Source organism: Scardinius erythrophthalmus (assembly GCF_964197995.2).
Source record: "Scardinius erythrophthalmus genome assembly, chromosome: 5".
Classification (NCBI taxonomy): domain Eukaryota; kingdom Metazoa; phylum Chordata; class Actinopteri; order Cypriniformes; family Leuciscidae; genus Scardinius; species Scardinius erythrophthalmus.
In genome coordinates this window covers 51,355,385-51,499,563 of record NC_138225.1, presented here as the reverse complement: position 1 = coordinate 51,499,563, position 144,179 = coordinate 51,355,385, and the positions used below count along the sequence as shown (strand labels likewise).

General features: G+C 38.0%; 5 protein-coding genes across 5 annotated transcripts; 2 read left to right on the top strand and 3 right to left on the bottom strand.

Moving 5' to 3' along the window:
* Positions 1-10,392: 10,392 nt before the first annotated feature.
* Positions 10,393-19,158, bottom strand: cUnh2orf68 (chromosome Un C2orf68 homolog). The gene is made up of 4 exons (XM_081365267.1): positions 18,658-19,158; positions 17,595-17,710; positions 16,496-16,641; positions 10,393-11,489 (listed from the first exon to the last, which is right to left on the bottom strand). The coding sequence occupies exons 1-4, from the start codon at positions 18,765-18,767 to the stop codon at positions 11,367-11,369; spliced, it is 495 nt and encodes a 164-aa protein (XP_081221393.1). The 5' UTR covers positions 18,768-19,158; the 3' UTR covers positions 10,393-11,366.
* On the top strand, positions 19,059-34,821 carry usp39 (ubiquitin specific peptidase 39). The gene is made up of 13 exons (XM_081365265.1): positions 19,059-19,255; positions 19,606-19,684; positions 19,778-19,872; positions 21,144-21,280; positions 21,439-21,591; positions 21,836-22,061; positions 26,716-26,790; positions 26,910-26,977; positions 27,889-28,077; positions 29,330-29,472; positions 29,586-29,721; positions 29,818-29,904; positions 33,293-34,821. The coding sequence occupies exons 1-13, from the start codon at positions 19,204-19,206 to the stop codon at positions 33,344-33,346; spliced, it is 1,494 nt and encodes a 497-aa protein (XP_081221391.1). The 5' UTR covers positions 19,059-19,203; the 3' UTR covers positions 33,347-34,821.
* sftpbb (surfactant protein Bb) lies at positions 34,574-43,783 on the bottom strand. Its single transcript, XM_081365266.1, has 10 exons — positions 43,636-43,783; positions 43,171-43,229; positions 41,334-41,408; positions 40,804-40,920; positions 40,531-40,668; positions 38,825-38,905; positions 38,537-38,720; positions 35,297-35,430; positions 35,057-35,134; positions 34,574-34,958 (listed from the first exon to the last, which is right to left on the bottom strand). Exons 1-10 carry the CDS (start codon positions 43,685-43,687, stop codon positions 34,929-34,931), a joined length of 948 nt encoding a protein of 315 aa, XP_081221392.1. The 5' UTR covers positions 43,688-43,783; the 3' UTR covers positions 34,574-34,928.
* A 1,804-nt stretch (positions 43,784-45,587) lies between these two features.
* On the top strand, positions 45,588-51,015 carry spaw (southpaw; the record flags this gene model as incomplete). Its single annotated transcript, XM_081366927.1, has 3 exons — positions 45,588-45,711; positions 49,642-50,477; positions 50,863-51,015. The coding sequence occupies exons 1-3, from the start codon at positions 45,603-45,605 to the stop codon at positions 51,013-51,015; spliced, it is 1,098 nt and encodes a 365-aa protein (XP_081223053.1). The 5' UTR covers positions 45,588-45,602.
* A 6,206-nt stretch (positions 51,016-57,221) lies between these two features.
* ank1a (ankyrin 1, erythrocytic a) lies at positions 57,222-137,720 on the bottom strand. Its single transcript, XM_081364597.1, has 42 exons — positions 137,645-137,720; positions 131,350-131,448; positions 126,941-127,039; positions 125,302-125,400; positions 124,956-125,054; positions 123,866-124,051; positions 122,494-122,592; positions 122,315-122,413; positions 122,132-122,230; positions 120,971-121,168; positions 120,756-120,854; positions 119,477-119,575; positions 119,001-119,099; positions 117,695-117,892; positions 117,493-117,591; positions 116,362-116,460; positions 116,050-116,247; positions 114,785-114,883; positions 112,707-112,805; positions 111,399-111,497; positions 111,203-111,295; positions 111,047-111,119; positions 107,739-107,835; positions 107,410-107,488; positions 106,167-106,282; positions 104,691-104,915; positions 103,954-104,108; positions 102,884-103,095; positions 100,955-101,159; positions 98,894-98,990; positions 98,419-98,647; positions 97,082-97,210; positions 96,272-96,391; positions 96,091-96,175; positions 95,872-95,946; positions 94,361-94,492; positions 87,144-87,305; positions 76,365-76,992; positions 73,684-74,014; positions 68,651-68,734; positions 66,571-66,714; positions 57,222-58,288 (listed from the first exon to the last, which is right to left on the bottom strand). The coding sequence occupies exons 1-42, from the start codon at positions 137,669-137,671 to the stop codon at positions 58,247-58,249; spliced, it is 5,805 nt and encodes a 1,934-aa protein (XP_081220723.1). The 5' UTR covers positions 137,672-137,720; the 3' UTR covers positions 57,222-58,246.
* Between the last annotated feature and the right edge of the window lie 6,459 nt (positions 137,721-144,179).

Genomic DNA, 144,179 nt, shown 5'->3' with positions numbered 1-144,179 from the left:
GTTGGCCAAACCACGAAACGAGTTGCATTTTAGCACTTCCGTTTCCATCGTCCTGAAGTCAGTGGGTTTTTGGATAAATACCTGAAATAAGGCTTGTGGTTTAAACAAGAACAGGGTATTTTATTATATGACATAAAATTCATCAGTAATACCCTGTTGTGATTTTTTTAATATTTAGTGTTTGCTTTAAGTGCTCAATGGTGAATCAACAGTTGCATTAGTGCTTTTGACAGTTGCATGCAGCACAGAAACAGCTACCAGAGAATCATATTCATATTCTGCTCTTCAGTAACACAGTTCTACAGTTACACTGTACCAAGCACCAATCGCATGTGTGATCAAGTTACGTCTAGCATGCTTACTTTCCAAATTCAAATATCAATCACTGAACATGTTTCGTTTCGTTTGCCAAGGGAACACCATCAGTGCGTTTCACTTGCTTATATTTTTATCTTGCATAATATGGATGGCATGTACAGTACTGATATGAGCTGACTGGTGTGAAACAGTATCTTACATCATTCTACTAAAAATAAATGTCAGCTCAATTAAAGGTTAAATCCTAAACTCACGCAGCGTGTTAGGCCTTACTTACCACGTGCCCAGTTATGAAATTATGCAATAAAACGTTTCGGTTACTCACGTAACCTCTGTTCTCTCTAGAAGAGGGAACGAGTATTGCGTAGTTGCTTACGCTACGGGAAAGCCTTTCTTTCTCGAGATACTGAAGCCAAAAATTATCCTTAATTTTTATAATCTTGTCAACGCAGTGCGGCAGCCTGCAGACCTAGGGCAAGCTAACTAGCGTGCCCATTGGCTGCCCTGCGGCAACTGCAGCAGCCTACCGCTGAGCCCTTGGCGTGACGTCACGACCAATGAGCGCGCTTGGCGCGCTTAATGCGTCACAGCCCGCGAAAAGGGGTGTGGTTTAGCGTATATAAACAGGGCTCGGAGGCTGCTTCTCTGGTTTCTGTCGCATGAAGCGAAATGAGCTCGTGGCGCGAGCACGGCGGGCTACGCAATACTCGTTCCCTCTTCTAGAGAGAACAGAGGTTACGTGAGTAACCGAAACGTTCTCTTACGAGAGGTTCTCTCGTATTGCGTAGTTGCTTACGCTACGGGAACGCCCTTGTCAACGCCGTGCGCGCCCAGCATCCACTGAATGAGTCCCAGGGAGAGCCCGGGGAACGTGATAGCGGAGAGCCGGGCAGCCCGAAGAGGGCTAGCGCCGTACATAAGCACACACTAGGGGGTTAGGAGCGGCACGGCCGGTCCTAACTGACAATTCCCTGCATAGTGCAGCTCAACCAGTAGAGCTAAATCACACAACGTAGCCCGCGCACAGATAGTGGGCTGGCATACGCGAGACTTAGACTGATAACACTTTCGCCTGCAAGGCGGGAACATCCAGGTTGTAAAACCTAACAAATGTGGAGGGGGAGGCCCAGCCTGCCGCTGCACAAATGTCATGAATGGGAATCCCGCTGGACCATGCCCACGACGAGGCCATGCCTCTAGTGGAATGAGCTCGAACGCCCAATGGGCACTGCAGGTCTTTAGACGCATAAGCAGCAGCAATAGCGTCCACTATCCATCTGGACAGGCTGTGTTTCGAGGCGGCAAGACCCTTGGTGCGCCCACCAAACGAAACAAAGAGCTGATCCGAGCGCCTGAAAGCGGCGGACCGTGAAATGTAGTTTCTCAACGCCCTGACCGGGCAGAGGAGATTACTATCGGCCTCGCTGCCGTGCGTCGGCAGGGCTGAGAGGGAAATGACCTGTGCTCTGAAGGGAGTGCCCAAAATTTTTGGAACGTACCCATGCCTCGGTCTGAGAATGACTTTGGAGTCATTAGGTCCGAACTCGAGGCACGCGGCGTTAACAGATAACGCGTGAAGGTCTCCCACTCGTTTGACTGACGACAGAGCTATCAGAAAAACGGTTTTGAGCGTGAGGTATTTCATATCCACAGTTTCCAAGGGTTCGAAGGGATGCGCTCTCAGGGCCTCCAAGACCAGAGAGAGATCCCACATAGGAACCGAGGGGGGTCGCGGGGGGTTCATCCTCCTGGCTCCCCTAAGGAAGCGGATGACGAGCTCGTTCCTTCCTAATGCGCGGCCCTGCTCAGAAACAGAGAGCGCTGAAATGGCCGCAACATAGACTTTGAGCGTGGAGGGGGACCTGCCCGCGTCCAGTAGCTCTTGAAGGAAACACAGTATTCGCGATACCCCACATGTCTGTGGATCGAGCCCCTTAGCAGTGCACCATGTGTTAAACACTGACCATTTCGACATGTAGAGCCGCCTCGTAGAGGGGGCTCTAGATTGTATGATCGTGTTCATGACCCCGTCTGGCAGATTAGCGTGTAATCGTTGAGGCTCCACGCATGCAGAGACCAGCGCTCTGGATGGGGATGCCATATCGATCCGCGTGCTTGAGAGAGAAGGTCTCTCCTCACCGGTATCGGCCAGGGGGCTGAGTCTGCCAGCTGTATTAGATCCGGGAACCAAGCTTGGTTCTCCCAGCATGGGGCTATGAGGAGCACTGAGTGGCGCGCTTCCCTGATTCTCTCGATGACCTGAGGCAGCAGAGAGACCGGGGGAAAAGCGTACAACGGGCCGCTGGGCCAGATCTGGGCCAGCGCGTCCTCGTTCTTCGAGAAGAACTCTGGGCAGTGAGCGTTGTCTTTTGACGCAAAAAGGTCGACTTACGCTTTGCCGAACCGTCGCCACAGTGACTGGACTGTTTGGGGGTGTAGAGACCACTCCCCAGGGGGAACGTTGTCCCTGGACAGTCTGTCGGGGCCCTCGTTCAGGTGGCCAGGCACATGCGCGGCTCTCAGCGAGCGCAGAGAGTGCTGAGCCCACACGAGGAGGCGTTCCGCCAGGGTGCAGAGCATCTTTGATCTGACACCGCCCTGGTGATTCACGTAGGCCACTACCGATGTATTGTCCGTGCGGACTAGAACATGGTGACCGTGGAGGAATGGGAGGAAGTGTTTGAGCGCTTTCTCGACCGCGAGCATCTCTAGACAGTTTATGTGTAGGAGATTCTCCTGGTCTGACCAGCGGCCATAGACCGGTCTGCCTTCGAAGAGCGCTCCCCAACCTAGGTTGGAAGCGTCTGTCGAGACAACTTTCCGGTGTGAAATCACTCCCATAGTCACTCCTGTGTGATACCTTTCGGCTGCCAGCCAGGGCTGCAGGGCTGAAATGCAGCCCTGATTCACTCTGACTCGCAAGCCGCCGGCCGCCCAGGCTCGGTGGGGCACGCGCATTTTCAGCCAGCGTTGGAGCGGGCGCATGCGCAGTAAACCCAGCTGGAGCACTGCTGCAGCTGAGGCCATATGCCCCAGGATACGCTGGAATGTCCTCAGCGGAACCCGGCTGCCTATTTGGAGGGAGGAGGCGGATGCGGCGCGCACGCTGCTCCGACAGTCTGGCCGTCATAGCCACCGAGTCCAGTTCTATTCCAAGAAAGGAAATTGACTGACGGGGTGATAGCGAGCTCTTGGTCCAGTTGACCGAGAGACCCAGCTCCTCCAGATGGCTGAGAAGCGCTGTTCTGTGAGACACAAGTTCCGTCTCTGACTGCGCTAGAATAAGCCAATCGTCCAGATAATTCAGTATTCGCATTCCCTGTTTCCTCAGGGGAGCGAGGGCCGTGTCCATGCATTTCGTAAATGTACGGGGTGCCAAAGACAGGCCGAACGGCAGGACTGTGTACTGATATACTCGACCCTCGAAGGCGAATCTCAAGAATGGCCTGTGACGGGGAGTTATCTGGATCTGAAAGTATGCGTCTTTTAGATCGAGAGAGATAAACCAGTCTCCTGGGCGAATCTGCGCGAGGATTTTTCTGGTTGTGATCATTTTGAACGGCCGTCTCATGAGGGCTTTGTTCAGATGTCTCAGATCTAAAATAGGTCTGAACGCTCCGTCCTTCTTGGGCACGAGGAAGTAGCGGCTGAAAAAGCCCGACTCGCTCAAAGAAGGATGAACCTGTTCTATAGCCCCTTTGCGCAGCAGCTTCGCTATTTCTGCTTGAAGCAAGTGCGCAGCTTCTGAACTCACTCTCGTCTCCGTCTGTGCTGTATAGCGCGGAGGGCGACGAGCGAATTGAAGCGAATAGCCGTGTTTTATAGTTTTCAGCACCCATTCTGACGCGCCCTGAATCGCTTCCCATGCTTCCGCATGCATAGCTAGGGGTCGAATGGTCTCTGGGCTCAGATCGCCGCGCTGCGCGGGATGGGGAGCCTGTATCAGAGAGAAAGGCGCGGCGCGCGCGCCGCTGGTGCTCGAACACGGGGGCTGGTAAACAGTATTGGCCGACTGTACAGCGTTCAGTAGCTCGGTCCCATCGGATGGAGCGTGATTTGCTGTCAAACATCCCAGGCGTGAGAGTGGCGTGGGGATTATAATGTCTACAAGTGAGTGTGCGTGCTCGTGAGCGGGCGCAGGGTTTACACTTATGACACGGCCAGTGTTTGGGAGCTTTAGAGGGTCCGTGACCCAAGGTAACTGGCTGGCAGAGCGAGCAGCGGGTAGGTGTGAGCACAAGGTTGTGGGCACATTTTCTACACTTAATACTCGAGCGGCTTGCGACCGCTTCATGAGAGAGCGCTCTGTACGCGTTACCATGGGGACCCTGTTTGTGTGAAGCAGTGAGCACATGGGAGTGGGCACATTTTCTACACTTATAACACCCTCGGCTTGAGCCGCTGTTGCCCGGGGTAACCGAGTGGCAGAGCGAGTTACAGGTAGATGTGAGCACAGAGTTGTGGGCACATTTACTACACTTATTACTCGAGCGGCGTGTGACCGCTTTATGAGAGAGCGCTCTGAACGCGTTACCATGGGGACCGTGTTTGTGTGAAGCAGTGAGCACGTGGGAGTGGGCACATTTTCTACACTTACAACACCTTCGGCCGGAGCCGGAAAGCCCGAATTTACACTCTTTCTGAGATTTATTTGGGCCGCCGTAAAAACGGCGTTTGTGTGCAGGCGAGCGAGTGGTATTACTGGCTCGTTGGCTGCGGTGTAAGCTGCTGCAGTAGCCTGCACTGAGGGGACTGACAGAGCTGGGCGTTTTGATGGCGGTCCGGCCGCAGCGGGACTCAGCCATCTCTTCCTCCCTGCGGGTGCTAGGAGGACTTCGCGGGCTCAGACTTCAGCGTTATCTTGGGACGCGGACCCCGGGGGGGGCGGCGGTCTGTGACGGCTGGTCGAGCGCGACCTAGGGCGGCCGCCCTGGCGTCGCTGCGAAGTGGTTGGTGGCCGAGACGAGCGCTGTGTGGAGCTGCGCGCAGGAGGCTGAGCTTGAGAGCGGCCTGCGGCTGGGCTAGAGCGGCGAGGCAGGAAGAGATTCATAGCCTGCGACGCCTTCTGCACTTCAGAGAAGCGGTCCACAATCCCGCTGACCGCAGGGCCGAAGAGGCCGGTGGGCGAGAGCGGGGCGTTGAGGAAAACAGCGCGTTCTGACTCACTCATATCCGCCAGCGTCAACCATAAGTGTCTGTCGATGACGGTGAGCGCGGCCATAGATCTGCCGATGGCTTGTGCAGCGGTCTTGGTAGCACGGAGCGAAAGGTCCGTCGCGCTGCGCAGATCTGTTAAGGCTGTATGATCCGAGCCCTTCTCGTCCAATTCGCGGAGGAGGTCGGCTTGCAGGATCTGAAGAACAGCCATCGAGTGCAGGGCAGAAGCAGCTTGGCCGGAGGCGGCGAATGCGCGGCCGGCGAGAGCTGATGTGGTCCTGCAGGCTTTAGACGGCAGGGCAGACTTTGAGCGCCATCTAGCAGACGGCGGGCAAAGGTGCGTTGCCACCGCTTCCTCAACGGAAGGGATGCCGGTATATAGCCTTTCTCGGCGGCCCCGTCCACCTGGGAGAGAGCCGAGGAGACAGACGAGCGGAGTCTAGCGGAGAAGGGCGCGCTCCACGACTTCGATAGCTCCTGGTGGAGCTCAGGCAGGAAGGGTGCTGACCTAGAGGCTGGCGCTTGGCGGCGGCTAGGCAGAAAACACCCGTCGAGTCGGTTAGGCGCGGGCTCCTTGGGTGGGGACCAGTCCAATCCCAGTCGGTCGACCGCTTTGGTGAGGAGGCGGATAAGCTCCGCGTCGACACTGGAGCGGGACCTGCCAGACTCAGGAGTCGAGGAGGCGGAGCGGTGAGAGCCCGACCACTCCTCGCTGTCCGAAGCAAGCAGAGAGCAGCTGTCAGCGGCGTTATCTGCTTCATCCCCTGAGGCGACGGCAGTGCGGGCAGTAGCCGGCCGCTGCGCGTCGGTGAAGGGCGGGGGAGAAGGAGAAAGCGAGGCTCGCGGGAGGGGCTCCGGCGAGCGCTCAGCTATAACCACCGGCTCGGGAGGCCTCTGAGAGCGGCGTTTCTTCTTACGCGGCCCTGAAGAGGCAGCCGGGGAAGGTGGAGGATCGTCAAACATGGCGAGTCGAGCCCGCAGGGTCGACATCGGCAAGTCCTCACACTGTTCGCAGCCGCCCGAGGAGAGGGCGCGGGCTGCGTGGTCGAAGCCCAGGCAGAGAGCGCAAACCACGTGGCGGTCTCCATCGCTGAGCGGGGCTCTGCACGAGCCACAGGATGAGCGAGGCATTTGCAACAACGCCTCGCGCTCTTTTAGATGCAAAAGTGTGTCGCGGGGCGAACACACAAACACATACAACACAGAGCAGTAAAGGATATGATCGCCGGATAGCGAAGCAGGCAGGGAAAGCTGAAGGCGGCGAAGGCGGCCGGCGTCCTCAGGCTGAGATCCTCGGCGTGCTGGTCGCTTGTTTTGACGGCGGCTTCCTCAGAGAGCAGCGATGCGAAGAGCTTCGCTGAAAAGACAGAAATCAGAGAAGCAGCCTCCGAGCCCTGTTTATATATGCTAAGCCACACCCCTTTTCGCGGGCTGTGACGCATTAAGCGCGCCAAGCGCGCTCATTGGTCGTGACGTCCCGCCAAGGGCTCAGCGGTAGGCTGCTGCAGTTGCCGCAGGGCAGCCAATGGGCACGCTAGTTAGCTTGCCCTAGGTCTGCAGGCTGCCGCACTGCGTTGACAAGATTATAAAAATTAAGGATAATTTTTGGCTTCAGTATCTCGAGAAAGAAAGGCTTTCCCATAGCGTAAGCAACTACGCAATACGAGAGAACCTCTCGTAAGAGAACAACACAGCTGAACATGGGAAACCAGTTGCAAATTGTGCATCATTTCACATTATGTTTCACTTATTCCAGACAGTAACAACTTCGAACTTTGGGAATGGAAATACCTTCTGACCTTCACAAACATCAGCTCCATTTGGAGGTTGCACACACTGCCCATTATTGCATCATCCACACACAGTTATCAGAGAGCCTAGCGCCACGGGACAAAAGAGGAGCCAGGACTGTTTGTGTGTGTCTTTTCAATTTAATAAAGACAAACTTGACTCTTCTTTAATAAACTTTTGGACCACTACACACATTTCACATGTGATTACTCTCTGGTGTTTCCTTTTTCCGTCCCCACTCCAACAACATACAACAATAGTTCCTATTGTTACAAGAACAGTGGTTTACATGCAGGCAAATAATCCATATAGTAATCAGATTGAAGGCTCAATCGGACTGAAAAGTCTTCATGTAAACACTTATACTCGATCCAAATGAGCTCAATTTGCATTAAAAGGGGTAGTGTAGACCTGAAATAATCAAAATAGGAAAGAAATAAGCATGTAAATACTTCAATCCGATTTTTTAAAAGGGATAGTTCACCCAAAAATGAATTTTCTCACCCTCAAGCCTTCCTAGGTGTATATGACTTTCTTTTTAAGATGAATACAATCGGAGTTATTTAAAAAAAAAAAATCCTGCCTCTTCCAAGCTTATAATGGCAGTGAATAGAGGAATAGATTTTGAAGCCCAAAAAAGTGCATCCATCCATGACAAAAGTAATCCACATGTCCTGAATGTGAGGTACTGTGCAATTGCTAAAGTTTTGTTTGGAATAGAGTGGCTACAGGGACGACATTTTTTATAGGCCAAAACCTGTAAACGAATGAGCATTTTAGCACTTCCGCTTCCACTGTGCCGAAGTCAATGGGTTTTTTTTTTTATGGGTTTTTGGTTAAATGCTTGAAATAAGGTCTGTGGTGAACACAAGCTCAAGAAATTTTCACGTTTTATTCTATGATATAAAATTGATGTTGCTAACAAGTGGCTAAATGGGTCAAAAGAGTATGTCGGGGACATTAAACATCATCGCACCGAACAGATAAACTCACTCACCAGTCGCTTTCACAGCCTCATTGTGTTTTTAGTCACGCTCTTACAAACTATTCTAACCCAAACTTTAAGGAAAATGTTATAAAATAAAGACTGGAAGAGTTGTTGGAAGCCTAATGATGACGTTGAAGTGTATGGTGTAGTTCGTTAATAGCCTACATTTATCTTTTGACTAACGTGAGTTATCCTGTGAGAAGAACATGAGACGCAGGTCAGGATGTCATCAGAGCCAGGAAGTAAATACTTAAATAAGCGCTACTGGATTATGTCCAGAAGAGAGAGAAATAGAAATGCATGGACACGTGGAAAGGCCAAGGCATTTTAAATTTCACATGTACAATGAGGCCACCAGACTCTAGATTGATGTTTTATTCTCTTTGAAACCACATAAAGATAACATCAAATGACAACATCACATTAAAACGGAGATGTCTTACACTGTGTCTACACCAAGTTTTGTTTATAAAATAAAAACAAAAATGACTCATGTAATAATTGAATTGCAAAAAATATAGTACTTATGGTTTAAAATATGGTAAATGAATGGGAAGCATCACTTTTACAATTAAAATACTGTAAAATTGCAACATGGGGACATGCACGTGTAGGGGTGTGCATGTGCTAGACTCCCCAAATGTCTTTGGTTCCCGAGCATCCAATCAGGATGCGGTGTGACGTGGGCGGAGCATGGATGCATGGGAATGCGAACATTTGTCTTCTCTCACACGAGGGGCAAGCGCACTCACTCACTATATGGAGGGGGGTTTGATCCAGTGTCATACACTCACCGCCTCGAAGGGCCTCTAAAGCCTGTGGAAATGGCCCCTCCCTTGGAGTACTCTTATGTAATATGTGCATTGTGCACAACTTCTGATTAGATACTTGTGTTTTTTAACATTTAAAGTAGCATTAGGCTACTGTCAAATTCAAAGTACTGTTCAAAGTAAAGCTTTCTAACCATATCAAATTATGGCTTTGAATAAGTGCATTTGCTATTTATATCCAAAATAGATCCATTCAGCTCTAAAATCCGATGAGTCTCATTGAAGGTATTTGTCAAATTGCCAAAATGTACATACCTGAGATACCTGACACTGCAACTGAAATCCAAGTTAGTACAGGCTATAAGCAGCCCACAGGCTAACCAGGGCTGCCACTCCCTGATACTACTGACACCTTTTAAAGGGATAGTTCACCCAAAAATGAAAAGTCTGTCATTAATTACTCGCCCTCATGTCGTTCCAAACCCGTAAGACTTTCGTTCATCTTCAGAACACAAATGCAGATCTTTTTGATACAAATCTGAGAGATTTCTGTCCCTCCATTGACAGCTACGCAACTACCACTTTAACGCTTCAAAAAGTTCATAAAGAGATTGTAAAACTAATCCAATTTTCTGAAGAGACTCGATTGCTTTAAGTGATGAACAGAATTGAATTTAGGCGTTTGTTCACAATTAAATATTGATCAGCGAGCATAAACAGAAGCTCAAACGTGATGCGTAACAAGAGAATGAACCCAATTGGTTCTCGCACGTCAAGCGAACACGTTTGAGCTTCCGTTGACCACAACTGATGTGCGAGTTGATGAATGTTTATGTGAATAGAAGCCCAAATTCAATCTGTTCATCATGTAAAGCAATTGAGCCTCTTTAGAAAATTTGGACTAAACCGCTCAATTCATATGGATTAGTTTTACGTTCTCTTTATTAACTTTTTGAAGCGTCAAAGTGATAGTTGCGTAGCTGTCAAATGGAGGGACAGAAATTGGTCAAATTTTCTTCATTTGAGTTCTGAAGATGAACGAAAGTCTTACGGGTTGTGAACGACACAAGGGTGAGTAATTAATGCCAGACTTTTCATTTTTGGGTGATCTATCCCTTTAAGATTACACAACATAGCTTTTTTGCTAAAAAAAATATATAATGCTATTAAAAAGAAGGTGCAAACACCCTGCCAGGATTAATTATTGTGGGAAATTGCACATATATATGCTGCATTCCCACTATGTCATAATTATGGGACGAAAACCTGTGGTCTATATAGAGTCAGAAATGTCCTTAAAGAGCTTTCCTGTGGTGAGTTACCATTCATAAAGTCTTTGCTGACAAGCTGAATGAATGAAACTACAGAAGCAGCCAAAGAAACATGTATTTTTGCACATGATGTAAACATAGTGCACACTGCCATCATCTGTCCATATGACAGAATGAACAATTCATCCTGCAATCTAAAACAATAACACATCTGTACACTGTTGGAATACAATTACAAAAATAAAAATCTACCTGTACAATGAAATGAAGTGATGAAAAAAAGAAAGACAGAAAGAAAAAAAGAAACATATAGGTAATTTCTGTTTGCAGAACATCATGAGCACCAACATAGAAAAACATATTTATATCAATATTTCAATATAAATACATATGGGCATGAAAGGAAAAGGCAGATATCCAAATGCATGGATATAAATATCAGAGGATTGAGGACCTCAATATCATTCTTTAAACTTTGTCAGCTATTTCCAGTACCATCTACATGAACTACATCACAGCAGAAGTAAGGCTTCATTTTCGACCTGATTTCCATGTTGATTTAGCCTAAATCATATCTTAAACATTCTCATCTGAAAGCCTATTAGATAAAATACAGACTAATTGGACATAGTGAGGCAATGTAGACCTTGTGGTTATAAAATCGCTCACAAAACGAGTGCAAGAAAGTCACCTCGGGTGTAAAAAGAGCCATGGTCAACACTTCAAGATCCAGAGCGCTTAACATTTGTCCAACGTCTGGTCCAAGTGTGAAGTGAGGAGTGACGCAAGGATTCCCATTTCCAGTTCAAAGAACAATTCAGCTCCTATTTTCTGTGTATTACTGAAACACATATTATTTAAGATCAAACGAGTTCATGCTTAACAGTGTCTTTTCTCTTTACGGTTAGAGTCCACTCATATTCACATATTAGGATACATGGCATCTCCATGATATTTATGAATGCTGCATGCTTGGTGCCGTCATACAGAAATGCAGTTCAGTCTCAATTCTGGCTCAACAGTGTCTCAGCGTCATCTTCGCTCATATTTAAATAAGCTTTTCTCTTCGTCTCAGCATTTGTCACACCGCTTGCCCATTTCCAGCCCCACACGAGCCAACAGCGCCGCCCTCATGGCCGAGTCCAGAACGTTCTTCTCCGCCACTCTTTCCACAATAACTTCTGGCTTGTCCTCCTGGTTGAAAAAAAAAATTAAATCTTTGTTTTTTGCTTTAACACATACATTAAAGGGGTGGTATAATGCCCTTTTCACAAGATGTAAAATAAGTCTCTGATGTCTCCAGAGTGTGTATGTGAAGTTTTAGCTCAAAATACTCCACAGATATTTTTATATAGCATGTTCAAATTGTCACTTTTTGAGGGTTAGCATAACGCATCGTTTTTGTGTCTGTCCCTTAAAATGCAAATGAGCTGCTGCTCCCGGCACAGGGGGCGGAGCTACAACAGCTTGTGTCCTTTTACCTCACACAGACATGCACTGATTATTTCAAAAAACTTTTAGCCTTTTATGTTCAAACCGGAGTCAGACAATGATGGAGAGACTCAAGAAGTGGCAACATGTAGAAGCAACAGGACATTTCTGAATGGTTAGTTGGTGAATTTATGAAGCTTATGTCTAGTTATCTTCTAGTCACTAGCCGCGTTTCCACTGTCGGGCCAGGGCCGGGCCAGGGCTTTAAAACGGGCCGTGCTGGGCCAATAGCACCGGGCATGCGTTTCCACTGTCGGGCCAGAAGCTCCACAGCGCTTCACTAAAACACGCCCGTAACACGCCTCTCTGGGACAACGTCACACTAACCCATCATTTCACCAACAAATGGAAGTTTTATCAGAAAACTAATCAGAAATCACTGGAAACAGCGTTGAAAACAAACACGATAAAAGCGGCCGTTTGCTAGCTTTTTTTTGTTTGTTTGTTTTGCAGCTACTTGAATATTTAAAACCCAAGCATCGATGTTTTACCACAGGTTTACAATAAAAAGTGATACATTGATCATAATGAATTAAATTTATGTAAAAATTGCACATTAGTCACTCAGAAATAAATTACCGTTAGGTCTATTTCACAAAAGAAAGAGGACACACTTACTTTTTCAGTCGCGTCTGTTTCTTTATCTGGTAACTTAGTTACAGGACATATTTACATCACATTTAGAAAAAATGATACTTTCTACAAATATATGCCATACGACCTGAGGAGCTTTAGCACTCTCTCGACTCCCATACAGATATTTTCAGTCAGAGAAACAGAGGAAGCTCCCGAAAAAAAAAGGTACTTTATTTTTTGATAGTCCGTTTAAAGAGACGAGACGTAGGCTATGACAGATAAAATAAAAACTGTGATAGCCTTTAAGATTGGTCTGATTTCTTCAAGCGTTCGCTATGTTTTTTTTTTTTACTATGCGTATCTTCAAGCGTTTACTATGTTTACTATGGTAACGGCTAGCGCGCATAGTCTTTTGCATCACAAACAGAAGGCATTCAAACATGAACGCGATTTAAATTATTTTATTTTTAAGTCTTAAATGCTGACAGAATCATCCGGCGCTGCCGTCTCCCAACGGTAAACTCCTCCTCTGTTGGTAACCACTCCTCTAGCCCGAGCTGGCCCGCTTTGGCCCAAGGTATTCGACGGGCCAGAAATCCTGGCCGTTGGCCCCGAGTAAGCCCCGGAAGTGACAGTGGAAACGCGACTGGCCCTGGCACGCACTAGCACGGCCCGGCCCTGGCCCGACAGTGGAAACGCGGCTACTGATTAGCATATTCTGTCTTGATAATCTATGAATCGTGTTCAGGGGGCGGGGTTTATGTAAATTCAAGGGTTGGTGATGTCACTAACCCGGGAGGAATGTGGTGTAGTCTCTACAAGCCATTTGTTGTAGACGTTTAAATTTCTTTAAAAGCAAATATCTCCCTTTGATTTGAACTTTTGAGCGTCGTAACTTTGCAGATGTTGTTTATGCTCAAACAGCAACATTACACACTAACTAAAGTTAGAAAAGTGAAATCATAATCAACCACCCCTTTAACAACTAACAATAACAAAAGACTTTAAGACCAGTCAATATATATAGCGCTTTTCACAATATTCACTATTTCAAAGCAGCTTTACAGAAAATCATGATGTTAATGTTTATAAAATCTTTAAAGGGGTCATATTCTTTCCTTTTATGAAGTCTTGATTTTGTTTTTGGGGTGTACTAGACTATGTGTGTTCATGCTTGATTGTTCAAAACACATTATTTTTCACGTATTTTACATTATTACAGCACCTCTCTCCCCAGTCTGGCCCGAATGCTTCGGTTTTAGTTCATGTTTCCATGAAGCCCCTCCGTCCTAAATACGAAATGTGCTGTGATTGGTTAGCTGGCCTAGTGTGTTGTGATTGGCACCGCATGTTTGGGAAATGTCACGCCCCTTACCATAACCGCAAGTTTCTTCTGCTCAGATGTAAATATTAAGGATGGCATCAATTTCAAACCAATTTACAAGCATGGATTTACAAGCATGGATTTCACAGGACTTTGCACCTTGGAACCTATTTCAAGGTTTGCGTTCTTGAGACACCAGGCACTGTTGTTGTGTGAATGAGCGGCCGGAGTGCGTTGAGTGTTTTCTGTTAGAACGGTGTCATGTTAGCGGCCCCTAAGTTAATAACTAATGATCTTCGCAACGGAAGTGAATCATTCAAAACTAACTCTAGCTGGACAATAACTTTATTCTAGAGCTGCTGTAAAGACAAAACAATATCCATTACTTTAATTTCCTATTATCACAGTAAAGCTGCTTTGAAACTGTCTATATTGTTAAAAGCGCTGTATATTGTATATATATACAATAATTGGAAATGTTAATAGAAAGCGCAACTAGAACTAATAAGACATAATTACAAGTTGTGATCCATAAACAACAGATAATGTTTTGGCTCATGGGTGCTTTTTTTTTTTTTTTTTTTTTTTTACTTTTTATTGATCAAAGTATTCTAAAAAAGTATCACAGGTTATGAAAAAATATTAATCAGCAGAACTGTTTCCAACTTTGATAATGAATCATCATATAAGAATGATTTCTAAAGGATCATGTGATAGACTGGAGTAATGATCCTGAAAATTCAGCTTTGCATCACAGAAATAAATGATCATTTAAAGTATAATAAATTGAAAACCAATTATTTTAAATTGTAATAATATATCACAATATTACATTTTTTTCTGTATTTTTTATCAAATAAATGCAGGCTTGATGAGCAGAAGAAACTTCTTTCAAAAACATTAAAAATAGTAATGTTTCCAAACTTTTGGCCTGTACTGTATATATATATATATATATATATATATATACAGTGAGGAAAATAAGTATTTGAACACCCTGCTATTTTGCAAGTTCTCCCACTTGGAAATCATGGAGGGGTCTGAAATTGTCATCATAGGTGCATGTCCACTGTGAGAGACATAATCTAAAAAAAAAAATCCAGAAATCACAATGTATGATTTTTTAACTATTTATTTGAATGATACAGCTGCAAATAAGTATTTGAACACCTGTCTATCAGCTAGAATTCTGACCCTCAAAGACCTGTTAGTCTGCCTTTAAAATGTCCACCTCCACTCCATTTATTATCCTAAATTAGATGCACCTGTTTGAGGTCGTTAGCTGCATAAAGACACCTGTCCACCCCATACAATCAGTAAGAATCCAACTACTAACATGGCCAAGACCAAAGAGCTGTCCAAAGACACTAGAGACTAAATTGTACACCTCCACAAGGCTGGAAAGGGCTACGGGGAAATTGCCAAGCAGCTTGGTGAAAAAAGGTCCACTGTTGGAGCAATCATTAGAAAATGGAAAAAGCTAAACATGACTGTCAATCTCCCTCGGACTGGGGCTCTATGCAAGATCTCACCTCGTGGGGTCTCAATGATCCTAAGAAAGGTGAGAAATCAGCCCAGAACTACACGGGAGGAGCTGGTCAATGACCTGAAAAGAGCTGGGACCACCGTTTCCAAGGTTACTGTTGGTAATACACTAAGACGTCATGGTTTGAAATCATGCATGGCACGGAAGGTTCCCCTGCTTAAACCAGCACATGTCAAGGCCCGTCTTAAGTTTGCCAATGACCATTTGGATGATCCAGAGGAGTCATGGGAGAAAGTCATGTGGTCAGATGAGACCAAAATAGAACTTTTTGGTCATAATTCCACTAAACGTGTTTGGAGGAAGAAGAATGATGAGTACCATCCCAAGAACACCATCCCTACTGTGAAGCATGGGGGTGGTAGCATCATGCTTTGGGGGTGTTTTTCTGCACATGGGACAGGGCGACTGCACTGTATTAAGGAGAGGATGACCGGGGCCATGTATTGCGAGATTTTGGGGAACAACCTCCTTCCCTCAGTTAGAGCATTGAAGATGGGTCGAGGCTGGGTCTTCCAACATGACAATGACCCGAAGCACACAGCCAGGATAACCAAGCAGTGACTCTGTAAGAAGCATATCAAGGTTCTGGCGTGGCCTAGCCAGTCTCCAGACCTAAACCCAATAGAGAATCTTTGGAGGAAGCTCAAACTCCGTGTTTCTCAGCGACAGCCCAGAAACCTGACTGATCTAGAGAAGATCTGTGTGGAGGAGTGGGCCAAAATCCCTCCTGCAGTGTGTGCAAACCTGGTGAAAAACTACAGGAAACGTTTGACCTCTGTAATTGCAAACAAAGGCTAATGTACCAAATATTAACATTGATTTTCTCAGGTGTTCAAATACTTATTTGCAGCTGTATCATACAAATAAATAGTTAAAAAATCATACATTGTGATTTCTGGATTTTTTTTTTTAGATTATGTCTCTCACAGTGGACATGCACCTACGATGACAATTTCAGACCCCTCCATGATTTCCAAGTGGGAGAACTTGCAAAATAGCAGGGTGTTCAAATACTTATTTTCCTCACTGTATATGTATATATATATATATATATATATATATATATATATATATATATATATATATATATATATATATATATATATATATATATATATATATATATATATATAGCTGTGCAATAATACAGTATACAAAGAATAATCTATTTTATAAAATAAATACAGATTGTTTATGGATAAGATACTCCGGTAGCTTGAAAACTCTTCGTAGCCTGTGATGCATTAAAATCTCAATGCAAACCTTGTGAACGATGAGCGATGTAATTTGCCCGTTGTCAGCTTGATAATCGAGCCAGAATAACTCTGTGCCGGTGTTCTCCTGCTCTGTGCCCGAGCTGCTCTCATTCCAGTCCTCTGCCTCGGCATTCACACCAGGTTCAGATCCATCTGAAATAAACCAGGTGTCCAAAAACACGAGCCCAGCAGCACAAAAAAATATTTTGTCAATTTTAATTATTTAAAAGCCATTTTGCCAACCTGGCCCATTATATTCACAATTATAAATGCTTATTTAGCTGGTTATTATTTAGTTTACTCTTGGTGCATTAGTTAAAGGGTTAGTTCACCCTCATGTCGTTCCAAACCTGTAAGACTTCATTTTCAGAACACGAATAAAGATCTTTTCGATGAAATCTGAGAGCTTTCTGTCCCTCCATTGACAGCTACGCAACTACCACTTTCAAGGCCCATAAAGTTAGTAAAGACATCATTAAAGTAATCCATGTGACTCCAGTGGATTAACCTCAATTTTATGAAGTGATACGAGTCTTTGTTTGCGCAAAAACACATAATTTACCCCTTCATTTACGAAATATGAATCTCCAATGCTCGTTCACTGCTCGAAATTATGTATTTTTGCACAGACAAAGTGCTTGAGTCGCTTCATAAAACTGAGGTTAGACCACAATGAGTCACATGGATTACTTTAATGATATTTTTACTACCTTTATGAGGCTTGAAAGTGGTAGTTGTGTAGCTGTCAAATGGAGGAACAGAAAGCTCTCAGATTTCATCAAAAAGATCTTCATTCGTGTTCCGAAGATGAACGAAAGTCTCACAGGTTTGAAAGGACATGAGGGCGAGTAATTAATGACAGAATTTTAATATTTTGGGTGATCTAACCTTTTCATTTTATTAATGTTTTTTTTTTTTTTTTAAGTTAACAAGCAAAAATGCAAAGAAAGCACTTCTGCGGTTTTGATTTTCCAAAACTGTCAATTTTCCTTTTGTATGAGAAGCAATTTTGGCACTGTGTTGATCCCCACTGGATCCTACAACAAAACCACACTTTATATTGTAAAATAATAATGAAAGAAACTCTTTCTGCCTTTGTAGCTTACTCTGATGGCGTGGATGGTAGACCTGGCGGTCGGGTCTTCGTGGACGGCGAGGGGTGGTGGTGTGTCTACGCCTCTGTTTCTCCTGGGCCTGTTTTACCTCTCTGTCATAATCATCCCTGTAGAAAGATAAAAAAAATATATATATATCACATATTTAAATTTTAATGAGGGCAAGTAAGACACTGCCCAGAAGATCAGCAGCCTTAAAGCTCATTCGAATGGAAAATTTCGTACAGAATTCTAACAGAAAAAAACTAAACATACAAGAAAATGTCATCTACTTTCCAATATCACTATTATTATTATTCCTTTAAGTAAAATGCCCTGTATTAGCAATTGCGATAATCACAATTCTGACATTATTTCTCACAATTCTGAGTATTTAACTTGCAATTCTGACCTTTTTTTCAGAATTGTGAGATATAAACTCGCATTTATGGGTAATTGCGACTTTTTACCTCACAATTCTGACTTTTTTTTTGCAACTGCACAATTGCTTGCAATTCTGACTTCTGAGTTTATACTTTATTTCTCATAATAATGGGGTATAAACTTGGAATTGCAAGAAAAAGTTAGAATTGTAAGATAAAATAAAAGATGCAATTACCTTTTTTTTATTGTTTACCCTGTGACACAAACAAGCTGCCATACTGTAGGACTGCAAAAGGAATTTAATGGAAATCTTACAGGATTTTTAAAACTCATACAACTCCCCCTTTAATTTCCAGTAGCAAGACAGTATCTCAATCTAATACACGTGGAGTTATGATAAAGAATATATAGTATAATCTCCAATGTTTAATTATATTATAAAATCCAGTGGGGCTATAATATATTATACTGTACATAGGAAAGTCACGTTTTTCTCAATTTAATTCAAAGATTCTTATTGAATCCCATTAGGACTGGATTCATATTATGAAAGAACGTCCAACAGAAATCATTTAGATATTCCTTGTCATTTTAAGCTTTCGAAATACATGTTTATAGTTTTCAGATAAGTCAGGCTACAATGAAAACTAGCTACTACAACTGACTGTAATTGTGTGTAAGAGAGAGAGACCTGGCGATCTGATTCCTCCTGATGTGCTTCAGGAACCCGTGGCTCATGTCCAGTCGACCACCGGGCTTGTATTTAACACTCTCCCCCTCTGCATCACACATAACCTCCATGGTTCTGCACTGTTTATTAAATTACTCTCAAAATAAATTCATTTTTAGCTTATTAAACATTGCATCTCCGATCACCGGGGCCGAGAACTGCAGATATAAAAAGAAAACGTTGGCCAATAAAAACTAAACTCCTAGCTGTCGAGTTTGTTTTTTCCACAGTTTCGCTTGTATATTGCTCTTTTTTCAAAATCCAGTAGCGCGTATTTTTGTTTCATAAAGTAAATCCATCATGCAATAGAAAGTGGCAAGTCAAGAAAGTACAGTACAGGTCGTGTCCAGTGTTTGTTATTCGCATCGACCCCGAGTTAACGTGCTCTTGGCCACCCCATTTTAGAGCGGAAGTGGAAGCGGGATATTTGTAACGCTCGCTGAATGCGTGCGACGAGTGTTCATTCAACAGTGTGTTGACTTGAATTTATTTGTTATTACACGTAAAATGATTGCAGGCGTGAAGCGGGAGAGGGACGTTGATGAAGACGAAGAGGAAGGTATGTCTGAAGCGTTTATTTGCTTGAAGTTGGTTTAAATGTGGAGGCCTCTGTCTGTTTTTAACGTAGCTGCTAAAATAACATTACTCAATTACAGTTATTCGTTTAATAATAGGCATGCGAAAACCTACTAATCAAACGGTTTATCTTCAGGAGAGCGTATGTTTATGTTCTCACGTGTGCAAAAGGTGTAATGCACAGGAACACTGATGATAATATCTGTTTAATATCTGCTTTGATGTCATGTCATGTATTGTAAATCTCCTTAATAGAAACTTGCATGTTTGGGTTTCATCAACGTGGAACTGTAAACAACATGATTTTAATATGTGGTGTTTGTTTACTTTCAGAAGTGCGTGTGAAAATCGGTCGTGGTCATGTTGAAGATCGCAGAAGCCGCCATTGTCCATATCTGGACACAATCAATAGGTTCATTAATATGACTGACGAAATATGATGTTTATTATTGTAACCCATGTTGCTCTTCTGCTATAACACTCGCTCTTTTGTTTTGGTTTTTAGGAGTGTTTTGGATTTCGACTTCGAGAAGCTTTGCTCAATCTCTCTTTCACACATTAACGTCTATGCCTGTCTGATCTGTGGGAAATATTTCCAAGGTAATTTTTTTTTTACAATATATGATTTTCATATCTGTTGACCAGTGGAAGATGATGAAATCTTATTTCCGCCATGGCAAAGAAAAATACTTAATTGTGACTTTTTAGCTCACAAGTTTGTCTTTTTTTCACCTCGCAATTGTCTGTTTATAGCCAGCAATTCTGAATATGTTTATCATAATTGCAGGATATAAACTCATTTAGATATCAACTTGTGCAATTGCGAGGAAAAAAAAAGTCTGAATAGTGAGAAAGTCGCAATTACCTTTAGCTTTAGGCCTAGTTTCACAGACAGGGCTTAGATTAAGCCTGGAATCAGGATTAGGCCTTAGTTCAATTAGGACATTTAAGTAGCTTTTAAAAATGTGCCTAAAAAAAACATTACTGGTGTTTGTTTAAAGGAACACGCCGACTTTTTGGGACTTCAGCTTATTCACCGTATCCCAAGAGTTAGATAAGTCCACACATACCCTTCTCATCTCCATGCGTGCCGTAACTCTGTCTGACGCACCCACCGCTAGCCTAGCTTAGCACAAAGACTGGAGGTAAACGGCTCCAGCTAGCATACTGCTCCCAATAAGTGACAAAATAACGCCAACATTTCCTATTTACATGTTGTGATCTGTATCACTGCGTGTACAAATAACAAGGTCACATGAGACACAGCCATCTTCTAACCGTATACATACTGGGAACTATATTCTCAGAAGCCGAAGCACTGCTACTTCTGCGGAGTGATTTACTCCAACTCTGAGCGAACTCTCTGCTCCTCACCACGAGCAAATCACTCCGCAGAAGTAGCAGTGCTTCGCCTTCTGAGAATATAGTTCCCAGTATGTATATGGTTGGGGCACACACGGAGATGAGAAAGGGTATGTATGGACTTATCTAACTCTGGGGGATACGGTGAATAAGCTAAAGTCCCAAAAAGTCGGCATGTTCCTTTAAGACAAAACAATGACACTGACATTTTAAGATACGTCAGTGCAAGTTGCTTTCAGTTAAAATAGCAGTTTAGTCTGGGACTAGCTTAAGCCTTGTCTGTGAAACCAGGGCATTATAGTTTTATTCTGTGGCCGAAACAAGCTTCCATCCATCCATGGTCAACAGATAAAAAAATAATGAATTCTATGCAAAAACAAGCTTTCATACAATGAGGACATCTGTTTCTCTAAATGGAAATGCTTGCATGAGCTAAATAATCAAAGTGACTATGTACATTTGAAGAACACTGTTCAGGCTAATATTTTGGCTTATTTTGTCCCCGTCAGGTCGAGGTCAGAAGTCTCATGCGTACATCCACAGCGTTCAGTTCACACACCACGTTTTCCTGAATCTCCACACGTTAAAGTTCTACTGCCTGCCAGACAATTATGAGATCATTGACTCCTCATTAGAGGACATTACAGTGAGATACGGGTTTCCTTTCATCTGTTTATTGACAATATAATATTAAGATTTTATTCTACCATCTTTTTGAAAAGGGTAATTACAGTAAAATAAAAAGTTTGTCTTGTTAGTCTTGCACTGATTGTTCTAAATCTTTGATTCATTTCTTTATTTCAGTATGTGCTGAAACCCACGTTCACCAAGCCGCACATCTCTGGTTTGGATAAGCAGGGAAAGCTGTACAGAGCCTACGATGGCACCACATATTTGCCTGGAATTGTGGGTCTCAATAATATCAAGGCCAATGACTATGCTAATGTGGTTTTGCAGGTAAAATATGCATCATATTGAGTTTATAAATTTGTCAAAACTGTCTGTAATCCAAATGGATGGACATTTTATATGCAATTCAAATACATAAATCGTAAAGTCTTGGCACACCGAGTCCGAAATGTTCGTCTGTCATCCACCAAATGACGAATACTAAAAAACGCATACGAAAATTTCAGACTTCAGTGTGTAAGGTCCTTTAGGCTTAAATATTTTTTAATGTCACCACTTGTTTTCTCCTAAGGCGCTGTCAAACGTGCCCCCTTTGCGAAACTACTTCCTCGAGGAGGAAAACTATCGTGGAATTCGCCGGCCGCCGGGCGACATCATGTTTCTGTTGGTGCAGCGTTTTGGGGAGCTCATGCGCAAGCTGTGGAACCCGCGCAACTTCAAAGCCCACGTCTCGCCGCATGAAATGTTGCAGGCTGTGGTGTTATGCAGTAAAAAGAACTTTCAGATCACTAAGCAAGGTATATCACGACACACACTTCTGAATACCAATGCACTGCATCAGGGCTGGACTTTAACTTTTTTGCTCACCAGCCACTGTGGCGAGTGGTTTTCTAAAGTTACAAGCCACTCAGCATTTTCACTGGCCACAATTTTGACATTGATACCATGGGGAAAAACTGCTATATAGGTATTTTTAATATTAGCTCATAATTTGGCAGCCGGTATAATAGGCTGCTGTCACTTTAAGACCCGACGCGTGGATCCATTATCACAAAATCTGCCGGAATGAGTAAAATTATGCGCAATACGCACAATCCCACGGCGAAATTCAAGCCCTATGACACCAATAATATTCATCTGGAGCAAATGAAACAAGTGAGTGAGGAGAGGCGGGTTTGTGTGTCACTCGCTGTCGGAGAGATGAGAAAGCGAGAATGCACAGCTATAACTGTGTATCAGTTTCAGATATTTCAGTATCGTTATGTATTGAAAAAACTATATTTTTGACAACACTACATACATTGCACTTAGTTTATTATTTCAGATGCCTTTTTAAAAGACTTGAAAATTGAAAAATGTAAAGTATATAAAATTCAACCTGAAATTCACCCGCATTTGGTGGGTTGGCGGGTTAATAACAAGCCCTGTACTGCATACTGTGCTGTATATACAGTGCACTAGGTTAATGTTTTTCTTAAGCTGTTATCTTAGGTTCTAGGTTGCATGTTTAATTCAGAAAGTAGTAGGGCTGCACGATTTGGGGAAAATGTCATATTGCGATAATTGAGGTCAATATTGCGATTACGATTGCGATATGCAATATAATAAACAAATGGTTTCATGAGTCAACTTGCTTGGTTCTCAAGGAAAATAAATGCACACACAGATTAGTGATAATCAGCCTAAAGAAAAAAGTTCTTTAGTCAAGAGCAGTGAGTGTTTTTCTCTGTTCCCTTTGTTCTTTGATTAACTTTAGCGACGGATTTTTTTTATTGCATTTTAACAAGATCAAAACATAATTTACATACAAGAGTACATATAACCATACAACATGTCAGGGGTAAAGAAAAATAATAATAAAAAAAGAAAAGAAAAAAAAACTTTAGCGACAGATGTAATTAGTGGCTACTGTGTACTGTACCTTTAAAGGAGAACTCGGCAACTCTAGCGAACTCTAGTCACTTCTTCGCTGATTTTCCCTTTTGTTGTCGCATGTTTTCCCCACGAGCTCCCCCTACAGCTGTGGGGGGGGCGTATATTTCACAACACAGTCGTAAAAAACTCACTTGCGGCGGCCTCCTCCCCCTCTCTACCGCTGCTTATGTGCGTTTGTTTTGATCGGAGCAAGCCAACTGTATCGTGTGGAGCTTTGTCTACCGAGGTGGGTAATCTGGTAATACATCATACATGCGTGTGTGTTTATGTCGAATTGCCATAAAGCAATTTGTGTTTCGCGCTCGTTCTCGTTCTAGTTCTCGCTTCTCACGAGACTTCCAATTTCTATCTTGCCGGGACGGTAGTGAACAAGTTGCAAGGTTGGTTTTCCGCCTGGGAACGCTGGGGGGAGTGGGGAAAGTCACCAATATCACCAGAACAGGTTGTTTAACCATCCAAATGATTTCTAGACAGTTTTATTAAGTTAAAAAAGCTACCAAGTTCTCCTTTAAGACCAGCCACTGTCAGAGACGCGGATCTCACACGCGCCTCATTCTTTCACGAGTCATCAACTCTTCATGTTCATCATAAGACTACTCTTATGTTATGAAGACACTCGACAAAAATACATTTTGGCATAATTGTGTGTGTTATTATTCGTTCAAGCTCGAAAGAGAACTGTATTCTGTCATGCTGTTTTGTGCGCACACACGATATTAGGCGAGCAGGCACGTGCACACATAGACATCAAAGGGGGCTTGAGCACCTGCCCTTTTTATTCCTGGAGAGAAAGTGCCCTTTTTTCTGGGGTGCTTTTTTTTTTGAAAAATAATATATATTCCTGTTTGCGCACAGCTTCCCTGTCAAACAAATATATTTATTGAAGAATAGTATATCTAAATATCAGGTCAGGAGTTCTGAAGCGCTCCCTCTCTCTCTCTCTCTCGCTTATTACATGGCTACCTACCAAATAAATAAATAATTTGACACAAAATATTGATTTAAAAGGGAGTTTATTGATTTAAACCCGATTGTATTGCTTCCGCTAAAGAAAATAGTGCGCTCTGTCTCTACGGTTAGAATCCTGTGAGTCCATAGCAACGCTCTGTTTTTCATGGCAACGGTCTCTTATACTCCGCACAGCGGTCTGTTATCAAGAAATAACAGACCGCATTCTACATTGGAATTCAACCAAGCCATGTAATAAAATAAGTTAGTAATAAAATAAGCATATATCACCACCAGGTGATATGCTTTAGTTATTTTGTTTATCCTATTTACCTGCATTGCCCTGTCAATTAGATGCAAATGTGCGCATTTTAACTAGTTGACGCCTAATTTGCATACAGAACATCCCCAGTTAATGACTTACATCAAGAGTCTTTCCCCCTGAAATTTAGAAATCTAAATTGGTGAATTTAGAAGAAATCTACAGATGCAAACAGATGGAGGATACACTCTAAAAAATTTAGTAAATCTGAGTAACTGCATCTGGTACATTAATAAATAAAACTGAGTAGAAATAAGTTAACATTAAACATTAAAAATAACAATATTTATAAATTAACTTTTTATTTATGAGTAATTTAACTTTTTTTATTTCCTCTAAACCTTTATAAAATAGTATTCCATACAACCACAAATACATACATGACATTGGCTTTTATTGAATTTTTACTCAATTATTTTGGTAAGTTTAATTCAAACAATCAAGTAAGATTTTCAGAGATTTTATTAAGTTAGTAAAGTTAAATATTTCTGTAATATTTACTAAGCCACAGAATATTTTTAGAGTGTAGTAGGTTTAAAACAAACTCCATCTAAATGTGGATTTTGAAGGTTTTATTTGATAATGATGATACAGTCCTCCCTCAAATGTGAATGTCAGTCGCCATCAGTTATTGTGTGTGTGTGTGTGTACATGCATAGCAGTAATAATATTAATGTGTTGATTTTAAAGTGTTATGTATTCTGATAACACCAAAATAATTAAAATGATGTAGTGCCTTGTGCAAAAATAAACAAATTATTAGTAAAACATGCCCCTCTGCTTGATGCAGTTATTCTAAATATATACTTGAAACTAGTAGCATAGAAAATGTGTTCAAAACATGCACATTGTGGAATGGTTTCCTTTGCTGCTCTATAAACCTAGTGAATACTAGGAGACCATGGTTTCTGTGTGAACTGATTATTTTGTAGACATCTTTTGAAAATGAAACAATTGCGTGAGTTTGAGGAAGATAAAATTAATTAACTTTTTTAATTAATTTTTTAAAAAGGAAGTCAGAGTTGCGTTAATATATATACTTTTTTGTTTAAAAAAAGAAAAAAAAAAATACATAATTATGAGAAGTGCCCTTTATTTCACTTGAGCCCCTGCCCCTCAAAATGTCTGTGCACGTCCCTGAGCGCGAGTCTTTCTGTGTGTCACAGTCAGGATTCACAGGCAGCGCGTTCATTTTGGCATACATGTGTTGTTCGTTCTACCGCGAAAGAGAACTTGATACTGGCGCGCGTCTATCTGTTAGTGTGTGTGTGTCAGGAGGACATTCACAGGCAGCTCGTTCTTTTATGTCTTATCGCGCATGAATGGTTTAAAAGCATTTGCATTAATAAGTGCGTTAACAGCTCTAATTTGTTTATTTAATATAAAATCGCAGCATTTTGCGTCATATAATCGCGTAGGCTTGACATCGCGATTGCGATACGATTAATCGTGCAGCACTAGAAAGTAGTGTAGTAGCATTGGGAAGAAGTCTGCCGTGGATCTCGCAAAAGTGCAGGCTTGGCAAAAGTGCGCATCAAGGGTGTATCGACTGCGAATAGTGCTCGTAAGCACCCCTCTGACACCTAAAATGGCAAATGGGACACCCTACGTTCTCGTGGACTTAACGGACACGTGCACGCAGCAGCCATTGTAAGTCCACAAGACCGAAAGTGCATTTGAAGTGTGCCATTTTGGACAGGACCTAAGTCCCTTAAAGCCTGTTCACTCGGCAGACATATTTGCAAGACCTCCGGCATCCAGCTAATTCAGGCATCCAAGACCAAGTCCCACATGAATGGGGGAATCCTGAACTCTCAAAAACTCCTTGCCACACTCACAATAAAATAACATTTAAATCAGCAACAATATCTGACATGAACTATCCCATAAATGTTGTTTCTTATGCTCATATGACTTTAGAAATGCTTATTTTTGAGGCTAGATGTGCATGTGCAGTCCTAAGTCTCAGAACAAAGACTGTTTTTATAGCAACCAGAGCTTCTAATGGCAGAGCTGCAGTGATGCGATGACTTTATCAATCAGCGATTGGATCTTTTATTTAGAAGGCGGGATTTATTACACCATATTGCGCATTGCATTTTCTCCCATTTATATATAAGTAATATGAGTGCGGCGTCTTTGTATGTGTAAAGTTAGTGTGGTAGAATGCTCAAACAGTAGTCTGTCATTCTCCTAAAACAGGACCATGCAGTTTTTAAACCGGTGTTGTGCTCTTTGTCCTCTAGGGGACGCTGTTGACTTTCTCTCCTGGTTCCTGAATGCATTGCATGGTGCTCTTGGTGGGACAAAGAAGAAATCATGTGAGTTTTGTTTTGTGTGTTTCTGATTGACATTATAGGAGTGTGTTTGTGCTAGTTTTTCTTCTCACCTGTAATCTTCATAAGTACTGGGTGAAATCATTTTTCTCTTCTGTCTACAGCCATACTTGCCAAGGTGTTTCAGGGGTCCATGCGAATCTTCTCAAAGAAGCTTCCCCATCCAGACTTGGTAGGTTTCTGATTTGTGCTTGCTAAAACCATTTAAAGGGGTGGTTGATTATGATTTCACTTTTCTACCTTTAGTTAGTGTGTAATGTTGCTGTTTGAGCATAAACAACATCTGCAAAGTTACGACGCTCAAAGTTCAAAGCAAAGGGAGATATTTGCTTTTAAAGAAATATTTTTTTAAGGACTACAACAAACGGCTGGTAGAGACTACACCACATTACGTCTGGGTTAATGACATCACCAACCCTAAAATGTACATAAACCCCGCCCCCAGAACACGATTTAAAGATTATCAAGACAGAATATGCTAATCAATGACCAGAAGATAACTACACATAAGATGCATAAACATGCAACTAATCATTCAGAAATGTCCTGTTGCTTCTACATGTTGTCACTTCTTCTTGAGTCTCTCCATAATTGTCTGACTCCGGTTTGAACATAAAAGGCTAAACGTTTTTTAAATTTTCAGTGCATGCGTGTGTGAGGTAAAAGGACACAAGCTGTTGAAGCTCCGCCCCCTGTGCCGGGAGCAGCAGCTCATTTGCATTTAAAGGGACACACACAAAAACAGTGTGTTTTTGTTCACCCTCAAAAAGTGACAATTTTAACATTCTGTATAAAAGTATCTGTGGGGTATTTTGAGCTAAAACTTCACATACACACTCTGGGGACATCAGAGACTTATTTTACATCTTGTGAAAAGGGCATTATACCACCGCTTTAAACAGTTTAGAAGGCCTTTCTATATTTTTTATTGATACATGAGAGTATGGTCATGGGATTGTTGTGAACATTGAACAATAACGCTTGTGCTGGTGTCCCATCCGTCTTTAGAAGGAGGACAGAAAAAATGCTCTATTTGCAATGTCAGATTAGATAAATGATTTATTGTTGTCCTTGTTTTCTCAGCCTCCTGAAGAGAAAGAAGCCCTTCTCCTTAAGGAGGAGTACCAGGAGAAGATGTCGGAGTCCACCTTCCTCTACCTGACCCTTGACCTGCCCACCGCACCGCTCTACAAAGATGAGAAGGAGCAGCTCATCATTCCTCAGGTTCCTCTCTTCAACATCCTGGGCAAGTTCAATGGAAACACCGAGAAGGTTTGGATTTACTTTCAGATTTTGTATTATTTATTGTTTATAATAATTATTTGTCATAAAGCCTTTATATATAATGCATATATAAGTATTTTTAATGCATTAATTATGCATTATAATTTATTGTATGGTCTCATGAATTATTGTATCCACAGTTATGATACATTACAAAACATTATAAAATATATCTATTCATTTTTACACTTTTAGTAAGTATAATGCATTGAAACACACGATGAACAACCAATTTCAGATGTAAGAAGTAATCTGCAAATATCGCCATGGCTTTTAACTTTGGTTACAATTATTTATAAAAAATATAATACGTTGTTCATCTTTATAATGCATTGTATAAGGCTTTAAGTAAAGTGTTACTAAAATCATTTTCCTTAAAGCTGAAATTAATAAAAAATAGAAATGTTGCCTCCCCCCCATTTTTCGATTAAATTGAAGTGCTAGAATTACAAAAACTGAAAAATAAATAAAAAACAGAAATAAATATATAAAAAAACTAATGAAAATGATAAAAAGCACATAAATTACTAAAAATCAAACTAAAAAACAAACCATTAATAAATACTATAATAATCAATGCTAAACTAACACCAGAAGAGCCTTTTGGCTATTTTTCAAAATGTTTTTAATGATATTTTCATGGGAAAACAACCAGCAGACATAAATCACCTGATGCGTTTTTTGTAAATGATACAATATACATAGCTTTATTTTTGAATTTGGTATTTAGCTTTATTATTATTTTTGGTTACACTTTAACTAATGTTAACAAATGAGACCTTATTGCAATGTATTATCTAGCATGAACTAACCATGAGTAATACATTTGTTACAGTATTTATTAATCCTTTTTAACGTTCAGCTGTTTGTTTGTTTATTTTAGTTCAGTGCATTAACTAATGTTAACAAATACAACTTTTGATTTTAATAATTTAGTAAATGTTAAAATAAACATGAACTAAGATGAATTAATGCTGTAGAATTATTAATTCTTAGTTCATGTTAACTAAAGTAGTTAACTGATGAAACCTTATTGTTGAATGTTATTATTTTAAATAACATTTTAAATGTTAATTTTTTTTTTTATATTATGCTTTTTATATAATTTATATCTTTATCCACAAATGTTCAAGCACTAGTCCTGCAATATGTTTTTGTGAAGAAAATGCCTGATATTGAATATGCCACTTAGTTTACGGCCAATTATATACAATGAACTTTTTTGACGTTTTTGTCACAGGAGTACAAGACCTACAAAGAGAACTTTCTGAAGAAGTTCCAGCTCACCAAACTTCCCCCATACCTTATCTTCTGCATCAAACGATTCACAAAGAACAACTTCTTCATTGAAAAGAACCCAACCATCGTCAACTTCCCCATCACGTATGTGGCCGGCGCCGGCTCCGGATATATTTAGATTACACTCTTTTAGACTTGTCTATATTCTCTGTAAATGTATTTTGAAATGTTCTTGTGAAAACACTCATGCACAACAGGAACGTTGATCTGCGCGAGTACCTCACAGAAGAAGCGCAGGCTACTGAGAAGTTCACGACCTATGACCTGGTGGCCAATGTTGTTCATGATGGAAAACCCACTGAGGGTTCCTATAGAATTCATGTTCTGCATCATGTGAGTGTGTCACCAACACTTTACTCCATTCAAAACAATAGCAGCTTAGTTATTGGGATGTTTTGTGTAATATGTCTGCTGTGTAATGTTTGACAGGGCACAGGGAAGTGGTACGAGCTTCAGGACCTGCAGGTGATTGACATCCTTCCACAGATGATCACACTCTCTGAGGCGTACATACAGGTTTGCTACTTATTACTTTCTTTTGTCATTCGCAAGTTGATGGAGATAAAAACACGTCTGAGCGTGAGGTTTTAACAAGTGGATATTACATGAAAACTGGGTTACACTTCATTTAAATAGTCTTTTTCACTTTAAGGCCCCGTTAAACTTCAAGCGAAATTGAAAAAAAAAACGAACTAGTGTACAGGGTAGGGTTGCACCAGCCGTTCGTAAGTTCTTTCTTAAATTGGAATGTAAAGTCCACACTAGAGGCTTAGTAACTACTAGCTAGTTGGCAATTTCAGTTGATCCTTCATTCTAACTTTTGCCTGACTTAACTAACAGTAAAAATACGTCTCCATTGAATAACATATGTAAATATCATTCAGAAACTGTTAAGAATTGTTATGAAATTAATAAGGATAAATAAGTAATGATACAAAAAAAACATAAGAAATAACATTTATTGATTATGACTGATTTTATTTGACATGCACAACAGGGACCAATGGGACAGATGCACACACTGTAGGATAGGGTGACCAGATGAGATTGGCTGAAATATGGGACGGGGTGGTTTTGGGGTAGGCCTACTGTGATATTAGACTACATAGCCTATAATAAAAGATAATGAATTTCAAACCTGAACCAAACATATTTTTATTCAAAGATCAACAGTCTGTCATTAGTATTTAGTCTGCCACAAAAGAACAACATTAAAATCATGAACTCAAATGTCATTGTAAAAGAAAGAAAAGAAAAAAAAGACTGTTGTAACAGTGCGTAAATCAGACATTTCAGGCTGTAGCCTAACGCTAATAAGCCTTATGCCAAAATTATTATTACGACTAAATTGTCGGTCATTAAATAAGAAAACTAAATAATTGTGTAGATGATTTGCTTTGTTTAACTCGACATCAGATATTAGGCTGAAGTATTTTTTTGCACACAGTGCCGCGACCAATCAATCACTCCTTTACGACTGGCTGCCTGCACATTCACTGTCCTCACGACTGAGGCAACTTAAGCTCGCTTATCAATGCATATAAATTCATGCCTACGGTATCTTTGTAGAACATCAAAAAAAGAAAAACGATGCTGCAGCCAATGAGCAGCCGGCGGGGGCTGGATGAAGGACGACAATTTTTTATGTTTTATCAGACAATAACTACTTAAGATTTCGCTTTAATCTAATTTTTGGGACAATTAGGGCCGGATTCGGGACAACAGCTTAGATTTCAAGACTGTTCCGAAATGTAAGCGAGTGCAAATGTCAGCATTATCATATTTGTCTAAAGAATTGAAGTCTGTCAGGAAAAAGAAGAGCTTATTGATGCAGTTCAATCAGTCTGTCTGCTATTTTATTCCAACTGTTACTCCTGATCAGAGGCTTCCGTAAATATTTGGTTTATACATAGTTACGCTTCAACTAAGTTTAATGGTGCAACGCAAAAATATTTACTGCATAAGTTGTATCTTAGTGCCCATTTACGTCAAAACTAGGCTAAGCTGTAACTTGCACACAGCTGGTGCATTAAGTCTGAACTACCATTGGTCTGTGGCGATGATGTAATAGGTGGGCGTGGCTCTGAGGCTCCGCCTTCTTTGACATGGAAATCTTCTCCAGTTCAGTCGTGAGTTAAAACATGAACACACTACTTATAGTAGAAAATGAAGTTGTAATTTTAATTGAGAGACACTGTCACGTTTTTTATGAAGCTGGTTGCTTTAAAACAATATTGTATAAAGTGGCATATAAACAAATGTGATGTGACTGGAGAGCTGAAATGCAGAGCTGATGCAAACATATCCATGTCACTATGAACAGATGCTTTCTTAACTGCTGTTTTCTCACCGATGTGATTTTTCTTGTATTTATTTTGATGCATCACTGCTCACGTATTTCAAACTTCTTTTTAATCATAAATCAAGTACTTTGCTGTGAGTATATATGGGCCTTTTGACATTCTATTAACTATGTCACCTACCAATCTTTAATTTGCAAGTACATGTCAACTAACTCTCATTAGAGTATTGGTAGACTGGTAGGGTTTGGATTAGGTGAATAAGTTGATGTACTTGCAAAGTTACTTATAGTCAGTATAATGTCTGTTGGGGAACATCATAATAAATAAAGAGTTAGCCGATATTAAGCAGAAAGTTTATTAATACTCTAATGAGAGTTAGTTGATATGTAGTTGGAAAGTTACTTATAGTTAGTAAAATGACTAAAGTGGACTATCGAATTAAAGTGCTACTCAAAATAGTTGATACACATTTTTTGGTTTACTTTTGATTTTCAGTGTTCAATAAGACCCATGATTCACAGTTCACATTCACTTTCCTGTTATAGCAACAAAATAGATGAAAAATGGACACTCAGCAGAAGGGATTTCATCCGTTGTGTTGACTCTGACATCCTTGTCAAAAGGGGCTTTCAAACTGAAGGAACCTTCACATGCTTCCAGATGTACCCGTATTTTGGCGTGTTCACACCGCAGGAACTGGGGACGATTTAAGTTCTAGGAACGCCTTTGGGGAAACTAAATTATTTTCAGAGTATTAAGGTCTAACCCAGCAAAATAGGAACTACCAGTGACATTAGTGTGCGCTGATTGGCCGAACGCATGCAAAACAACAGCACCTGACATTTATTTAAAAACAGTGTACACACAGATTATAGCCTATACATTCACTCTCAGTTCTCAGCGCCGTCAAAATAAGTCATAATATTAGTTCTCTGGGGATAAAGGTTGAAGACCCAACTTTATGCATGTTTTGTAAGATTCCACTATCTGTTAAACATAATTTCATTAGATTGTCCTTGACTTAATACAAGTAGATTGCTCTTTTATGAAGTTCCCTCACTTAAGGACTTATTTAGTAAGATTATGCCTGAAAAGGTTTTGGATTTTTTTTTTAATCATATGTTAATTTAAAACATCTTGTATAATATGACTTGCTGTTTTTGTTTGTTTGGTTTTTATTGTATTTATATGATATTTGTACTTTTGTAATTTTTTTCATTTTTTGCCATGAAAATAGCTTTGAATGCTAACATGGCACTAAATAAAACAATCTGAATCTGAAAGTTATCGGGGAACCACCTTGACGACTAGTTCCTAAAACTGAGTTGCTAGAACTGTGAAAGCCCCTAAGGAAGAATGCAGTTTCACTTTTCAAATATGTTTGAGGAAGTGCTCAAGTACTTTTGTGGATTTGTATTATTATTATTATTATTATTATTATTATTATTATTATTCAATCATATATATTAGCATTAAATAAGATAATGGATACTGTGGTCGTTAAATATGTATGTGTCTTGCAGATCTCTATTCTGAATCATTGTAAATGTTTTTGAGACTTCATCCACTCAACCTTATTTCACATATTTCTTCTTGTGCAGATTTGGAAGAGACAAGATAAAGAGGATGGAGCAGACAGCCATAAAGGGGCATAGGATGCCCAAAAAGCGCAGCATACGCGAGTTGTAAATGAAGTGTTCATGAATGCAGCACTGAAACCCTGGCTTCAAGAATGACGAGATGAGTGACAGTGACAATGAGAGAAGACATTCACCTTAAAGGGATAGCTCACTCAAAAAATCAAAATTCTCTCATTTACTCACATTCATGCCATTGCCCATGTTTATGACTGACTTTCTTCAGATAAACACACATATTTAGGAAAATAATCCATCTCTGTCAGTTCATATAATGCCATTGAATGGCTGAAGCTTAATCATGACAGTGACCCTTACGACCCCAGTGGATGAATCGATGTCTTCTGAAGCCAAACGATGGGTGTATGAGAAAAACACTAATAGATTTTACTTTAACTATAAATCAATGCTTCCAGTCTACTGTCGGTCGATCGTTCTTAAGAGGGACAAAACAGCATTGATTTATAATTAAAAAAGTTAAATCTATTAGTATTTCTCTTACACACACCAACTGTTTGGCTTCAGAAGACATCGAGTCATCCACTGGATTTGTATGGATCACTGTCACGAACGCTGTGTGGTTTTTCAAGCGTCAAACAAGCTTCAGCCAATCAATGGTGTGATATAGACTAACAGAGATGGACTTTTCCCCCTAAAAATCTTCCTTCTGTGTGTATCTGAAGAAAGTCATATACATCGGGGATGGGAAGAGGATGAGTGAATGAGTATTTTCATTTTTGAACAAACTATCCCTTTAAATCCTGAGGTTTCATTTCATATAATGATGCTAAGAAATCTGTAAAGTGAACGTAACTTTTTTTTAATGATTTCAGTTTTATTGTGACTGTTCCTTTGTCTATACAGTTTGGCAGTTTGTAGTATGAGACCTTTTATTAAAGTTTTCAAGACTATAGACTGCATCTCATTCGGCTCTTTAGAAAACAAGTATTGTGAATAAGCAGCTAGACCAAAACCCTCACACTTGAGATTGCTTTCGTTTTAAGAGTTGCTCTTAATTTAAATGCAATAAATGCTTATGTGTTTGTTGGTGAAATTAATAATAGGATACGTAGTGTTATACAGAATTACCACAAACAACAAGACAAATCCAAAGGCATTTTATTTTTTGACAGATTTTTCGTGAAGATAATTGTAAAAGGCCTTATTTTGAATTGTCACTGTTAAAAGTTCATTATTTTAAATTGCCTTAAGCGCTTTTCCCTTGAATTGACTGCATACAATGCCTTGAAATACAAATTAGTTTATTTCTTGCATCTTCTCAACACAAAAATGAGGATGTAAAGGCTTCATATAATTTAAGTTACACACAATGCATGCTATAAGATTTCCTATAGACTAAGTTCACTAGTTTGTTATTACATGTCTACCCAGTGTGGTTTGGATTATGGAACTACAGACACAACACATAAATGATTGGCAGTAATTAAGAAAGGTTATATTAAAAACTGTTTGGTAAATAAAGGTCATTTCTCAAATTTCCCTTGATTTTGTGTCTAAAGGAAGTGGATACAAAAAGCTTGGTCAAGTGAACAACATTTCTTTTGCTTTTCTGATTGAAATCTTATTCGATTGATCACTTTCACTTGTGTCCTCTGCAAAGGTAATCTTCCTGTTGACAAAACACACAAAAAAGAGTTACTTAATGTCAGAATCTCTCCAGTCTGTTCAACATCCCCAAAGGTATTGGTAAAGTTGAGCAGTTCTTACCTGACACTTGCTGATGGATGGTTGTTTCCCATCGCTCTTCAGGAGCCTGTGGCCATGAAGCTTCACAAACCCTTCACACTAGAACAAGGAGAAACAATACAAACATTCAGTCTACTGCTTTTTCTGTAACGCGTGTCGTCATTGTACGTCACTGTCAGATAGTCTTTGAGTGTGTACGTCACTATTTTACACACATTTTGTCCAAGGATTGTTATGATGTATTGTGTGTGTGATCATTACTTGAGGAATAGCATTAGGGTGGAGGTGGCAGATCTTCTGGAGCAGGTCAGAGGTCTGGATCTCGGTTGCGTTGTGACCCAGATGAAACCGGGAGAGGACCGCCAGTATCTTACAGGAATCGCAGTCTGTGGACACTGGAGAGGATGTGCATAATTCATATAAAGCATGATCACAGTCATTTACAAACATAAAATGATTCTTCAATCAGTTCTGCTGGTCTGAGAAACTGAAGTCAGTGGTTCTCAAATCTTCCATGGCAAGAACCATGTCAGAATATCTGAACATTAAGCACCACCTAGTCACAAAAAAAGATATAAATAAACTTAGGTCAGGCTACTATTCGATGTGATGAGTGATCAACCCCTTCTTGAGAAACAACTATTTAATGAGCCACCACAACAGCGCATTTGCGAGTGATTTGCCTCAAAAACAAAGGTCCACTAGGTAGTGCGTAAATATATATACAGTCATAGTCAAAATTAATGGCACCCCTGATAAAAAATGGCTGTAAAAAAAAAATCTGCATGGTTTATCCTTTTGATCTTTCCTTCAAAAAATTAGCAAAAATCTAACCTTTAATTGAAGTAAAAGAATTGAAATCGGGGGGTAAATCACATTATAAAATGAATGTTTTTCTCCAAAACACGTTGGCCATAATTGTTGGCACCCCTAGAATTTTTTATGAGAAAAATATCTCTGAAGTATATTCCCATTAATATTTACATTTTTTAGTACACCAGGGTGACTAGGAACATGAAGTTGTCTAGCTATGACTTCTTGTTTCACAGGAGTTTAAATATGAGGAAACACAAAGGCCAAATTCCCTTAATCATCCATCACAATGAGTAAAACCAAAGAATATAGTTCTGATGTGCAGCAAAAGATTGTTGAGCTTCACAAAATAGAAAGTGGCTGTAAGAAAATATCTAAAGAATTGAAAATCCCCATTTTGACCATCAGGGCAATAATTAAGAAGTTATAATCAACTAAAGATGTTACGAATCTGCCAGGAAGAGGACGTGTGTCTATATTGTATTAATGCACAGTGAGGAGGAACGTTTGAGTGGCCAAAGACTCCAAGGATCACAGATGGAGAATTGCAGAGATTAGTTGAGTCTTGAGGGCCAGAAAGCCTAAAAAAAAAAAATCAAACAACCCCTACATCCCCACATGTTGTTTGGGAGGTTTTCAAGAAAAATGCTCCTCCTCCAAAAATAAACTCCAGCATATTCAGTGGTCAGACACGGCTGGATCTTCAAAAGGGACCGGATTCTGTGGTCAGATGAAACTTAAAAAAGGGCTTTTTGGCAGCAAACCCAGCTGATGTGTTTGGTGCAAACAGGGATGAAGAGTAACCCATGCCTACGGTTAAATATACTGCTGGATCTTATATGTTGTGGGCCTATTTTTCTGCTGGAGGTCCTGGACTTCTTGTTCAGATACATGGTATTATAGATTCTAGCAAATATCAAACAGATAAAAAATCAAAACCTGACGGCCTCTGCTAGAAATCTTATAATGGGATGTGGTTGGATCTTCCATCAGGACAACGGTCCAAAACAAACATCAAAATGAACACAAAAATGGGCAACTGAGCACAAAATGAAGCTTCTGCCATGACCGTCACAGTCCCCTGACCTGATGAGTGGGCTGAACTGAAGAGAAGCAGCGCCAACATGGATCTGGGAATCTGAAGGATCTGGAGAGATTCTGTATGGAGGAATGGTCTCTGATCTCTTGTCAGGTGTTCTCCAAACTCACCAGGCATTACAAGAGAAAACTCAGAGCTGTTATCTTGGCAAAAGGAGGTTGCAAAAAGTATTTAATAAAAGGGTGCCAACAATTATGGCCAGCGTGTTTTGGAGAAAAACATTTATTTTATAATGTGATTTATTCCCCACTTTCAATTCTCTTACTTCAATGAAAGGTTTGTTTTTTGTGAATGTTTTTAATGAAAGATGAAAAGGATAAACAATGCAGAATTATTTTTTACAGCCATTTTTTATCATATTTATCAGGGTGCCATCAATTTTGACCACCACTGTATATATATATATATATATATATATATATATATATATATATATATATATATATATATACATACAGTGCTTACAAATTTATTAGACCTCCACCCAAAGTAAGGTTTGAGCCACAGCTGCCCTAAACTAACAGTATTGGTTATAACCAAAATCTTTTTTTATGTTTTTGTAGTGGTTAATCCAACAGTATGTGTGAGCTCGTTCGTCACAGTTGGCCAAGTCAAAGTCCGGACTTGAATCCCATTGAACAAATTTGGAATTTGGTGGATTCAAAGATAAATCACACAAAAGTTTAATCAAAAACTATTTGGGAACAACCAGAAACTATTTGGTCAATAACAATAACAACAGAGACTGTGGAAAAGTACAGTACATAAAGACAAAGCCAGCAAGAATGCAAGCTCTTATCAAGGCCAAAGAACGCCATACAAAATATTAAGGGTAACACTTTATTTTACAGTGTCTTTGTGACATATGTTACATGTACTTACCATAGTAATAACAGTAAATTATGCATAATTACATGCAACTATCCCTCAACCAAATCCTAATCCTACCCTAACCCTATAGTAAGTACATGTAGTTAATTATTATTACTCAGTACTCAAATATATAATTACACTGTAACAATGACACCTTAAAATAAAGTGTAACCATATTAAGTTATTTGGTTATTATATATCAATAAAGACGATTAAGTTGTTTCAGTTTGTTATATGCCTAATAAATGACAATCAAATGTTTAGTTTTAAACAAGTTTTTGACAGATTGCTAAAATATGTCAACACACTGCCACAGTTTGAAAGCTATGAGTCTATGTGATAAGACTGATGAACCCGATCTCATGAGATTATTTTTACCAAGTGGCGATTCCTATTAATTTGTAGAATGTGATTTTATTTAGTTTATAGGCAGATTAAATGAAATCAGAAATTCATGTGAAATCGTCACCACAAGAGCGCATGTGCTCAAAAACAAAGGTCCACTAGGTAGTGAACAACATTTTAAAAGGGGAATATATATGTAAAATTAAGATTGGGTTATATTTTTTCAACTTTCAGTCTCTTACTGATTTCCACAGAAACTATGTGAAAAGACTGTGGTCACTGATCAACCCAATCTCACGAGCCACCAATTCTCCAAAACGTAAAGCAGTTTCCCGTGAGTTTGTGGCACTGGTGGCATTCACACTACTCACATGTCATGGGAGTCTCCGGGAAGAGACACAGACCCAGAGCTGCACAGATGGTGTGTGGAGGGAGAGAGGACAACAGGAGCTCGATCAGCTTCTTTCCATACGTTTCTATGAAGTTGTCACACTTTTCCTTATAATGCTGAGGCAAAAGATCACAGATTTTCTCCAGAAGGTTCTCTATAATCTCCTAAAACAAGACGGAACAAATGGAAAAATAACCCAGGAGCGTTTAACACTCAGGTGCTAATTAAAATATGAACATATTAACATTAAGTAAAAACAAAATCTTACTGCAGTTCTCTTTTCTGGCAACATGCTCTCAAGTGTCTTTATGAAGAACAGACAGAAGGTGCAGAGGGGATTGTCATGAACCTAAGAAACAAAGTAGAACATGTGAGCTTTATTTAATGTGTTTTATGACTAGAACTACTCAGACTAGTAGCATGGTCTCAAACCTTTTCTTTTCAAATTTAAAGATACTTGAATGTATCATGAATTTTGTTTCCCAATAAAACCAAAATAGTGCATAGCACTTTTCACAACAGCTTTGCAGAAATTCATAATGTTATAGTTTATAATACCTAAATGCCTTATAGTCCACATTGAGCAGATTAGAGCTGGGCGACAGGATAGTAAACAGTTAGCGATGATATAAATGATTAACCAGATGAGATTTGCTATATAGTAAGTATCAGTGTTGGGAAAGTTACTTTTAAAAGTAATGTGTAAAAATATTGTGTTACAAGTAAAAGTAACAGTTACTTTTTGTTGAAAGTAATGCATTTTTATGCTTTTTCCATTACTTTTCCTCACCTGGTTGAGGCTGGCTCTCCTTCAGGCCTTACGGGTGTTTTTTGTGTGTGTGTGTGTGTGTGTGTGTGTGTGTGTGCATGCTTTTAATGCAGTAATGCATTCAGCAACATACTAAAATACATCTTTATTGTCTTTTAAAAACACGTTTAGAATATTATTACAGTATATCCTAAGCACTTTTCACAAAACTTAAGGCCCTCGGAATATTTTTCTGTATGAATATATAAATATATATATATATATATATATTTCTGTTCTAGTTTCATGCACTTATTTTTTTAGCAAGACTTAAATGTGGGTAAGTTTCATAAAAAAGCAACATTTTGAACAAAAAACTGAGAAAATCAGTTTTAGACTACAACATGCATAAGCAATGCGTTTATCCTGTGTTTTGATCCCGAGATTCATTACTCTTTCAGAAGGTGTGTAATAGCGCCCACTACCATATAACAGTGAAAACATGGATTTCGTAAAAATTCTGTCAATGGCGGGGAAAGAGTGTAGAAAAATGTTTAAGCAAATTAATTAAACTGAAAAGTAATGTGCATTACTTTGTAAAAACAGTAACTCAAATATGAATGTGTAAATTTCTAAAGTAATGCGTTTTTGACTCGTTTTTACAAACTTTACTCGTTACATCAAAAAAGATACATTTGAATATGTAATGCATGTGACTCCCAACACTGCTAAATATTGCTTTATGTGGGTGTACTAAATGTTTGTATGTAAAGTTGGAGATTTAAGTTAGTCGTTTGTTTTGTGGTGATGTTGAGGATTGTAAAATCTGTATGGTGTTGGTTTCAATTCATAACATTTTGCTGCAGTGACAAATTTCAGCTAAAATTATGATAATATGATATTCACTGCTTTCATTATAATATCATTGACTAAGATTTTAGTAATCTCGTCCACTCCTGAGAAGTTTCATCAAAGTTAATTGAAAGTCATGCCATAATAATTGTTATCTTTAGTCCCCAAGTGTGCAAGGATTAAAAACTCCCATTTGATGAGGGATAGAGAGAAAAAAAACAACTTTGGAGAATTTGTTTTCCCCGCTTAAATCAATCTAGACTAAAGCCAGGCTCTTTTTTACAGTCTTCATTGGAAAGCAGTGATTCAGATGGTCTGAGTGATGAGTTTTTCAAGTCTAAAACTGTGTAAACTTTGACCTGTCTAACACGTACCTCTTGACTAGTTCCTCTTGAGGGTTTTGCATAGAGTAAACCATGTTCATTCAGGCCAACCATGATCTCTGACGGCGCTTCTCTCTCAGACTGGACGCCACACAGTCCCAACATTGAGCATATGTCACCATTTTGACTCTGCGACAAGGGTTAAAAACATCTGGTTTTCAGTGCTATGGTGTTATTCATGTAATGAAGATATTGCTCATGTTTATATATTTTAAGGATTTAGATTTAAGAAAGTCAGATAAAGTCAAATTGGGATGAACTCACTGCAAATGCACTGAAATATTTGATGACCAAATGCACATATGTCCTCGCTCCATCCATACACAACGGGATGACGGGGTGTTCAGAACAAAACTTGTCCAAAGCGTTTTCAATAAGATGCTGCGAAGACGGAACAATTTAAGATCAATATATAACCAACTCCAAATCATTCATAACAATGAGTTTAAAAAAAACATGTAATTTTAGTCAAAGCTTCTATTCAAAAGCAACTTATTACAGAAACAGAAACTACATCACTCGGCTGGCACAAGAAAGCCTGAAAATAATGCAGCTGGAAATTTCACTTCTCTACAAGTAAGACGACTGTGGCGTAAGCAGATTGTGTGAAAACATGAAGGAGATCATATAAACTGGTGTGAATTATTGGCATGAGATTGTGTTGAACAGAAGGAAGTTACCAGGTCTTGCATTAAGAAAATAAGCATTCAAACAATGGATTAAAATTACAGTTTTAAACATTGATTTACCGAAATGTTTCAGTATTAGTGTACATATCACACACACAATATCACCTGAGTGTCTTGACTGGAGAGCATGTCCGTCAACAACTGTACGATCTTGTTGCAATCGCTGCACATGTTGTTCATCTGCAGGATGATGACAGTGGTATAAGGTTATATTCTGTGAACTGATTTGATGTTACATGCATAAAACCTTTAAACACATTTCAATTTGGTGCATTTCAGTGCTTTGTTTATTAGTCTGCATGGTAAAATACGAGAAAGATTAGTGCATACCATGTGTTGCAGTTTCTAACACAAAACCACAAACTCTCACAACCTCTTTTCTAGGGTCGGACGGGTCAAAGAACGAATCTATCTTTAATAGAAAGAAGGAAGTGTCAGAATTACCATATTCTCAAATCTTGTTTTGAGGATCACAGTCAGATTTTATATATTGATATGATCTTTTATTACTTGAAGGGTAGCAATTTCCTGAAACCTTATACAGAGTATAAGACAGTGACAAATGAGAATCTGTCTACTAATGGTCCAAATGGAGCAGAACCTGACCAAGAATTACAGAATACCTGACATTTGCCTTTTTAGAAACAAACAAACAAACAAACAAACAAATAAGCCCAGCCCTGGTGAGAAAAGTTACGCAATATTGCAACACATTACTTTCAATAATAATGAGCTAAGTATAACGCTAAGTAACAGAATATTGTAACATTACTTTCAATAAAAAAACACAATATTGTAACACATTACTTTCAATAAAATATTGAAACACAATATTATTGAAAGCCTTTTTTGTCATTGTATTTGCATACAATATAATTAGGATAACTATTCATAATTGTTCAACTATAACATTACTTTCAATAAAAAGTAACTGACACAGTTTTATGACCAGTAATGTGTTACAATATTGTATTAGTTACTTTTTATTGAAAGTAATGTTACAATATTGTGTTTTTTATTGAAAGTAATGTTACAATATTATGTTTTTTATTGAAAGTAATGTTACAATATTAAGTAACGCAATATTGTAACACATTACTTTCAATAAAAAGTAACTGACACAATATTATTGAAAGCCTTTATTGTCATTGTATTTGCATACAATACAATTAGGATAAATATTCACAATTGTTCAACTATAACATTACTTTAAAAGTAATGTGTTACAATATTGTGTTACTTAGTTACTTTTTATTTAAAGTAACTTTCCCCAACACAGCTTGTGACAGTGCAATGCCTTCACTGCAATAGCAATAAGAAAAGTTAGAAAACTTGCGAATAATAAATAAGGTGGAAGCAACTTATAGGTGATATGGACAAAAAACAAATATTTACATATATATATATACAGTGGTTAAATTGGAGAATTAAATTAGACCTTTGATAAATCTAGAAAGAAATAGTTTGTCAATTCAGTTGATTGTGTATACGCCCTAGTCTAGTTCCTGTGCGCAAGTTTCATTTCCAGCCAAATGAAAGAAAGAGTAAACGAGTAATCTCTTCACACTGTAGCTGCGCTGTTGCACTGTTTGACACGAGAGGGAAAAATGGTCTTCAGAAGTTAATGCCTGCTATCGTGTGTCTTGAGGCAATACTGAGAATTCAAGACTTCTTGAATTGTTAAAGGGATAGTTCAAATGATCTCAAATGATAGGCCCCATTGACTTTTCACATTTTTGGGTGAACTATCCCTATAAAAGCATCTGTGATTCCCTTCTGAAGTAGCCTTTAATATAGCCAATGTAAAGGTTAACTAGGTGTATGCTGGCATGCCAGTAGTTTATGAAATAAATGAAAATGTAGGCTATGTAAAGGGATAGTTTTCATCTGCACTGCTGCTACTGTAAATGCAAGTGGTCATATTCAAGCACTCGAGACTCACCGTGGAAAGGCTGGATGTTCGTGGTTCTGTGGGCCGAAGGTCTGCATTTCTTGCCCATCCTATAGAGAAACCAGAACATGTAAAGTATTTCTTGCTAATATGGAATCATATTGACTAACATGCTACCAGGAAATCGAGTGTCAGCTTTGGAAAATAAAAGAGCTCATTTTAATTCAACTATCTATCTTAATTTAACATTTAACTTTTTAACATTTAACTTTTTTTGTGTGTGTAAAATAAGTGTTTTAATGATCAAACCAGAGCACGTAAAGTATTTCTAGCTAATATGGAACTGACTTAGAGATAGGCTACCAGGAAATCGCCCGCAAGCTTTTTTAATTCAACAGTCTTATCTTGTTTTAACTTTTAACATAGTAAAATTAAGCAGTTTAATTATTAAATGTAATGTTATGTTGGAGCAAAATATCACATAGCCATCTTTAGGTAATATTTCAACTCTCTTACCTGAGGACAGGGTAGAAGTGAAGAGAAAGAAAGAGATGATGGCGAACTGCATGATGTTTTAATCGGTCTCCGGATTGAGAAGTGCTGTTCCATAAACCCAGCGCTGTCTGTGTGCAACTGGTTAAACGTTTTATTGTATTTTGATGAGGAAGTAAAACCACCAGATCGTGACTGTCTGCCTGATTCGCTAAAAGGAGCCTATGAACTGCAACGTAGTGAGAGGCTTTTAATGTAACATGTATTAATATGTGTCATGAAATTAAAATGAATTTAAAACCATTTAAAGATTTTTTTCCAAAGCTTCAAATGACCCTAAACACTACATTTGGTTACATTTTGTGTGAATGTTTAAGGCTATATGTTGTAAAAAAAAAAAAAAAAAGATTATTTATGTCATATTTACTGTATAAGCCCTATATATATCCTTTCAAACACTTACCAAACATACACAAATGGGCTGATGGATATAAATAAAATCTAAAACACCCTATTATTATCATATCCTCCTGAGACACTGAATTATTATATTTTTTTTTTATATATATTTTTTCATGTCATTACATTGTTTAGACTAGAGAGCATAAGAAACAAATGAAAAACAATTGAAAAAATATATTTTATTCATGTTATGTAGTGGAAACCAGGACTCAATAATTGTTTTTAAAAATGTAACATTTTGAAATGACATTTATTTCATTCACCAACATTTTTAGGTTTCAGGATTTTTTTTTTTTTTACCAAACTTTGTATAAAGATGATTCTCAACTATGTAGAAAGCTATAATGAAATGAATTGATATACCATTTTACTTTATGTAATATGTGGGTAAAATGGCCATAAATGCATAGTCCCATTCTATACAATGGATCTATACACTGTATCTAATTTGCATATTAATGTGTTCTTGGGGCAATATGTAATGAAAAAAGAACTGTAATAATGGGAGTAATAATTAGCAACATATTCATAATAATATTTTATATTGCATAGGAATATTGACATATACAGTAATTTCTTTCCCTATTTATAAACATGATTGAAGTCCTGGTGTCTCTAAAAGTCATACTTTGATTAGAAAACCCATAACATTTTCCTGAGATGTTGATTTATGACAACAATTTGAACATTTGTCAGATTTAAATGATAATTGTAAAATATATTTCCACAAGAGTGCTAAATTTGATCACTAAATTAATTTCAGTCATTTTTAAAGACCAAAGATAAGTTGTTGTCATGGTGAAACCTCCAAACATTTGGTATCTGTGGAAAGCCCTATATGTGCTTTTTACAGGACATCCAGTGTTAAAACTTTGACATATGTGATGTCAGAGAAATTCACTAACATATAATGCACTTCAGACGACAACAGTCTATTCCTGGGTCCCAGTAACAGAATACCTGACGAATCATATTTAAAATATAAATAAAATACCAAATTTGCTGTAAAATCATATTGCAATGGCCTTAAAATAAGCATTCGCAAATGAATGTTGCCTGTTGCATTCATATCAAAACAAATGTTGAATAAACGCGGCGCTTCACCTTTGGGTGGGCCGGAATCAAAGGATGTCGCGCGCACATTCGAGCGCGAGACTCTCACGCCTCGCGCATTTAAAGCCTGCACAGTTTCCAGAAGCAGTGAACTTGACAGCTCTGCTCTCCTCTGATGTGCCTCATGGATCACAGGGATTCCTGGACACTACAGGATGACAGGGGTCATCAGGGGCCAGCTGTGCGCTTTAAAAGCGCTGGACACCCCGAACACTCGGACCACAGGCGCGCAGAGAAAGAGTCGCAGCTGGAAACTTCATTGATTCGCAATGCCGATCTTATTGTTCGCCACTTTGGTGGTTTCTCTGATACACGTGGACTGCGTCCAGATCGATAGTCAGAGAGGACATCACAGAGCTTTCGCAGGGTCATATTCTGACTACAGTCTCCAGATGTACCCGAGGTACCCGCTGTACATGATGCAGTTATACAGAGACTTCAGCGGGAGCATGAGCCCTTCTCCAGCCAGTGTCCACAACACCACTGTCCAGCAGGCTGACTTCATCCTCAGCTTGATCGCTCAAGGTAAAACATGCACTTGCTTTAACCTTCCTTACTTATTCTGTATGCAAAATTAAATCAAATCAGTTGCACTTTATTTTACAGTACGTGCACTTACAGTGTACTGGTAATATAAGGTAACTACACTGGTTAAGGTTTAGGGTAGGTTCAGGGTTAGTGACCCAGTTATTTTAATTAGCCTACTATAATAATATGTACATGGGGAACAGCACTGTAAAATAAATGGTTACACTTTATTTGGTAACACTTTATTTTACAGTGTCCTTGTTACATGTATGTTGCTTACCATTGTAATAACAGTAAATTATGCATAATTACATGCAACTAACCCTCAACCAAACCCTAATCTACCCTAACCCTATAGTAAGTACATATAGTTGCTTAATATTACTCAGTACTTAAATATATAAATACACTGTAACAATGACACCTTAAAATAAAGTGTAACCGGACTGGGGTTTGGTTTAAGGTTAGTTGCATGTACTTATGCATAATTTATAGTTATTACTACAGTTATTACATGTGTAACAAGGACACTGCAAAATAAAGTGTTACCACCTACCAAAATGGTACCACAATCCATGTGGCATGTGTAATGGTTGCACCATACACTCTTGGAAATAGGCTATACCTTAAAGTGCCATGCTAATGGTACATGACATGACTAATCATTCTCCATCAGGACCATAGTTTATATCAAAGTAGGTTATACTTTATTTTATGTTAGCCTATGTGCATTTGTAAGTGTAGTCTTAAGAAAGTGCTGGGTATAATAAAAGGTCATGAGTTAAGGTTAAGTTTATGGGTAGGTTCTGCATTAATACAGAGTATTAATACCTATATTAATACATATACCTAGTTATTGTATTAACTATAATACGTAGGCTAAGCTACATAGATTCAGCACATAATTGTACAATATAAAATGGTTTCTTAATTAAATGCTTTTTTTTTTGGTGCAGTTTGGCAACAGTTTGACTACTGGATAACATTTTAGCAGGCATTTTTTTTGGTGTTAACAACACGTTGATAAAGTCTTGATGGATGTTTATTCAACGCGTTTGAAAGAAGAGTAGGCTAACGTCCCGCATCTGGACAACTTGTGGGCTCATTATCTGCTATCTGACCCTCAGATTTTACAACTCAGTAGTGTCACAATGCTTATTCGACTTTAAAGAGCTGGCTGTTTTATGTACGGGTGTGTGTATTAGCTCTTCAGACGTCTGTTAGCGCGAGGTTCAATACACATCTCCTGTCAAGCAGCTCCTCCATCCTGACAGCGCTGACATTTGGCTCTGACAGAACCTGAGGGGATCTCACGAAACCTGTTGAAAACAGTCCACCTACTTCATTATACCAATTTAAAGTTGATTTTTTAAAATAGGCCTAATCATCGAAAATAATGTGAAGCGTAAATATGAATAACGCTGTTTATAAATGGTAGTAATATGTGCGTGGTTATTTAGACATTCTACATTTAGGCTTCGTTTGCTTATAATGTATTATTTGTACATAATATAATTTATTCTATTTATTTTTATTTTTTTTATTTTACCTCACCCTGACTTTAGTGCGCGTTCACGCATGACGCGTTCTTGTAGTTGCGTCGCGTTCCGATCTATTTCAGTGTTAGGCTACAACTTAATAGAAACTGAGTCGCTGCAAGAATCCTTAATGCTTGTGCACCAAAATGAAACCCTATTACATTTTAAGGAGAAACTCTTAACAATAGAATGGCCATGTACACAACCTCAAATATTATGGATCTTCAATTTGTAATTGGGAAAAGGGACGATAATTTGATAACACTTTATTTCATAGTCCACTTTAGACATTCTATTAACTACAAGTAACTTTGCAACTACATGTCAACTAACTCTCAGTAGAGTACTACTAGACTGTGCTTAATATCTGCTAACTCTTTATTTTGATGCTCCTCAACAGACATTATACTGACTATAAGTAGCTAACTTTTCAAGTTGTTAACAGTCTACTACAGTAGCCTATACTAATACTCTAACGAGATTTAGTTGACATATAGTTGCAAAGGTAGCAGTTTTTTCAAAAGAGGACCATCGAAATAAAGTGAAACTGATTCTTTTATCATTTAATGTTAATATTGTATTTTTGACTTAATATTTACTATAGCTATAAGCTATACTATAGCTTAATCGTGTGTCTTATTTTCTTATCTATTTATTCACTAGTAGCAGGGCCGTGCACAGACCTTTTGAGGGGCATGTGCTGAAACTGAAAAAGGGCACCCCCCACCCATTTTCAATGACACAAAATAATAGTCTCAAAAGCTTTAGATTTATTTACGATTAATAACAACCATAATAATAATAATAACAATATAGATAATACAGAAAAAACAGGGTTTTAAGGGCTTCTTTAAACCTAATTACAACAGCAACCTTCTGTGAGCCAGGGATGTTGGTCTCTTGAAGGTCTCTTTATTCACTACACTTTCCCTAAAATAAGCCAGCAATGAAAAAAAAAAAAAAAAATAGTGTGAAAAGTACAGTTGCAGTGAAAAGCATTTCTGAAGGATCACGTGACACTGAAGAGTACTGAACTGGAGTAATGATGCTGAAAATGCAGCTTTGATTACATAAATCAATTACATTTTAAAATATATTCAAATAGAAAAAAGTTATTTTAAATTGTAAAAATATTTCACAATATTACTGTTTTTGCTGTATTTTGGATCAAATAAATGAAGCCTTGGAATGAATTAAATCATGAATTACATTCTGCATGATAAAATATAAAAATTTCACAGTGATCTTCTCTAATGTTTTTTTTTTTTTTTTTAGTTACTACTACAAACCATGAAACCATAAAACCTTGTTTTACTACATTTTATACATGTGAGGACGAGCGGAGAGTATAGAATACTATAGATAAAAAAAATAGCTAGATAGCGAATACGTGCATATCAACAGCCTTGAATTAACCATAATTTAATATTATTACCATAACATGATTAGCCTAAATGTTAATAAATTAAGTGTATCAACAATCATAAATCAAAGAAGAAATTTCTTACTTCTTAGAAGTTACCTAGGTGACGAGGATCACTCGTCGCTTTGTGTAAGTTCCAGTACGAAACAGCGCGGGGGCGCGCCTGTTATGATTTTCCGATGGTAAAATAACAAATGATATGTTGTTGTATTACTTATCAATATATAGTTTTTAACCAGCGAATGTGCATTTTTTGTCCATCATTAAAACGGCGCCGGCGGCATCACATTACATTCTCATCAACAGGTTATAAACTAGTTTGTTGTAGCTAAAGTAGGCTATAGGCGGGGCGCTCAGTTTTTCCTGTTGTAAATATTTGGCCAAAATCGCATTTTATAAAATATGAAATGCTACTGCATCCACAGGCTATTTAAGTGTAGGCTATGTATTGGCTATGACTAGATGGCAAATGCTAGCCTAGACCTCTCTCTCAGGCGACGTCCCACATGTCTCACTCAGTGAGTCAGACATCAAATAAATAAAATATGAGCCTTTATAGACATAGTGTTTAGTAGTACTTATTCAAACAACAAGATATTTATTTATATAGCAAAACTTCGTTCAGCTGCTGTCTACTGTGCGGCTGCTGTGGAACTTCAGTTTATTCAGGGAATATAGGGAGCGGAGTTATCAGCTTACAGACAGCTTGAGGATCTAATAAGATTTACACAAGCTCGTTTTAAGAACTTTCATTGGCTAAATATTTCTAAAACAGGCAGACAGACTTAAAGGGTGACCAATAGCATTAATAAAAAAAAATAAAAAAAAACACCACCAAAAAAAGGGCACTTCGGAGTGTAAGGGCAAAAAGGGCATGTGCTCTGCACAGGTTGAGCCCTACCTGTGCACGTGCCTGACTAGTAGCTAATTGCAAGAGGTGACACGAACATTTTCTTTATTTTCCAGACTGTCACCAAACTGGTGAGCGATGGAGCGTCACTTTTGACATGTCTTCCCTCTCGACATCGAGTGACGACATTCATCTTTCAGAGCTCCGCATCCGCCTCCCAGCGTTTTCTGCATCCAGACGCGTCATGGTGGACATCTTCCACTCGCGTAAACGGGACTGCGAGTCAGACTCAGTGTTTTGTCGCACTAAGAGACTTTTTCTGGGCAGCATCAAGTCGGTGCCCAGCTCTCCAGCATCAACCTGGAGGGTTTTCAACGTCACAGAGCTGCTCCAACACTGGCTGAGTCAGGGAACGGAGACTCCCGAGAACATCCCGACACCAGACGATGGAGAGGACACTGGAAGCGGCGAAGACTTAACAGAGCCGGTTACAAAGAGTGAGGACACTGGAAGCGGGGAAGACTTAATTGAACCGGTTACGAAGAGTTGGCGACGAAAAATTCAGCATCCCACAGCAGAACGAGTTATGATTGTAGTTTTCTACAAAAACAGGTTTTCCCACAGTGGCCAACGGGCCTCCAGCTTGATGAACACAGCTGCTCACTCCAAACATGTCATCCTGAGCCGGGCTCCAGACGCAGCTCAAGGCCGTCGACACAAGAGGAACCGGGTCGAGAGGATGCGCATCCAGACGGACGACAGAAACGCGACGGGAATAGAGCAACATCAAGGAGAACTTTGCCGGCGAGTCGATATGTGGGTGGATTTCGATCAAATTGGATGGGATGAGTGGATCGTGCACCCGAAGCGTTATAACGCATACCGATGCGAAGGCCAATGTCCAAGTCCACTGGATGAGTCTTTCAACCCAACCAACCACGCGTATATGCAGGTGAGATACTGAACAGTGGTCAGGTCAACGCCAGTGTCATTTAACTACAAATTTGCTGAAGTAGCCTACAAGTTTTCTGAAATGATCAAAGAAAATGATCTAAATAGTAAAGTAACTAATTCACCATTGTAGTATTTGTTGTAATGCCTGTAATTGTATGCTGATTTTAATAAAAACATGCGTACAGGATGATTTTCTGTACTATTGTAGTAAACTATCAAGTAAAGAATCAATTCTGAGATGAAAGACATAACATATCTTAATGGAATTTTTTGTGGGGTGAAATATGACCCGGTCCAACGACACGTCAAACGCTCTGGAATGAAAAGCTTTATAAGGGGCAGTGATTGGGTTATAACTCACGTTCTGCGTTCTCTCTCTCCAGAGCTTGCTGAAGCTTTTCCAGCCGGAGCGCGTGAGCTGCCCGTCCTGCGTGCCCACGCGCCTCAGCTCGCTCTCCATGCTGTACTATGAAGGAGACGGTGTGGTCATGCGGCATCACGAGGACATGATCGTGGAGGAGTGCGGCTGTCACTGAAGACTGAAGCCTGATGATGAACTTTCAGAGGGCTGATCATGTAAAATATTCATAATATGTGATCCTGGACCACACATGGGTCAATTTCATGGGTCAATTTTTAGAAATTGAGATGTATACATCATATGGAAGCTGAATAAATAAGCTTTCCATTGATGTATGGTTTGTTAGGATAGGACAATATTTGGCAGAGATACAACTATTGAAAATCTGTAATCTGAGGGTGCAAAAAAATCGAAACATTGAGAAAATCTCCTTTAAAGTTGTTCATTTATGTTGGCGATTGTGCTGCATTCACTCACAAAAATACATGTTTTATATATTTATGGTAGGAAATTTACACAATATCTTCATGGAACATGATCTTTACTTAATATCCTAATGATTTTTGGCATAAAAGAAAAATCGATAATTTTGACCCATGCAATGTATTGTTGGCTATTGCCACAAATAAACCCTTGCGACATGTGACTGGTTTTGTGATCCAGGGTCACATATATACACTCTTACAAAAAAGGTTCTATAGGACCTAAAAGGGGTTCACATCATCGGATCATTACATGGATTTATTTTCAATTAATTCATTTTGTTTTAATACATTTAAAAAAATGAATTAAGTAAATAGCTTGTAAACATACTTTATGACTACAAAAATTTAAATAACCTGTTAAACATGAAAGTATGCAAAAGGTCGACATTTCTACTTATAATAGAACATTTTTGTCTGTCCGGAACCCTAGAGTTCTATATAGAACCCCAATGGAACTTTTTTCCTAAGAGTGAACAAAAACATTCCATAATTCTGTTCCTGAACTAAAGCACATGTTTTTGGAGAATTTCAAATGAGAACCACTGAAATACTGTCAAAAGTACGGAAATATTTAATATTTAAAAGAAACACTTGTAAATATTTTGAATTTTTTAAGCGAGTGTATATTTTTACTTCATGTACATATGGGTGTATTACGTATTATGAAAAATGTGATGTGAAATGTGTTTGTGTTTTCTACCATCTTATCAGCAGGCTTGATAAAGTTTTATAGAAATTATACACAAACATTGTCTGGGTCCTTTTGTCTAATGGAAGCACCCCAAACCCTCGCAGGATGGGGGCTGGGAGAATAAGTGCACTAAAAGGTGTTGAGAAGCAAAAGTATGTGAAGGACGGGTGGTGTGTAGAGGTGTCTGGATCGTCACGGTGTGTGTAGATGTCATCATGAGAGTTGGGTGGTCTGAAAACTTGCTGAACAATAAAGCTGACGTTAGGCGCGAGTCTGTTAACATGCTTACTAGGACTGTCAAAGGGCTTCACTTAAAAGGGCTTCGGGATTATATATATATTTAATCATAACCAAGGGAAGTCAAGCATTTGGCATTACATTATTCTATTTTAATATGCATTGTGAGGTTTCATTGTTTTTTATCCTCTAATAGGTTTTCATATGCAAGAATATCAGGGGCACAAGAATGATTTAAAGTAAAACAAACACAATGGAGCACAACTGATTTCAGTTCACATATTAAACATATAATAACTACAGATACCTAGAAAAAAAAAATATATACAAAAAATGACAAAAAGAGTCTAAAAAAAAAGATTCTGTTTTTTTTTGGCCAAAATTTGGTTAGAAAAATCTCAGTAGGTTTTTAGCCAAGGTTAATACTCCAGTTTTCTTCATTTAAAGCAATAACTATTGTACAAGTAAAAAAAAAAAAAAAAAAGGATGATACACAGCGCCAGTTTTTATTTCTTTATTAATTCTGTAAATGTATCTTCAGCTGGTGTACAGGGTTGAATATTTCTATATATTTATATAGACATTTAAAACCTTGTCTGATTCAAAGACCTATAGTAGCAATAAAAATAAATACATAAATAAAATGAACGAAGCACAATGCTTCTATATTCCCACAGGCAACCCCCTGAAGTCTTGTTTGCTAAGATGCTATAAGTACATCCATGACATTAAAGTATTCCCATATTCCCAAATAGCAGGTCATAAATTCCCATTTGCAAGTGCAAAGCATTCTAATTAAATATAATTATATATATATATATGTATTAAAAGATGTATTAAAAACATCTTTTCTGTGCAAGTGTGCATTTTGCATTCCTTTTCATAAGTAATATGCTATTGCGTTTATATCGATTTCAAATCATTCTGTAGTAAATAGGAGTATAAATATTCTCTCGTTTTGCAGCAGTTCACATTTTTTTGCAAGAGGTTGTTTCAAACCATTGCTTGGACATCAAACTGCATTTCTAATCTGGCGAATCCTTGCTGCCATACTGGAACGGACCGGCCCGTCTGATCTGTGCGCTTTGGGTTCGTTCATGAGGGACTCGAGGGAGGGAGGAGGATCCACTAAAGGGCAGCACACTGGCTGGATCTGTTTTATTACCTAGAAACTCTAGTCAAGTTGGCTGAAAAACCCAAAGCATATAAATGGGAATTTATGGGGAAACACAAGCACATATAAGAATATGAATAAGAATATCTCGTTGACATCTAGACTTTTACTGCATGGTTGGGAAGTTATTTTACCATGCAGCGAGTCTGTGAATTTTATGTCCAAGCGACATAAAAAAAAAAAAAAAATCCTTAAATAATCCATCTGTAAAATGGACGATTAATAAAAAAAAAATTACTTTTTTTTGATGGAAGACATGCATTTATAGTTTCTTTTATGAGTGGATCCTTATATTAAATGATTCCTTTAATAATTGTAAAAATTAGAAGTGACACTTTAAAATTTCAATCAAGTGTTATTCATGTGACTTGAACAAGGGATAACAGAGATGGAATAACAATGCTAAGGGCATTACACACAATGCTACAATAAATGGCCTATATTTGGTATTGTGCTTTTATGATATTAACAGAATCTTATTTTTATTTGCACACATCTGAAACGCCTGAAAATTTAGCTTCCGTTGTTTTTTCATCACAGGATAATTTCAGGATCAAGTATCTATGCTGTACTCAGACGTAACATAAAATGAAATGAGATAGTTTGCATGGAGGCCATGCAGTCACGAGTCTTTGCTAATTCAATATAAAGTCAATATAAATGAAAGCCTTGAAGGGGTTTGCTGCATTAATACTAACAGATAAGGACTATAGTTGATTTGTCAGATGTTGGATCTGATGATCAGAGCATCAGTCGAGATGATGGCCAACCAATCGCTGTTTGCATAATAAGATATAGTGACGAGATGAGCATCAATATACAGTCTACAACTGGACTGACTGGCAGTTGCTGCAAAAAACCTCCTGAAGAAAGAGACGAGTGGTTGAATTGCTGGAGAAGAATAACTTAAGTGCAAATCCAGATAATCCACATTATAGTTCAGTGTGTGTGTGTGTGTGTGTATGAAGTCAGATCTGTTCTGCTGTAGGACAGTCTGATCACAGTGTTCAGTGGCTGCGTGTCTTCATCAAGCTTAAGAGTTGCATGTGCCTAGAAAATGATTAGGCATCTAATCTTATTAATGATAAAAATGCAGACTGTGTGGTTTTCCTTAAAAACAATATATAGTGCACGCCATGATTATTGGCATCACCTGTAATGGTGAACAAAAAGGCAATGAAAAAATATACTAATAACCAATGTTGTTTGTTATGCTAAAAAGATGAGGAAAAATCTAACCTTTCAGTAAAGTTGTTTAAAAAAAATTGCATATTATTATTAATATTAATAAATATTTCACCAATAATTGCCACCCAAAGAACAATTTTGTGAACGCCATCTAATTGCCATTAATTTTCACGTAGATAAAAAAAAAAAAAAAAAATACATTTTAAAAATTCTAATTTGAAAATTATAAAAATTCCATAAAAATTCTATTTACTTTTCTTACCAAAGGGACTTTTGGTAAAAATACAATGCAATAATAATGAGGAAAAAGATATATACATACACTATATTGCCAAAAGTTTTGGGAGGTCTGCCTCTACATGAATAACTTAACCTCCACATAAACTTTAAAGACATCCCATTCTTAATCCGTAGGGTTTAATGTGGAGTTGGCACACTCGTTGCAGCTATAACAGCTTCATCTCTTCTGAAGGCTTTCCACAAGGTTTAGGAGTGTGTTTATGAGTATTATTAGAAGTGCATTTGCCCTGGCTCGCAGTCTCCGCTCTAATTCATCCCAGAGGTGTTCTATCGGGTTGAGTCAGGAAAGTCAAGTCCTCCTCACCAAATTCACTCATCCATGTCTTTATGGACCCAGCTTTGTGCACTGGTGCGCAGTCATGTTGGAGCAGGAACATCCTCAAACTGTTTCCACAAAGTTGGGAGCATGAAATTGTCCAAAATGTCTTGGTATTGAAGCATTACGAGTTCCTTTCACTGGAAATGGCCGAGCCCAACCCCTGAAAAACAACCCCACGCCACAATCCCCCCTCCACTAAAGTTCACACTTGGCACAATGCAGTCAGGCAAGTCCCGTTCTCCTGGCAACCGCCAAACCCAGACTCTTCACGAATGGACTTATTGCACAGGTGGCAACCTATCACCAGACCAAACTCAATCTTTTAAGACTGAACATTAGTCTGGGGAGTCAGCTCTGTATTTTCGACTGGCGTGATCAATGGGCAAATGACTCTGTATGCAATTGGATAGTCCTTCAACCAATCAGACCAACGATCCGGGTGATGTACTTTGCAGTGAAAACTCCAGGCAGGAAACGTGTCCACAAACGTGTTGGTTTGGAGCATTGATCAGCGGTTTGCAGAAGCAGCAATGGCATCCAGCGATTTTTGCAGGTTGTGCACAAAAAACATGAAAGTGAGTGGTATTTACACCCACTCGAGCGATTCATTGGCTAAACTAAAGAAGCCATTGAGCATCGTCGAGAGGTTAAAAGGTATTGGATTGGATTAAACCCGCCAATAGTGCGCCAGGTGGATAAGCCAGTTTGTGATTGGTTCATTGCATGCCTAAGTGCTTGATTTTATACAACTGTGACCATGGAAGTGACTGGAACACTTGAATTCAATGATTTGGAGGGGTGTCCCAATAGTTTTGGCAGTATAGTGTATATATATAAAAATATTATTTATATTTTTTATAACATTTAGCTGAATGTTAAGATGGTTCAGAGAACACTCAGAAGTAATGTTCCCATAAAACATCCGGTTACACTTTATTTTTAAGGTGACGTAGTTACAATGTACTTATACTTCTGAGTAATAATAATTAACTACATGTACTTACTATAGAGTTGCGGTTAGGGTTTGGTTTAGAGTTAGTTACTTGTAATTATGCATAATTTGCTGTTATTAATATAGTAAATACATGTAGTAATGTGTAACTATGTCACCTTAAATTAAAGTGTTACCAAACATTCCCTTAATGTTTTCTCTAACTTTCACATAACCAAGAAACAATGTCTTTAAAACATTTAAAAAACTGGATGTTATGAACGTTCTGAGAAAATTCCGAAACAATGTTTTCATAACTTAATGTAAATATTCGTGAAACATTCTAAGAATGTATTTTTGTTAGATGGGTACACATCAATATAAGCCAAATAGCCTTATTCAGCATAGGGAGCAAAATTAAAAACAATGAACAGATTTTTTAGAGGTGACACAATGTATGTGGTCCATGGAAATATGACAAACCTTTAGAGTAAAGCCAGAGTATACTATAGTTGTGTCAGTACTTCAGTTGTCTGTGTGTGTACAGTACACAGGAACTGTGTTGCAGGGATGCCAATAACTGTGACATGTCCAGGGGAAAATTATATTGATTTTTGGGCTGCCAAAGTTATTGTTTAATGTCATTCAATATATCGAAATGGTTTCAATCTGTTCTAGTTTTCTTCCTTAAGATGTTTCGACTTGTAGGACTTGGCATCACATCTGGTAACACTTTACAAAAAGCTCCTATTCGTTCTTTTAACAGTATTTATTAATCTGTTAACGTTAATAAAATACATCTGTTCTTTGTTAGCTCATGACCCATTAAATAATATTAAGTTTTGATGATAATAATGTATTAGTAATAGTTGAAATGAACATTAACTAAGATTAATAAAATGCTTTAGAAGTAGGTTTCATTGATAACCAATGTAGTGAACTAAAAACTTATTGTAAAGTGTTGCCAAACATTTTTTGTTTTCTTTCCTAAACAAGGAATGTTAATTTTACTTCACTGAAAGGTTAGACCTTATAACTATTCGGATTAAACGAATAAACAAGAAAAAAATATTTTATTGCTTTTTGTTTGCTCATAAGGATACACAAGGAAATCTTACTAGTGATTATTTGAAATAAAGCAAATGTTTATGGTGGATAATGTGAATGTTAATATAATGCTTTTATGCTCCTCTGTGCATATCAAGTTATTAAATGGAAGCTCAGGGTTCATATGACACAGAGGAATGCATGAAAATAATCTGCAAACGTGCACATATAGATCCCCACAGTGTTTTCAAAGTATGTCCAATGTACTGTATCCCACTGAAACACATTTAAACTGCACAAATTGTAACCCTTGAGCCTAGCATATCTCAGGCAACACAGGAGTTCACAGCTCATTTGCTACACAATTATACCTTTACAATACACAAGACACGTACTATTGGACTGAACAAGACTTCAGGAGCAAGTATTGAGACAGCAGCATAATCATCGCATAGATTGTTCACTTTTTTTTGGCTGTGAAGAAGAACACACGCACACAGAGAGAGAGAGTACATTCACATCATATTTGAGTGCATATTATGAATATAATACCAGTACAAGAGGGTCAGACTCCTCCTGGTGGGAAATCATCTCAGTACTAGTGTGTTCTGGAAGACTAAATTTCAGGAAACTCTTGTTGGATTGGACTAAAACTAGCTTTTGTGTCCCACGTGCCCCCAAAACCCCCGATCTCAAGCGTACGCTTCCAGTTGGCCAAAGTCCTTCCCCACACCATTTTACAGCCCTTGCGGTACGACAATATTTTCTCACCTCATAATTGCTTGCAGTCAGTGCTGTATGTAAAGGCAGGCCATGCGACAGCACTTTCACATGCTGATATTGAGATTACAGGAAGCACTTCTCAAATGCTTGCTTTTTTTCATTGTTTGGTTTCATTTTATAAGAAATCATGCCTCTAGCCTCTAGTGTTGGTTTTGCTTGTTAAAAAAATTCCTAAAATCTCTTTTTCGTAGTTGATATCCATCGCCTATCGCCAGCGCTCTACTTCGGTCTTCTTCTTTATTTGACGCCCATCATGTGTCAGTGAAGGATGGTTTGGGTCTAGGTGTCAAGTCCTATTGGAAAAATAGAAAGGAAGGTTACGATGCTGCAATCTGAAAGAATCATGACATTTGCATTGAGATTAAAGACATGGTCAGTGTATGTTTTGGAGAGTGGTAGCTGGTGCAACACCGCAAAAAACAAAACAAATTTCATACTCATATTTTCAGATTTTATCCAGTACAAATATCTAAACCTTCTTAAATCAAGATGTTTTTACTTGAGGTGCTCAATAAGGCCAAGATTTACTAAAAGGCGTTAAAAACGATTATTTTTGCGGCTGACCTTATTGCATATGCATTTGTAGGAGTTTCCCTTTCAGACTCAAAATTTATGGGAGGAGAATATTTAAATGAATCATGCAAGGTGATTTACTAAGGTTTGCACTTGTCAATTTACTGGTGTTTGCACTATTATTTACCACCCAAAAAAAGCATGTCTTAAACCAGTCGCTCATTTGCGCTGCTTTCTGTAGATTGTGTTGGTCTTTAATGGAAATGATCCGGCCGAGACTGTATTCTTTAATTTGTGTGTCGTCATTAGATCACACGCAGAACTTAACACTCACATCTGCGCTTTTTTTGGTTATGCGCTCTCATGCTAATTTGCCCTCTTTAGTAAATCTGGCCCCAAGTCTTGTTTGCTGAAAAAATTGTCTAAATTAAGAAAAAAATATATGCCAATGGGATAAAAACAACAACAACAGACCCTTTTCCCAAACAGACCGTTTTCCCTTTTCTGACCCCATTGGCAGATATCTGTTCATTTTTAAACATTTTTCAGAAAATCAAGACTTCATATATTATGTCATTTAGCAACTCAAGTAAACATGTCTTGACTTAAGAAGGTTTAGATATTTGTATTGTAAAACAAGACAAAAATGCTGAGCAAGCAAATATTTTTTGCAGTGAATGTGCTTTACCAGCTCTTACCAGGCCAAAACCAAATCTACAAACCGGTGGTTCATCTGATCAAACCGTCTAGATCAGATAATGGCCATAAATGATCTTAAGTTGAATTCAGTTGGGTTTTCCAACTGGACAACTATAAGATTATTTCAACTATGCTTAATATAACAAAAATACAGCATGCTTTTCTGACAGGTCTGAGTGACACCAATCATCAGTAATTAACAACACTTAAAGGAATGTGTACAGGATCTTTCAGAGTCTATAATAGAATAAAAGATGTTCCCAATATGAAAAAATGTCAATTAAAGGTACACCATGTAACTTTGTTTTGTTCAAAATTAACTCAATTTAAATAACGAGTCAATAGACCCCTTTTGCGCCGACGTCACAGTTACGTCACGGCGCTAGCTGGAGGCGAAACAAACGGAAAACTGGAGGCGGCCAATACAAACCAGCACAGATTCGGCTACATAATAAGGAGCTTAAATTATTATTTTTATTATTAAACGTCATCTTGTTGTGTTCTTGGGTGCAAGAATCGATGAAAAATGAGTATGCTGTATCTGGAATTTTTATTTCTAGAAAATATTCATATCATTAAAATTGCACCGTAGTGTCACTTTTTACATTGTCGTCTTGGCGCTGGCTAGGCAGAACTGCGGATTGAACCACTCAAGTCTTTACATGACCATTCAGCACATAGTTATATTATAGGCATCTAAATATATTTATATGTCCTCAGTTTCTCTTCACCCTCGGTTTCTCTATCGGGTAGGTGTAGAAGTCAGGCCACTCAACCGGAGGTAGCGTTAACGTTAATCCTGTCAGTTCGTCCATTGACTGAGCGTGTACGGTCATCTGGTTCCGTCCGTTAAAATTAACTTTTGCAAATAACAATCGTGGTCCTGGACAGTGAGTGACCTTGCACATTAAGACAAAATCGGATTTTCTCCAGTCATTGTTATAAAACAAGCTAACAAAACTTGCAAACTAACGTTAGTGAAGCGGCTAGAGGGATCTTTCTGCCTCCAGCTAAGCTCCGCCCACACAAATACGTCACCGTGTTTACCAACTGTAAAAGGGTCTATACATCATCAATCCTTCTTCCAAAAGGTGTTTTGTCTTACCCTGATTCACTATGGTAAGCCTATTATAAGTGTTTATATTTTGCATCTCTCTAACAGAGTTCTTGTAAAGCATCATCTATTGTGAAGGGTAATTTCATTATTGTTGTTGTAGCGCTGACATGGAATTTACTCTTAGGGAAGTAGCGTGTCTATTAATGTGTAAAGCTACACCTAGTCTTCACCTAGTCAGCTTGAGATCCTTTCCATCTAAACTGGTTAAAGGGACACTAGGCAAGCCTGAGTGTTTTTTCTCTACGAAGCTCCCCCTAGTGTCTGGTAGTAAATGCTTTCAAACACACTGTCGTAAAAACGAACTGTTGTCCCTCCCCCCTCGCCATGAGCAACCCAGCTGAGCAGAGGAACCGGCTATTTCAAAACCAGTTATGTCTACCGAGGTAAGTAAAGTAATATTTTCTTTCCAACTGATGGCGAGTTTTTTAGAATTTTTATTGTGTTGTCATGCATACAAGTATTTTTACCGGGAACGAACGATATGAACTAGGCGAACTACTGTTTACGTGTGCGAGCCCTCGTTCGGTCTGAAGCTCTTTTCCTTTTCTTTGCATCTTCCGTCAAGGGTTTTTGCTGCTTCTTCCCTGGCTCTGCCATTATACACACGTTTGCAACAATCGCTAGCCGGGTTTCGTTAGCCTGCCTCTGTGCTGGGGATGCTTGCCGTAAACTGATCCTGCTTCTCGCGATGTCTGACTTTGTGAGACTGAAGGACGTGGGTAGGATACACCGAACTTGCAAGCGTGATCTTCTTCCTACAGGCAGTAGGGGCGGGCGAGAGAGTCTTCATTCGCCCTGTAATGAGTCATTTAACCATATACCGACTTACGAAGATGATTAATTAACACGAAAACGTTGCCTGGTGTCCCTTTAAATCTCTTAGGCCGGGTGTCCACCAAAGTATTTTTAGCCAGCTGAAAACGCTAGTCGCTCTGCTGAAAACGCCTAGCTATGGGCGCTTGAGAGCGTTTTGGCAGCGTTGCGTTTTTTTCAGTTGAGACACTTTGCTTGTTATGATACGGAATATCCGTGAAAGTGTTACTAGTATCTCATTTCACACACATTTTGTTTCTCTGTTGATTCTATATTAAAATGTCAATACAATGCAATGTATTTTCTCTGGTTACTTAGTGTACCTTTAAGTAATTTAATGAGTAATTTAAGCTCCCGCTGTAAAGCGCTTTAGGTGTACCAGCACATTATTCCAACACCAATAGAATTTCAATAAATATTCCACAACATCCAACAACAATAAAAAATACTGTCATTGCACCACGGTTTGATCTCATTAGGATTCCAAATTATGATAGGATAGGAATAGATAGAATCCTGCAAAGATTCCGACAGGATTAAAAAAAACAATCATAATCAAGAGTTATCCTGAAGTTAAAAGGGAGGGAGGGCACACAACTTCTGACTGGACACTTATATATATATATATATATATATATATATATATATATATTAGTTGGAAATGGACAAGATGTCAGAGGAATTCTGGAGTTAATGCAGTGAGGTGAAATGTGTCCAAGTAGAACATCAAATGGCATAACAGAAGGCACACCTTATACAAAATCAATAGGCCTATATGTATTTCCCTGCCTGAATACTAGTGCTTCATCTTTATTTTAAAATCTAGCTCATATAATAGCCTAAAGCTACATGCTCGCTCAGCTGAGATTCACTTTCAGAGACATTGATCCTTTCAAACACACTTACTATCTGCAACTAAGCAGGTTATTGGTATAATCTCCTTATATATTTACATTCCTATGGCCTCTATACTGCTTGATAATGAAATACTACTGTATGTTTAAGTTTTCGATAGTTTGATTTATCTGAATATGTTTAAATATTCAGACAACCTAAAACTAGAATACCTGGATCATTCTCAGGAACGGTGCGTTATATCCTCATGACTTGTAAATAGATATTTCTATAGAACAAGATACAGAATGTAGTCACATTATTTATATGATTGTTTTATATCAGAATAAAATTTGTCAAATTAATTACCAAAATCAAAACCCTGCATTCTACCCAAATTCAGATTTTATTGAAATTATATCTTGTTTTTTCGATACCTATGCAAGGTTTTTTTCATCAAAATAAATTGTATTTCTGGAAAAATGCTAAATATTTCATTGTCCCAGCACTTCAGTTCGACCCCATTATGCGGTGGCATCTTCCACTCCGCTTAAAATAATGTTAAATGATAAATATGTGATTTATTACAAAACACATTGAATCTACTTGTGAATTGTCCAACTGAGAAACCCATATTTTTTATCACTAGTCTGAATCCTGATGGGGAAGCAATCGTGGTCCCTAATACCAGGATTTTCCGTCATAAATGGCACCGTGTCCTGGTAATGACCTATGGCACCACAGTCTTATGGCTCAGAATGACGACTGAATCCCATTGGTTAGCAGGATTACATTAGCACAAAGTGCAGCAATGTCCTGTACCTGCAGGGAGGCGCGAGTCAGACTCACTGCTTTACTCTTCGTAGACTCGCACATTTCACTATCTGAGCGCCTCCCCTCTTCACATCCACAACATCCGGCTATGGTGGAGAGCAGACGGGACCATCCAGGGGAGGACAACGGGAGAGTGAACGAGTAGAAACAAGAAGGGTAACGGGACAGACGGAGAGGGCAGAGTGAAACAATTAGGTGAGGTGTTAATGAAAAAAGAGATATAAGCAGAACGTGCAAGAGCACACAAAACAAAGAACGGGTGAGAATGGAAGAGAGACAGGGGGAAATAAATGGGATAGGATAAAGAGAAAAAAAGCAAATAGCATCAGAACGCAGAAGGACGGGCACATTCACAGTCTGGGCAAAGAGAAGTTTAATTAAAGTCAAGTGTATACAGGGAAACTTGACATAAATCATATGTAAACAAATGATAATGAACATCAGATGAAGTGAGGGTTAACTGGGATGCTCATAAAGAGGAATCACATATGTGACCCTGGACCACAAAACCAGTCACATGTCGCACGGGTTTATTTGTGGCGCAATAGCCATTGTATGGGTCAAAATTATCGATTTTTCTTTTATGCCAAAAATCATTAGGATATTAAGTAAAGATCATGATCCATGAAGATATTTTGTAAATTTCCTACCTTAAATATATCAAAAATGTATTTTTGTGAGTGGATGCAGCACAATCGCCAACATAAATGGACAACTTTAAAGGCGATTTTCTCAATATTTCGATTTTTTTTTGCACCCTCAGTTTCCAGATCTCATTCATTTCAAATATTGTCCTATCCTAACAAACCATATATAAATGGAAAGCTTATTTATTCAGCTTTCAGATGATGTATACATCTCAATTAAAAAAAAAAACCCTTAAGACTGGTTTTGTGGTCCAGGGTCACATATGAACCAACCTGGTGATGTAATGTCCTCTAAACCTACAAGGGTCTACAAGGCAGAATATGTTCAGAATGGAATACAAATGTTTTGCTGACCACATACTCCACCGTATACACTACACAGTGCATATTAATTTAAGCTTAGTGTGTGAAACAATATGCAGTAATAATAATAATAATAATAATAATAATAATCTCTTCAATATGCAGTATTCAGTGTAAACATTTTTAAGCAGTAATCAAAACTAATCAATCAAAACTAACTTTAGCTGGACTTTATTCTACAGCTGCTGTAAAGCCAAAACAATATCTGTGATTTTAATTTCCTATTATCACAGTAAAGCTGCTTTGAAACAGTCTATATTGTTAAAAGCGCTGTATAAATGAAAGGTGACTTGACTTGACTTGAGTTGACAACCAACCCGAGTTCAAATCCGCCTTTTTCCCAACCCATTCTTCTCCCTTTTCCCATCTCATATCAGCTCAGAGAGGAGTTTATTTTAAATAAAATCAAAGAAAATACTTGAAGAGTGGAAATAAAGTGCATAAAGGGTATTTAATAGTGGGAAAAAGGGGTTATCGGGGAGGACTTTAGGGTGTTGTTATAATTGCAAACTGTTATATGAATTACTACAATACACTGAGGTGCAAACAACATCTTCCAAGTACAAATAGCATCTAAATACTATTTACACTTAGTGCAAAGAAAATAAAGCCTCTGCCTACATTAAATTAAATTTAAATAATAATCTTATTTTGTCAAAAAAAAGTCTCATTTGTCTCTCTGACCATTTGTCAGTCGGATTAGATAAGAAGTCAAGAAAAAGATGTAGCTCCTAATTTATTTAACACTGGAAAGAGAAGCTCATTTTTCCCAGTGTGCTCTTCTGCATACGCTATATTTTGACTATTAACTAGTTGCTTTTAGCTTGAATATTGGCTGTTTATTAGTACTTATAAAGCACAAAATAATGCCTTATTCTGCATGACCATATTCTGCATCCCTTAATCCTACACAATACCTACACTTAACAACAACCTTACTATTAATAAGCAGTAAATTAGGAGTTTACACCACATTAGGCCTCTAAAATGCAATGTTCAGTGTTATTTGTATTTCACCACCAAATCCCGGTTCTGAATGATTCCTCTTTTTGAACGGAAACAAAATCAGGAAATGACAAAAGTGCCCAAGAGAAAGTATAATGATACATTGGGGAGAAACTAAACACTAAACTCCAATGATATGATTACCAATTCAATTCTGACCAGTGTTACCTAACATGATACTAAGCCATCAATAATATGAAGCACAGTTATAATAAAGCTGAACATGTCTAATATTAAGGACAATTTTAATAAAGTTTCAAAGGTGCATCTACAGGTTTACAAGTTTCTCACATTACCCAGAGCATATATTGTCCTCTGACACTTGCCACAATATTTTCACTCTGTTTCTTCCATACAAAAGCAATTTCTGCAACTTTAAATGATTCATGGCACATTCTTGCAGATACATTATAATCTTCTTATGTGGATCACATGTATATGCTGCATCTTCTATAAGATCTATAATGCAAAGAAAAAGTATGCATTTATGTATTTGGTGTTCTCCTGGTCTACTGAGCCTTGATTTTATTCAACCATCTCGCACTTTACATATTCCTCTTCAAAACAAATCCTATCAGTCCTGGTGCAACAAGCCCAGCGCTCACACTTTATATTAGGTGTCTTTAACAGCGATGTTCTTACATAAAAAAATTCATTGTTAGGTGTAACGCATTTATTGTATTGATTGACACTTGAGGTGGGATACGGGTACGGTTAGGCACAGGTTTGGTGGTATGGGTTGGTTTAAGAGTGGGTTAAGATGTAACAGAGTGATTATAGATGTATTTCCAGAAATTAATCACAGCTGTAATTAAATGCAGGTATTTTTAAATATAAATACAATGTAAAAACTAGATATGTGTGCAACGACTAATTTAAATTTTGCAACCAACTAGTTGACTAGTCTAACTCCACTCCACCATGTATGTACACAATGGGCTCTATTTTAAGGATCTAAGCGCATGGTCTTAAGCACAAGGCACTAGTGCACTTATGGCGTGTCTAAATCCACTTTTGCTAGTTTAACGACGGGAAAAATGGTCTGCGCTCCCGGCGCATGGTCTAAAAGGGTTGTCCCTATTCTCTTAATGAGTAATGGCTGTGTTTTGGGCGTAACGTGCAATAAACCAATCAGAGTCTCATCTCCCATTCCCTTTAAAAGCCAGTTGCACTCGCGCCATGGCGGATTCGCTATTTATATTCGCTATTCATATTCGCGGATTCCGGATTCGGAATTTGCAAGCGTAAAAACTGAACGCTTCTCCAGCGAGTAAAAGGATCTGCTCGTGCACGAGGTTAAAGTGCAAGCAGACCATCTACATACAGGACAAAGTGTAAGCGCGTTGTGGACCCGCCTATAGGCTCATATTACTAACGCGCTCTTTAAATATCTCTAAATAAAATACTGCGCCATTGACTTTAGACCAAGTTTTAGTTGGTCAATGGCTCAGTCTATTTCTGTTGCCTCAAAAATAGAATAAACATACCTGGTTTTCAGACCAGCAGCCCATGGGCGCACAAATGGATGCAAATGCATTTGCTATTTAAACAACGTGGCGCAGGGCGTGAAAATGATAACTGCGTAGGGCTGAGACTAGCAAAATACACTTTGTGCACAACTGCATTGCGCCAGGTGTATGATAGGGCCCAATAAGTGCATTGTATCAAATGATTAATTTAAATGTAAATACATAGTAGTTTAAGACACTTAATATAAAGTGTGACCAGCTCTGCTAACTCAAAAGCCCACCTTGCTGTCACGGCCCAGGACTGCATAGCTCATGTACTGCTCTCCATCAACGTCTGGCTCACTGATCTCCTGCGGCAGCCCTTCTATGATGAGCTCCTGAACCCCTTCCTCCCCTTTTCCTCTCCGGACCACCTTCCTCACAATCTACGGATGGATGAGATCATTGAGAATCGGTGGACGTGAAGAGGGAGCAGGAGAAGAAATGAAAAAAGGTGAGAGATGAGAAACAATGCAAGAAACATGCAAAAGTTATGACTTTCGAAGGAAACGTAAACTTTGATGTTGCTTTTAAAATCAAGGTGAATTATTGCAAACCATCTATTTCTGGATGGTCAAGTTCACCCTCAAGAACATCTCGAAATGATGGTACGTTTCTTTGTTAATCGCCATTGAATCATGTTGACTTTAAGAACTGTTCCAAAATTTAGTGAGCTGCCTTGTTGTCCACTGCCTATACAGATGCTCTCTTTACTGAAATGAAGTCCCACATGTGGCTGATTTGAAACACTTTACATAGACAGTAACTCTCACATATAGCGCATAATTGGTACAAAAGAGTCAACTAACCTTACAATTAAGGTCAACTCCGAAAGAATTTGAAGGGCATGTTGCTAAGTTAATGACACAATAAATGTAAAATTGGGTTTATATATATATATATATATATATATATATATATATATATATATATATATATAAACCCAATTTGTTTAAATCTTTCAATCTTATTTCAACTATTTGAATATTGTTTGTTATACAGTTCGCCAGATTTTAACCATGTTCATAGTTTTTAACAGAATACATTTAATCGTTTTTATGATACACAAATATATGCTGAATCTAAGCAATTTGAATAAATGCATTTTGGAAATATTATTATATAAATAAAATCAAATAGATGCAAATAGTTGATAGTTAATATTAAGTTCTACCATTCTATTTTTGAGTCCAGAAATTTGACCTGTTTCTTGTTTTACTTATGACTGACAAATATGCATCAAACTGAATTTATTAGTTTGTTTAATTTAAAACTGTGTAATTCAAATGCATAAATCTTAAATTTAAGCCTAAATATTTTTTGAGTGTACAGTAATAACAAATACATAGTACATACAATTATTGGGTACATGAAATCTTTGAACTATTTATTTATTTATTTATTTATAAAGTTCAGTATTTGATGAAATATAACCATATAAACCCTTTTCCCATTTCCGGTTGTTCTCAGAAGTGGTAGTCATCATAGTTGGGTGAATGTAAACTACAAAATATAATATAAACATAATTTTTGGGCTACACTTTATTTTAAGGTGTGGTTGTTACACTGTAATTATACATTTAAGTTCTGAGTAATATTAAGTAACTACATGTACTTACTATAGGGTTAGGATTAGGATTGGGGTTTGGGTTAGTTGTATGTAATTATGCATAATTTATAGTTATCACTAGTAATACTGCATGTAACGTGTAAATCACACTGTAAAATAAAGTGTTGCTCTAATAGCGAAAGAAACAAGTTCAAAATAGAGTTTCTATGACTTCCCAAAAGAGCAAAAGAGGAAAAAAAAATATATAGAGATTGGTTGATCAGAAGAGAGAAAGATGTAACATTTATAAAAAAAATTGTTGTATTAGAAACACTAGTTTAAAAAATTGAAAGCCAAACATAAAGTATTGTTGTAAATGCACATTATATATATATATATATATATATATATATATATATATATATATATATATATATATATATATATATATTTATTCTAGGGTCCATTAGTTATTTCACTCTACACCATCTTGATCGATTTCATTCACATGAGATGCTGCCTTAGAATTTGGTTTTAAATGAGGTGGGACACATTTTAACACAACAGCCCCATCAGGACGCATTAAAATGCTGTCAACGCGGTCAGCTCTTTAGGCTTTGGAACAGAGCAACAAACCCAACCCAGCATAACCGAACACTGAATCATTTCAATTCGCAAAGCTAATCGAAATGATCACTGAGACGGATTTGAGATGGATATTACATGGCAATGAGTGGTAAATGACAGGAATAAAGCAGGATGAGACCGCTGACCTTTTTGGTGACGATGTTGCCATGCTCATCTGTAAATTGCTCCTCGCTCACTTGCTCTCCGTGAAGATCCTCTGCCTCATCACCCTGGGTGAGATATGACAAAAGCAACTTAAAAGGGCGACATGCTCCATTGGGTGCTTCACTCGCTCTTTGATTGGACTTGCTCGCAATAGTCCTGTAGTTTTTCAAGAAATGGTCAAAATGATTCATAGTATATTGGCCATCACAATAAGCAGTGCATCACTATTCCTTCGCTCTGATTGCATGATTATCTGAACCTTCTCAGGTTTCAGATTTCACACCTTCACCGCTTAATATTAAAGGTGATGTTAAGGGGATTATTCGTCTCTCTGTAATAAACATATTCAACATGTTTGATTGTAATCCATGAGATCTTGAGCACCTCTTGAAGCACATATGTGACCCTGGACCACAAAACCACATGGGTCACAATTTTGAAATTGAGATTTATACATCACATGAAAGCTGAACAAATAAGCTTTCCATTGATGTATGGTTTGTTAGGATAGGACAATATTTGGTCGAGATACAACTATTTGAACATCTGGAATCTGAGGGTGCAAAAAAATCGAAACATTGAGAAAATCGTCTTTAAAGTTGTCCATTTACTCACAGAAATTGTTTTATATATTTACGGTAGGAAATTTACAAAATATCTTCATGGAACATGATCTTTACTTAATATCCTAATGATTTTTGACATAAAAGAAAAATCTATAATTTTGACCCATACAATGTATTGTTGGCTATAACCACAAATATACCCGTGCGACATGTGACTGGTTTTGTGATCCAGGGTAATATGATATAAGAGGCTCAGGAACCATATCATTATATTTTGTTGGAATTCTGAGTAAAAATGGCAGCAATTTACATCTAAACAAAAGATAAATTAATCTAATGGCACGTACACGACAACGATGAATTACAAACAGAAAAGTTTTTCCTTTGTGTTTTTCGCTGGAAAAAGATGCAAGCACAAAGGTAAAAGACCTCTGACCTCTGTCTAGCCCGTTTACATTGAAAATGGAAAAGTAGCGCAGTGGAATGGAAAAGAAAAACGCAAGAAGAAAAAAAGTTATTTTAACTTGAACGGCATGTTTTTAGAATAACAGGTCATGTATGAGACGTACGTCTAGCGCACGTTTACGTTGAAAAACAATGGAAAAGTAGCGCAGTGGAATGGAAAAACGTGTTCTGTGCCATGACCCCTTTAAAAGCCCTAAAAGTTTCATTCAGGAGTTCAACAGAAAGGAAAAGGTGTCAATCTGTGATATACCGCATAAAACTAACCCACAGCAATGTGACAAGAGCCAAGATGTAGGAATTCAACATGTGTCAGTGACCAGACCTACTTTAAAAACAAAGCTCTTTTAATATTCACTCTAAAGTATCTCATACACCGGATCAATTATTTGTGGTTCTTACAGACCACTGGTGTTTGCAGGAAAGCACTCAAATGAGGTCAAATGACACTGAAACCAAGCACCCACGTATCGTTGTAATCCTTTAGATTTACAAGCTTGCACATTTTACAACAGCTGAAGCCACTTTTTTAGTGTTGCGTCTTCAAGGAATACAGCAATCGCAAGTACCTTCAATATAACCCTGCGGCGCACGACTCGAGTGGTGACGTTTTCCTCTTCGTCAGACACACCCTCATTCTCACCCAGCTCACGGTCCAGTTGAGTGTGGATGTAGGCCAGGACCGATCGGACCGAACTGCTGGCGATATGAAGGACGTTCTGGCAGCTGATGACCATGAAGGCCAACAACACGAAGCTGAAGAGCAGCTCAGTCACCAGTGCCCACATAGTGAAGCGCTCGCTCTCTCACGGGCTCACAGAAACACACTCCACCAGCCAGCCGAGGTCCGGAGAGACAGGGAACGATGTTATCTTCCCCTAGTTTCAGTCTTCCACTCTCTCCACAGCTTTCATTTGAAGAAAGCAGGCAGTTCTTAATGCGAGACCATTCCTTCTCCGGTTATTTCCTCATTCGGTCAGCTGTGTTGGGAATGTGGTTGGCTTTAGCTTTCTTTTTTTGACTGCACTCTCTCTCTCTCTCTCTCTATCTCAACCTTCCTAAAACATCTCCCTTCTGTCCAGTGTCCGATTGCACATGTGATCTGTTATGCTTTAAATACCCACAATGTGAGGACAACTTTCTTGTTGTAGGCTATGTGAGCGAACAAACAGCTGCCAACATTTCAACAACCACATTTTCACACCAGGTTCCTTTGGTTTACATGTAATATTAAACTAAGCAAAAGCTTGCAGACACAATCCAAACTTTGGTCCGATTTCCCCCCCAAATTTAATTTAACTAAAAATAAAAATGGTTGTCCCTCAGACTTACTGTTTGGGATTGGTAAGATTTTTTAAAAGTTTTTGAAAGTGTCTTTTCTGCTCACCAGAGTAAAAACAGTCAAATTGTGAAATATTATTACACTTTAAAATAACTTTTCTAATGTAATATATGTAATCAGGGTTCCCACTCTTTTCCAGCGATCATTTTCCAGGACATTTTCAATTTTACTACGGTGGGAATAAAAGACAAGGATCATGGCCTAAAGTAATGTTTTGCTCTCTCCATTAATCTTACATTAATTGTACAGTTAATGGCCATGACTTAACTATAAAATCAGTTTTTAATACGAGCTCTTAATTATAGAGAAGTCTTTTCTCCTCACCAAGGCTGCATTTATTTAAAAAGAAAATACAGTAAAAACAGTAATATTGTGAAATATTATTACACTTTAAAACTGTTATATATTATAATATATTGTAAAATGTAATTTATTCCTGTATACATATTCTAATATGCTGATTTGATGCTCAGGAAATATTGCTGCTTATTATTATCAATGTTGAAAACAGTTTTGCTGCTTCATATTTTTGTGGAAATGTTTGTTTTCGGGATTCTTTGATGAATAGAAAGTTCAAAAGAACAGCATTTGAAATAGAAATCGTTTGTAACATTATAAATATCTTAACTGGCACTTTTGATCAACTTAATGTGTCCTTGCAAAATATGAATTGCTTTCAAAACCAAATCTTGAAAGAATTCATAGTCCACTTTAGACATTCAACTAAATGTCAAATAGTCATTAGAGTGCGAGTTAGCTGACACATAGTTCCTTATAATTAGTAGAATGTCTAATATGGACTATTGCAATATAAAAAAATGTCAAACTTTTGAAGAGTAGTGTACTGTACATTGTAAGTAAATTTCTGACCATGCATTTTTTATTTTGTGTGAAATCAGCAGCATCATAAACCTTTATAATACAAACCTTTTTCCTGCAAATGATACCAAAGTCAGTTATTTTCCCGTTACATTTTCTTAAACACCATTTTCAGAGCTGGTAACAGCATTACATGTCTTTAAGAGACCATTGACCTTACTGTCCATGCCTTTCAAATCCATATATAATATTCCTCCACTACTCACCACTGCAGCAGGATTGGCCCTTCAGATGACAGAAGCAGACAAGATCTATATTTAGAAACCAATGGGCTGTGTGTCCATCTAGGGCTGGCTGTATACTGTGTGTGTGTGTGTGTGTGTGTGTGTGTGTGTGCGTGTGTGTGTGTGTGTGTGCCACCACAAGCAAGTGCAAACAATTGTGCACACTTGAGTTTCCATCAGCCTTAGGGAAATAAATGCTTTTGTAAGCAATGACTTTACTGAATAAAGCCAATTATCCATGTATGCTACTATAAGTGACTTTGGGCTTGTTTTTTAATAGTCACTAGTAATATGGTCTGTCACAGAGGGCATTTATAGCACAATACAGTCGGACTGACACTAATCACAGCTGTCCAATATTCCCACCAACTGCTTGAGTTTAACTCCACATAACGTCATTTCTTCCACATGTTATTTCCCCCAGTTCCTCCTCTAGTCCAATGATGCATTAATGCACACTGTTTTTCCAATCTAGTCACATAATATTAAAACGACTGATATATATGGAAGCTTGTTTCCACCACAGAATAAAAAATAAAAAAGGTAATTTTTTTTATCTTTTTTATCTAAAAAATTTCATCTAACTTTTCAGAAATGTGTGATATAAAGTCGCAATTGTGTTATAAAGTCAGATTTGAGAGAAATAAACTCGCAATTTTGACTTTATAAAACACAATTGGGAGATATAAAGTTAGAATTGCATGAAATAAAGTAGCAATTGTGTGTTATAAAGTCAGAATTGCGAGATGTTAACTCACAATTGTGAGATAAAAAGTCGTTTTATCTTTTAAAATGTTTTATTCTGTGGTGGAAACAGGCTTCCATGGATACAGGCTTATCCTTAAAGAAGAGGGAGCACAGAGTTGGAATCTAAATCCAGAGTACATCAACTACAAACAATGAAAGCAATTCCTCTACATTACGTTCTCTGCCTGATGCATTATTTTGTTCAATTAAACCAAATCACGCAAACCAAGACTTCTGTCAAAAACTACAAAAGTGTGAAACAATATGATTCAATGTCACTACAGCTTACTTTTAGGTTTGACAATGCTTTTTCAAGAAGAATTTAGCAGTAAAAGCAGAGATGTTCTTTTACGTGGAGATACCAACATTTGCATCTCTACCATTGGAGAAAGCACGACCGATCACGTGAGCCTTGATAACCAATCACATTACAGCCTTGACGTGTGAGTTGTACAAGAGTTGTCTTTTTGTGGATACCACAGAAATGAACGAGAACGGCTATAACACAAATTGTCTGTGACTTCTCTTATAAAACACCTTTTTTTCAGTGTAAACCCCAAAGATAGATCAATCCAAAATGCATTTAATGGCAAACATGCTGCATGCCTTTTTTTTTAGTTCTCTTAAATCCTTTTAAGAGAATGATTGGTTTGGTCCTCCCAATGTTTACAGCCTTGCAATGAAGTCAACCTCATCCATCACACCATTGCAGGTCAAAGCAAAAACAGTCAGCAGGTGCTTGATATGTGACATCACAAATTAAATACAAATTTAAAATCAAAAAGTTCTCTTACCTGTCCTCTTAGACGCATGTCCTCCCAAGCCCGAATGTTGGCTGTTCTGTGTGGGAACCCTAGTCCTTTCTCAAAAGGTTGAGTCCCCTGATAGTGCCCGTGGATGATCTCCGAATGCCCCATGTCCCGCACCGGCTCGATCAGGGCTTCTTGGGCCAGCTTAGAGTCACAGTCCACTGCGGCGCGCACTGAGGACATCATGGACTCGATCGCCTGTCTAGGAAGGGAGCATTGTAGAGACCCCACTCGGTTCTGGGTCGGATCTGGGGGAGAGTGCCAACCGGGAGTCCCCTGATCCTGCAGGTAAGACAGGAACGACCCACCACATAACCTGAAAAACAAGACAGAATATTAGAAGAGGTAATGACAATGCAGTCAGCAGTAATCACTACACTCTAAAAAAATGCAGGGTTGTTTCAACCCAAATTTGGGTCAAATATGGGCAAACCCAACTGTTGGGTTAAATTGGGTCAAATATGGACAAACCCAGCAGTTGGGTTAAATTTTTTAACCAAACAGTTGGGTTCGTCCATATTTGACCCACATTTGGGTTGAAACAACTCTGCATTTTTTAGAGTGTCTGAGAATAGCCTTATTTCTGTTCTGCTGCAGAGAAACACAGATAGTTCTAGGGGCTTGTCCCAATATCCACACTTGCAGTCTTTGCACTTGATCACTTGGCAACTTACATTTAATTTAATATTCAACAATATTATTGATCTGCCTGCATTGACACCATTGTATGAGAACTGAACTGAGCAGGACGATGACATTACGGTTTTCTCCAACGGCTATATATATAAATTAACTAAATGAATAATTTTCTTACAACAAAAATGAACCATCACTGAACTTACTTAATCTGGACTATGACGCTATTTTCTTCTAGAAAAAAACTTTGTTGCATTATTTTCCTGTTATCTCTGTAAAGATAACTGCTTTGAAACAATCTGTATTGTAAAAAACGCTATATACTGTAAATAAAGGTGACTTGAGACTATTTGGCCAGAGTTTTCAAATGGGCATGAATAACTTTTGATTACTCCATGGGACACACTTGCAACATAGAGTAAAAAAAATGCACATTCTTTCTGAGGTTTATATCCACATTTGATTCTCAGAACATTTTAGAGCACTAAACTTCTAAAGTTTCCTTATGTTTTACAAAATACACCTACTCATCTCTGCACCAACACAACATGCAGCACTACATTTAACAGCCAAATTTCTTGTAATATCTAATACATTTAACTAACAATTTTGCAATTTTGTGCAATTTTAGGGCATGCGAATTCCTACACGTGATGAATGATGGGATACTCTTAGCCTCAAATTCTACTCCGAAGCCGTATTAGAGATTTAATGTGCATTATGGGAACTGAACTTTAGCATTGGACAGTCTTGCACACTTACTTCCCGTCACATGCTCTCAAGAGGCCAAGATTAGCAAGTTCATGTGTGTTTGTTGAAGATAAACTCAGGATTATTGCAATATAAAGTTGAGGTGGGATGTACTGATAGGATCGTCCTTTTCTTTACAGAGCCAAAAGGCTTTAGATTACTTTACAAACCACACTTGACAGCTTGACAAGTGTGACAAACACAATGAATGCCACTTACATTTTCATTAGAAAGACTGAAGAACTATAATTTGCTATTTACTATTGCTGGTCAGTCAGAGTCAATTGGTATAGACCTCCGTCAGGGTAGACTCTATATTGAATTGTATATGCATAAAATATAGACTGTCTTTAAAATAACATTCACTATATAAAGGTCGTAGATCAAATGTGATTTTCAACTTTCAGAACTGCTTCATGAAGTCTTCTGAAAGTCTTTTGGAAACAAGTTTCGTGAGATGAATAATCGGCTGGTAATTAAATAACAAAACAATACATTTAATAAACTGCACTTCTATGCTTCACAGCTTGGTTTTCACTCCTGTCAAAAAATTACATTTGCCGCTACCCTGACAAAAGTCTAATTATAATTTAGGATGAGGGGCTTTTCTCTTTCTAGAGGCTGAAACTTTTTTGTAGTAGGAGATCATTAGCCATTAATATTTTCGGTCCATCAGAAAAGAAAGACTAAATTCTGTGGCACTAATAAAACATCGATCCATTTGAGGATCTCTACCAGCCCGACACTGCAACAATGGGTCCATTAATTACATCAGTCTGGGACAAAGCCATTGTGGCGTGTAGAGAACTGGGGAAAGTGCAGTATTTTTGCAAGTCAAGTCACCTTCATTTATATAGCGCTTTTAACAATATAGACTGTTTCAAAGGAGCTTTACAGTGATAATAGGAAATTACAGTAACAGAGATTGTTTTGGCTTTACAGCAGCTCTAGAATAAAGTTATTGTCCAGCTAAAGTTAGTTTTGATCAATTGATTCACTTCCATTGCAGAGATCATTAGTTATTAACTTAGGGGCCGATTACACGACACCGTTCTAACAGAAAATCTTTAATACGCTCCGGCCTGCAATCCCGTTTGGTGACGCTATAGTAACCCATGAACAACACATTTAAACTAATATTTGGTCAAGGTTAGCCTAATTTTCAATGCTCTTCAAAATTAGGAGTTGAAAATGATTACCTGAAGAAACTTCCAGAAAAATATGCATCAGCATATCCCTGCTGGTCCACAAAGTAACTCAGAACGTAATGGGCAACTCACCTGTCTTCCCCATGATCGGCCCGTCTTCTTAGCCCAGGTGACTCACTCACTCGAGCATAAATTCGCTGTTGCCCTGAAATGAGAGATACGCTATCTTCTAAGTTTGTGCCGTCACCTCCTCCTTCTCCCAACCCTCCATTGGAAGCGTCTTTAACGTTGTTGACTTCTTGTCCAACAGCCCCTTCTGACCTCTCCAACCCCTGACCTCTGTCCAGAGCATTGATGTTGACCCCTTCGCTCAGACACAGCATCCCAGCGGCACTGTAATCTGAATCCGCCCCAATTGACTGATCCTCGAGAAGCTCGATGGATCCACTCAACCCTCCCGGAGTAGCAAGTCCCTCGGTTCCGTTTCCACCGGGAGTCCCGCTCCTCGAGTGGCCCAGGTCGTCAGCATTGCTGCACTCCAGTGACGAATCCTCAACGGTCACAATGGAAGGACTATTGCCTGAGGGCCAAACCTGTACCTCAGACATCTCCATGAGTGTGTCCTCTTCAGTGGTTGCGATTGGCGCACACTCCATGCTCGATACTTCTTGCCAGTAGGGCTCATTGCCCAGTGGCGAAGGTAGACTGTACTGCATGGAGGCCGGTGAGACTAGTTCCTCCTGTACCACCAGCCCGTAACCTGGAGTGACACAGAGATTGGCACACTGATACAGGCCCCCCAGTGCGCCCCCCAGTCAGCCCCACACGCTTTTAACCCAGGAGGGATGTGCTCCAGATCAGGGGGTTAGGGAAGGGAGATTAGAGAGCAAGCCCACTGACTTGGTGGAAAGCAAATGGGGGGAATAACATTTTTTTGAGAGAGGTTGCTGAAGCTGCTGTAAGCCATTTCTCATCTCAAGTACCTGACAGATCTGGGTGTCCAGAAATGCACTTGAGTGCATCTTGCATGGTTGGAAAGCTCTAGAAAAGAGTCGCTTCTTTACTCGTCAAAGAGTTTGCGTGTTTGGGTTGGCAGACGTTGGGTTTGCTGCCGATAGTGTTGAGAGTGTAAACGCACTGTTAACCCTCATCCTTCCATCGCACTTTGTAACACATCTTTCCCTCGTGGGTCAAAATGACCTGAAGCCCTAAAATTATACTTCCTTTTTTTTTGTACAGAAAGCTTATTTTATTACATTTTGATAATATTTGTATTTTTATTTATTTTTTGTGGTGATTTACATTTTTTTTATTTACCTTTAAATTACTAGATTTGATCAATAAATAATAAATAAATAGTAATTTAAGCACATTCCTCATATTCTTTCAACTTAAATTCAAAATAACTCACAATTTCATGCTTACCGCTTTTAATTCAGCTCAAAATATCTTACATTGGGTGTCTTTGCCGACCTCTTGTGGGAAAATCATAATATAACATGATATTTCATGACTCTTGCCACTAGATGGCCTTATAGCTCTATATGGAGCAAATGAGCTGTTCCTCTGGGTCCTAAAGTCAGTTTAACTTCAGTATGCATTCAGAGACACATGTAGACATTACAAAATAATTTTTGGTAAAGTTTTAGCATTTTTAGTTAGAATTTTGAGCATTTTTAGTTTTTTTTTTCTATGTGTACTGAAGCATTCCTCGCATTCCATTCATTCCTATGGGGGTCAAATTGACCCATGAGGGAAGGATTTGTTACTTTTTTAAATTTCAACCACAAAACTCCTGGAATCCATTATTTTTTTTTTGTGTGTATTCATAGTTTAAGTGTGACAAAAGTCCTAGGGTCTTGGACCCCTCTGATGATCACTCAATAAAAATTTTAAAAAAGAATTTCGGGTCAAAATGACCCGAAGCAAGGATGAGGGTACATTTCAGTTTTTTGAGAGCAGCTCAGCCAATTATAGAATACGAAATAGTGTAGCTTTTAAAGAAAAACAGTGGTGTTGTATCACTGCAAGTCTGGAGGAAAGCAAGATGGCTAACATCGCTTACAGCAGCTTCGGGCCGGCAGCAAGAGCACAGGCAATTGTGGTAGCACCAAGTATGCAGTTGTAAAAGACTGTTGCTGCCCCACTTTTTTTTTTTTTTTTTTTGTCACAAGAGATAACGGGGGTTAAAGAGAACCTTTTGACTGTCACCAACCAGGAAGTAAAAGACACCCCTTCAGAACTGTGGAGTTGGGGCAGAGCACCCTATACACACACACATGCTTAGTCTTCCATGCTCTCATTCTCAGAGTCATGACATTTTGGCTTCTATCAGATAACATGCATGCAAGCAACCAACCAGCACAGATCATCTTCAATAACCATTGTTCTCATAAAAAAGAAGTGTAAGGTCTTGTACACATACACAAAAGTCCACAGCATACTCAAAAAATGTAGCTTCATTACATTTATGTAACTTTCATACAAGTCAAATGATAAAATACAGCTATATAAAGTGTAAAAACATGTGCTCTCAAACTCATCTAATTTAAATTACGTAGAGCCCAGTCTTAAAGGGGAAGTGTGTATTTTATTTAAAAAAAAATTTGTTTGTTTGAGCATTGTGCAATATTGTCAGTTTAACCAATGGAAACATGCCCTTTTTTGCTATTTCATTTGGTGACTCTAGAGGTGCAGATATTACACACTTCACCTTTAATTGATAACAGATGAACAAACAAACAGTAGGTAGTTATATGGATAGAGTACACCAATAAAAATCATTGTGGTTTAAATGCAAAACTAATTGGGGTAAAAAATACATTCATAATTGTCAATACGTGTTTTCATATTTCCACAAATAACAATTATGCTTTATAAGCCAACAATATGTAAGCACCTTAGTACTTGTCTGTTTTTCACAATGAGCAGATGTTTGGTAGCTTTTAGTGTTCTGTTACACACTCATTGACAGAAATGCCAATAAACACAAGTGTGACTATAATATAAAGAGACTGATGTGTATTGTTAGAGAGGGAGTGAGAATTATGTGTATTGTCCACAAAAACATTCTTACTCTGACATAAACAACGGGCCTTATTGACCAGTCTGTTTCCTCTCCCCAGTTTACGACCCCCGTACAGATAAGACTTCTCATAAAGAGCACACTACACACACCGGAGACATATATTAACCACATGGCCCTGGAATGGGACTTCAGAGAGTGGGAATACTCAATCATGTGACCTCATGCCTGTGTAGTTTATTTGAGAAATATGTAACACTTTACAATAAGGTTCTATTTGTTAACATTAGTTCAATGCATTAGTTCACATGAACTATAAAAACTACTTCTAAAGCATTTATGATTTCAACATTTACTAATACATTGTTAAAATCAAAAGTTGTATCTGTTAATGTTATTTAATGGACCTGAGCAGACATGACTGAACAATTAATAGTTGTATTTTTAACCAAGTTAGTTAATACGTGTTCGTTAACGCATTAACTAATGTTAACTAACGGGACCTTATTGTAAAGTGTTACAGAAAAATCAAATACTGTCACATAGCTACACCAAAGAACCTCTATTTAAATAATAATTAAAATAAATAAATCGCAATGTATAGTGACACATTTTGTATGATGTGCATCTAAAGTATCCTGTTCATCTGCATATCATTCTATGTGTTCGTTTAGTTTATGTGATAAAATGTAGATGCATTTTTTTTGAATATTCATAAAAGAAAATCAAACTAAAAGGAAGATTGGAATGCAAAGTTAGGATATTTGTCTTTTTTATAAATATAATGCAGGTAATAAAATAGAACAGAATAGAATAGAATAGAATAGAATAGAATAGAATAGAATAGAATAGAATAGAATAGAATGCATGGTCTCAGTACAAAATGAAAAGTTAATCAGAACATTAAATAAGATTGTAAGTGGTCAAAATTATTTAAACATCTTACACATGTATTTATTAATCTTACTCAGTTGAATAAAGCACTTAAAATTTCAATATCAGTATGACTATTTAAAATGTTAATGAGCTAATTTGGATCTACTTTAAACAGCGTACAAAGTTTTCAGTATCTTCCTGCTATTTAATTTCTTTTCTTTTTCCCCCCATGCAATTTCACTGCAGTAACTATAACTATGATAACTTTAGGCAGGAACCATGGTTTCAATGGTGAATTTGTGTGTGGGGTATCAGACACACAATATAATTTGTAAAGAAATTACAAAGGGAGGATGAGCCCTAAAATAAATGTAGTATGTATGCTATGTACAGGCCAGCATCCATTTGAGTACATATATTTCAGTACTACATCAGCTCTTGTGCATTTTGTGTGTATTGAAGGCTTTTTATGACAGAGACAGAGTGGGAAACAGACATAGACAGACACACAAAATACACTCACAAAACCCAACAAGTAACACACAAGTCACAAGCTCATGAAGATAAAAAGGTAGTCACAGAAGAAAAAACAATAGAAAATGTTTCTTATAGAAAAAAAAACAGGCCAGTCCATAACATGTTATGTATAAACAGAAACATAACATCCACTAACGCACAGAAAATGCATAATTGTGAACAAAAAAGACTTATTTACATAAGCACTTAAAAAACGGATTGTGAGGAGTTTCACAGGGTCCCTGAATTCACAGCTAATAGACAGACATAAGGAAAATGACAACATTGAGTATAAATGAAAGATTGTACAGTGACCAAAACAGTTAAAAAAAGAAAGGTAACAAAGAAACAAACATATTTCTGAGCTCAACAACTATCAAAGAGCACAATCAGCACCAGCAAGGCCTTCGTGCAGCTTTAACAGGCCATGCAAGATCCGCTGTCCGACATCATGCGAAAAGTGATCTTTTATTTGAAGGGCATCACACATGGACGATAACAGCATATGCCATAAAGACAGTTTAGTGATAACAGAATATGAATATTTGCATGTTTTCGGGTTAGGTGAAGTTAACTTTACCTAAACAGAGCCTTTAATTTGTTTCACTTATCTTTATGGTAATGCATATGCCATGTCAGTGTGTCATTGTGTCCTGTTCCAGAGCCCTTCAAGCTAGAGTTTTCTCAACATCTCCATGGAGAAGCATTCATGCTTTATGCCCTCCTTTGATACATGCAGACAGGGTCCAAAATGAACCCTCGCTAAGAGCCAAATGGGAGTAAAATCGGTTTTGGTGAGAAGATAAAACAAGGTTACTGACCAGTTGGTTGATCAAATAATGGGTTAAATCTCATTTTTCAAGTTTGCTAAACAAAACAAGTGCTGTGCTGTATTTATCTAAGATGCTTGAAGTTATTTTTTCAATTAAATATGAAATATTCCTTGCATTAAGTCAACGCAGCATTAAATCACAAAATCAAATTCAGTCTTTTTGCAGGTTGTACTCCTTTATGGTCCTGCAAGAGATTCAACAACTTTTTTTGTCTCCAATATTTAAAAGCAGCTAAATAGTTTAATTGCCATGAGGTGAAAAATAAATAAATACAATTTTACCCGCCATTGGCAGATGTGGCAAAAAGTTACTTTTGGACCCTGCATGCAGAGATCATGGAATGAGGTACATCCAAGAAAGTGCCACAAGAGCATGTAAACAGGCCTCTTAGCAGAAAGACGAGAGAGGGTTGTTTGGGTGGAAGGAGACAGAGCGAGAGAGAGATAGACAGAGAGAGAGAGACAGAAAGAAAAGGAGACAGGTGAGTCAGAAACACCTCCCTCCTGTAGGGGGCGCTAAGCATAAAACTGGTGATGGAGGGGGTTGATCACAGAACAGAGCAATAACTTTCCTTTTTTTTTTTTTGAGGGGGGGTGGGAGAGGTGGTTTGGGAGGGTGGGGGAAGAAAACACACAACTGGTCTGAGGACAGAGAGATAAATGAGGGCCAGAGGTCAACATGATGTCTGTATGAGGTCAAAGGTCAGAGAGGAGGTGCAGAAGAGGAGGAGGAGGAGAAGGAGAGGAAGAAGGCTGGGCTGCATTTGACATATCAAGAAAAACACAAAGCATGGGGTAAAGGGAACAGGTTTAATGCTCTGCCTGAATAAACAGAGTACTCTTGCCAGTTTGCCCACTATTCCAAGACGTTACACAAAAAAAGCATAGCAGTATCTTTTAGAAATTTACTTTTTGTGAACTAATCTTGATATTCATAGTAGACTATACTGACTATAGCCACAAAGATAGGGTTTAAAATGCTAAAGTCTTAGCATTCATTTCAAGATCTCACTATGGAGACAAGGTTTCTGTGTATTCCCATATTGATGCTTGTGTCTAGGAGTCACTCCAGCCAAATTACTGGATCTTTTTTACCAATTTACTCCCAGTTCAGTTGGTTTGAAGTAAATGGTTGTGGCAACTCAGAAAACACTGGCTAGCAGGGAAAAACCTTTGCAGCTCGACCTCTGTGGAAATAAGGTTTTGTGTAAGTGCAAAGTCTCGCTATGACTGGAAAGGAAAATTGCAGACTGAAAATCAGGTTGTAAACCAAAATATTTCCAGAGCTCCTGGATGAGGTTGCAGTCACATGCAAAAACAAGCCTTTCTCCAACCATTGCCCATCCAAGGAGATCTGTGCTCCGGGTAAATGGGATTCTCCTACTTGGGCTTTTATTGAGAGCTCACCAACACCCCAGGAGTGAGGAAGCCACAAGCTCTACACTCCCATCAAAACCAGTCAAGCACTTTCCAGTCAAGCATAACTGAAATGAGCTTCTAATGTATTTACTGTCCATTTAACTCCATTTTAGTGCTCACTTACTGTGGGACAAAGTATCTGCCATAACTTCTGCCACAGATGCGCTGAGCCAAGGAGAAGACCAGAGCTTCGTAGTCATACAGGAGAGAAGATGATGGCTTGATCTCCCCAGTCTTAGACAGAGAAAGAGTCTATCCTGGATGCACCAGTGATCCCAGAGGGGATATTTGGCACAGCTTTGATGCTGATGCTGAAGAGGTGTGGGGAATAAAAGGGATGACGAGGCTCTTCCAAGGAAGACACAATCATTCCCTCCCACATCACCTTGCCAGATTGTTATGTAGGTGGCAACAGGCAACATGCAACACGTATGCTTGTTGGGTCAGAGTGGGATCCTGCAGCACCGTAGATGGACCAACCTGCTACTCTACATACTCAAGGATTGAGGAAAAAGTAGAGGGTATCCTGCTGAGAAATTCAGCATATCGGGTCACCAGAATAAGGTATGTTTTGCATGCTGGGAGCAAAATGGGAAGCGTGAGTGTTAGTGAACCAGCTACGCCAGCTCAGTTCTGCTTGAGAACAGCTGCATACCAGCTAGATCAGCACTATACATTTACATTTCATACATTTGGCAGACGCTTTTATCCAAAGCGACTTACTTTGCATTTCAAGGTACACATTTACATTCTTATCAGTTCACGCTTTCCCTGGGAATCTAACCCATGACCTTGGTGTTGCAAGCACCAACGCTCCACTGTTTGAGCTACAGGAAAGCCTATACCAGCTCTAGCCATCATAAACCAGCCTGGACCAACAAGCCATTCATGCTGGTTATGCTGGATTCTTCAGCAGGTTAGCTTGATAGGTTCCCTCTACAGGGAAATAAGCACATAAGCAGTTCTCGCAGCTCCAAAACCTACAGTTTTACCACCAGATAGCATTGCATGAGAAAATAATCCCAAAATTGGGAGAGCATGTAGGGAATACTGCTCCCTTTGATGTGGTGAGTCACTCTATAGTTGTCCCAGCACAGGCCAATCGCACAGTCCAGTGCACAACATCTCTTGCAGCTCCACCACTAGATGCCACCATGGTACTGTGCATAAACCAATCATGAGCATGCACAGAGTCTCAGCACGGGGTCAGGCCTCGCTCTCAGATGCACAGGGAGTGGACCTGCCTTCTGGAAGCAACCCTTTTTACAGGGAATTGAAACTGAGTGTGACAAGACAGATTTAGTACTCGTATTGGGCAAAGCCAAATCTGGGGAAGTTAATCACTAAGCATCTTAATCATCAACTTCTGCACTAGTGTATTTCAAAAGAAGTCTGATGGCCCAAACTGGTTTATAAGCATATTTGGTAAGGGGAATATGGACACCCTTGGATCTGTATTAGGGGCTCACAATACAGGTGTCCTCACCATACACACTCAACAAGGTTTTATGAATGAAGCAAGAAAGAGGAGTTCTTTTATTAATAAAATGGCGATATGTCCAGGTAAGGGCCGGCGACTAGACACAAGCATTTTGTTTGCCAGCAAAAGGGGCTGGCATAATGAAGAATTCACAGAAGTGGCATATCTAATAATGAGACACCTCACTGCATCTCTGTACTATATTCATAATTATGTGTGAGCCAGTGTCTGATGCAATGTGGCCTATGTCCTTTTGCTGAACAGAATATTTCAAAGGTTGTGCTAATGGCAGAGTCAAGAAGCTTTGCTTAAAACTGTTCCATTACAGTTATTACCCATCCATTTGTCTTAATATATCTTAACATACCCTTGAGCAAGAACTAAATGCCTTCTGAGATCTGATATCTCTTAAAGGGGTCATGACATGAGAAATAAACTTTTCTTAATCTGTTAAAACTTCCTCTCTACTGAACAGTATAGACTTGCAGTATAGTGAGTATAGAGAGCAGGATGGACATCAAAGGTTCTTCTGCAGAATTCATATCCATCTGCTTGAATTGCTTTTTTTTTTGACAACACTTTATTTTTGGGTTCAATTCTCATTATTAACTAGTTGCTTATTAGCATGATAATATGCATGCTAATAAGCAACTAGTTAATAATGAGGATATTGGCTGTTTATTAGTACTTATAAAGCACATATTAATGCCTTATCCTGCATGACCTACATCCCTTTATCCTACCCAATAACGAAACTTAAACGCTATAAAAACTACCTTACTAACTATTAATAAGCAGTAAATTAGGAGTTTATTGAAGCAAAAGTTGTTAAAAATATTGAATATGTGTTCCCCATACCGAAGTGTTACCTTTTTTTCTATGTAAACATGTTATAGATTGATGTCTTTGACCACTGCAACACATCTCAATGCTTGAGTGGTGCATTTTTAAGACAAATAAAAAAACAGCTGAAGTTTAATAGTGTGCCAATTGTTTTGTACTTTGTTAAGTTATTTCAGTCTTGCATATGTATGCTTCACATAATTTGTGAAATTCAGCTTTCAGCAAATGCCTGGACTTATAATGGATTAGTTATGTGGTTGTTGCAATGTATTCAACCTACATGACATGGCATTAATACTTTCCTATGCAAAGATGTTTCCCAATCATGACAAGGGGAGTTTACTCTGAAGTCTTAAAAGAAAAGAAGCATAATCATAGCACCTTTAAATCAGAACGCCATAAAGGTGGAGAATTGTCATGTATTACTAAAAATACTATATATGATATTTACATTATTGTGACCCTCTGGTAAAATAATACAACAAAAATGATGTCATGACCCTTTTAATATCCCTTCCAGTGACATGAATGCATACTTTGCACTGGATTTTACACTCACAGCATCTGTAGAACTGACATGTTTCACTAATGATGGTTTTTAATCGTAAATAAGTGCATCTCTCTGTACTTGTAAAATGTGCGTTAAAAGGTACCACAACACACAGGAAGCATGCTACTGAATGAACTGATACTGAATTGAATAGGTTACCTTTGTTAATGGTAAAAAGGAACCAAATCATCATATATCAGATAGACAATGCGCGGCAATGTGACAGACTATATAATTGAGGATAGATACAACTTAAGCAGTATTTGACACTATCTGTTGCATGCTGTAAAGTTATCTATATTGTTTTTTAGATGAAAGAACTTTTGATTACCAAAATCATTACAATGGGTGGAACTTCAGCCCCATTTATGAATAGTTAATTCAGAGACCGTACTCCAGGTGAAGACTAATATCTCTGAGTTAATGTGTTGGAAACACACAATCCCAACAGGAAAACCAAAGGCTGTTTTGCCTAATTGAAAGTTAATAATGGAGATGCAACATTTTCCGCCCAATGATCTATGAAAATATCAGACGGTAACTGTCTGTTATATCTCGGGAACGGTTTCTATGAAGTCAGAGTCTTGGTACGATAGGTAACAAGGTACATGTGATCCAAGGCAAGTGTTAAGGCTTTGCCAAAGCCAGCGAGATAAACCAGTTTGATAATATTCCACCTATGACTATATTATGTGTGTTCCCAGTATCTTTTTGTAGATATCAAGCAAAAGTGGCCATGACGTTATTCTTCCACATCAGTTTGTTTCATGCTAACATGCTGCCTATGTCGAACTGTTACTTACGTACAAGATTTATGGGTAAATATGTTTTCAATAATAATTTACAAAATAAGTCATTTTTTAGAACAACTGCAAATCAGATTATGTCAGAGCTTAAGTTATATTTTCCCTTGTAATATACATTAAACTGTACAAATGAACTGTAACTGTAAAAAATAAAATTAGAACGAATAGTGTTACAACCCCTAAATGTGTCCTATCCAAACACACAAGCAAATCTCCTTAATCTCAAATATTTCCCCAATTTTAAAAGGAACAAAGGAGGGCTTTGCAGAGTTTTAGGACATTTCCCTGCAGTAGTCAAAAAACATTTACAGGCAAAATGCAGATATTCAAAGATAGGCAACATAACATAGTTCTGGAGGGGTGTCATCAGTTCTGGTCCTGGTGACAGCAGAATTGGAAGAGGAAATGTTAGGTTCATGGCCAAAATATAGGGGGACAAGGGTTTGAACAGAAGATACAGCAGCACATCAACTGGATGAGAGGAAAAGCCAGCTCTTGGGGAAAAAAAGCATTATGTGGGACAAGTGAAGTGTAGAATGTCACAAGGGAATATCTCTCTCTTACCATTTGTAATGGCAGGAGATAGATGGTCTCTGTCATGATGCCTAGACCTGGAAGCCTCTTGTTCCCAGCCCCCCTGCTGACCTGTTGGTGGTCCCTGTCCCTCCATCATGTTCACAATGTCCACTCGGTCAATACTCTTGAGGGCCACGTACAGGCTGTCCACTACAGTGGTGAGAGACACACAGATGGTGGAGAAATGGAGAAGGGGAAGACAGGGTAGTTGGACATAAAGGATGAGGACAGAGACACACCACTGACAAAACCAAAGGATTTCAAGACACTATTAGGAAAAACATCCAAAATACAATAATTGATTTACTTTTGTTATTCAAAACAATTGTGGATGAATCTGTCTCAGTCACGTGACCTTATCTTTACAGCCACCATATTTATCACCATCGGGGGGAAAGCAATGGAAGGGAATTCAAAAACATCCCACAAGCATAACATCAACCTCAATCCAAAAGCACACATGTGCAGATATTTACATATATTTCATTTATAATCTGAAGCCTTTTAAGACTATCAAATCCTACAACAACATCCAGTAAGTTTTGAAATGACTGGAGGCAGTCTTGGGTATACTTTCGTGTGACCAATGATCTTTTCCTCATTTCCACATAACAACATCTGGTTATCCTGTGTAACCTTGGTTCTCTGGATGAAAGGATTGAGAATTTTGAGCTTTAAGGCCGTGACACACCAAGCTGACGTAAAAGAACTAGCGACGTTGAAAGCTGACTGAGTTGTCGCCTTGCGTCGGCTGTATTGCAGCACAAAAGCTGTGCTTGAACACACCAAAGGGACCACAGCTGAATATCAACTAGCACATGTCTTCTGCTCCAGCATGTAAGGAAATAACTGTCAGTATCAACAGTCTATATTTGTCATTCAAAAAGCTAGGACTGCAGAAATACAAAGCGTAAACAAAGCAGTGCTTACTTACCATTTTGATTATCAATAATGATGATCACTTTCTTCGGAATGCTCAGGTAAAATGACATAAAATGACAATCTCCTTCTGTCTGTGCCGTCTTGACTTCTTTGCTCATTATCATCACTTTCACTTTTATCCTCATGCATTGGCTCATACACTGAGCTGAACCCCGACGCCAATTCAACATGCTCTTTGGCCAAAATACCCCTGACATGTCCAACCAGTGCTGACGGTGCGGAACACACCGCAAAAAACTGGGCAGCTTATCCAAAGCGACTTAGAAATGAGGAGAGCAATAGAAGCAGTTAAACAATAGGACAACAATATGTGCTGCTGTGACCCTTCCCAGTTTAGTCTAATGCAGTCTATGTATAAAAAAAAGAAAAAAAAAAAGATATAGAGTAGAAAAGAAAACTATGCGTCTTCAGCAGTTTCTTGAAAATGGCTACGGACTCAGTTCGGGTTGAGTTAGGTAGATCATTCCACCTGCAGGGAACATTCAAGGAAAAGGTCTGTGAATGTGATTTTGTGTCTCTTTGAGATGGCACCACGTGGCGACGTTCACTTACAGAACGCAAGCTTCTGGATGGCATGTAAGTCTGGAGTAATGAGTTTAGGTAAAAGGGAGCAGAGCCAGTGGTTGTTCTGTATGCAAGCATCAGTGCCTTGAATTTGATGCGAGTGGCAACTGGGAACCAGTGCAATGTTGTGAGGAGAGTTGTGACGCGAGTCTCTTCGGCTTGATAAAGACACTCTTGCTGCAACATCTGGATCAGTTGCAGAGGTTTGATAGTGCAAGCTGGAAGACCTGCCAAGAGAGCATTACAATAGTCCAGTATGGATTGAACAAGAGCTTGGACAAGGAGTTGTGTAGCATGCTCTGATAGGAAGGGCCTGATCCTCCTAATGTTGTATACGGCAAATTATTAGACCGCAATGCGGTCTGTGAAGTTCAATTGATCATCGATCACAACTCAAAGGTTCCTGGCTGACCTTGATGGATTTATGGAGAAGTTGTGATGTAGTTTTGGGTTGGCCGGGACCACAGCTCTGTCTTCGCAAGGTTGAGTTGAAGGTGGTGGTCCTTCATTCAGCAAGAAATGTCTGTCAGGCAGGCTGAGATGCGAGCCGTCGGATCCTCTGGTTGGAATGAGAGGTAGAGCTGTGTGTCATCAGCATAGCAGTGATAGGATAAAACATGTTTCTGAATGACAAATCCTAGTGATGACATGTAGATGGAGAAGAGAAGTGGAGTTACATGGAAGAGTTGCAAGGAACCCCTAGTCTGTGTCTCATTTACACGAAGTAAGCAGATGTTCTCTTTCAGTCAAGTCCTTTACACACATACCACTCTATGGGAGAATTTTAAAAAAGGAAATATAGAATAATGCTCATCCATGTCCAGAAAATGTACTACCTGCCCGTAAGACCAAGTGAGTGACATTAGGCGTGGTGATATCACGTTAGTAATACTTTACCAAAGAGTCGGCCCAGTTAGCTTCTGCACAAATCTCCTCTACTGATATGGCCTTAAATAATGGTGATGCTTCGAACTACTAGCTAGAGCGGCTGGTAACCAAATATGGCGGCTCCTCTCCTGCACGCTGGTATGCAATTGTATCAACTGTAACATCCCAAAACATTTTCAACATTTTGCAAACTGTAACCACTCTGGACTGAGCACCCAGAAGCAGGCTGTGAATGCATGCCAGCAGGGCTCTAATATTACGAAGTTAGGAAAGGGGGAGGCACGGCAAGCTATCACTGGCCTCACTCCTCTTAAAACATTGCAATATCCAGCAAAAATGTGGACGTTTAATGACCGTTGAAAAGACGTCCCTCCGACATGTCCCGTCATGGTTGAAAAATAGTTCCAAAAGGAAAGTTGAACGGACGTATTTGACATTAGCTGTTCTGTGTTACATATTTTTATTGTGGGAAGCGTTCTAGCCAGACGGGATTTCAACTTTGTTGACTGGAGACCCAAGTTTGGTTGAAGAGGAAAAAAGAACCAAGCACAATGTTCTCTCAGCATTCCTGATTTCTAACACACACTCACAGCGTTCGACTGATCTTGCGACTGTCAGAGCAGAAACAAAAAATACTGCTCTCCGTATGTTGTTCCATCATCTCCAGGCGCATTCAATTGTAAATTGAGCAAGCTTATTTTGTCCATTAGATCGAAAGATCTGATAAAGCCCATACATTAACCTGCCCATAGACCCTGCCCTCGAAGAAATCAGGACAGAAGTGGTTGAAAGTGGACAAAAGAAACAGAGTAAAATACCAGGTGTAAAAGGTAACGTGTCTCCCTCGTCTACTTGGGATCTGATCGACCAAAACGCATCTTAACACCAGGTGTAAACAGAGCCCGAGACACTGGAGAATGGTGAGATGGACCCCTGGCCCGAACCCCATGTGGTGCAGTGGCACTAGAGGTGTGTTCTTATGGGCAGGCTGTCGCCTGGGTTCACTTGTTAGGTGCCCTGTGATAATGTGTGTGTTTGAAGCTTTGGGCAACTGGAGCAAAATAAGGGACAGCTTTTGGCACCGGAGCTACAGGGCAAGGGACAAATGAAAGGGTCAGGGTTGCGTTTCTCAAAAAGCATTGTGAGTTTATCGTGGAGACCATTGGTGGCAATGGTTCTACGACCTACTTAGGCTTACAATGCTTTTAGGAAACGTTTTACAGATTGCTATATGGCAAGGGACAACTGAAAGGAGTCATATTTCTGCACCTTGGGGCCCTCAACAAAGCCCATTTTCTGCACCCTCCATTACTAATGTACAGTTAGGGAGGTTCCAGGAACAGATTTGGGAAGTACTGCTCCAGTCCCAGGTAAGAAGTCCACATCCGGAGTCCTTCCTCTCAATATGATTGCCACACGGATTTGGACACGGCTGTGTTTTGCGGAATGCTTTGAGTGCGGCAGCACACACTACATCAGTTCCAACCTAATCACTGAGATATCAGCAAATACTGTCATCAGGGCTTGACATTAACACATGCCAACTTGCCAAATGCGGATGTGTTTCATCAGTGGCATGTAACACAGTCACTCCTACAAGCCACTTTGTCGGGGTTGAATTTTAAATATAATATATACATTTTTAAATTGTAGTCTTTTAAAAAGGCATCTGAAATAATAAACTTAGTACAATGTAGTGTTGTCAAAAATACAGATTTTTCAATACATATCGATACCGTAACATCTGAAAATTTTCCAATACTCATTTTCCTCAGAATAGATACGATAACTGCTGTTCCTTCTCGCTCTCTCATCTCTCTGACAGCGAGTGACACACAAACCCGTCTCCCCTCACTCACTTGTTTCATTTGCTCTGGAGGAATATTGTTGGTGTTACAGGCAGGGGCGCTGCTAAGGATTTTCGGCCCCATGAAAAGAATCTTGACAGGGCCCCCAACACAGCTGAGACTTTTTTCATATTAATTTACATAAAATCATGGTTTATGGTATTTTGACTATTATTCTCATATAAGTCAATCAGACAATTGAACTCCATCCCATGTCCACACCCGTAATTTGTCCTCTGTAATACTGCACTACTTCAGTACTGTATAATGTATATACTGTGCATAGCTGTACATGTGTCATATAGTGTTTTCACATATATTTATATTTGTATGTATGTGAGGCAAAGCCATGCACCCGCTGCACCCTGCTCTATCGAAACGTGCTAACTTGTCGAAAAATGCTACCGTAGAGACCTGGGGCCTCATGTACAAAGCGTACGTACGCACAGAAAAGTGCTGTAGGCTACGATCATTGTCACGGGCGGTCCACTAACAATTTAGGCCTACTTACAAACCCACCTTTTCTTGTGAAATATTGGGTAACATACTGTCGACCCTTTGCCTCTTTCCAGGGTTTCCCCAGGTTTGATCACCCCAAATTTAAGACTTTTTTAAGACCTTTTTAAGATCACTTTAATGAAAATTAAGACCTACATCGCACCCATTATGCAGTCGTAAAACACCAGATCAAATCCCAATAATGACTATTACTAACAAATGTTTTAATTAAAAATACATTTATTATAAAAAAAAACTCATTCAACAACACACTGCAAAGTGATGTTTTTGGTAAATATCAAACATTCATAACAATAAACAGATAAACTAACTTTTCAAATCGTCTTAGTAAAGTTTCTCAGCATTCAAATTGCTTCAACCATTGCTTCAGAGGGGTAGACAGATAGGTAAGAGAGATATAGATAGTAGGGGTGTAACGGTTCACAAAATTCACGGTTCGGTTCAATACGATACACTTGTGTCACGGTTTGGTACGTTTTCGATACAGCAAAAAGAAATAAATGCCAGAGAATTTTATTATTATTATTTTATTTATTAAAACTAATACACTTTGACCAATTATGAAGCTATAATATACTCTTCTTAGGAGCATAAACAAAACAGCTCCTTGGAAAAAAATGAAATGTAACCTAATTGCAGTAGTTATAAACAAAGGTCTATTTTTAGTTCAGATTAACATTTGAGGGCAGCAATTGTATTCATAATGTCAAAATAAAACCGACGAAATGTTACTTGAAGGCATTATAGCCCACTATTCCTGCCAAACTTCCATGGTTGCCGTTAGTGTTACTACAGTAAATCCATGGTGAATGTTGCTGATCTGTGGACACTGGATAGTTCATTCATGGCACAATGTTTCTTCCTGGCTTCCACGCGCTGTTTGATCCGTTAGAAACGGAGAAATGTGAATGTTTCTCACTAGATCTCACAGCGATGTTATTACTTCTGTGGCGAATTCAAATGATTTATTTACTGGATCTCTTATTACCGCTGTGTAACAGTGTCGCTTGATCAAGATCGCTCGCGCTGCACTGGTCCAAACTGATGAGCGGTCCTTCAACCACACAATAACGAGTAAGTTAGCCCAGTTTCGTTCCGCTTACATTACGTTTGCACATTTGATGTTGGACAATGTTGTGGTCGCGCCGGCATCTCTTACATTATGAGCGCGCTTGCCACGCGCAACGTGCCTACATTTGAAATAATGAAATTTTGGTCGGCAGGAAAAATGGTCCAACCATTGGTTCGGTTCTATGATACTTCATCACACCGGCGCTATAAGTGAAGTCTGTTTGTGTTGCCTGGATACAATTTGGGCGGACAGAACCATTTTATGATAATCGAGAGGGGGAGAGGGGCCCACGGACGTTTGTGTTTCCTAAACAAATACATTTTTTTGACACCAGGAAACAGCAAATAGAATAATTTAAAGTTAATCATTTTTACTATCAATTTTTTTTTTAGCACCACAATTTTATTGGGGGCTTCTCTGGGCCCCCTCTTAGTCATGGGCCCCGAGAATTGTCATCGTTTACCCCCCCCCTTTACAGCGCCCCAGGTTACAGGGCTTGAATTCGTTTTTTAACATAATTTTACTCATTCCCACTCACATCCAAAGTGCGCACATAAAGCCGCCTCTCAATACTAAATTCAGTTCTTTTTCTCAGCTTATTGCACTTACACAGTCAAATACACACAAAATAATGTCAAAAAGCCGGTCTTTGTGAATATTCACGGAAACACAGTCAGTTATGTTTTAAGTGAACGTGAACAGTTGAGAAAAAAAACATGTGTACCAGTAGCCTATAATGGATCCGTGCGTTAGGTCTTAAAGTGACAGCAGCCTAACATACCTGCTGCCAAATTATGAGATAATATTAAAAATATCTATATTTTCCCAATGGTATCAATGTCATAATTGTGTCCAATGTAAATGTAAATGCTGAGTAACTTTGGAAAACTGCTAACCACAGTGGCTGGTGAGCAAAAAAGTTAATGTCAAGCCCTGACAGTCAATAGATGTGACATCCCAAGATGATAAGTGGGGCGCGGCCTTGAAGACACCCGAAACTCTCCTGTTTCAACAACAGTTATTCACACCTCTGATTTGAAAAGGGTTCATAAATGGGGGTTTGGACAGCCATGGTAAGGTGGGAGGGTAGAGGGATTGGTGAGAGGGAGGAGACTGCATGATAAAGGCAGGGCCTGAAGCGCAGCAAGACAGCTAATCGCATTCCTGCAAACTGGGCACTCACTTCATGAAGTTTTGCTAACTCTACATCCCACATCACTGCAGATTAAAAGCATGCTGATATGTATAGCAACAAATATGGCAGCATTTTCATACAGTTACGTCACATGAGACAGATGAATAAGGTCGAATTTGCTCGCAAATAATTTAGGTATTCTTATAGGATCATAGTGAATGGACACTGTGGCACTCACTTTTAGCTTTCTTCCCCTCTCGAGCGGCCCACAGGTTGAGCAGTGTTGAGCTCTGCTCTAAAAGGGAGTTGGGATTCTCCACACGGATCTTATTTATTTCATCTACATTAAACTGCAGTTCACGTCCCAACTCTGCACAGGAATTAGATATGATACATTATGTGCTAGCATGAATGAATTTGTTCCTTCACTATTAAAGTGACTCATTTTAGACTAAAGCATGGTTTACTGAAGTATGAGGGCTACATTTGTGCCACTCTATAAAATACTTTTGCGTGAATAAACTGATAAATCAATAATCAATCACATATGAATTGTAGAAATTGGTGGATAAACAGATAAAGGAAAAATAAATGAATCAACAATCAACAAAGAAATCAGAAATCAGTGTCAAAATGAAAATGTGGAAAAAACTAACACGATGAAAAGCTTCGCACATTTATTTTCTCACGGATTTATGTTATAGGTCTGTATTTATGCTCTAGTGTTGCGCCAGTGCATCCCTAGCCATTTCTGCTGAAAAAATGCAAGGTCATTAGGTTAAAAAAACATTATAATACGCATCTGTAGCTCTTGAAGATTAAAGTAATTATGTGTTGTATTGACAAAAAACACCGCAGGCAATGGAACGTTGAAATAAGAAAAATTTGCATTTATTTGCATATCTGATATGAAAGTGTATGACACGATCTGACACACCTGCTACATTTTGTAGACCTACATTTACTAAAATAACGAAACTATATATATATAAGAGTCTACTTATAAGAATCTACTTAATTTAAATCTCTTTATTTTTAAGTTAATTTACAGACTGAATTCAATGAAAAGTGCTTAAATAATTAAGTACAATAGTTATAATAATTAATTGTTTAATTCAGGGTTCACCAATCTCGGTCCTGGAGGGCCGCTGTCCCTGCAGAGTTTAGCTCCAACCAGCTCCAACACACCTGTTTGAAAGTTTCTAGTATGCCAAGTGAGACCTTGATTAGCTGGTTCAGGTGTGTTTAATTGGGGTTGGAGCTAAACTCTGCAGGACACCGGCCCTCCAGGACCGAGATTGGTGAACCCTGGTTTAATTAGTTTTCATTCCAATTTTTTTTACGATTTTTGTAACTATTATGTATCTGTTTATACAATAACTTTCAAATTTCATAATTTTATCATTAATTGATTATTGATTTGTTAATTAATTCACCAATTGATTATTAGGTTGCATGAATAGGCTCCCGTGTGAAGCCCCTATAGCATGAAACAAGTTTAGCTTGTGCAAAATGTTCTCTTGTAAAGCCAAAGAATTAAGCCAGAGCTAGTCAATATTTGATCTCATCTGCACATGCTAGACATTGAGGTAAATTTGGGACCTTAAAGTAAATGACTTGTCAAAACATTTTGAATTCTCTATGTAGCAGATAAGAGAAATGGACATCCAGATATGCCTTGACAAGACATGGCCAGGTAAGCATTCTGCTTGTTAAGCGAAAGAAGTGCATTCAAACCCACACACTCACCAGCCCAGCTCAGGCCTAGCTGTTCAGCTATTAAAGCCATCTTTAACTCCGTCCTTTCCATGGCGCTCAGTGATGCTGCAGAAACCAGACCATCATTGGCTCAAGAGTTCAGCAATCTGATGCTGCAGCTCACATCTTATTCAAAGCAGGGTCAGGCAAAGGTTGTATGAGATTTGGGGGCTTAACATGCAGGAGCTGTCAGTGTGGGAGCAATCTTACCCAAGGCTGGCTCATTTAAAGCACTGTATCGTTCTCTCAGAGCCAACGGTGTCAGAGTCCTCCTTCGTTCATCACTTCCTATGATCTGTTATAAAGAAATAAAGAGAACAAATATATTTATATATGAGTGTTTGTGTAGGGAATGTAAGCATGTGACATATTTTGACCTTTGCGTTATTACCTTAATGCATGGTGGCATGGTCACGTTGAGGTTGCACAACATGTGTTGACAATCTTCATATTTGGTTGATTTGCGCAAGAAAGACAAAAAGCCAGAGGGGTCTTTACTGCTGTCTCTCACCTGGGAGAAACGGAAAAGAAGTGGATATACTATGAGCATGTGATGATACAGGCAATTATTTGTTCATAAATAACTACATTTGAGCCAAGCATGGGCTCCTGTTTTGAGTCATAAATTATTTTGTTTAATTTTTTTTATTATACATAAAAATGGCATTTATTATGTAAAATATTATCAAATGAAAATATCAATTAGCCCTTGCAGTATGTCTAATTTCTTCTTTCGTTCTTTTTTTCAATGAAAGCATTTGGTGAACATGACGTGTGAAGCTCCAAGACGTGAACCAAATTTGGATGTGTAGATCTACTGTAACACTCACACCATAACCAACCAACCAACCAACCAAATAAACCCTAAAGTCACTATGGGTGAAAGAATCGATTTTGTAATCAATAATAATGTAGTTTTGAGCAACTGAGCACAGATGAACTGTAAGTTTTCTAAATGTCGTATGCATTACTTCAATGAGCTCATTGTTTCTGCCTTAAATTATTACATTGTTTAAATTAAGACATTTTTAGCTAACTGTGATTTTGTATATGTAATACATAACAGTTTTAGTTACTCTGATAACAGATCACTCTAAATTGTAATGTGGACTCATGCATTTTCTGTAAAGCTGCTTTGAATTGATGTGTATTGTGAAAAGTGCTATACAAATAAATGTGAATTGAACTGAACTGGCTTAACCTTGACAGACACAGGCAGTCTGTTGTCTCTGAAGGCTTGGAAGCTGAAACAGCGCGGCTGCTGGGCAGCTTTCCTTATGGGAACCAGGTTTCCTGAACACTCCAAATACAACGGCATGCCCTCCATGACCTGCAGAACAAACACCAATCGCTATATTTAGGGTTACAGTAGATTTACAGTAGATGCATCCTAAATCAGTCACATTTGACAATATCTAGTAAAGCCAACATTAAACTTCATAAGCAACACATTTACTTCTGTAATGTCACGTATTTCAGAATATTCAAAGAGAGAGAGAAAAAAAAATTCAGGTTTGGATTTTATCTTTGTGGATTTGATTGGATTGTGAAAAGTGGGGTTTCCATTCCAGAATGGAGCCAAACCTCAAATGCAATTTTGCGTTCAATTATGGAGAGATACTTGTTTTGTGAAACACCACCGTCTGGCTATTGGTTACAATTATTTTCCACGCTCACACTGTAAAAGGGGGTAGCCTGCAATATATATATATACAGTATATACTGTGTATGTATATATACATATATATATATATATATATATATATATATATATATATATATTGCTGAATCCACCTAACTATTTTAATGTATACCAACAAAACTAAATTATATAAGTTGAATACAATCAGTTAATTTAGATGTTACCTTTTTTTTTCAATGTGCGGCCTTGGTGTTGTCAGCTGAAAGTTGTATAAATGGTGGAACATGTAACTATATTTATACGAAAAATTACTAAAACAATTATTTTTGTTAGTACTTTAATTTGGAGAATTGTTCACTCATTAATCAGGTACAGTAAGACCAAGAATGTGTATTAAACTCACCATGAAATCAAACTTGAAAATTCTTGAATTATTATAGAATATTGTGGTATTTATAATAAATGATTTATTCGTGCACATTTTCTTTAAATTCATGCATCCTTGTGATCTTTAATCAAATTAACTGTTCCCTCATGTAGTGACATCATCTCTTCTCTGATGACGAGGGCGGGGCAACCTGTCACTCACATGAGATCCACCAATAGCAAACCACAACCATCCAACTATCCAATCAAATCCCCACAGACAAAACCAAGCCCCACCCTACATTTGTTCTTGTTCCAGAAGTCGTTTCACTCGGATATACGTCACAATAGAGAAGAAAAGACTTTCTTTTCATGCCGACTTTAACAGGGTCCATTTTTATTTCATACCGACTTTCTGTTTTTAGGTTTAAATGTATTATCGTAGAAATAATGGCACTTGCTGTAAACACATTAGATGCACTGTAGATGTATCGTCTATGTGAAGCACACAACACACTATATCACATGACCTCAATGTCTCTGCTACGAGCCACTTCAGAAAAGTTCTCGTGCTGCTCCAGGGTTTTGTCCATTTTGTCATCAGTCATGCAATAACAACGGAGACGACCCTCTCTGGCTTCATTCATCTTTGCAAAAACTACAAACTTGGCCATGTACGGCACGGCTGACAGCTCGCGGTACAGAAGGTTAGCAAAGGACACGGCCTCCGCTGTCCGAGGACAGTCTGCCAGCCAGAAACTGCGGGAGAGCAACACGTAGAGTGAGTGAGTGAGCTTTTTAATGTGAACAAGGTCAAAGTCAACTTTAATTTATTTATATAGCACATTTAAACACAACTGTGTTGCCCAAAGTGCTTCAAAGTGAGAATTGAATAAAAAATAGTTGAAGTTTAATAATAAACATTTCATATAATAGTGTTGTGAAGACAATTCCTAGAGGAACTAACATGTGATGTAGAGGTTATGGTGTTCAGTGATGACTTACCGGGCAGAGACATTGGTGGTGAAACTGGCACAATCATTGGAATACATAAGTTTGGTGGTGCCAGTTATATCTTCCCACTGGGCAGGAGCTGTGCCACCTATGAAAATAAACATGCAATAGATAAAAACACAAAAATAAAATCCCTTATAAAAAAAGTCTTGCTTGGGGGTCCCATTTGATAAATCTGGTTACTTTGGTTTTAAAATTATGGTTATTTAATATAAATATATGTTTTACCTTAAAAGCATAATCCTTGCATTGATCACTATTGAACCTTTGTTGGGTTGTGCAACTTCTGTGCCACTAGTGGCATCAAATGGAATTGCAAATCATTTTTGTGTCTTTTTTAAAAAATCTCTGAAGCTGTGGCCATTATATTCTAGTTAGATATAGAGTTTTCATCTCCTTAAAAGTACATTTAAGGAGATGACATTTAGTTCTTAGTACTCAGTTCTTAAATGTATAATTACAATGTAACAAAGACACCTTAAAATAAAGGGTAACACTTTATTTTAAGGTGTCATTGTTACAGTGTAATTATATATTTAAGTATGGAGTAGTATAAATTATTTACATGTACTTACTATAGGGTTAGGGTAGGATTAGAGTTTGGTTGAGGGTTAGTTGCATGTAATTATGCATAATTTACTGTTATTACTATGGTACATGTAACATATGTAACAAGGACACTGTAAAACATTTGCTCATTTTAGTATAACGTGTAATAAATCTCCTCTCATTACTTAGAAAAGTAACAGCACACCCACTTTGACAAGCCGTATGATTTAAGCTATCATTCATCCCTAAAAAATAACATTTTAAAGAGCCAGTCAAACTATAAATGGCCTCCTTAGTTGTATTTGCACATTAAACTAGACAATATTTTAACATTAAAAACGGCACACTACATCATCTTTAATTAGCACCTATCGTTTCCTACACAGATATCTGTACATTTTAATTTCCCCCATTTTATTACATAATGGTATAAACTCATTTTCCCAATCAGTATTTATCTAAACCCCCTTAAAATAAGAAAGGTAAGAAGAAAAACTGTAATGCACATGCAACAATATTATTATTTATATACTATTATAGTATGTATTAATATGTTGAATTAGCTTTTTTATTTTTTTATTTTAATATTAGTTTAGGTTTTGGTAAATTTGTTATGTACTTATTAGTTTAAATTATATATATATATAGCATTCATATTTGCATTTCAGTTTTAGTAATTTTTATTACATTTCATTTCAGTTAGTTTCTGATTTTTTAAGCCTTTTTAAGTAGTTCATCTAATACTTATATTTCCTTTTATTTTAGCTTTATTGCAATGAATAAAAAAGGAGCTGTAGTTAACAATAACAACACCATTTTGCACTTGTATAAATCTGAATGTAAAAAGAAATTTCTGATAGAATAAAATTTTGCTTCAAGAAATTTTTCATCACCAGAACATAATGATTAAGAAAATGATTTTTTGGAGTATTTTACAGCGTCATTGTTACACGTAGTTATAATAACTATAAATTATGCATAATTACATACAACTAACCTTAAACCAAACCCTAATCATAACCCTATAGTAAGTACATGTAGTTACTTAATATTACTTAAATGTGTAAATACAGTGTAACAAAGACACTTTAAATTAAAGGGTAGCATTTTATTTGGTAACACTTTATTTTACAGTGTCCTTGTTACATATGTTACATGTACTTGCCATAATAATAACAATAAATTATGCATAATTACATCAGCACATAAATGTATAATTACACTGTAACAATGACACCTTAAAATAAAAGGTAACACTTTATTGTTACAGTGTAATTATATATTTAAGTATGGAGTAGTATTAAATATTTACATGTACTTACTATAGGGTTAGGGTAGGATTAGGATTTGGTTGAGGGTTAGTTACATGTAATTATGCATAATTTACTGTTATTACTATGGTAAGTACATGTAGCATATGTCACAAAGACACTGTAAAACAAAGTGTTACCAAATAAAGTGTAACCATTGTTTGCAATGTAAAAACGCTGCGTGTCTGGTTACCGATGACACTGCAGAGCAGGCGGAGGCTGGTGGTGTCGCCCTCGCCGGCGTCCCGTGGACTCGACCTCCAGGAGGGAGGCAGAGGAATCCTCAGGCCAATGGGACGGTGAAACTTGCGCCGGCGAGGCTCTACTGTCACCACAGGCCCGAACGTGGCTTGGTTCCCCAGAAGCTTGGCCACCAGCTCATCGGGGACCGGCTGGGCCTGAGTGCCGAGGAGAACACCAGAACAGTGTGCAAGAGCGCAAAGAACAAGATGAGATGGGGTGGGGAAGAGCAAAGGTGAAAGAGAAGAAATCGGAATGAGAGTCAGACACGGAGAAACAGCAAATGGTATATTTACGTATGAATGGAGGGAGGAGTAGATGAGAGCGAGGTTCAGTACAAAAAATGGTTTTATGCGAGGAAATCAAGGGAAAGAATAGACAGAAGAGATCTTAATATATTTCCATTTTCTAATTATTGCAAACATTGCAATTCAAGACACCAAATTTAGCTTGTCAATCAGTCTTATTTATTAATGCAAAATGTTACAAACATTGAACCAAAGTTGATTCACTTGCAGTAGAAACTAAAGACACGGACACAACAATCTGACCCTGTATAGTTGTAAAGCTTTTGAAGATCTTTGAGTGCGCAGTTCATTATAATCATAATGTTATTTATTTACAGTGAATTACATATTAAGTTGTCAGCTGTGCTATATTGCGGTTAATATGTTCATATCAAAGCATTACAATCCTTGGACAGTTCTCACATTCGAATGAATTATAAATAAAGTGTACATTTGTAAAACATATGCATATTTGGCTATTTGTTGGATCAGGAGAGGAATTAAGCAACATTTGACTGAAAGCCTTTCTCACAAATTTTGTGTTTTGTGGATCATGACTTATTTTATTGTCTCTGTAATTCAACCAACCTGAGCTATCTGCAACAAATCTTCCAAAAATACCAAAAGCTGAGTGCAAATCTGAGAAACATATTTGTACGTCATTGCGGAAAAATATATGAACTATTACTGGGAATTTCATTTTATGCCACTTTCCAGATTTCCTGACTTCCAGTGTTTTTGAACATGAAACAATGTATCATTTATAATTCAGCACAATGAGAACTGATCAAGTTTGTCAACACATTTAGATTATTAGGTCACTTCTCACAAAGAAAAGAACAGCAAAAATGAAGCAAAAATAATGTAACAAATGATATAAATGATTAAACATATAATGGGTTAAAAAAAAACATGTTAAAAAAAACAGCTTTGGTACGAGCTGGTTGTTACACTTGAAAACAAAAGTAAAAACATGCATTTCAATCTAAGTTCCAGAAATGTAAAATATAAAATTGCTTTAAAGATGTCTGTGTAGCTTATAAAGATCTAAAAAATATAATAAAAATCTCAGTATCTCAGTTAGACGTTTGTGTATATAAGGTGCTTCAGATATTTTCAATAGTACAGAAAAATAGTCATCTACCAATTATTACTAAGCTTCAACTTGCTTTTTTATCCTTCTCAACTTACAACTCCCTCTAATAAAACCTGGCATTACCCAGAAACACTCAAACAAACGTCCCATCCATTCTCAACTTCTGCTGTTTTTATTCTCCTGCACTGTAAACATGTCTGTATTTGCTGATCTGTAGAAGGAACCTATGTTTTCATCCAAGCAGGAAGTAGAAAGATACCATCCCATACTGTACCACACTTCATCATTCATATTTACCATCACCGAGCAACTTACAAAATTACATTCATTCACATTCCAAAGGCACAAGGTTAAATTAGCAAGAAATGAAAGATGAGGAAAAACAAAACAAAACAGAAAAAATCTAAAAGCTGCCAGATACATTATAGTAATACGCAGGAGATAAGCTTCCTCTATTTTCCATCACTTCTTCCTCCTCCTCATCATCCTCCCATCTCACCTGCAGTCCAAGACGGACACGCTTGGTGACGGCCGTCTCAGGGAAACTGGCCTGGACCAATGGCACCAGCTTACTGGTGAGAGAACCCCCTTCTGGCCCAATCAGATCGTTCTCCTGCTGGATACGGGACACCACGGCAAAGTAGAGCGGGAAGTCGGTCGAGATGATCCGCCTGATCCTTTTCTTCACGAGTTCCTCCTGACTCTCCAGGTCTTCAGAACACAATCAACAGAGAGAAAAGACAATGAATGAACAACGTTCGCAAATGAATGAGACAAAATGACCACAGTTCAGAAACAGGAAATTTATGCAGACATTTCAAAGCCTGGCAAGAACATGACTGACAGATTAAAAGTAAACAAAAAAAGTGTATTTTACATAAAAAAAAATTACCCCCCCCAACTAAAATCTCATTGCTGTAATGTAAAATATATACATTTTTAACTCTTTCCCCCACCATGGGCGCTATTTTAGTTTTTTTGTGTTTTTGTGTTATACGGTAGGTGGCGCTATTACGCATCTTCTGAAAGAGTACTGAATCTCCGGATCAAAACAGGTCAAGAAGAAAAAAGTGCTAAACGCATTGCTTATGCACGCTGTAGTCTTTGAAAAAAATGCGAATTTGGGACCAAAAATTATTCAGACACTTTTGAGCTGACCATGTTTTGCTGAATTGCTAATGTGACCTTTTTACACCACAGACTGAACAAAATGAAGCATTGCTTGGTAATTTGTTGAACTAAATTGGCATTATCTAATTGTGTAGTTAAATTTAACAGCTGACAGATAGTCAACATAATTCATCTGTGAGAGTTTAACAGAAGGATGGACAAAACCAGTGAAATATCAGCTGATTTGATAACTCATATTTTATTACCATTTTCTAAACTACAGCGAATAAACTGTGATAATGTGAGAAATGTTGAAGGTGTCTGAATAAATTTTGGTTTGACTAAATAAGATTTGCTATAATTTAACAGCAAATGTTACTGTATATAAAGTACATAAGCCGTCGATACAGTGTAACCACATTTATCTCACTTTAAACAGCAGCAACAGTTAGTACACACCTTCATCCATGCCATTGAGGATGGTCTCCAACACCTCGTCACCATATCGATTACGATGTTCCTTCCAGACTGATCCGTTCTCACTCCTCAAGACCACAAGTTCACGATCTCCCCGGCCGAGTGCCGCAAAATGAGGAATCTCAACAATCACAGGCCTTCAGGAGCAATTACAAAAGTGTTAGTTTGCAATTTAAAGGTGCAGTGTGTCATTTTTAGCGGCATCTAGTGGTGAGGTTGTGAATTGCAACCAACAGAAGTTACGGTGGCCGACAGGAAAAGATGTCGTCGTCTGAGACAGCAGATAATAGCCAGTTAAGCAATGAGGTTTCTTTACAAAGATAAATTAAGAAATTATGTTTACTTAATTATTCAGTAAAACGATATGTTATTGCGAATATTATTGTTACTTGTTCATCATTGTGTCAGTGTTTTATTCGCTGACTTTAGCTAGCTTCTTTGCATGAAGAACAACATAGTGACGAAATGCGTTTGTCCGTTTAGGGCCACCGTAGAAACATGTCAATGTAAGGGGACCCGCGGTGTGTGTACATATAAATGGCTCATTCTAAGGTAATAAAAACATAACGGTTCATTATTTAAGGTCTTTATTCACCACTGAAAACATAGTTATGTATATGATATTGCATTTCTGTCAACAGATCCTCCTAAATATTACACAATGCACCTTTAAGTTTGTAAAAAGAAATCCTGTATTCTGTCTAATCTGGTTTCCTCACCCCAAAAACTGCATGCCGGCGGGACCCAGAGAGATTATCCGGCTGGCGAGACCCTCGCCCTCCACTAAAGGAGGGGGTGTAGCGAGTTTCTGAGGCTTGACCAGGCGGCAGGTGATTCGCGTCGGAGCCGCACAGGTTCGAGGAGGTATGATGACACGCAGGCCGTTGTGTCTACTCCCTCTCATCGAGCCACCACGAGCGTCCACCATGAAGCTCACCAGGAAACTGCAGAACCATATGGACATGCATGAATTCATAGGTTTCACTTTATTTTCATGGTCCCTTTAACACATTCTACTACACGTCTACTAACTCTCATTAGAGTATTAGTAGAGTATTAGTTGACTGGTAGGGTTTGGGTTAGAATAAGTTGACATAATTTGCAAAGTTACTTAATGGGCTCTATTTTAATGATCTAAGCGCATGGTCTAAAGCGCAGGGCACAAGTTCACTTATGGCGTGTCTGAATCCACTTTTGCTAGTTTAACGACGGGAAAAATGGTCGACGCTCCCGGCGCATGGTCTAAAAGGGTTGTCCCTATTCTAATAATGAGTAATGGGTGTGTTTTGGGATTTATGTGCGTTAAACCAATCAGAGTCTCATCTCCCATTCCCTTTAAATGCCAGTTGCGCTCGCGCCATGGTGGATTCGCTATTTACATGACGGAATTTGATAGTGGAAAGACCGAAGCCGTCTCCAGAGCGCAGACTGATCTGCTCGTGCGCGAGGTAAAAGTGCACAAGCAGAACATCTACGGGACAAGCCGGATTCCACCATATCTTTATGTACACAATAATAATCTTTTACATTGTAATCCTTTTATTTTAAATATTTGGCATGTTTGTGTGCTGCTGTGCGTCCCTGTGTGTGTAATAAGCAGAGTGTACTCACGTTGAGGTCCCGCCTATAGGTGCACATTACTAACGTGCTCTTTAAATAACAAAAAATAATATATTGCGGCATTGACTTTAGACCAGGTTTCAGTTGGTCAATGGCGCAGTCTATTTCTGTTGCCTTAATATAGCAACACGCCAACAATGCGCCAGAACACACACATGCTTTTCAGACCAGCAGCCCATGGGCGCACAAATCGACGCAAATGCATTTGCTATTTAAACAACGTGTCGCAGGACGTGAAAATGATAACTGCGTCGGGCTGAAACTTGCAAAAAACACTTGCATCGTGCTTGCCGCTGCATTGCACCGGGTGTAAGATAGGGCCCATAGTCAGTATAATGTCTGTTAAGGAGCATCACAATAAAGTGTTAGCAGATATTAAGCAGACAGTCTATACTCTAATGAATACTCTAATACTCTAATGACAGTTAGTTGACATGTAGTTGCAAAGTTACCTAAAGTTAACGGAATGTACAAAAGGGACATCAATATAAAGTGTTACCAATTCATAATATTTCAATTTGAACTGAATTCCTCCAAAATGTCACCAATATTTCAGGTAGGGGCAGGACACTAACCCGGTGTGGATGGGACTGGCCACTGGACTGACATTGTCTGATGTTTCTGTGGCGGGACTGCTGGGAATCAGGGAATCCTCATCGTACTCCTTGGCCAAAGGAAGTGGCGTCTGCTGCTGTACGTGTGTAGATAGTGACACGTGACACAAATACACACACACACATAAATACACTGTACAAAGTGAATGTGCCGTTTTTATCTTATCTTTTTTAAGTTATCTGATTTGACTCTTAAAATAACTTTCATTTGTCTAACCTCATATATTCATGCTTTTTTTTATTATATCTTTAAATAATTTATTTAACTGGAATAAAACTAGTTAATATGTAGTGATAAAGTGTATACAAAGTATTCCACAAAAATTCAATATTATTATACACACCTGTAACCTATAATTATTATCATAGCATTTTGTTTTACAGTAATTAAAATTGTTTAAAAAAATATACGTTATTACATGGCACGACAAAGTACTTCAAAGAATACTATAATATGGGCCCATTTTAAGTGTCTGAACTGTACTAAGATTAAAAATTTATACAATATATGCTAACTTTCAAAGGTGTGTTGCAATGTTTTTGAGAGCAATTATTTTATTTAAAAATACAGTACAATTATTTCAATTCACATTCATTTTACTGTATTTTTAATCAAATAAATGCAGCCTTGGCAAGAGACTTCTTTCAAAAACATTGCAACACACCTTTGAAAATTAGCATATATTGTATACATTTTTATAAAAAAAAAATTATTATAATTTAGAAATTAGAATTCTACAATTTAAAATGTTTTATATTTGAATATATTTTGAAATGTAATTTATTCCTGCTGAATTTTCAGCATCACTACTAGTCTTTCAGAAATCATTCTAATATGCTAATATGTTCTAATCTAATATGCTGATTTGCTGCTCAAGAAACAATCTGTGATATTTTTTAAAGGATTTTCTAATAGAATTTTTTTAGCATTTATTTGAAATAAAAAAAATTCTAACAATTTTAAAGCCTCTACTGTCACTTATGAACAATGTAATACATGCTTAAAAAATCAAAAACCCAAACTTTTAAATGTTAAAATGTAAGTACATAGGGTAACATTTTAAGTACATGTTGTTAATTATTATTACTCAGTACTTAAATATATAATTACACTGTAACAATGACATCTTAAAATAAAGTGTAATCGTACATAGTAGTAGTCTAAAAACACCATTTATAATGTGGGACCTATGATGATGTTTACCTGCTCAATTTCATGTTCTTTCAGCATGACTGTTTCGGGAGACACGCATGGGATCCTTGGAAGAGCAGGAGAATGATTCCTAAGGAACACAAGTTAAAAATAAGTCTGACACAAAGGAATCAGAAAATGACAGTTCTTCGGTCCCATCCAAACTCATTTCAGTGGCCTTTCCTCTGTTTGGGCTCTAATCTTTTCTATATTCAAACAATACTAAATCTGGTCCGAAATATCCTACAGATTTTCTTCCACCAACATTAAGCTGTCCTCTACTTCCTATTTATATTTATCTGATTTATCTTCAACATCATCACTGCAACTCTCCCTCGTACTCTAGAACTTTCTTGGGGGAAAGGAAATCCTCATCATGGTCCTTTAAGTCCTCCATCTTCAAATACCTGGCACCCTCGTTCCCCAGCAGCTCCTCGCCTGCCGCAGCGAGGGATGACAAGAGAAAAGAGAAAAAGACAAGACTTAGTGAAAGGGTTTTGAATGTGCCATCAAGAAAGCTGAATGAAAAATGACTGGACAATATGGAGAGGATATAAATGGAGTGAGTGAAAAATGTTATGACAGTAGCAAAGAAGCACCATGGTACTACCAAGGTTCATTTTAAAGGGGTAGTTCACCCTAAAATGGAAATTAAGTCTTCATTTACTCACCCTGGTGTTGTTTTAATGTCGAACGCCATTCTTTCTTTTATGGACCACAAAAGGAGTATTTTTTATTTTTTTAAATGTCCCGTTCGCGCTTGTACATGTAGTGAAAAGCGACCAGCATTAAGTAAAAAAAAAAAAAAAAAAGATGCAAAAGTATCACACAATGATCTCATACGACACGTGTATTTCATGTTGCGTATTTATTAATCTTGAGTTCTCATGACTTGAGTGCTTTTTCTGGACCAGACGGATTGAACTGCTGCGCTAATACAGTCACACAATGCGCACGTCGGCCAAGGTCACGATTTTTCGGTTAGTTTTTCACCAAACCCTATCGAACACCACCAGAACACTTGAGATATACGGTATGTGTCACATGGGATCACATCTTTTTTTAAAAGCTTGATGCTAGTCGCTATTATCTGCAATTATATGGACAAGCACGAGCAGGATTTAAAAAAAAAAAAATGCCTTTTGTGGTTCGATATGTATGCATACGGTATTAGAACAACACCAGGGTGAGTAAATTATGACATCATTTTCATTTTAGGGTGAACTATCCCTTTAAGAACCTGAGTACTATGTAAACACCATGGTATTCATTCATATGTTATACCAAAGTATGCTCTTATAAATTGTACCATGGTACTTCCACAATACTTTTTTGAAAAGGGGAAATAATGCATTATTGTAATCAGATTACTATTTACTTTCAGTAATCCTGTCACAATTAATGTTGTGTCTTTCCTTCCTTTGCATTAACAGTTTTCATAAACAATGAATCATTTCAAGCCTAAATGTGACATCAAACAATGAATATTGTGATTTTGATTCCTTTCAATTGGTTGACAAGCCTGTGAACTCGGTCACTCACTCTGCAAACTATTGAACATTTAATCGCTTGACACGGCAGATAATGGTCAGAGATCTATGAGCAATGACTTTTAGAAGTACAAATAAAGGACAATTTGGTGTATTTTTGTATTGTCCATCTGGTAAAGGTTGTTATAGGTTTTCGAAATTCAATCATGTAACATGATTACTGTTCAAATGTGTTTCATTCCAATGTTGAAAAAGTAATTAGCAAGTATTAACTAATTACTTTTTTTAATAACTTTCCCAACACTGAATTGCAAGTGAGTGAGAATGAAGAAAAGGGAAAGATTTGTGATGGACATACTGCAACAAAACATATCAAAGCGAATTAATGAGAAACATTTGTGTGTGTGTGTGTGTGTGTGTGTGTTTATAATATTAAATTAACTACAAAGCAGAGGCACAAATGACCTTCAAACCCAATGCATTCAATGATATCACACAGCTAAATGCACAGTCATTGGTAAACTGTGCTTGGTTTCATAAAAAATAAGACATTAATCTTAATTGTGTCTATTAAGGTAATTTTATTAGCCATTCTCTTGGGAAGTTGTCTTGCAAACAAACACACTATAATTAGTAGAGCAGAAAATGACTATGATTTTTTTTTTCACATAATCAACAAACCTGCCTTTCAAAAGCAATAAGGTCAAGCAGGCTTCAGTTCTTTCATAGACTATATGTGTGTATAACCTATAATAAATATGGCATATATATTGTATATAGTACTGTGTATACTCAATATATATATATATATATATATATTGAATGATGAAACTTAAATGTATGCATTAGATTTGCACAAAGCCGCCATGTAAAGTACATCCGTGTGAGAGCCCGGATGCATATGAAACATTTTCAGGACATTATGTAAACACACCTTTAATATCTGTAACTTCACCAGGAGCTGAAATACAGTGCTGTCCACATTATAAGGCCTGATTTTACATTGGTGACACTTTATACATTTCTGATTTTGCCAATCATAATTCGGAAGAAATTAACAAATGCATGAATATAATGTAGTAATGTTATATTTGCAAATCGTTAATCAGTATTTTTGTCTTGTACATTTATTTGATAAGAAAAATTGCACAAGATAAGACTTGTTTTCAGAGACTATAATGTATTCCTCATAACCTATTAGGTACAAAGTATTTACTTGTGGAGTAAAAAAAAGACAAAACTGAATAGTAGCACATTATTTTACAGGGACCCTGCAATTACACATCTTACATGTATTTTCAATAGTATTCAGGTCCATTTTGACCTGAAAGAGTTACATAACAATTTCTAAAAAAATCCATAGTTTTTAGTATGAAACGATATGCTTTGTAAAACAAAAATTTAATATTTAAAAAAAAAATGTATAAATTTTTTAATTAATAAAAAGAGGTTAAATTTAATAATATCATGGTAAAAACATGATAATATTTAAAAATTGTGCGCATTCACTCATTAATGAGAAGTTACTGAACAGATACTATATGGTTTTAGTTAAAAGAAATTATGAAGTTATGACTGTTTTTATAATCTTAAGTAAATGCAACAGATGTATAAAGTTTATTTATGCATTACAAGAGCTATGATATAATGCTTCACTTTTTGTTCCTGGCCCACTGAACTTTCAGTCACACAAGTTTGTACGTTTACCTTTATACAGGTACTGCAGGATATAACTGTTTTACCCAGATAACTAAATTCAAGAAAAGCTGAGCTAATCCAGAAAGAAAATGTAAAAGGAGATGTAGCAGGTTAGTGGGAGAGGTTTCAGGAATAGTTAAGTATTTTGGAAGGCTTATTAACATAAATGCACACATGCTGATGACACGTCCATCATAACAGTCAAAGTGCACCAGAGAATGACCATGTGTTTGTGTGTGTGTGTGCGCGCTTGAAATGAAGTCACTGTACGAAGAAAAAAGAGGGAAATTCATACCTAACGTTAGCTGTGCAATTCCTAGAAAAACCAAGAGGAGTCTACTTCAGGATGCTCTTTAAATGCCCACTCATTTTTAAAAAAGTTCAACTTATTGTACGTCTTCGTATTAAAATATTAACAACTCTAAAACAGACCATGAAATGAAATCGAGAGCTGTATTTACCTTCATCTTCAGACACATCCAAGATCTCATCAACTGTCTCCGGGAAACTCATGCGATGTTTTTCTGTGGTGGTCTTAAAGGAAAATGTTTATTACGACAACGTTTATTTTATACCAGCCACAGTATCAGATTGATTATATGAAAAATGTAACTTACCATAGTGACTGTCTCTTCGGTGACCAGTTTGAGCACGTCAATGACTGAGATGTATCCAAGTCGCTTTGCAATGGCAAGAGCTGATGTGCCATTCTATAGCAGATGGAAATATTATTGAGTTCATTTCATCAGTCAACGTCCAGCATATTAAAAAGAATCGATGACGGTAATTAGTTAAAAGTGTCTGGGCTCTTACAGATGTAATTTCATTTGGTTGTGCGCCGTGTTTCAGGAGAAGCGTCACAATGTCCGTGTGGCCCTGTTGAGCAGCCTGATGGAGCGGCATATACCCCATCTAACAGTCCCATGGAGAAGACAGAAAGAACAATCACACATCGGGCCCTATCTTGCACCCAGCACAATCGACTTTGTACACAGACGCATGTATCATTCCTATTTTGCACCCGACGCACAGTGGACTTTCCCTCCACAGACGCACGTCGGTAAGTTAGGAAAAGAACTCGCGCTCCCGGGGGCGGTGCAGCGAAAAGAGGAGGCGTGTTCCGGCACAAACGTTCCCTGGTGCTATTTTGCAGTTTCAGAAAACATTTCAGCCACAGACCAGGAGAAACCTAGTCTAAAGTCAGCGGCGCGTTATATGCTATTTTAAGGGCGCATGCTTGGCCATAATGTAGTGTGTGCACAACGCGCATACACTTTGCTTCTCTCATCTACACAGACACAGCAGTTCCCATTTTTGCAAACCATACATAATTACAAGGAAAAATATTACCACACGAGGGAAATCATTCTGGTGTCCATGAAGATGTAAAAAAAATAGGCATAAATCTAGCTTACACATTTACCCAAATTATTATACGCCTGTTTAACCGAAGCTAATTTGGGTGTGTTTCTCCATCCCCAATGTCACTTCTCTGTGTTTTACGGCCCTGACGAGAACGTCGTTCTCCTCGGCTGTGAACCGCTCCTGGCAAATCCGCCATTATAATAGCAATCCGCCATGGAACAAGCGCGCCTGCTCTTAAAGGGAATGTGAGATGTCGCTCTGATTGGTTTATTTCACGTTACGCCCAAACCACACCTATGAGTAATGAAGCTACTTCAGACCAACCCATTTTAGATTTGCGTCGGGCACAAGAGTCATTTATCCCGCCGATATAATAGCAACAGCGCCCAAGACCCGCCCACAAAGTTACTTGCGTTCCGTGTTTGATACTTCCGTTTCAGATCGTTAAAATAGGGACCATAAGATCTCTTTAACATGTCACTTGTTTCTGCTAGAGAGCAACCAAATTAAGGCAAGTGCAAATTAACACTCTTGCTTCTCAGATTTGTCTTCTGAGAAAAATAATTTGTCTATAGAGATATCAGCTATTTGTCTATTCAGATATCAGCAATGTCATTAACTGCACGGATGTCTATTGTCAACATACTGATTCGTATTCCTGGTCTAGGATTAGGAATCCAAGGGAGAACATCTGAGACGAAGTTGAACATCTGAAAAGTGAAACAACTGAAAAAGCAAAAGCAATATTCCACTTACCCTGGTCTTGCTGTTTACGTTGGCCTGTTGCTGTAAGAGGAACTTTACCATCTTGATATTGCCGTAATGACAAGCCACATGAAGGGGAGTGTAACCCATCTGAAGAGAAATCAACAGTGATGATCATAATCATTGACTACGTTTACATGCACACTCATAATGAGATTTAGGCAAAACTTTACCTCATGTAAACACAATATTGATGCGATTAAGGTCATAATCGTAGTAACCATAATCACGGTAAAATATGCAGATTTTAATCACAATTTAAACACTTAAACACAAACACTTAAATCGCATCTATTCCACTCCGACCAAAGTGCACACTGATAACGTTGTCATGCACAGATTCATAAACATAAGTAAATAAGGCATCACATTTTTGAGGTATACATCAGAATATACATATGTCGAAAACATCGAAATGAAGACATTTTAGGCCAGTAACACATCAACTATATAGAGTTCATCATCTGTGCTGTGCATTGTGGTATGTGAAGAATGGCAGTAAAAATAACCACAATTTTTAGCAAATAATCAAAATGACGAAAATTGCATTTAAACGGGAGTGAAGAAGGTCATGTAAACTTCTTATTGTGTCCTTACTCACATTATTAGTGCACATTAGGGGTGGAGCCGAACCCGAATACGGTATTCGGAAAGCACAAATAATGTGTTTTTTACGAATACTTATTTCGAACAAATACTTTTAAAAATATTTGTATTCGGGAACAAGAAAAACTTTATATCAAAAAGCTGCGTTTCCTCATGAGACATGGCGACTGGCGGTGCTGCTAATGTGGTGGCTGAAATATTTTGGATTAGGCTAATGTCACGTTGTCATAAGGGGTAGTTCACATAGCGCGTTTTTTGCGCGTGCAGATTTCAAATGTAGGCGCGCGGCAAGCGCCCTTAAAAGCGAGCGGCGCGCTGCATAGCAACGACAGACGCCACGTGAGGGCAAGCGCTTGTGGAAAGGAGAAAACGGTGCAAACTACGCTCTTCATGATGACGAGGAAGTATCAGCAAGAATTAATTGATTTCTAGCCCTTGCATTAGCTTTAGATATATTTATGGAGATGAGAAATGAAATAAAAAGCCGTCATTATGTTATTAATATCAGTCCGTCAGAAAAGCAGTTCTAGGCTTATTCTTGGCTGGATAACTCTTAGCAGGTTTAAAAAGCTCTTTTAAAATTAAATATGAATGCAGTTTTGTATTAAATAAAAGTACAGTCAAGTCAAATAAAACATGTTTTATCTCCTGTTTGTTAACACTACAATAAGATACCATTCATTAACGTTACTTAATGCGTTATCTAACATCAACACATTGAGTGAACAATATTTTTACAACATTAATTAATGTTTGTGAATGTTATTTAATACAAATACTTGATTGGTCATGTTTGTTCACTTCATTCATTGTGCATTAAATAATGTTAACATAAATAATGTTAACTTTTGATTTTAAAAATGTATTTTTAAATGAACCCCAAGGAGAATAATTGCGACAGTATAGCCTAACTATTGTTTATTGTTAGGTCATTTTATCTATTGTTATCTAACAAATGGAATCTTATTGTAAAGTGTTTTTAATACTACAGTTTCCTTCTTTGTAACCGCGATATACACTTTAATATATGTAAATTTAATCTAAATTAAGCTTTGGTACCGAAATTGTTACCGAGAACCGTGGATTTTCACTGGTATTGGTACCGAATACTGAAATTTTGGTACCGTGACAACACTAGTAGCTCTGTTAGCTCGGTAATTTAGACAATAGGCTGTTGACAGAGTAACGTTAACGTTATTATATAAATAAAGAATACTTACACTATAACGTAAATTAGAAGTGTAACGCAAAAAAAAATGATTTTTACACCTATTTTGAATTTTACTCGAATACAAATACAAATACAAATACTTTTCCCCTCTCAACAAATACAAATACAGATACAAATACCGGCTGCTTTGCACACCCCTAGTGCACATGTAAACGTAGTCATTGATTATTATCAATAATAATGTGAATCATTACGTGCACTCTGTAGAAAAACAACATATTGCAGTTTTTACCCGTGTAGCAGCGTAGACGGACGCCTCGTGTTTCACTAGTATATCAGCAATCCCAACATGCCCCTCCTGAGCCACAAGGTGAAGAGGGGTCAGACCGCTCTGAGGACACACAACACACCAGTCATTTTACGGACATAAAGAGAGACATAACATGCTATCACAACTCTAAATGGCTCGAGCCTCTTGACTCCATACAAATATAATACATAAAACATATATAATGGAAGTCTGTTTGGTTACAAACATTCTTCAATATAACTAATGTATTAATTAATGTTAACGATTTAAGCTATTATAAATGTTAAGTAATGCATTAGTATATGTGTAAGTTAACATATTAAGATAAATGACCTAATGCTGTATACTGATCTTGTTCATTGTTAGTGCTAGCAATTACAACCTCATTGTAAAGTGTTACTATGATATTATTGCAATATTTGCATACTGATATGATCTTACATCTACTTTTACTGCTTACATCTAAGCCATCTTAGAGAGGAGCAGACTTTATAATCTGACACAGAAGTGGCATAAATGTTTTATTTATTCATTTGTACTTCTCCATCCTTCAAAACCTAATCACTAAGATATGGAAGCTAGTTTCTGCCATGAAATATATATATATATATACATATATATATATATATATATATATATATATATATATTTTTAATCTCACACTTCTGACTTATATCTCGCAATTCAGTTTATATCTCACAATTCTGATTTTATTTCTCAGAATTATGAAAGCATTACAAAGTCAAAGCTGATATAAAGTTGCAATTCTGAGAAAATAAAGTTCAGACTTTTTCTCGCAATTGCGAGTTTACATCCTGCAATTCTGACTTTTTGTCTCAGAATTGAGATATAAACTCGCAATTTCGAGTAATAAAGTCCTAATTGTAAGACATAAACTATAAAAAGCAGCAACTTGAGCTATTTAATTTTTTCAGTGCCAGTGCATAATTCGCCAGCGTCCTGATCACCCAGACAGATTTGATCTTTTTGCCAATAATTACGTGGTGATTGTCCATCATTCCTGAGTACATCAAGTGATTTTATCTCAAATGATCAAGGACATTTCAAATCCTCATGATATTACTCCTTTATTGACTCCTTTTGCTGTAATACAAACACTGCTATGCAAGCAAATCTATCTAGCTCTTTTCATGAATAAGACTGCTTTTGGAATGCGTGTGCGTGTGTGTGTGTGTGTGTGGGGGGGGGGATCCTTGCTTTAAAAAAGGGTGCAAAAATAAGTTCACCTTATTGCCCAGATTTACATTGGCCTGCTTTGAGATCAGCAGCAACACCATGTCTGGTTGTCCCTCTTGGGATGCGAGGTGTAAAGGTGTGACCCCTTGCAGTGACTCAGCGTTGGCAGAAGCTCCATGCTGCAGTAAACTACTCGCTACCTCCACCTGGTTCTGCTTCGAAGCAATATGGAGCGGAGTATAGCCATTCTGAGGACAAAAATCAGAAAGTTTTTGCACTTTGTGGCTAAAATAACTAGTTGAAAATAATGATTAAGACTGTGAGTTTTTGCAGTGTCAAGCAGGGCAATAGCAGTGTCATACTCGAGCGGCACTGTGTGGCGATCCCCCTTTGCCGAGTAAAAGATTGACCACGTCTAGATTGTTATGATGGACGGCCACATGCAACGGCGTGAGACCGACCTGTGGAGGAGAAGGCATCTTACATCACTACCATCAATAATACACACTGAAAATGCAATAGATATGAATGATAGAACACTAGTAGTACTACTGAAAAAAACATAAGTGTGCTTAATTGTGCACTTCAAATTTTAAAAGTATATTTTAAAAAACTACTTGCAGATAATCTCATATTAATGAAATTGAAGGCCACTTAAATGTAGGGATTTCCCAAGTTTTTTCGCAACTGAACCTCTTTGACCTAATATCTTTACTTGAAGTTAATAAGTTAGATTAGTAATAAAAATAATCTGATGTCGGTTAATGGTCACATGACGTGCAAGTAAACAAAACAAAAAAAATTTTTTTTGTAAATGTTTTATTTTATTTTTAAGACTTAATTGCTTAATAGCTTTTCATTAAACTCATGAACCGCCGGCAGTTCCACCATGAACCCCAGTCTAGGAAACCCTTCATGATGTTGATAACAAAGACTGGAATATCATTTCTTTCTCTTAGTAAATTTATATCAATATGGTACAAGATTATCTTATTCAAATCAAATAAGAATAAGATAATAATCATAAAATGAGTAATCTACATTACGAACTACAATTTTTGTCATGTAATCGGGAATCAGTAACTGACTACAATTTGTAAGTAATACACCCAGCATTGCATGTTATATGTTAAATTGTAATCAGATTATAGTTACTGACTATGTAACTGAATTTCAAATGGGTTGTGTCTGTTTACAGATGTCATTTCAGTCAACCACTAATTCTATCGGTAACACTTTATTTGACAGTGTCCTTGTAACATATGTTACATGTACTTACCATAGTAATAACAGTAAATTATACATAATTACATGCAACTAACCCTCAACCAAATCCTAATCCTAAGTACATGTTGTTAAATAATATTACTGAGTCCTTAAATGTATAATAACATTGTAACAATGACACCTTAAAATAAAGTGTAACCATTCTATCTATATATAGCTATAGAATGAACTATAAATGCATATAAATGCATGCAGCTGATTCATACTTTGCCTGCAGCATTTGGATTGGCTCCTCTCTCTAAAAGCAGCACTGCCACGTCCAGCTTCCCGTATTTGGCCGCCACATGAAGAGGAGTGAAGCCTTTCTGCATGACACCAACCCAACAGCAGAGAGAGAGTTTCAATACAAAACCAAATCTATTTTCACACAATATGCTGGTGGCTTAGGTCTTGGGTAGAGCACTGTACCTTGGTCATTTTGGTTAGCTGGGCGTTGACGTCCAGGAGGATGCTGGCAGTTTGTGTGTGTCCCTCGCGGGCGGCGATGTGCAGTGGAGTGTGTCCTGCTGTTGTGTTGGAGTCGGGGTTTGCTTTGTGCTCCAGCAGGAGCTTCACCATCTCGTTGTGGCCCATGCGGGCTGCACAGTGTAGCGGTGTCTGGTCATCCTGATGGAGGAGAAGATCCAGAAGTGATGCTTTTTTAATAACGTGATACACACAAAAATGAAAAAACTTTGTTACGGTACCATATTTATTAGTTCTTCTCAAATTGTATAGATTTTTATTATGTATACAGGTTTATATATTATATATATTTTTTATAATATTATATATTATTATACATACAGGTTTTATTTGACTATATTTTACAACACTTTAGTTTAGGGTCCAATTCTCACTATAAACTAGTTGCTGATTAGCATGCATAGTACTAGGATATTGGCAGTTTTTTAGTACTTATAAAGCACATATTAATATTTTATTCTGCATGCTCTTATTCTACATCCCTTAAACCCATACCTAAACTTAATAACCACCTTACTAACTATTAATAAGCAGTAATCAGGAGTTTATTCAGGCAAAAATAGTAGTTAATAGTTAGTTAAAGTCCCCTTGTGGTGAAAATCAGGCTTTTAATGTTGTTTATATGTCTATGTGGTGTTTTTAATATGCTTTAAGACAAACCATGTGTATATTCATAAGTCGACAGCATTGCTGAGTATTTTCTCCTTAAAACTGCAGTGAACCAAAGACAGTCTCAAAAACACGCTTTGAAATCGCTGGTGTTTCTGACGTCACAAACTACCTTGTAACCAATCAGATCAACGTGTGATCGCCAACCAGTGGATCTCTGAGCAGAGTGAGTGAGTGAGTGGAGGCGGGGCTCATTTGCATATTCATAGAAGCACGTATACTAAATGAGGCAAGGGTGTCGAGTTACATTCAAGATATTTTAAGGCATGACAAAATTGCAAGGTAATTGCAACTCAATTATGACTTTATTTCTCGCAATATAAATATAATTTATATATATATATATATATATATATTGCGATATAAACTTGCAATTGCGAGAAATAAAGTTAGAATTGTGAGATAAAAAGTTGCAATTACCTTTTAAATGTTTTATTCTGTGGTGGAAACAAGCTTCCTTGAAATAACATTTTTCCTCATTTTGTTTAAAGAGAATAAAAGACCAACATATTCAAACTAAACCAAAATTTAATTAAATGTCACAACTAAACACAACAAAATAACATAAAGTGAAATGTACCTTGGCTTTGGCGTCCACTGGAGCTGCGTTTTGCAACAGGAACTCAGCAACTTCACAGTGACCAGCTCGAGATGCCATGTGCAGAGGCGTTTCCACTTTCTACAAGCACACATTAATGGACACGCACAGTAAGATCACAGCAACAGCACAGCTCGCCGTCAAAACATCTTAAATCACCTAGAGCAGGGATGGCTAACTTCAGTCCTGAGGGCATCTGTCCTGCAGAGTTTAACTCCAACCCCAGTCAAACACGCGCTCATCAATGTTTTCAGGATTACTAGAGAACTACAGGTTTTGGTTTCTATCAGGGTTGGAGTTAAACTCTCCAGGACCGAAGCTGCCCATCCCTGACCTAGAGATAAAACTGTGTGAGGAAAATGTTGCTTTCAGAAGGTTAAGATCCATGTTGACGTGGCCTTATTTTAACATACTTCAGTGCATTGCTTTAACTGCGGATATTTCACTTTGTTGCTTACCACGTTAGAGGCATGCGGTGATGCTCCTTTTTGCATTAGTATCTTCACTATATTCAGATGACCCATGAAGGAAGACACATGCAGCGGGGACAACCCTGACTGTTGGACAGAAACACAAAGAATTAAACATGTCATGGTCTGAAATCGTGACTCGCACCTCTTTAGTAGACCTTGCTCAAAACGTAAACTACCTAAAATGCATGTTCCTTTTTATTGTTCTTGAAGTGAAATTCATTCCCAGTCTTAATGAATCACTGTATCTGTTTTTATGCTTTAATGGATTTTTTGTCTGCCATGTCCTTTTCTCCCAATATGTCTATAATATCTGGAGAAATCTACCATTCATCTAATGATAATAACCATTGAGCCACAAAAATAAAGTCCTGATAAAACTGATGTATTGGTGGCTGATAGGACAATCCTGTAGCTCTTAGTAGCATCTACTGTATACTGAGCTGTGATATCGTTACCGTACTTTCCGAGTCAAAATTGCATTGTTGAGAGGAAAAAAACACACACACAGATAAGCTACATCGGTGTATAAGTCACATTGTATTATCACATTCAGGAATTTATACTGTATGATATATGCTGTAGACACATTGGACCAGCGGTTTAGAAAATGGAGGATTCAGCTGCGGCGCCATCTTCTGGTCAGACCAGGGAATTCATTCAGTCCGCGATTCTCACAGTGCATTATGGGTATTCTCTAGCTGTTGAGCGTACATCGTTTGTACACTCGTTATGGTTTCGGACACCACTACAAATGGCTGTTCCCTCAAATAGTGCTCTATTTAACGATATAAGGTGCGATTTCGAACACAACCTTAGTCTCTGTCTCGTTTAGTTCCTTGTTCGTTCTTACATCTCATACTATGTTGGTTTTGTATTCCTTTTGCTCTTGAGTTGATATTCCAATGTATTCGTTTTGTTTGCTTATGTAAATAAACACATTTACTGCAACTAGATCCTACTTCTTGCAAAAAATAAAATAATATTTTGTTAGAATATACAGCTATTTTTGCATGGATGCCAATGGGAAAACATGCTTTTTGGCAGCACAATGATACACCTTTAGAAGCTAACTGAACTGTGCTATGGGTTGCTCTTGGTTTGACAATCAAGATACAATTGTAAAATTCATAATAAAAGTCCCCCAACACACCAGACAAATACAATGACTTCTAGAACTCAGTTAAAATCAGTGAATACATTACAATAATTTTAATTTAAACAGTATTTACAGTATTTTACACTGTGAAATGATCCTGTTGCTTACCTCTGTTACCGCCTCCAGGGACGCAGAATGCTTTAATAGCAAGTCCATTACACGCATGTGGTTCTTCTTACAGGCAATATGGAGTGGTGTGAAGCCATTCTAAGCATAAGTGGACAAATATTTATATATAAGTGCAATTTTATTTTCAGAAAAACAGGGTAAATGTTAATATGTGCATTAGCTGTGCCATGTGTGCCTTTTAAACGTGTACTAACCAGAGCACGGGTGTTTGGTTTGGCTCCTTTGTCCAGGAGCACCTTGGCCACGCGATGATGTCCACAGTGTGCCGCCACATGCAGTGGTGTCAGGTGGTCTAGAGTGATGTCATCAATCTCTGCATTGTACTGTAATAGCTGTTTGATACAGTCCAAATGATCGCCCTGGGCTGCCATATGTATTGGCGACAGGCCATTCTGTGCAGTGAACATATGGGAACATTTAGAGCTGCCAAATGCACTTTCTTTCACATTTCTGGCAATCAAGCAGTTTTTTTATTATTTTTTTTACTTTTCCTTCAGGTTAGATTTCTGAACTGAATGTGTTTAAAACACACAATAACCAGGTTTATACATTTATCATCAACAAATCCAATTCATTTCAATTGAATATTTCTTGTTTCACAACTAGAAATATTTTAACCATGTTTATACTTTATAACTGAATAAATGTAATTGTTTTCACAATATACAGATTTATGCAGATTCTAAGCAATATAAACAAATGATTTTTTTAATTATTATTTAAATCTAATCAAATGGATGCAAATAGGTAATAATAAAACTTTGCAGAAATCTTACCCGTTTCATTTATGACAAATATGCATCACATTACGTTTATTTTCTTATGTTAAAACTGCGTAAAGCCAAATAAATAAATTATTTTTATATGCAATTCAAATAAATTAATCCTAAATGTTTTTGGAGTGGATTTCTGTTTTTTAATTAATGCATATTATTATATTTGCACTGCTGACACAGACTATTGGGAACTATGAAAAAAAAAAAAAAAAGTCATTTGAAATTCGATCTTTAGTGTAAATATTCAGTCAAGATATGCGACTTTCAATTTTTCTATTTTCTCCAAACACGCTGTTTGAATGCAAAGTTGCAAATTCAGTAAATAAAATGTAATAATACCTAAAAATGGCAGCAAAAATTCTTGCATAATTGCCATACAAGAACAATAGCTTGACCTATGCTGATGAAATTGACCAAGGTGAACCAAATCAAAGAGATTCAGGATTGGTGATGTTGGATTATTTCCTTTTTTATTGGTTACTTCAGAACACCATGCGACTACACCACAAAATTAGGGGGTCTCGATGTCAAATGTTTTGTGGCTATATGTAAACGCCAAGTGTTTGGGTGAATGCCTACTTTGGTCTTGGCCTGTATTGGGGCTCCCTGGTCCAGAAGGATCTCGATTATTCTCCCATGGCCATTTCTGGCAGCACAGTGAAGAGGAGTCAACTCATCCTGTGATGACAAGGGAGGAAGAACAAACGTGTATACAAATCCTCAAGTCTCGTTAATGTTTAGAATTATGACTTTATAACATACTTTTGTCTTAGCATCAATCTTTGCTCCTCGGTCCAGCAGAAGTCTGACCATGATAACATTTCCTCTCCTGGATGCAATATGTAGAGGTGTGATCCCATTCTGAAAGAAAAACACACTGGTTTGCATGGAGCTGTAAACAGACTTGAGGATCAGTGCAGAAACGTTTCTAAAAGACAGACCTTGGGTGTGAAGTTCACATCGGCTCCTCGGTTTAAAAGCAGCTGCGCGACATTCAGGTTTTCATAGTGTGCTGCGATGTGGAGTGGTGTGAAGCCTGTCTGCAGAGGATCATGGGAAATTGAGTTAGTAACCAGTAACAGTTGTTCCTCTGATTGCTTCAATATCAGTGCAGATTTCAATGAACTGCACACACTACCGTTCAGAAGTTTGGGCTCTGTAAGCATTCTGAATGTTTTTGAAAGAAGCATTTATTTGATTCAAAACACAGTAAAAACAGTAGTATTGTGAGATAGTTTAAAATGTAAAACATTTATCATTATAAATGTTGAAAGTTTTGCTGCTTAATGTTTTTTTGGAAACCGTAATACATGTTTTTGAGGATTCTTTGATGAAAGTTCAAAAGTCTCTACTATCACTTTTGATCAACTTAATGCATTCTTGCTTTATAAAAGTATTTATTTCTTTAAAAAATTGAATCTTACTGACTCCTAACCTTTGAACAATAGTGTGTGTGTGTACACAGATTAAAGCAGTAAATCAGGCTTGCAGTGCAACCTTCAGCTGGTTAATGTTGGTAACAACAATTTAACTGTTGTAAAATCACTATAATGTATGGCTATGTCACACTTGCTGTGTAATCTAACATGAATGACTCAAAAATGCTAACTTCAATAGTCTTTAATCCAAGAAATCAAATACTCAGGAGATACTTCAGGTAATGAAAATCCACACAACACATTCAACAATGATGAGAATCAACAGGTACAAGAGAAACTCAACCTAACTAAACACAGGTGAAAATCATTTCTGTGATTTCTTCAATGTCAGAACGGTAAATTCGTTATTTTCTGTTCTCGCATTAGATTTAGACGTGTTGCACTCAGAAAATGAAAAAAAAATAAAATAAAAATGCTGGATTGTTTCAACCCATGTTTGGGTCAAATATGGACAAACCCAACAGTAGTTATAGTGGTACGATTCTGGAAAAATTAAGAATCACGTTTTTTTTTTTTTTGAATTGAGATCGCAATCTTTTAATGATTAATCGTGCAGCTCTAACAGTTCGGTTTAAAATTTAATTAAAAAAAATAAGTTTGTCCATATTTGACCCAAACATGGGTTGAAAACAACCCAGCATTTTTATTAGGATTTCGATTAAACTCACAGCCCTAGTGCTTAATACATAAAACTAATTTAAATTTAACTATAATATATTTTAATTTCATTGCTATTACCATGCAACTAAGTGCCCAAAACATTACATTTCGAACGGCTTCAAACCTGGCTCATTTAAGCAGATAATATAATGTTACATTTATACTAGATACCCAGTAGTTTAGAAAAAGAATGTTTTCATCAGTTTAAACAAACCTTGCTTAAGACATCAGGATTGGGGTCATTCTGTAAAAGCACAGCGGCAGTGCGGGTGTCATCGTTTCGGGCAGCGATATGCAGTGCGGGAAGGCGGACCTTGCCCTTAGTACCGTGGTTTATGAGCAGGGCCACCACATTCTCATGGCCCTGCTGAAGAGCCACAGCAAGAGGGGTAAAGCCATCCTGAGAGACAGACAAACACACACACAACACATCACGGGAACATCCATGTTTCTCTGAATAACCTGAGTGAGAATAGCAGGTTAAAGATGAACAACAGTGTGATCCCACCCAAAACTAAGTGCGCTTACTTATACTGAATGTGCACTTGTAGTGTACTTCAAATCTTATAAAACTGTACTTGCATGAAACACAATAATAATAATGAAATAAAAGGCTAGTTACCTGTAAGCATACTTATAGAGTAAACATTCATGACTATGTTTCTTAATACACAAGTACACTTTAAAGAAGTACACTTAATTTGATGTTTTGACTAACATACTGAAGCACATGTAAAAAACGATAATAATTTGCACTGTAGTGTGTTATTCAATATTACATTTAAAGTTAATACATTTTAAATGCACTAAATTGCAACTTCATCATTATAAATGTGTAATTATAAATATATTTAAATACATGACATAGTAGTTAGAATAGAAATAACATGAAATCTATTTTAGTTTACCATAAAGCAGTCAATTTCTATGAAACTGCATATGAAGATGTTTAGGTGGGTGAAAAAAGCACTCTAATACATTAAATATAATATACATTTAAACTATAATACATTTTCATTTAATTGCAATTAAAACATGCTGAATCAGGTTTGTTTACTCTCTCGTCTCATATATTAACTCATTTAGGTGCGTTAATCTTTTTAATTACTTCAAAAACAACTGTGATTCGCACTCAGAATTTAGAGGGATTTTTTTATGACTTTTCCACTTATGTAAAATAAAAACACTGAATTCTGAGTGAGAATCACAGTTCCACAAACATTACATTCAGTTCACACTTCAGTACTCTTTTAAAGAATATGATTTGCACAACAAGTCCTCTATTTAAAAGTCTTTTTCATTACCTCAGTTGGAATGGTCTGATTGGCTCCATTATCCAGCAGAAACTTCACAACCTCCAGGTGATTCTCTTGTGCAGCCATGTAGAGAGGAGTGAAGCCCTTCTGTTGCAGACAGACATAAACACCCATATGCAGATACAATACCCAAACTAACACAAGCACACAAATACACAGATGACAATAGAGCCAGAGAGATTTTAGTTCGGACAGCAATACTACATAAATCCAAAATGATTCAACTGTTCAAATGAACTATAAAACATCCAACTTAGGTAAATGCTCACAGATAATACAACATCTCAATGCCTCAAACCCATTTTAAAAGAAATCCTTTTTATTTTTTGCTCACCTGAGACTGAGCATTGACATTGGCTCCATAGTTGACCAGCTCAGTGACCACCTGTTCTTGACCAGCTAGCGCTGCTATGTGAAGAGCAGTATTTCCTTTCTACAAGAGAAATATCTGATTTAATGACTCAATGACCAACAATATACAGTACATTAAAAACTGTACTTGTAGGTAATATAATATGAATGCAATATCAATATGTGTACTTAAAGAGAATACACTTTCATGACTGAATCTTAACATGCTTAAGCACACTTTGTAATAATGTCAAATTGAAAGTTTTAAAATTATTCTGTTTTAATAATCTTTTGTGGTGCTTTAAAGAAGTGCACTTATTTTGATCTGATGTCTAACATACTAAAGCACATAAAGTACTTGATAATAATTGTTTTTAATCTAATATAATTTTTAATTACTAAATTACAATCAATTTTCAATAGAAATGACAATAAAGTATATTTTAGTTTAACGCTTTACATTTGGCAGTACACTTTAACCATATTTCAAAAACAATATAAATAATCAAATTACATAAAAAACAAAACGTTCAGCTGATTGCATTTAATATACATTTAAACTTTAATACATTTTCATTTGTAACATGCAGTTAAGTGTTCAAAACATTACAATCAGTTTGCACTTAAGATTATTATTTGAATGTATATTATTTAATAATAAGGACTTTATAAATATGCTAAAGTGTTTCACGATGGTTTTTAAGGTACATGTGAAGCGTCGAATCAAGATTTTGTGTTAAGTTTATAATTGCTTCATGAATGTGGCCACAAAAAGTATTCGAACACATTTGTCACACACATGTTAAAATGTATGGATATCATTGTATGAGATAAGAGATTGAATTAGATAACTAGATCTGTTAGTTAAAATGAAATGCGTTAAAAAGTTAATTCTGCCAAAAGCTCTAACATCTAATGCAATGATATATATATTTTTTCTATACTTTTTTAACTCTTTCCCCACCAGAGTTTTTGAAAAAAGTTGCCAGCCACCGCGAGCATTTTTGATCATTTTCACAAAAGTTTCATGACCCCCAGAATATTTTGTTGTATGAATATCTGAACATGCAATATATCAAAAGAAAGAACAAGACCCACTGCTTATAAACAAAACAAAACCCCGTTTTACTATAGCTTCATGCATTCCTTTTTTAACACTTGAATGTGGGTAAGTTTCATAAAAAAGCAACATTTTGAGCAAAAAGCTGAGAAAATCGTGTTTTTGTCAAAGACTACGTCTGGATCAGATTCAGAACGATGATCAAAACACAGATGGAGTAGATTGAGTCCATCAACACCCAAAGCTTTACAGTCCTGTAGCTCGTCCTGGGTCGATATTTCATTCAGTAACGTTACGCAGTTTTGATTTATATGCTGTTTAATGTTGTTGATCGTGTTATTTTACATACCGTATGCATCTGCTTAGATATAATATCGCTTGTTTCTGCTTCTGCTTAACATGTCTATTGGTCAGGAGATTCTGGACTCTTTCAGAAGATGCGTAATAGCGCCCCCTACCATACAACAGTGAAAACACGGAACGCTGGAAATTTCCGTCAATGGTGGGGAAAGAGTTAACATCCAAATACTTTTTTGTGGCTTTTTGTAGCTCTAACTCTTACCTTTGTGGCCGTCTCAAGTACAATACCATGATGCAGTAGTTCCAGCACCATTTTAACATGGCCTTCCTTCGAGGCCAAGTGCAACCCGTTGAGTCCATTCTGTGAAGGGAAAGAGACAGCAGAGCAAACTCACTCTGAAGGTTATTCAATCTCAAATCAAACTGCAACATCCCGAAGAGACTTAAATGGGGAAGTGGGAGGATTGTAGTTTACACCCACTCTCACAAAACACATGGAAGCACTGTCAAAAGACATCAACCGATGATGAAGATGATGATGATGATGATGATGATGATGATAGGTGGATGGCAGGCCGGTGGTCTCTCTGCTGGGAAGAATACGGGCCATGTGGGATAGGTCTAACCTCACACAGCCTTCCTTCAGCCTCACAGGACATGTGAGGTTGGACCTTTCTCACATTGCTGATATTATCCCCTCTGAGTGTAGAGACCACTCACCCCATCTCAACTTGACTCAAAGAAACAAGCACAGGAACGAAGAAACAAAAGAAAAAGGATGGATGGATGAAAAAATACTGAACATTTACAAAGCAGCATCTGTAGAATATCAAACAACAGATGGCTTCAAAAACATTTCAAGGATGCACAAAGCTTAATTCAATTCATTAATTCACTTATTACATTTATATAGCGCTTTTCTCAGCACTCAAAGTGATTTACATGTGGGAATCTCCTCAAAAACCACCAATGTGCAACACCACATGGATGATGACACGGCAGCCATATTGCGCCACACACCAGCTTATTGGTGGAGAGAAGACAAAGTGATGAAGCCAATGAGTATATATGGGGATGATTAGGAGGCCATGATGGACAGGGGCTAATGGGCAAATTTGGCCAGGATGCCGGGGTTACACCCCTACTCTTTTCGAAGGACATCCTGGGATTTTTAATGACCACAGAGAGTCAGGACCTCGGTTTAACGTCTCATCCGAAGGACGAAGGCTTGTTCTTTTAGAGGTGGAGATGTCAAACTCTGGGTCTCTATCACTGGAAAAAGTGGATCACATGGATCACATGCACCTTATAAGCCGTCATTGAAAAAGAATTAAGTCAGCTAATATGATTCATATTAAACTCTAAACTCTAAGCAGAATGCTAGTAACCCTATTCTATTCCAAACACAACACAAATCTCCAAACAAAAATATTTCTTGTATTTTTAGTTAATTGGACAATATATTAAGCCAGAGAACATATAATACACTGTATATCAATATATAATTTGATTTTCTTACCCCATTGAATTTTTTTTTAAACGTCTCGGTTACGTATGGTAACCCTCGTTCCCTGAAGGAGGGAACGCAGACGTACGTCGTGAGTGACCGACTGATAGGCAACCGTATTAGATTTAAACTTAAAAAAGAAAGTAAAACATTTGACTTATGCGGTAAGAATAGTACATTTAATTCAAGATATATTTACTGAAAATAACTCTTAACAAGTTTGTTTGTCAAGTGAGCGTATCTTGCTTTAAGTATATGAAGAGTTCAGATGCAAAAGCCTCTAAGTGCCATCTGAAATTTTCTTCAAGAATAATCATTTTTATAAAGCTTGTATAAGTTAATTTCACTTAAATGACAATTAATAGGTAATTTGCATTGCCATTTCAGTGAAATTATTGAACTTAAATATACAAGCTTGATAAAAATTATCTTTCTAGAAGAAAATTTCAGATGATACTTAGAGGCTTTTGCATCTGAACTCTTCATATATTTGAATGGAGGGCAAGACAATAATTCTAACTAAGAATATATTATTTTCCAGTATAGCCTTCACGTATCGCTCAAGAGTCTTGCAGCTTAAGGAGTTTTTCAACGAGCTCAGCGGTGCATGTAGTCGGGGTCACTGAAACCCTCCAGAGAGCTCTGAGGACCTGCTCACACGTTTGCTACTGTATGAGGACTAAATGGAGAAAAGCGCTGAAGTCATCACTCACAACACATGCGGTCATTAATCAAAGGGCATTATCATCTCAATTACTGCTGGCGTTCCTGATAGACCCACCCCACAGCAGGAAATGTCAGGGTAAAAACAGGCTAAAGGGAAAACAAGCGGACATGAATGCAACTACTGGGCATACACACAATAGCATTTGTGCACAATAGACATGCAGTGCCATTAAAAAGTGGATTCAGGCATGGAAACAGAACATTTACAATCATTTTTCCCCCCACAGGTCCACTAAGGTAAAGTAAGTAAGTAAATATATCCAGTTGGCTACCTGTTAAGACAGGGCAGCTCACCCTGTTACAGTAGATTTAGTTCAGAAATAATGGACAGTCATTATAAAAATCAGCATTAGTATCTTACTTTCAGGCCGTCAGTCACATGTACTCAAGCTCTGGGAATCTCGCGAGTCTTGGCTCATTTAGAGTCAGATATGAAGACTTGCTCAGACCCGATCATTTGAATTGGATCATTGTGAGTTGTTGAGTCAAAAACAGCTACAATCGGATCAGTCCAATTCTCTAATGAATCATTCAGTGCAATTTGCGAACTGATTGAACAGGTTCATTGAAAAGAGCCAGCTCTTTCATGAACCAGATATCACTATTGCAAATTGGAACAGGCATTGATTTCCTCAGCTTGAAAAATCCATATCCAAAGCTATGGCAAAGCTATCTCCTCTTCTGACTCCATGTTTAGTGCAAACTCTTATGCAGCTGCCACCATCATATCATGTACCAACTGTTTCAGCACAAAAATCAGGTAAAAAGGCACCATATAACTCGTAAACATCAACTTCAGATGAACCAAATATGTTCATTAAAGAAGAACATATTTATCAATAAAGATTAAACCTATACTCTCCTGATCTCCATCACCTATGTATAGCATTGCTGCCATCAACTGTGAATACAGTTTCGCTGCTTTTGAAGTTCCCTGTTAACCGGCGTTCATACCAAATCCCTGGCTTATCCAAAGAGTTGCTCTCTACCCCGTGCTTTGCCATCTCTGAAATGGAGTCCAGAAAAATATGGATCCCCTTCCCATTATAGGTAAGGTTCTTCTGCTCGGCAGCTCTCACTCTTTAAAATAAAGTTTATTTATTGGCATTGATGGTTCCATGAAGAACCGTTAACATCCATAGAACTTTTACATTCCACAAAAGGTCATTTATAGTAGATTTTTTTTTAATTGTTCTTCACACAAAGAAAAAAAATGGTTCTTTTAAGAACTGATCACTCAAAGGTTCTTTGGGAAACCAAAAATGATTCCTGTAACACTTTATTTTGATGATCCCTTTTGAATATTCTGTTGACTATAAGTAACTTTGCAACTACATGTCAGCTAACTCTCATTAGAGTATTAGTAGACTGTCTAATTCATATCTGCTAACTCGTTATTGTGATGCTCCTCAACAGACATTATACTGTCAACTTATTCTATCCCGAACCCTACCAGTCTACTAATACTCTACTAACACTCTAATGAGAGTTAGTAGACATGTACAGGTAGGTGCAATGTTACTTATAGTCAACAGAATGTGTTAAGGGACCATCAAAATAAAGTGAAACAATGATTCCTCTTTTGCATCACTGCGAAAACTCTTCTTTTGGAACCTTTATTTTTAAGAGTAAGAACTGTTGCCACTTCACAGAAATAATGATGTCGCGCTACATGTGAGCAAGGTGGCCCTGTGTAATATATGATGCATGCAATACATGCAACTGTGTGCGGGTCACCAGCACAAGGCATGTTTTGCATGCTGAGACCAGAAAAGGGATGCTTAGTTTTGCTTGAGAACAGCATGACTGGTCCACCATCACTCTATCCAGCATAAACCAGCCTGGACCAACATGGAATTCATGCTTGGTTAAAGCGGCGCTATGCAGTTTTGGCAATTTCTTCTATCTCTATCTCTTGTAATTCTCTCGCTTCTCTTAAGCGTCTTTTGCGTTTGACTCTGTCCGTAAGCCATCTTATATTGTCATGTTCAAATGGTAATGTTTATAATGTTTATATCCCGCGATACTTCCCGCCGGCCCAAAGTTGCAAGGGTGGTTTTTCCGTTCACAGGCGCTAGAGGGAAGCGAGACGGCCACCATTCAACCCGAAAAAAGTCATATAACCATTCCAATGGCTCCGAAGCTGTTCAGTTAAGGTAAATTAAGCAAAAAAAAAAACTGCATAGTTCCCCTTTAAGCTGGATTTTTCATCAGGGAACAAACCTTTCAAACACTCTGAGAGCACATTTTTAAGATCACGTATTTATCTGTAAGACGATCTGATCTGTAAGATGACATTTCATCTCTTATTGAAGCCTGGCTGTGACTCTAAGCTTCAGAAGCCCAATGGACTACAATGATAGCTGTCAATCAGACAAATGTGTTCCTCTTTTGAAAAACCACAGATGGCATGATGGGATGAGTTGAGGGAGTCTTACCTGATTGGCTGTGTTGATGTCGATGCCATTCTTGATGTGGTCTAGAGCCTTGTCCATATTACCTGAGCGAGCTGCACGGAGGAAACTGGTGGTGGCATCCTGAGGAAAAATACAGGAAGTAATACAGGAAGATAGAATTTATAAAATACGAGTTTTTGACATAATCATAACATGAAAATGAAAGGCTTTATAGGCTAGCCATTCTGTATTTTCATAGACTTGTAAAATCTTAGAATCTCACCAGTGTTTAATAAGATAACAATCGTGACATGAAATTTGATTAATAGTAGTATATTTTTTTAAAGACAGGAACAACAACTAAATGGGGCAACACCAGGAAAACTAAGAAAAAATAATAAAGGACACACTTTTCAACATTAAATACACAAATGCATATTTACTGTACACACACCAAAGTGTAAAGCTCCCATGAAATGAATTTACAATTTCCTTCCAAGAAGATCAATATTTTAGGTATTTTCTTCCTGGAAGAGAAAGACAAATGTGCAAAAATGTGTACTGTATATCTTCCAAAAGATTATTTTGTCAACTTTATGAAGTACACTACTAGCATTTAGATGGTCTCTAATAGACAAAACTTTTTTTGTTTTCATGGGGTCTTTTAATATTAAACATATAACCAAGAAACTGTGATTCATTCACTGATCAGTGCAACTGAGCTCTATAACACTGCAAAAGAAAGAGAGAATTCAAGATCAGACAGCGGATAGAAAGAGAAAAAGATTGGGAAAAAGATTGGAAAAGGTTAAACGAGTTTTTCTCTTCTCAGTAGTGCATCCTAAAAAGCATCTTAAGAATTTTTGGCATCGAGTCTCAAATAATAAATAGCACATTATATGTGCGTGGAGACAAACTTAAACTTAATCACATTCAGCAATACAGGCATAAAATCACATTCTCACCCACATACCAGCTTTTTCATGAAGGAACTGCAGCTGGTGTGTGAGAATTCTATCGCATTGTGTAATTAATTAAAAGAAATAAAAAAAACATTGATCACTATACCATGGTTTCTTCTGTCCAATAAATTCACTCGGTGTACGAAGAAGCTTTCACATCTTTAGCCAAAGACTGAAAGATTTCTAGAAAATTAATTTAGATACACATTTACAAAAATTCCAACCAACACCCTTAGATTTTAATCCCACACGTGGATCCGCTTCCGTGTCTTAAGTGCATATGAACAGATTTCCACAAATTAGCACCTCCTTGAAACTGAGATTTTCTTTTGAATCAGTTTAAGTACATTGTATCGTTTCCGTTGTTGCTGTGGCGATGACGACCGGAATGTGTGAGAGTGTGTACCTTCCCTAGCAGCAGGACGGCTTCTCACTGATCAAACATCCTCGACAAGTACATGGAGACACGCCACACATGCAGAACAACAAAGTGTGAGTTGGCATGGGGATGACTTGGTGACCTCCCAAGAATTAGGAGCACAATTTTTCACCCCCCATCTCTCTGGCTCGAGAGCGCTCAGGCGTCCATCTAGTGCATGTTTACATAGAAAAACAATTTAAAGTAGCAGAGCTGACGTCACCATGTTTTGACCTTGAATGACTTTTGAATTTACCACTAAAAACTTTAACCTGAACATGAAACCTGAACAGTCACACACTCCACCTCCTGTTGTGCAGAGGCAATGCTTATAGGAAATATTGGCACAAAAGCCATGCATGGATGCTCTATGTTTTTATTGAAATTTTTACGTATGATTTTTACAGTTGTCTATCCTAACACCACATGCTATTTTGCACTGACAAAACAAAAGAGATGGCATCATGCCATCCATAAAAAGTCTGATATTTCAAATCTCAAATAAAAAACCTAATTAATTTTAGTCTGATTTAGTCACTATAAATTTAAATGTTTTGCTTATTTGATCAAAGTCATAGGTTGGCATATAAGTTGGTTGATTTTGTGGGTTACTGCTAAAAACATTAGGAAATGTGACATCTCAATAATTAAGATGATTAAAATCTTGAAGTTTTAGTCCTCCAGTCTAGATTTTTTTGTTTTTAGTCATTTCAGTAACGTATTGATACATTTTTAAAACTGCCAATGAGTAATCATTTTAGGAGTACATATGTAAAAAGTGCATTCGCTGTATATGAGTGTGTTTGCAGATGATAAGGCAGAGGAGGCGATCATGTAGACCACACCTAATGCTTTGCCTCTGGGTTGCCAAACTCTCCACACCAACAAACCAAACGCAGCAAAAGATGCTGTTTTGACCCTTCCAGATCAAAATGGAAATTCCCTCAGTGAAATAAAGCAGAAATAAAGAATGAACGTCCACCAAAATCTAAACCTCCTCATGGTTACTAATATTGCATGATTCAACAGCTGCCACAATTGATAGGTTTTCTTAGGAAAATTCATCCTAACAAGTACTGTTATGAAAGCATGATTTTTGAAGCAAAATAAATGGACAGTCCTGTTGATTCTTCACTGTGAATGATCAAGCTTTCAATGCAATGCTGTAATAATCTTGCAAAAAGCAAATGATAACGTTAATATAGCTAATAAAACCTATAATAATTTTAGGAAAAGGGATAAATAAGCCTGTTAGCACCCACCCCAGCTTTTCCCCCTCTCTCTAAGATCAAGAGTACTGCAGCAGACAGGATGACATCATCACTGAGACGCAACACTGCAGTGTGTGTGTTTATGACTGCATCCGAGAGAGAGACGGAGCGAGTCTCTAAATTCCCCTCTACTGAGAAACACACACATAGATGAAGGGGAAACACACAGAGGGTCCAATCCGTCAAAATAACTCTGCTTGCATAGCGAACAGCAGCTAGAACAGGTAGTGATGCGCATTTCCCATGAATGAGTCCATAAAATTTTGGTGTGTTTTGCACTTCATGCATTGCTGTGGAGAGCTAAACTACCATGAGCATTCCAGTCTTTCAGTGCAGCTCCGGTAAAAACCTTTAACTCACACACAACATAAAAACTCTCACACCAACTGAGAAATCTACAGAATGCGTAATAACTACTTTTTATGTGTGCATGTGTAACGTAATAACTTGTTTCACTGACCATTCCTGCAACAGATAACTACTGTTGTATGTTTTATCTACAGAGAAAATATGCTTTCAGTGATGTTTGCAATTGAATGATAAATGCACAATGAAACCCTTAATTATAATTAGCGGAAACAAATAAAGTACAAATAAATTTTAAACTATAGTGGGCTGGATGGCTGTCACATCTTTATAAGTGTTGTTGCATTTTAGTTACACTTTATTTCAACGTGTCCTTGTTACTAATGTTCCATGTGTTAAGACTGTAACAGTTAATTACTGTATGCATAATTTCAAGCAACTAACACTAAACCAAACCCTAACCCTACAGTACATGATGTTAATTAATATTGCTCAGTACATCTTTGTGTAATTGCAGTGTAACAAGGACACATTAAAGGTACGTTTACATGACAATGATGTACTAAAAATTAAAACGTTTTTCCTTTGGGTTTTTCGAGTTCAAACGACAACATTGTCAAAACGATTCCCGCTCACACAGATCCACGAAGACGATTAAAAACGCTGTATTCTACTGCCAGGCCAGTAGATGGCGATGTCACTTTGTAAAGAAAGACTATGCATCTATAGACTGAACACGTAATACACATGCGTATGTAGTAAGCGGGAAGGAAGTCGACCGGAAGTTGAAGTCGGCCGGGTGCCGCCATCTTGAGCGGAACTTCACTTGCGTTAGCAATCCCATTGACTTCCATTCATTTTGGCGTCACTTTGACAGCGAATAACTTTACATCTGAGGCGTTTGAAGACTCCATTTGTCCATTTTTTATTTCTAAAGAAACACGACAATGTATAAAATACTCCATTACCTTGTAGCTTATGTTATGGCCCCGTAGAAGCAGTTTTTGTAAAAGTAGGCTAACGATTGCGTCATAACCATGCGACTCTCTGTCGCACAGTAGAGAGATTACCGTATGGACGGGAGGAGAAGCTCGCGGGCAATCGGGGGGACGTGGAGGCAAAATGACTATAATTAATCAGAATACCTAGCAAAAGTTTCTCCTGCTCCAAGCTCATGGACAGCTCCTACTCACACTCTCCGTCTCTGCAAGATTCGGAAGGGAATGATTCAGATTTCTCTCGGCACAGCTACTAGAAGACAGACGGGTTGCTCACGTGGTCCGTGTAACGCTTTGCTCTGTTTGAGTCTGCGCGTCAGGAAAGGAAGTGCTAAGAAATCGCTGAAAACGGGCTTCACTTGTCTCAACTGAGTTCCAATGGGGTCGCTGCGTCCATTTCTTTTACTGTCTATGGTATGTAGTCACCGTTTTCACAAATTTGCATTTTTTTTAGTTTACACTGAGACGATAACGGTATCGTTTTCAAAAACTTGCACTTTGAAACCCATTTTCAAAAGTTTGCATTTTCAGGCCTCCAAAACGCTGTTGTCGTGTAGATGAACAGCCAAAACGCATAAAAGTTTTCTGTTTTTAGGTGTAGGTTGTGTAAATGGCCTTTAAAGTGTTAAGGGTTACACTTTATTTTAAGGTGTAGAATTTAGGCCAGAATATGTATATTTAAGCTACATCTAAAAATCTGTGAATTGCATTGCATTTGTTATAAAGAACAATAATAGAGTTGTTTTTTTTATTTATTAAAATAGACTGTTTCAAAATAGGCAAGTGCAAGGTGCTGGGACACCTGTGTGAACTTAAAGGAGAACTCCGGTCAATTTTAACATTAAGCTCATTTTTTTGTACATTTGGAGTGCTGTCAATACAGAGAACAACGACAAAAATCGGTGTTGCCTACACCGAGTTATTCTATTTTTAAAATTTGCACCCTGTTGACTTCAATAGGGCAAGTACTAAACCTGTACACATCCTTGATGTGTCATTACAAGTGCCCAGCCATGTGAGTGATTCCTTCTGAGTGAACACGAGTGAATCTGACTGCAGTAGATGTGAAAGATATGAATAAAAATGATGTTATTTCAGCCAGCGCACATACCTGTATTTACATCCTGTTTTCGGTCGAAGTCCATAGTAATCGATTGTCGAGTTCACCCGCATAGGTTTAGTTACCTATGATCACGCGCGTGAACTCGACAATCGATTACTTTGGACTTCGACCGAAAACAGGATGTAAATACAGGTATGTGCGCTGGCTGAAATAACATCATTTTTATTCATATCTTTCACATCTACTGCAGTCAGATTCACTCGTGTTCACTCAGAAGGAATCACTCACATGGCTGGGCACTTGTAATGACACATCAAGGATGTTAAGAGGCTAAAAGCAGGTTTAGTACTTGCCCTATTGAAGTCAACAGGGTGCAAATTTTAAAAATAGAATAACTCGGTGTAGGCAACACCGATTTTTGTCGTTGTTCTCAAAAAAATTAGCTTAATGTTAAAATTGACTGGAGTTCTCCTTTAAGGAGAACTGACTTTATACATCAACTAAAATCACCTCATTTGAAAATCATTTGGTTAAAATAATTAGTTTGCAGACGCCACTTAATTTGATATTTTTAAATAAGAAAGAAATACAATTTATTTGTTATTCACGTGTCCAAAAGTTTTGGGAACCAGTTAAATTTGCATCAAAGAACGAATCTAATGTGAGATTTCCTGTACTTTATGTAAAGATGAAGGTGAGACTTTGACTGAACCCTGCATCAATTTATAAACTAAGGGCAAAGGTGTTTCTGTTCGTGCCACGGCAAATGAAAAGCATCTTAAATTCACAATGTGAAAGTCTCCATTAACACCTTTTAACTTTTTTTCCCTCTCATGTATAAATGTGAAAAGTTTTATCCTTAGTCTTTCTTTTTAGTCCCATAATTATCCTTTGCACATTATGTAAAGAATACAAATGTGCAATTGCCATATTTAGGAGCTTATAAATGACTTTTATTGGTGTAATCTGGTTAATTCTGTAATGCTACACTTACAGTACAACCAGTTCAATTTCATGTTACGACACAAAGCATCTTTTTAACTTACTTGAAAGATCATTTTGCAACAATGCAGAGTCCCCTCTTTCTCCCTCTCTCTCTCTCTATCTGCAATGTAAAATAATTTGTACAAAAGATATGACTGCATATAATAGTTAGGGTTGGGGTTCAAAAGCAACATGCCTCCGTGAGCAACAATGAAGTATTTTGGGGCAAAGGTAAGTTGGAGACATGAGCTAGCCTACACCAATTCGAGAATCTTCGCAACATCTAAAAACAGCAAGGCAGTAGATGAAGGAATATTTAGGAAAGTTGTACTTACTCCACAAATGATGGTGTTCATTGGCATCCCAGTGCACCCTCTCTACGTCTTTGCCTCACTGCTTTCCTGTTACACTATCTGGGTGTAGGGGTCCGGGCACTGCCCCTTTCCCTCTGCACGCACACACCCACACATACACACACCCACACACCCACACACCCACACACACACACACACACACACACACACACACACACACACACACACACACACACACACACACACACACACACACACACACACACACACACTTACACTTGTGAGGGGATGGGTGGGGCTGGGGGCTTTGAGGCCAGAGGGTTTATCTCCAGAGGAATGCTGTCAATATCGACACACACACTTCTAGCCAAAACTAGATAATGGCATAAGTCTCTCTCACCATTTTTCCATTCCGTAGAGCGTTCTCGATCTGCGCAGACCTGCCCGATGCATTCTGACAAGCAAAGGGCCTTTCTGAATGAGCTATAGGGAAAAGGACACATTATGTGTGTGTGTATCTGCGCTTTGGCACTGTTTCAGTCTGCAGAGGGACTTACAGTGACAAAGACCCTCGGAGGGGTGGGGTGGGGGGTACTTCAGGAGTACCAAGCCTGGTGACAATGGCCCAGACACGGATGGGGAGGGCATGGTGTGTGTGTGTGTGTGTGTATGAGGGGGGCCCAGTCTCTTTCAATAAAAGATCTGTCACTCCCAGCCTGAAAAGGCCCCTCCGTCCTCTCTCTCCTAGGCCCATGCTGGGAAAAGCACATCTATGCCAACGGTATGCACCCAAATAAATATGTGTTGCAGAAGTGGACGGAGAGAAAGTACATCTAGAACTAAGGTTATCAATTAAAATGGGGTAATTTTCTAGCGAGCAGTCTGGCATTGAGGAATTGGGATTGCCAGTGATTCCCTTTGTAGGGGATTTATTGCAATGGCAGTGAATCACAAGGCCGTTTGAGGTGACTCAAGAATCAAGAGTACTCGTCTTTGATTCTTTCAAGAAATAAAGGTGAGGTCACATTTACAGCTGCTCTGCAAACTTGCGTGGGCAAAATCCAGTCATTTCTGTTTGGTTTGAAAGTGACTTCTGTGTAAGGTTTGCTTCATACAACTTTACACTATTGATAATAGACAATGGACTTTTTTGTTGCATGCATGACATTTCTCTAATGTGACCACAACTGAGTTATTCCTGTTGTGCAGTATGTTTTTATGACAAAATCATATTTATTATACACTATGGATATATACATATAGATTTTTACATATTTAGGTGCACATTTACCGTTGCTTTGCAAATTTCTATGCTCAAAATCCAGTCATTTCAATAAGAATCCACACAATTGGGATTTTGCATTTCCTCGCTGAGTTTTCTCAACGGGTTCAAGTTAGCCACGAGACTTCAGTGTGAGCTGTGCTTTATATATCGCAGTACTACTGACAATAGACAATTTTTTGCACACAAAATTTTGCCTAAATTTCACTAATGTGATTGCTTTTAACTATCTTAACTAATGTGATTGCTATTTTAACTTTAAACTATCAATGCCAAAATGTAAGGGTCAATCTTATAACTGCACTACTTGTGTTTGAGAATATGTTGTTGTTGCAACTGAAGGGATCGTTCACCCTAAAATGGAAATTAAGTCATAAAAAAACACAAAAGTGTCACAGAACGATCCCATGCTACACGTGTCGTATATCTCAAGTGTTCTGGGGGTATACGATAAGGTTTGGTGAAAATCTAACTTAAAATTGTATATATTATTTACCTTGGCCGTTGAAGTAAATTATCATTTTCATTTGTAGTATCATTTTTAGAAAACGTTCTATTGAAATACTTAAAGCTCAATTGTATAAACACAAAAACATGTCTAATAATTTCTAGAACTGTAGACAATATTCTTTGTTGCCCAAATTGCATTTTACTAAGTAAATGCCAAGAGGACACACGGCACATCATTGGTAAAAAAGGACTTAGTACAAGCCACTAGAGGGTGCTGTATTTGTCATGCATAACAAGAGTAAGAGGCAGTCAATGAGCCTGTTATTATTCTGTGCTACTGTTGTGCATAGCTACTGCAATGTGGCATTGTCCTAATGTTTTGTTTTCACTTAATCTAAAAGAACCCATAAGCATGGCCGAAGTACACCAGGGAAAGACTATCATCAGTCATGCATTCTACCATATCTATCAGCAGCATTCATTACTGTGAACCACCAAATCCTCCTCTTTACCCTCAATGAAGTAGACATTACAGGCTTAGAACATAAATAACCAGATATCATAAAAAGGATCTGCTTGATCTCCACAACAACTACCCATTCACGTTCCACAAAGATTAGTACTAGTATTCTGACTTCATACCAAATTGCTTGGTTAAAGTTATCACCTGTAAATGTCTGGAAGTATTTGTGCACGGATAAATGCCGATTATTTGAAGTGGAATTTACTGAAAACTACCCTGCTCTACATCCCAGCCAAAAAACATCCTTGCCAAGTCATCATCATAGACAACACAGTCATTTCCCCACACATAAAGCCAAGAACCTTGGCACCCAACTGGACAACGGTCTGTCATATGCATCCCACATACTATCCACACTCTCAGAAAATAATGTGCCTTTAGGGGGTACAACAGCTCATCTGGGTCAGTAACCTCAAAAGGACATCTCTGTACCTTTTTCTCCCTACTTAGTACTAATATGCACAGTTGTGCTTTTAAGGGTACTGCCCCAGTTACAGGCTGTTGTACTTTGCAAGTTTTTCTGACAGTGTGCAGTCAATTCATTCTTTCTGCAGAGTCAGACCTTTTCTTTCTAGACAAGCTGCTCAGATCATAGTACAGGTCATAGTCTACATACAGTTGATCATTCCTGTCCAGTCTCTCATTGTAACCTCAGTTCTTCCTCAAGTTCCTCAGCTGATATTGAACCTAAGTACAGTACTTTGTCATCAGACCGTCCCTTCACTGATTCTCTATTCAAGCTAAGGTGAAATTCATTACACTTGTTCTGGCTTACAAGGCAGTCAAGCACCCTCCTACATCCAGTCCATGCCAACATGTTAAATTTGATTAACTTCCACACCTTATCTCATACAGTCTCCCCTCCAGCAGTGCTGGTAAACTTTCTGTCCAAGAAACCCAAATCAACTTTGAAAGTCAGGTTTTAATTGTATCTGTACATGTTTGAACCACTTCTATGAGGTAATTTTCTGAATTGCATGCTTGTGTTGATTACAAAGGCCTAACATGAAGCATGACCAATACAGCATAGCTAGTCATGAGCCACGATGTCAACATGCTCCTGGTAGGTCCTGGTGAGGAGTTGATAGTGGTTAATGGGCAGGCAGTAAATTTAGTTCCTCTGTACCCAGATTGCACCAGTTATGGATGGTCACAGCTTCCTCTATGTTCCACCTTACACCAGGAAAAGGAGAGAAAAGAGCTTAGGTGGAACATGAAGTAAGAGTTTTGATCCAGAATACAACAACTGATGAATCCTGGGTTAATCCTCTTTGGAATTGTCTGATGTCTTCACAGTTGCAAAAAGCAAGCAAATTTCGTAGTTGATGTCTTGAAAACCTTACCTTTATGTTTTCCTAGCATCTTTCAGGTGGCTGGCAGAGAGTGATGCTTCACAACTGTGTCCTGTTTTCCACCGTCGTGTTATCTTCAGTTGAGTGTCCTTTTCAGCTCCTGATCATCTCATCCAGGGGTGTACAGTCCTGGTTCTGGAGTTTAGCTCCAACTTGCCCCCAAAAAATCTGCCTTAAAGTTTCTAGTAATCCTGAAGACCTTGATTACCTTGATTGAGATGTGAGTAATTGTGGTTTGAGCTAAATTCTGCAGGATAGTGGCCCTCCAGGAGCAGGATAGGGAATCTGTTCAGGAATGATTACTCCATCTTGACATAGACGGCCTTTTCCACACCTCTATCTGTTCATCCATACACTGTTTCTTAAAGACAAGTATGCAGCAGAATCCAACCAATACTTGGTATCATAAAAGGTTTGCCACAAAGGGTACAAAGATTGAGCTGACAGGAAAGTTGGGAATAGAGTGCACTTTCTCCATTCAAGTGCTTTGAGGACATCTTGATCCATCTCTTTAGAGGGTATGAGAGAAATAGTCTTCAACTGCAAGAGAATAAAGGCTTCAGATGAGGAATGTGTTGCACAATTACTTCAGCATGTAGGTAAGCAAGGCTAAAAATGGTAAATCAAGAAGGCATGACTACAGCCAGGCATCCTCCTTAGTCCTGCTGTCATCTCACCTTTACTTACTTTTTGTATAGACATTTTACCACATGCTACTCTGATACACAATCCATACCACCGACAAATGCTCTTAAATACCGGGCAAAACTCCGGGAGAGATTCTGCAGAATTAAAGCAGTAAAAGCAACCAACACAAACACACATAATGAGAGGTGCTTCAGAAGCAAGCCAGGCGGAGAGCCAAGCCTGCACCTGCCAAGTATCCAGCGAGTCAACACCCAGTCCTTGTGAGACAAATGGGGCCTAATCAAGACCAGAATTAAACACTGAGGTGTTAAAGACTGCAGCATTGTCTTCCTGATCGAGACATGGCTAACTTCCTTGATCTGGATCCCTTGATGTTGTATTTTAAGTAGGACATGGATCTCTTGATCACCGTCCTTTCTTATCCCTGGCACAGCATTCCCATCAATCAATTATAGCCCCAACCCATTGCCTTAATCCAACTGAAATATCCAAACATATCCTAACATATAACCAAACAATAACCTAACATATCCAACCTCTAAAATCAGAGAGAATTATGGTGAATAATAATGTTGTTCAAGCCACTAACCTCAAACCTTATACCCTAGAAACGATCTTGTTTCAGGACAAACAAGGATGATAATGTAGGAATACTTATACGTTAGGCTTGGACCACACAATATAGTCAGTTCATGTTTCAGATTCAGTTTTCATCAGTAGAACAGAACAACTGAATCAAACAAATTGAAGGGAAGAGTCAGGCTCCTTTTAATTAGCAGTTAGTGTGACAATATGAACACGGCCTGCCAAACCTGAAGTATATTTTGCCATTAGATATGCAGAACGGATTTCTATTGCTTTCATTTATCATTCAAACAAATCTTCTAATCTAATGAATAAGGATTTTGTTCTTGAGGGGAACATTAAGCACAACATTCTTTAAATAGTAAAATCATATAATTCAGTGGTATGTGAGGTTTATGACTTTTGGTTCTGAAAAAGAAGATGTGCACTCAATTGTATTGAATGAGAACACTTTTAAAAAGTGCATGTTTAAAATCCCACATTTTGTCATTTAAAAGTAAGCTCTTGTTGGGAAGCTCTAGGGATTGGGTAGAACAGAACACAATCTATCACAGCCCTTTTCATAGTTTCTATGGCCTTTTCAACAAAGCGTTTCATTTGGCTAAAAGAAAAACCTCTTATGCATTGCACACAGTATGTAACATGAACATTAAATAAAGCATAATTATCCATTGAGGATCATTTACCTAAGCAAACAGTAAAGAGCAAACAGTATGAGATCAAGAAAACATGACATTGCTTGATAAATGTGACATGAGTCAATCAGTGGTCATAGTACATATCTGAGAACTTGACATTTAATGCTGACTTCTAAATCTTATTAGGAAAAAATCTGACCAAATAAACACATACACAAGTAGACACAAATGGTTAATTAAGGACAGAATAATATTTGTACAGACCTAAAACACGTCTACATTGGAAGTGAGCAACGTCGGATCAATGCTGTGAGCTTAAGACTAAACTCAGCAACAGTAAAATGGGTGAAAAACTTTGTATCCTACTTTATTTATATTTATTTATTGCATGGCATTTGGTGGAATTTTTACACATAATACACAATAGTTGCTAAAACAGTGGTTAGAAATATGGTAAGAAAATGAAATGTGAACTTTAATTTAGAAGGCCAGAAACTACCTTTGATGTATCAGTCATAAGGTATTATAATAAAGGCTTAAAATAACTATAATTCATAGCAATTAACTCACCCAATTGATAACTGCAACTAAAACAACTTGCAAAATCAATCTATCAATCCATCAACTGCAAGCATGTACTTGACTTGAAGCCCTTTTGAAAAGATGCCATCCAACTATTTTAAATATTATTTATTATTATTATGTTTTATGCATGCAGCTTATTATTATTTGACATACTGCATGGAATATTTGTACTTTTAAAATTGCAATTTGTAAAAAATTTCAATGATGACCAGTTACAGGAAGATATACGCTTCCCATCATTCATTCATATAAATTTTATCCAGTAATCTTTGATGTTGATTAAAAAACAATCTAACTTTATAAATGTTTGCTTTAATAAATGTTATGTCTCATCTACCCTGGTGCATCCCATCACGTCACTTGCAGTGAGAACAGATTTGTTGATGATAATGGGCATGACCTCGTGTTGTTGCATCTCTGTGTGTGGCTGACTTCCAGTGTAGACATCTTTCAGCATCTTAAAAAAGTGTCATATTCTTTTACATATTGTGTA

Bases quoted from the DNA above. Each gene is read 5' to 3' on its own strand.
- sftpbb (XM_081365266.1), bottom strand. From the start codon at position 43,687: ATGCAGTTCGCCATCATCTCTTTCTTTCTCTTCACTTCTACCCTGTCC. The intron at 41,409-43,170 runs GTGAGTCTCGAG...ATCATCCTGCAG, and splicing joins GAACATCCAGCCTTTCCACG to ATGAACAACATGTGCAGCGA. The intron at 38,721-38,824 runs GTAAGATTTTGT...GTCTTGTTTTAG, and splicing joins TGCCAGAAAAGAGAACTGCA to GAGATTATAGAGAACCTTCT.
- usp39 (XM_081365265.1), top strand. From the start codon at position 19,204: ATGATTGCAGGCGTGAAGCGGGAGAGGGACGTTGATGAAGACGAAGAG. The intron at 26,791-26,909 runs GTGAGTTTTGTT...TTCTGTCTACAG, and splicing joins TGGGACAAAGAAGAAATCAT to CCATACTTGCCAAGGTGTTT. The intron at 28,078-29,329 runs GTTTGGATTTAC...TTTTTGTCACAG, and splicing joins TCAATGGAAACACCGAGAAG to GAGTACAAGACCTACAAAGA.
- ank1a (XM_081364597.1), bottom strand. From the start codon at position 137,671: ATGCCAATGAACACCATCATTTGTGGA. The intron at 117,893-119,000 runs GTACATTTCACT...CTCCTCCATCAG, and splicing joins CAGTGGACGCCAAAGCCAAG to GATGACCAGACACCGCTACA. The intron at 111,120-111,202 runs GTAAGTTACATT...TTTTCCTTTAAG, and splicing joins CCGAAGAGACAGTCACTATG to ACCACCACAGAAAAACATCG.
- cUnh2orf68 (XM_081365267.1), bottom strand. From the start codon at position 18,767: ATGGAGGTTATGTGTGATGCAGAGGGGGAGAGTGTTAAATACAAGCCC. The intron at 16,642-17,594 runs GTAAGCTACAAA...GGTTTATTTCAG, and splicing joins CTACCATCCACGCCATCAGA to ATGGATCTGAACCTGGTGTG. The intron at 11,490-16,495 runs GTTTGCATTGAG...TTTTTCAACCAG, and splicing joins CATCGCTCATCGTTCACAAG to GAGGACAAGCCAGAAGTTAT.